Source organism: Bos mutus, chromosome 22 (assembly GCF_027580195.1).
Source record: "Bos mutus isolate GX-2022 chromosome 22, NWIPB_WYAK_1.1, whole genome shotgun sequence".
In the NCBI taxonomy this organism is placed as follows: Eukaryota; Metazoa; Chordata; class Mammalia; order Artiodactyla; family Bovidae; genus Bos; species Bos mutus.
Window position 1 is genome coordinate 67086096 of NC_091638.1, and position 137944 is coordinate 67224039.

General features: G+C 49.4%; 9 protein-coding genes across 19 annotated transcripts in view; 3 read left to right on the plus strand and 6 right to left on the minus strand.

Annotated features, from left to right (window-relative positions):
• Nucleotides 1–6281: 6281 nt before the first annotated feature.
• Nucleotides 6282–14127, minus strand: LOC102283708 (RNA-binding protein 4). Of its 3 annotated transcripts, XR_011461998.1 has the most exons (5): nucleotides 13994–14127; nucleotides 12511–12934; nucleotides 8551–9235; nucleotides 8221–8385; nucleotides 6282–6699 (listed from the first exon to the last, which is right to left on the minus strand). XR_011461998.1 is itself a non-coding variant. In XM_005903542.3 (4 exons), the coding sequence occupies exons 2-3, from the start codon at nucleotides 12920–12922 to the stop codon at nucleotides 8559–8561; spliced, it is 1089 nt and encodes a 362-aa protein (XP_005903604.1). In that variant the 5' UTR covers nucleotides 12923–12934; nucleotides 13994–14127; the 3' UTR covers nucleotides 6282–6699; nucleotides 8551–8558. The 3 variants fall into 3 exon arrangements, 2 of the variants coding, with proteins under 2 accessions (XP_005903604.1, XP_014336238.1); XM_005903542.3 differs by lacking the exon at nucleotides 8221–8385; XM_014480752.2 differs by lacking the exons at nucleotides 8221–8385; nucleotides 8551–9235.
• Nucleotides 14051–30091, minus strand: RBM14 (RNA binding motif protein 14). 3 transcript variants are annotated; one of them, XM_005903539.2, is made up of 3 exons: nucleotides 29653–30091; nucleotides 22509–23973; nucleotides 20854–21734 (listed from the first exon to the last, which is right to left on the minus strand). In XM_005903539.2, exons 1-3 carry the CDS (start codon nucleotides 29987–29989, stop codon nucleotides 21527–21529), a joined length of 2010 nt encoding a protein of 669 aa, XP_005903601.2. In that variant the 5' UTR covers nucleotides 29990–30091; the 3' UTR covers nucleotides 20854–21526. The 3 variants fall into 3 exon arrangements, with proteins under 3 accessions (XP_070216056.1, XP_005903601.2, XP_005903602.2); XM_005903540.2 differs by having other exon boundaries at nucleotides 21685–21734; nucleotides 23863–23973; XM_070359955.1 differs by lacking the exons at nucleotides 20854–21734; nucleotides 22509–23973 and adding an exon at nucleotides 14051–14189.
• An 11507-nt stretch (nucleotides 30092–41598) lies between these two features.
• Nucleotides 41599–55224, minus strand: CCS (copper chaperone for superoxide dismutase). Its single transcript, XM_005903538.3, has 8 exons — nucleotides 55071–55224; nucleotides 54642–54714; nucleotides 47406–47543; nucleotides 47014–47191; nucleotides 46382–46442; nucleotides 42178–42255; nucleotides 42003–42106; nucleotides 41599–41922 (listed from the first exon to the last, which is right to left on the minus strand). Exons 1-8 carry the CDS (start codon nucleotides 55107–55109, stop codon nucleotides 41769–41771), a joined length of 825 nt encoding a protein of 274 aa, XP_005903600.2. The 5' UTR covers nucleotides 55110–55224; the 3' UTR covers nucleotides 41599–41768.
• A 127-nt stretch (nucleotides 55225–55351) lies between these two features.
• On the plus strand, nucleotides 55352–62036 carry CCDC87 (coiled-coil domain containing 87). The gene has a single exon (XM_005903575.3). It carries the CDS (start codon nucleotides 55362–55364, stop codon nucleotides 57933–57935), a length of 2574 nt encoding a protein of 857 aa, XP_005903637.2. The 5' UTR covers nucleotides 55352–55361; the 3' UTR covers nucleotides 57936–62036.
• Nucleotides 62037–80699: 18663 nt separating this feature from the next.
• On the plus strand, nucleotides 80700–86275 carry CTSF (cathepsin F). 2 transcript variants are annotated; one of them, XM_070359707.1, is made up of 14 exons: nucleotides 80700–81029; nucleotides 81239–81337; nucleotides 81629–81713; nucleotides 81805–81866; nucleotides 81998–82073; nucleotides 83114–83224; nucleotides 83344–83489; nucleotides 83577–83673; nucleotides 83757–83837; nucleotides 84648–84767; nucleotides 84854–84918; nucleotides 85176–85266; nucleotides 85628–85686; nucleotides 85768–86275. In XM_070359707.1, exons 1-14 carry the CDS (start codon nucleotides 80817–80819, stop codon nucleotides 85840–85842), a joined length of 1380 nt encoding a protein of 459 aa, XP_070215808.1. In that variant the 5' UTR covers nucleotides 80700–80816; the 3' UTR covers nucleotides 85843–86275. The 2 variants fall into 2 exon arrangements, with proteins under 2 accessions (XP_070215808.1, XP_005903599.1); XM_005903537.3 differs by having other exon boundaries at nucleotides 80701–81029; nucleotides 83111–83224.
• Nucleotides 86276–86413: 138 nt separating this feature from the next.
• Nucleotides 86414–98161, minus strand: ACTN3 (actinin alpha 3). Of its 2 annotated transcripts, XM_005903532.3 has the most exons (21): nucleotides 97989–98160; nucleotides 94445–94559; nucleotides 94149–94268; nucleotides 93769–93855; nucleotides 93602–93689; nucleotides 93045–93123; nucleotides 92882–92963; nucleotides 92063–92148; nucleotides 91669–91761; nucleotides 91004–91234; nucleotides 90732–90879; nucleotides 90162–90312; nucleotides 89534–89642; nucleotides 89298–89438; nucleotides 88853–89035; nucleotides 88267–88401; nucleotides 87997–88176; nucleotides 87589–87735; nucleotides 87427–87492; nucleotides 86789–86947; nucleotides 86414–86702 (listed from the first exon to the last, which is right to left on the minus strand). In XM_005903532.3, exons 1-21 carry the CDS (start codon nucleotides 98133–98135, stop codon nucleotides 86544–86546), a joined length of 2706 nt encoding a protein of 901 aa, XP_005903594.1. In that variant the 5' UTR covers nucleotides 98136–98160; the 3' UTR covers nucleotides 86414–86543. The 2 variants fall into 2 exon arrangements, with proteins under 2 accessions (XP_005903594.1, XP_070215805.1); XM_070359704.1 differs by having other exon boundaries at nucleotides 87427–87735; nucleotides 97989–98161.
• Nucleotides 98162–99042: 881 nt separating this feature from the next.
• On the plus strand, nucleotides 99043–106283 carry ZDHHC24 (zinc finger DHHC-type containing 24). The gene is made up of 3 exons (XM_005903535.2): nucleotides 99043–99353; nucleotides 100592–100869; nucleotides 104853–106283. The coding sequence occupies exons 1-3, from the start codon at nucleotides 99073–99075 to the stop codon at nucleotides 105146–105148; spliced, it is 855 nt and encodes a 284-aa protein (XP_005903597.1). The 5' UTR covers nucleotides 99043–99072; the 3' UTR covers nucleotides 105149–106283.
• An 832-nt stretch (nucleotides 106284–107115) lies between these two features.
• Nucleotides 107116–128234, minus strand: BBS1 (Bardet-Biedl syndrome 1). Of its 3 annotated transcripts, XR_011461965.1 has the most exons (18): nucleotides 128084–128173; nucleotides 127669–127745; nucleotides 127518–127552; nucleotides 124121–124393; nucleotides 123960–124006; nucleotides 123775–123813; nucleotides 123577–123649; nucleotides 121880–122011; nucleotides 121067–121173; nucleotides 119397–119517; nucleotides 119074–119232; nucleotides 117873–117942; nucleotides 117143–117301; nucleotides 116132–116265; nucleotides 115072–115206; nucleotides 114217–114303; nucleotides 113844–113998; nucleotides 107116–113393 (listed from the first exon to the last, which is right to left on the minus strand). XR_011461965.1 is itself a non-coding variant. In XM_070359705.1 (17 exons), the coding sequence occupies exons 1-17, from the start codon at nucleotides 128128–128130 to the stop codon at nucleotides 113912–113914; spliced, it is 1779 nt and encodes a 592-aa protein (XP_070215806.1). In that variant the 5' UTR covers nucleotides 128131–128234; the 3' UTR covers nucleotides 107116–113911. The 3 variants fall into 3 exon arrangements, 2 of the variants coding, with proteins under 2 accessions (XP_070215806.1, XP_014336233.2); XM_070359705.1 differs by having other exon boundaries at nucleotides 107116–113998; nucleotides 127669–127742; nucleotides 128084–128234; XM_014480747.2 differs by having other exon boundaries at nucleotides 107116–113998; nucleotides 128084–128172.
• A 1693-nt stretch (nucleotides 128235–129927) lies between these two features.
• The window catches only part of DPP3 (dipeptidyl peptidase 3), a 31984-nt gene continuing 23967 nt past the window's right edge, over nucleotides 129928–137944 (minus strand). For all 3 annotated transcript variants that reach the window (XM_005903526.2, XM_005903527.2, XM_070358889.1), the window contains exons 17-18: nucleotides 133190–133352; nucleotides 129928–130463 (exon numbers count right to left, since the gene is read on the minus strand). In XM_005903526.2, coding sequence (XP_005903588.2) covers nucleotides 130312–130463; nucleotides 133190–133352 — 315 coding nt within the window. In that variant the 3' untranslated portion in view covers nucleotides 129928–130311. The remainder of the gene's footprint in view (nucleotides 130464–133189; nucleotides 133353–137944) is intronic.

Below are 137944 nucleotides of genomic sequence, written 5' to 3' on the forward strand. Positions count from 1 at the left end.
TCTAGCTAAGAATAGTGGAGTGGGTTGCCATTTCCTCCTCCAGGGGATCATCTCAACCCAGGAATTAAACCTGCATCTCCTGTGTCTTCTGCATTGGCAGGCAGATTCTTTATCCCTGAGCCATCCGGGAAACCCACACATATACACATGTATTATTAAACGCCTGTTTACATGTCAGGCACTGTTGCTAGGCACTGGGGCAGTTTCCTAGCCTCCTAACTTACCATTTTGTGAGGCAAAAATTCAATAAATGAGTAAGCAAAGACACTGAGATAAGTACCACAAAATACACAAACTGGGCACAATGGTGGGAAGAACGGGGTCGGGGAGGGCCCTCCAACGCTTGATTCTGAACCTAAGACCTGAAGGTAAGAAATTAGCCCTAAAGTGGTCAAGGGAAAGGCCCTTCCAGGTAGAAAGGCCGAGAGGCAGGAAAGTCTTTGGTGAATAGGATCTGAAAGGGCGGCCCATGTGGTTAGAAAAATGTGTATGAGGGGAAAGGGCCTGAGACAGGGAGCGCGTTGAACTGAGTTGTGATGGTGTCTGATTTCCATTTTAAAAGGATCAATCTGGCTGTTATATTAACTGGATGGTAGAAGCAGGCACATTATTTAGTAAAGAACTTAGGAAATCCAGGTGAGAGATGCTTGATGCTGGCTCTGACTTGAGAGTACTACTGGGAATTCTGAGTAGACCCAAGACTGATAGGCTGAATGCGGGTAGAACCATCATTACAACCTCCATTTTCAGCCAGGTGCATCACATCATGATACTCCTCTGCTTAAGAATGATGAAAGACTCCTTTCAGAGTAAAGGCCAAAAGGACCCCTCAGATTATCATTTAACTGTCTCACCTCTTCTACCTCCCCCACCACTCTGGCCTCCTTACTGTTACAATCTGACCTTGAGGCCCTTGCTCAAGCTGTTCTCTTTACTTGAAATACTAGAGGACTGTCTGGCCAACTTCTGCCTCATTCAAGACTGCTTAAATCTCAATGTCAGTATTCTTCACACATACACAATGCTCTCGCTCTCCCAATCCTTACTCAACCCTACCCTCTTTAATACAAAGCTCTTATTTCCTAACATACTATTTGCTTGTTTACTATGTTTACTGTCTCGGGCTGGAGTGGAAGTTCCAGAATGTGGAGCCTCCATTAGCTTGGGTGATGAGATGAGACTAATAGAGAGGAGAAACCAGCATACAACAATAAGGGACAAGTAGCAGAGCCTTCACCTTTTAAGTTTAAAAAAAAAAATCATTTTGGAAAAAAGTAAATTTCTTCAGTCAAAAAACAAAAAAGATCCTTTCGTGATTTAGCATGAAATCACTAGCAACATTCCTATGGAATGGTAGGGGTGAATGCCTGATTAAAAGTTTAAGAGAAATGAAAAGCAATCATTACATAGGGACAGAAACCATATAAAACATTTTTGAGTTTTGTACAAAAGAAGTGTAGAAATAAAGTGATAACCAGCAGGGAAAACAAAGCTATTTTTTATTATTTTTTTTGTAGAGGTGCTGAGGATTGAAGACATGTTAAAAATGGGAATAACAGAATGTTTGTAATGCAAATAGGACTGACTTAATAAGGAAAAATGGATGACCTAAGAGGAAAAGGTCATCCTCCACAAGAGCAAGAGGCTGGGCACTCACGCATGCGCAGAACCACCACCCTCAGACAAATGCAGCTAACTGGGCTGCTGGAAGGTGGGCAGGTGTGCTGATTAATTCTCTTCGGACTGCTTCAGTTTCTTCTGCAAGGTATGAAGCAGGTCATTCATTATATGAATAAGCAAGACAGGAGAGGAACTGAATGGGAAGGCAAATAGACCAAGGATCTATTTTCCAATTCTGCCTGGCAGAATTAGAATTATGGGTCTACACAAGATATGAGGTTTGTAGTAACTTATTTAAAATGAAAGCAGTCACTGAGATTGTTTTTCTCCAGTAACCTTCAGCCTCATCAGTCAGACAAATGAATAGATGAATTGTATTTAACCTGGGAAGTTTTTCCAAGTATAACAGAGCCTTGGGGCTTGCAAGAAAAATGGTGCAGCAAAGAAGTGAGTGACTGGCACAGTTTTCAAGTTGGATAAGGAGGTGAAACAGCAGAGGGTGAAGGACACTGAAAAGTAAAATCAACAGATGGTTAAGTTCCAGTGAGTCAAAAGGGTTGGCATACTAAACAAAGCAATCTGGAAAGACAGACGATGGCTGATTTGACAGTAAGAAATAAATTACAAAAGATTAAAAGGATGGCATTTTTGAAGGGCTGTCTCCAAACCACAACAAACCCCCTCCCGGCACTTCCATTTCATCTGGTGTTTTAGTACACCATGGAGGTGCTTTACCCATTCCCTCTTGGTGAAAACACTACTAGTCAATTTCTTATCCATGTTATCTTAAAGAGACATTCAACACTAAAACCTAAAGAAACTTGCTTAGAGAAATCGTTTTATGACAAATCTATGACTAGCTTTTGAGGATGCCCAGGTACTATTTATATTCATTCTTTACTTTGGTAAAGCAAATCAGTATGGTTCTAAACAAGACTCAAAATCCGAAGTTTTAGGAAGTACCTAAGAGTTCATCTCTGATGAAAAACTGGATCAAACAGTAGAAATGCCTGTCTACATATACCAAGTCAAATATAAAATCAGGGGTTTTAAAAAAAAAACAACCTATAGCTTGACCTACACAACCATCAGAGAAAACCAGTTGGGTAAAGGTTCCACAAGTCTTCCACCCAGTAGAAAACATGGGGAAGATCTCTGCTGAGGCCAACATAGTGGCCCCATAACTTGTTAAGTCTAAGGTATGTCCTGCAGCCAGGGAACTACACATTCTTGGCCACCGGACCACCAGGGAGTCCCTCATATAGTAAGCTTTAAACTCAGTCTGAGTCATTCCATTCTAGAACTCAACCTTCTCCTGTTTCAACCTAGAGTACCGTTCTCCAAACCCAAGTAGAAAAGCAGTGCTGGGAACTCCTAGCACAAGACCACACGGAGAATTCTAGTATTAAGTAACCTTTAGGAATTTGCACCAGAATGTAATACTATGTAATGCAAATGGTCTACCTCTCATGATTCCATCCCCCTAAAATCTAACTTATTGCTGACATCACTCTGGAATAAGGAACTCGGTTTAATTAAGCATTCACCCAATTCAACCCCAATTTTGAGGGTGTCTGGAAGACTTTTGGAGAAGGCAATGGCACCCCACTCCAGTACTCTTGCCTGGAGAATCCCAGGGACGGGGGAGCCTGGTGGGCTGCTGTCTCTGGGGTCGCACAGTCGGACGTGACTGAAGTGACTTAACAGCAGGAAGACTTTTAAGTCAAAGTTACGAAGTCTGACACCAAATCAATATCCTGAAAACTGCATTCCTAAGTCCTCTGACCTCCAGAATCAGGCTGGGTCAAATATGTGGCAACAGAAGTGTAGCCACCCCCATCCCCACCTATCTCACAATGATGTGCCAGTTACTTGCACACCCAAACTGCCAAGGCAGAAAGCTGCCTGTGGAGGTAGAGAGTTAGGACATAAAATTAAAAAAATAAAAAAAAAATTAACTGGAAAAAAAAAAAAAAATAGAGTGCAGAGGTATAGTAAAAAAGAAAAATAAAGTAAAATTAAAAAAATAAAAAAAAAATTAACTGGAGAGTTAGGACAGGCACCCATTCCTCTTTGTATTCTCCACATGGTACTTACACATAGGAGGCAACCAGTGAGTACATCACGAAGTGCAAAGCAAACTCTCAGGTGAATGCTAACCAGTTTACTGAACAGGATAAAAAGTGGAAGGCTACATGGGAGCTCCCCAGTGGTCCAGTGGTTAGGACTTGGTGCTCTCACCCCTGAGGGCCCAGGTTCAATCCCTGGGCAGGAAATAAAAATCCAAGATACAAGGCACAGCCCAAAAAAAAAAAAAAAAAAAAAAAAAGGCTACAGAAAGCCAGTGTATTAAAGCTTCACTTTAAAAAAAACTATTGTACAACTACTGAGTCTAAGTGAGGACAGTATAACTTTGTTAATTACACAGAGCAGAGACTATGATGTGGCCTCAACTCAGATACACCTGATTTTAAGTTTACACAAAAATAATTTCAAACAATGTAAGGCTGAAGTTAAAATCAATCATTTCAAAAGACTTTTTTTTTTTTCCGCCCCCCCAAAGACTTAAGGTTGGTTTCAGAACTTGGGTCTTTTCCCACTGCTTTTTTCTTCCTTTTAACAGTGGTTTTTTAAAAACCACTCTAGGAATGCAACAGTAAACCAGCACAGATTCAGTCATGAAAAACTACTTGTCTGTTGTAGGGAGATTGTGTTCTCAAATGGAGAAAGACTCCCTTTTCAAGTTTAACCAGACAGCATGCTTTATAATGCAAAACTATATTACCCCCCACACTCCAGTATGACATCACCATCTTTGCTGACCATTCCCACGTAAATAAAATTCTCTACTTGACACTCTTAGAACACAAGTTCTAGAACTACACCTAGGTACCTTTCAGAGTATCACTCAAAATGTTTTATTTGTTCAATCAAGAAAGTTAGCTTCCATCTTTTGAAGTTTGCCAACCCCACCCATCAGACCAAGGGGTATGTGTGATTAAAAACAGACCAAAGCAGGCAAACCCTCCAAGTGGCAGAAATCCAACCCAGCCAGGGAAGATAAAGACAGATGCAAAGAAAGGACCTAGCCTAGATGTAATAATCCTCTTTGTTGATCACTTATCTGTAGGAGCTAATAGTTTTAAGTTTTCCTGGAACTGCTGTCTTTTTTTCTCACCACAGACAACTTCCATATTCAATAAAATGGTGGCTGGGAGATAACACATAGAACATCTCACAGGGTTTCAGCGAGCAAATATCCAATAAATTACAAGCTGTACTGATAGTTACTCCCATCTCAGGCTTCTGTGAATTAGAAACTAGTAGGAAAACCTGAGATTACCAAAAATTAGCTCATTTTTCTTACCTCCCAGTACCACAATTCACCATTCCTAAAACCATAATGATTGGCATAGAGTGAAATATTAGTCACTTAGTCATGCCCAGCTCTGAGACCCCCATGGACTATAGCCTGCCAGGCTCCTCTGTCCATGAAATGATCTGGACAATTATACTGGAATGGATAGCCATACCCTTCTCCAGGGCATCTTCCCCATCTAGAGATTGAACTGGGGTCTCCAGCGTTGCAGGTAGATTCTTTGCCAACTAAGCCACCAGGGAAGCCCATAACGCTTGGCAGTTAGGTGCTCATGATTCTTCAAATGATGCTAGGAAATGCCCTAACCAGACACAACCCCACTGTATTTACGCTAAAACTGGAGCAAGAAGGTATAGACAAAAAGTATCTTCAAGACAGTCTATTTTGATAGATGCATACAACTAAGAGGCAGCGGCTCTTCCTCGTACCCTGCCCCCTCTACTCATCCTTGTTGTTAAATAATCTAAAGCTCACTTCTGGGTCCTTCTGTGCCTATCATTCTAAAGACAATGAGGTACTAGTGGGACCACTGAGGTATTCCTTGAATTCCAACAGAACTATACATTTTGGGGCTGCTCTGGTAACTCAAATGGTAAATAATCCATCCCCAAGGCAGGAGGATTTGGGTTCAATTACTGGATTGGGAAGATCCCCTGAAGAAGGGAATGGCTACCCACTCAGGTATTCTTGCCTGGAGAATTTAATGGACAGGGAAGGCTGGTGGGCAACAGCCCATGGGGTCACAAAGTCAGACACGACTGAGTGACTAAGCACACACATACAGATGGTGAAAGGCATCAAAAAGCTTTACTTGCTGACCTACAAAATAAAGCCACAGCTTAATTTTCCACATGTCATGAAGTGAAAGCTAACCTCCTGGTCCCTCAAACCCTTCATTTTCCTAGACCTATCCCTTGGAAAATAAGTCAAGCTAGATGTAGTGACTGGGCAGTTTGAATGGTAGTACTAAGGGGTGGATGAGGATTGTTTTGCAAGCATGGAAAAGTCCCACATTTCAAAACTGCTAGTAGGTACATGGTTTTCTAACAACGGTGTGATCAAGTGAAGGCAGTCTTTAATGGAGTAAGGCTGCCTGCCTGGGTTCTTCCACATAACCCCTCTCTTTCCTTTGGCACCTATAAATTCTCTCTATGATAAAGAAAGTAATGGCAGTGATGTTCACCCAGAACTGAATGTCAGACTCTACCCACTCCCCTTCTCTTCTAGGGACAAATAAAGAACCCAGACACAAGTCTAAGTAAGAATTCTCTCAAAGCACACATTTCCTAAGTTGAAAAACCATTTATTTCACCGGAAAGAAAAAAGTGATTCAACTCTATGTGTCCACCCGCTACAAGCCTTTGGGTCAAAAAGACTCAGGAGCGGTGACACTCTCACAACACCCACTGGAAGCAGGAGGTGGGGCGACAGCACAACCCCTACCCGTTTCTGCACACAGTGAGGCCTGCTGGGAGAAAAGAACATAACGGGGAGCTACAGAAGTACTGAAGGACAGAAAGAAATGGGAAACGGGCAGGAGAGAGGAGAGGAAGAGGTGGTCTGAACTTTTCAAGATAAATTTTAAGGTCCACGTTTCCTGAGGGACTGAACGCACAGAGCCGTCCCGGAGATGGGGTACCACGAAGGGTGTATTCTCATGCACAACCGCAGCTCGGAATTTCAGCCCACACACATCCCACCTGAAAGAGAGCAAAATACAGGGGCTTTACAGCAAAGCTCACAAGGGCGTTTCCACTTAACCCTTCAAAGAACATCCATAAAGTATGGTAACTTGACACTCTTTTTAAATTTACTTGTATCCATCCACAGTATCACAATAATCTCTCAAAGTGAAAAAGAGCCTGAAGGCCAGAGTAACTGGGAAGGTCAAGTAACCCCAGATTGGGCTCTTTTCTCTCAATTAACTGGCAAACTTTCTTTTATGACAGTAGATAAGACACTGCATTTCTCTTGATGTTAACGTATCAGCATTCCTCAAAGAAGGTAATTTCCACATTTAAAAACTGTCATTGAAGGGCAGGAAAAAGGAAAAGGTTCCAATTAGCTCTCTGGAAAAAAATATATGTTTGAATCTTGGGGCTGCAAGTTAAAAACCATTTAAAGTTCAGGAAAAAGTAACATCAATTTGAGTAAGTTGTAAGACCTGAGGGCATCCAACTCTGCCTAGGGAATAAAAGAATGTACTGGAGAGCGTGTGTAAGCTAAACATAAAGTCTCTCAAGTTTCTTTTCCACTAGTTTTATTTCCTATCCCAAAACCCTGGGCAAGTCACGTATTTTCTGCCCTAATGGGAAAAGGTGGCAGTACCACCCATCCTGTTACCTCAGGATCATGGATCAGTGGGAATGTCTGGGCCACAATGAGAGCTACTCAAGACAAAGGGTGTTGTGAAACACCCCTAAATACAACAGCAATCTCATATACCTAGAGCCCAAAGCTGGCAAGCGTCAGAAGAGAATACAGTCAAGTAGAGCCAAATGGATCATGAGGCTCAAACTGTATAGGAAAAAGCCAGAGGACTCAAGGCACAGCTGGTGGTTCAAGAGTGTTAACTGCCCAAACCTGGTGGGAAGATGAAGGGAGTGATCCGCTTAAGGCAAAGCTCCCAACCTTGGATTTCAACATTACTGAAGAGTAGAACTGGCAGGGGTGCATACATTATTTACATTATTATGTACCTTAAAGAGATGGAGAGGATGTCAAATCTAACACTGTGGGGACAGTGGGGAAAAAAAAAACTAGACAAAGTAAACAGGCTCTCACAGAACAGATTCAAAGATAAAGCAATGGAGTGGGCATCCTATTCAGCTCAGAGAATGAATGTGAACTGAGGAGAGAAGTTGAATTTGAGTCTATGCCCCAGACTCCGTGTTGAAATTAACTTCATAAATTGAAAGATCTTTTTCTATTCCTCTCTACCCCAACTTACCATCAAGTAAGTTTTTTCTCTAAAGCTCATTGGGGATTAACTTCAGAAATGTCAGAAACACACTGCTTCAAGATTAAGATGATACCATTGGGTAGTCTTCATAGTAACTGGAACTTGAGCAGTGATGACCAATTATAACTACAATTACAGATTTTAACTGTGCAGGTCCTAGCAGACCTTTCACATAGCATGAAGGAGAAGAGGAACCCTGCAAACATTAATAATGTCACACACCTAGGAATTCCAACAAAGGCTCTGAGAAACGACACACCTGGGTCTGATGTCCGGGTTCCAGGTTCAGTTCAATTACAGCACACAGGTGTGACCCGAGATTCATCACGTCACACTGTTTGCTTTTCCAGACACAAATGGAATCAGGTTGACTCCTGGGACTAGGAGTCCTGGAAAAACAGCCATGGCGGCTAAAGATGTTTGTCTATTTCAGAAAAATTAAATAATTAGGACTTCTCCCTAATCCCCTGAACCATTAGCATCCTTACCCTAACCCTGCAAAAGCAAGCAAGCAGGGCAGCCTAATTGGAGCCTTTAGGCTGCGGGAGGGACGGCAAAACCAGAACCAGGGACACCCCACCGCTCTCACCTCAAGCTTTAAAAGGCTGAATACCGCGCCCGATCCGCATACTGCTCCCGCTCATACCGGGCCATGTCGTACAGGGAATTCCGCGCAGCCGACGAACCTTGGGACAACTCACTCTCATGCCCGTAACCGTAGCCCTCTCCAACAGTAGGGACTGGGCCTGTAGCGCGACGCAGGGGGCTCCGATCCCGCCCGTAATATGAAGAGGAAGCTGCAGTAACAGCAGCAGCAGCTGCTGCAGCAGCAGCAGCAGCAGCTCCCGAGGTCGGCAACAGGTGTCTATCGTAGGGGTCGAGAGAGGTGGAGGTGAGGTGACTGGCCATGGCTGTGTTCTGGACTTGTGGCAGCTGGGACAAGGTCTGCTCTGCGTAATTATACGCAGAGGCAGCTGCAGCAGCCACCGCCTCATAGGACCGGGCAGCACGGCAGCGCTTGTAGTAGGCATCGAGCGCTCCGTACGCGTTGTTGTAATACAATGAATCCCCGTAGCCCATGGTGTAAGGTGTACGCACTGCTCCGTATTGCTCATTATATTGCTCGGTAAAGTCTGCCACGCGGCCCGAACGATCTACTGGACACTCTTTGGACCAGTGCCCCTCTTTCCCGCACCGATAGCAGCCGCTCTGGTCTCCCATCCCGGGCGCAGTCCTAAGCCGGCTGGTGGACAACTGCACGTGCATTCTTTTGCCTTGAAGAAACAGACGCAAGAAGGGTTGCTATACTCTTAGTCATAGCCCCAGCCCCTACCCCAGACACTGGTCATAGCTGGCTTTACCTAGACAACTGTAATGCAGGACTCACTGCCATTTTAAAATGGTTTTTTAAAGGTCCAGTATAAATTCAGTATGATGACCTGACTTCAGGCAAAGATAAATGAAGAAATGTTTCCGCTCAAACATCAGTCTAATGCTTAAGAAAAACTACTCTCATTCAAAAATAGGCATTTCATTTTTTGCCAAGTAACTACGGACACAAACTGCTCTGAACAGGGGCCCAATGTCAGAAGACACCACAATTAAGAGTGCTCTACAACATTCTGACACCTCCAATCTTCACTATTAAGACTCCTGACTTCATTAAGCAGGAAAATGCAAAGGTCAGTCCTCCACATCACCCCAAAATCAAAGAGAATAGAGCAAGACACTGAAGTTACCACTGATAGTGATCCAGACTTGATCCATGGCTGAATGCTGTAGGGAAGTTTCAAGATTTTTGGGGGGGGGAAAAAAACCTCACAAATGCGTGAAGAGGGGCAAAATACAAGTTGACAGGCTGCTTTATCCTTAACTGGGTCCTTTAAATTGCTAGTTCTGATATTCATTATAACAAGAATTACTTAAAATCTTCAGCGACCTCTTAAAGTAGGGGGTCAAAGAAAACAGGGCAGGCAGTTCACAAGATGGCTGAATTTTCAAAAAGGGTATTACGAAAAATGTGGAAGAAAGGGGGAAGGATGAGAAAAGTGGAGAATGAATACTTATGTTAGTGGATCAAACTGTTCATTTCAGCAAGATTAAAATACTTTTCCTCAAAAAACCCAAGATCCCAACAACATGTACTTAACACTATTTTTTTGCTCAAAATTAGAACTTGTATTCTGGAAATGGAAAAATATTACTTTTGAAAATCTAACAGAAGAAACATTTCTTAGAAAGTTTAAGTTTTAAACCTTCTCACAGAAGCAGTGTCCACCTAACATGATCTACCATTTTAACAGTAAGCAAAATTCCAGCAAAACCTTTCCAATACAACTGGTTATCATGCCCCCAAGCATGCAAATGGCAAAGAACAGTGGCCCCATGCTTAAAAATGCTTAATCAGGGGGGTAAACAGAGAGGTCGGGTCATCTATGCACCTAACATTACAGAAGGTGGTACAATTTCACCTACAAAGTTCAAGGTAAATTCTTAAAGACTAGAAAAGGGATAGGGGATGGAAGGATCAAACTATCAAAAAAAAGTTCTGGTTCAAACAAACTTTCTGGTAGGTGCAGATTGCCAGTTAAGAGATAGGATATGCAATTAAGTACTTTTAAGTGCTAACCCACGTTCCTTGCATTTGCCCAAGTGGCCACTTTGGCACCTAACAAAACCAGACATAACAAGAGCAATTAAGGAACCAATCATGTACCTTCAAGGCATGAAGGTCACTAATAAATGTCCTGATCTAAAAATTCTCCAGGAAAAAAAAAAAAATCCGCAAAAGTAACTAAGCATCAAAGAGCCTACAGTTCAGAAGCCAAGAGTCATGGTCCAAGGATTTATCCTGTATTAGCTCACACTGTCCTTCCCTTACATGTGGTAGCAAGGAGACACCACCACCTCTTCTGTAACTTGGTTAAAGTGTAGAAGAGTATTAAAACCTCCACAAGAGCAGCCTTTGCGCCCAATTACACTGTTGACACAAGGTAATTCTCAACTTACCAATTAAAAAAGGAAAATGAGACCTGAGAGACCTGTGACATTTGTCTTTAATAATGCACAGTAACACCCATGACCCAAGGCACCCATTAACTTAGGGGGAATGATGATCAGACTTCCAGATCTAAGAAAGTTCAATTTATATAAACATCAAAGATAGCCAAAATGATTCTTAAGAGGAGTGCTCAGGAAAAGCAGCAGCCACTACCTTGTTTGGCTGAAAAAGTGGAATATAGGTTAAAAATATAGCAAGGAGTTATGGGAATAACCTGTAATTTAGAAGCAGCTGCACCAAAGGTGAAAGGCTCATCACTGACTTCCATATGGGAACCCAAAGCAGGTGGGAGAAGACTAAGGTCAGCAACTCACCATGGTCACCATCCCCTTCATGACTGCCACTCTTGCCACAAAAGCTCAGATCATAAACCACCAAAATATATTCCAAATAAACTATCATCCATAGCATACTGCCTTCCAGGCACACTATTACTCTCGTCAAGGCTCCAAGATATCACCCATCTAAGTGGTCTTTCCACCAAAGATGTGAGAGCCCACTCCTCAAACCAGCAAAAGGCATCAACTTTATCGCCCCCTCCCTGATGACTCCCCCTCCCCCGCAGATCCCCATACCTTCTCCTCAGACACTCCTGAAACTATCCTTTAATCCCACAGTGCCCTCATCCTCCAAACTGAACCTCTGGTGCATGCATAATAAAAAAGTAGTAAGAGATAAAGCCCTTTAAACACACTAGCTCTCTAAAGACTTGTTTAACAATGAATTATATTTACTAAGAAGCTATGAGTTGGGATGAAGTTGGGAAGCTTAACTGGTATTTTGCTTCTGAACGGGTGGCTTAAGGCAGCTTTTGCCAAGTCCTTCATATGCAACATGGTGTGCTGAGGCAATAAATTTCAGAGTGAAATACCATTCTGCGCTTTACTACTACCGTTACTACTACTGCTGCTACTGCTAAGTCGCTTCAGTCATGTCCGACTGTGCGACCCCATAGACGGCAGCCCAACAGGCTGCCCCTTCTCTGGGATTCTCCAGGCAAGAACACTGGAGTGGGTTGCCATTTCCTTCACCAGTGCATGAAAGTGAAAAGTGAAAGTGAAGTCTCTCAGTCGTGTCCGACTCTTAGCAACCCCATGGACTGCAGCCCACCAGGCTCCTCTGTCCATGGGATTTTCCAGGCAAGAGTACTGGAGTGGGGTGCCATTGCCTTCTCCCTTACTACTACTACTGCCAAAAAAAAAAAAGAACAAACAAATCTTCAGTGGAAAGATTTCTGCACTAATAGATAAAAATGCCTAGGGGTTCCAATCTAAAGCCAAGTGATTTTTCTCCCAAACTTGATTTGCCTGAGGTAAAGCCTCTAAATCCCATGCATTCTCCATTTAAGTTCATCATCCACTCTTAATCCTCACCATCCATCAGCCAACCAACAGCTGTCTCTACCCATGACCCCTCCCTTCTACTTATCCAATCTATTCTCTACACAAGCCTTGTGTTCAGCCCTCTTTCCCAAAAAGGATGGTTCACCTTGAAACTCTGTGTTGTCAAGGCCCCTGATGGCCTCCACTGCATCCTCAGCCCGCTCCATGTGTACAAAGGCATAATCTTTCACGATGTCACATTCGATAACTGGACCGTACTCCTCAAACTTGGCTCGGAGCTCTTTGTTGGTACAAGTAGGGCTGATATTGCCTACATGTAACTTTGTAGAGGTTTTGCTCTTATTCTTGCTGGCTTCCACGTTGATGTTCACCCCGTGCAGCTTGTAGTGGTGCAGGTTGCGGATGGCATCCTCGGCCGCCGTCTTGTCCTCTATGTGCACAAAGCCGTAGTTCTTAATGATGTCACATTCCAGCACCTTCCCATACTGCTCGAAGAGAGAGCGGATCTCCTGCTCTGTGGCCTCCCGGGGCAGGTTTCCGATGAACAGCTTCACCATCTCGGACACAGCCTGGGCGAAAAGAAACAAAATTTCTAACGAAAGATCTCAGGCCCACATCAGCTTTAAAAAAAACCCAATACCGCCATCTCCTTTCTGTCTGGCAAATATTTCCAGTTTTCTCTCACGTCCCACACGCACACTTCTACACAATTATCAAAGGGAATCGGGAATAAGAAGGCCCGCTACAGAACCAACAGATACAAGAAAGCATCTGTAATAAAAATCCTTGGTAGTCAAATACGGTTTGATAAGACTTGAATAATTTTAAACGGTAATGGAAATGAAAGTGAGGGCATAAATGTAGCCGAGAGAATAGTGGACTTTCTAACTACTATAAAGACAATCAGGGGGACTTCCTTGGTGGGTCCAGTGGTTCGGACTCCACGCTTGAACCGCAGAGAGCTCATGTTCAATTCCCGGCCGGGAACTAAGATCCGCAAGACGTGCGGTAGAGCCGCCAAAATATTTTTTTAAAAGAAAAGGTCTAACCGGATTGACCGTCTGAAACTATGCACTGTCTCTTCCTCTCGTAACCGAAGAATCAGCCACCATTTCCGGAAAGGTGGACCTTAAAAGTAGGTTTTAGGGTTTCCTTTAGAAGCAGTGAACCGCTGACTTAGGCCGGAGAGTCAGGCGTTCCAAGAGTATATAAGTGTAGAACTGGGAACGCCTCTCTTGGGGTGCCGTCCTACGAATTCCTGGAGAATTGGAGAAATGCATGGTTGGAAAAGGGGGCTTGAACCTCATCGGCCTGACAACCAAGTCTCAGGGCCTAAGAGATCCTTAAAACGTGGTTAATTCCTAAATCTAACGGAAGCGCGGTTACTCGATGGAAACCTCGAGGCAGTGGGCCGAGCCTAGTCGGGCAGAGGGCAGGGTGGGGAGAAAGTATATTCTCAGGGGAGGTTGTGGGGGAAGGGCTGCTTCAGGCTTACCGCGCAACGCCGAGCAGAGGTCGGCTCTCAGTGACGGGTGTGGAGGCCACTACCCCACAAGGATACCCTTGAAGCCCAAGGAATGAGATTTAACAAGGCAAAAGAAACAGTGAAAAGGCTCGGAGTCTCTCACCCGCACGAAAAGCAGCAGATGCTCTTCCTCGCGGCGCGGACGCTTCTGACAAAACGCTAAAATGGCGACGGCCGCAGTAGTGACTCTGGGTAGAGAGGGGGAGGAGAACCTACCACCGGATTGGCCGTTCAACAAAATAAAAGGCAGGCGTTCCTGTAGATGCTCTTCCTGATTGGTTATCACGAACGCCAATTACCTGAGGCCGGGAAGAGGTGGAAACGTCAGTAACCTCGGAGCGTTTACTCGAAAGCCAATGAGCAACACCCTCATGAAGCCGAGGTCATTGATTGGGTAGGAGGTCGGCATGACGGCGGGCCTACCAACGTAAGCTTCGCAGGCGGGGTTCCGCCCGCCATTAGGCGGAGCGAGTTAGGACTCCGGTGTGGGGGTCGGTGTTTAGCGTCATGGCGCCAACTTTTGTTAAGTCTCCACTTCTCGCCAATCCACGTGCGTTCCATTTTGCCTTCTACTCCGAACTTCTCCCTCTAAATTCCCAAACGCCACCCCTTCGCAGCTCGGATGCTACGAAGGACGCTTACGCAGACCCAGAAGCCAGGTAAGAAAAACAGCGAAGCGTCCCATCTGAAGAAACCAACCTCCTTCGGCCGAGTCCACAGTGGCGCCCTGGAAGTCCCAGAGCTACCCTCCAATTGAAACTGCTCTCATAGGTGGTGAAAGGACTCTCAAAACGGTTAATGGGCTCAGCTTCAATTAGGCTATAAAGGTCCACGAATTCGACTCGGTTGAGGGTTCCCTCAAGAAACCACCCTCCTGGGATTCAAGATGAGGAAAAGGTTTCTCTGTGGAGGTTGAGAAAACACCCCCACCCTGCCCTGAGAAAAAAACTAGAGCAGCGAAGTTTTTTGTTTTATTTTATTGGGCGCCATCAGTCAGAGATGTTAGGTTTAAACTAGAACCGACCTTAAAGGGAATAAAGAACCTAATAAATCACAACCAGCTAAACAAGCAAAAATACAATCCAAAACAGAGTCCTCCAGGGCGTCCATTTGGCTTTTTAAAAAATCATCCTTTGGTTTCTTCACATTAATCCCATATTATGAATATGACCCTTTTGCAGGCAGTTCTTGAAGAGGGAGTTTAAAGGGGAGAATGGAAGAACTTAAAAACATGATAAAAGCAGTGGTTTGAGGAAAGGGATCCTCAGGAGTGGAGATAATACAAATACAACACAGCACCAGTTCAAAGGAGCTCACCACCCCCACCCCCCGCCAAAAGGGGTGGGGATCATAGCGAGAAAAGCGAAGTCAAAGTAGAAACATTTTTAAAACCTGACGACTCAGAAATAAATGGTGGTCAAGAATTTATGCTAGGGTTCAGTTCGGTCATGTCCTACTCTTTGCGACCCCCATATGGACTGCAGCACACCAGGCTTACTCTAGGGTAGTAAAAGATAATCTAAAAAATGTGAAAATGTTGTATTTACAAATGGGATCACTAATCGTGGTCCATTTTCATTGTGCATCCTGATGCTGACACTCCAGCTGTGAGTAAAGGGCAAAGGATCAATGATGGAAAAAAAACAACTGCGTGTTAGTCTGCTGCAAGTTGGAGGCAGTCACAACTCCATTTGGGCAGGGAAACACATCCGGTCTAGAAATCCTTTAAGCTCCTTTGTTTGATCTTCCAAAATTTTTGCCCTGAGTGGCCTTGGAGATAAACCTTTCAAAATACCAAAGCATATGAGGTCAGCTTACTCTACCGGCAATCTCTCCCAAGTCCAAAGGTGAAAAACTGGGAATATAATTCTCAGGATCACAGTTCAGGCCAGTTTGCAGACCACCAACCACACCCACTCCCTAATCGGATTTACCTTTTGAAAGCCCTCTAGATTTGAGTTGTATTTGATTTTGCTCCAACTGAGCAAACCACATTAAATCATTTAATCAAATCCATCACATCATGGGTTTTAAATTAAAACCCATGGCAACTGGAAAAGCTTCAATGCACACTACCCAATCTGGATTTCCAAAATCTCCAATCTCTTTAACAGTGCTCCTACCACCCCCACACACACCCCACACCCCACCCCCACTCCCACTAGGCTCCTGCACAGTAGCCTATGTCCCAAGCTCATTCAGGCTGAATGAAATGTTCTTTTTCTCCAGGTCCTAAGCTGGTCACCCCATCTAGACATCTCCCCACTCCAACCCTACATACACCTTGGAGTTCTACCCCATGAACTCCACAGTAGTTTTCCAAATACTTACCACCACTTGAAATCCTACTTGTTGATTCATTTTCTCACTTCCTCCTACCCCCTGCCCCCAGCAAATACTCGTTCTACAAGGGCAAGGACATTTTCTTACTGCCTACTAATTTAGTTGCTAAGCCATGTACGACTCTTTTGCAACCCCATGGTAGCCCGCCAGGCTCCTCTATCCATAGGATTTTCCAGGCAAGATTACTGAAGAACGCTGTCATTCCCTTCTCCAGGGGATCTTCCAGACCCAGGGATCGAACCCAGGTCTCCTACTTTGCAGGCAGATTCTTTACCATCTGAGCCTAAATCTCATCAAAGGAAAATGAATTTTAGAAACAATGTGTGCCCTTCTGCACTAGGCATTTTGAGAGAATGGGTATGTGAGTATGCAGATTATTTCTCCTTCCTAATGTATTTATCCTGTGTTAAAACCGTACCTGGTACATGGCAAGCACTCAAGTATTTGTTAACAAATGGACAAATGAACACATGAGTTAAATTCTTGATAACCAAGAGGAAAGAAATAACTTTGGATTTTTAGTCAACACCAGCTTGAAAACATGGACACTTAGTACTAACAAGCAGATGCTCAAAAGCCAGGGGGAAACATTCTCTGGGAGTGTTCAGAGGGAGCCACTAGGCCTCCAACACCACTGCCAGCTACACCCTCTAGTTTCAGTTCAGTCGCGTCTGACTCTTTGCGACCCCATGAACTGCAGCACACCAGGCCTCCCAGTTCATCACCAACTCCCAGAGTTTACTCAAACTCACGTCCATTCAGTCGGTGATGCCCTCTAAGCCTCCCATTAATGTCTGGGGAGGTCCTCTTATCTTCATGGTTCCCAGCCTTTTTGGCACCAGGGACCAGTTCCACGGAAGACAGTTTTTCCACAGACCACGGCTTGGGGATGGATTTGGATTCAGGATGATTCAAGTGCGGTACACTCACTGTGCACTTTTTTTTTTTCACTTTTTTTTCTATCATTACATCAGCTCCACTTCAGATCATCAGACATTAGATCCTGGAGGTTGGGAACCTCTGCCCTACCCCATACCTTTCTTCTCCATACCTAGAAGAATCTGATCCCCAGGATACAACAGTGTTGTCTGAAACCAGAGGTGACCAAAACTGGTACGGTCCAGTGGCCTACATCACACAGGTACCACTTACTACAGAAGTTTCCTTCCTTCACTGTTACTCACATGCTGCACTCACACCCATATCCAAAGTCCTTTCCTCAGCTGTGTGCTTTCAGTAGGCCATCCCAACCTCCCCAAAATGTTCTAACTCCTTACTTCTGAGATGGCTAGCAGTGACTATATATGAGGCCCTATACCTGATACATGCTATTTGCTCCTTCCAACAGTATTACAAGCAAAATCCTGGATGGCTCAAAATGGCTGATTCAATTCCTTGATCCACTACTTTTCAGCCTTGTGAAGTTACTTAACCTACACACTCAATTTCCCAATTAATCAAAGGTTTATAAGTACCTAATACATTTGAGTTGCAATAAAGTTATGTTCAGTAGATGTGAGCTATTATCCCCATTTTATAGATGAAAATACTGAGGTAGAATTCCTGACATGTCCAAGACCACACGGATACATGGCAGAACCAAGATCCAAACTCAGAAAGTCTTTTTTTTTTTAAATATTTATTTGGCTGTGTCAAGTTGCATGGGCCCTCTAGTTGGGGCACGCAGGCTTAGTTGTCCCACAGCATGTGGGATTTTACTTTCCCAACTATCAATCAAAGCCACGTCCCCTGCATTTCAAGGCAGACTCTTAACTACTGGACCACCAGTGAAGTCCCAGGAAGTCTGACTTTAGAGCCAGCACCCTCAGTAATTCTCTCTGCCAAGTCAGTTTCAAAGCAAACAAATTCTAGCTCCAGTTTTCTCTAATGGGACTGCACCATCCTCGCTCCTCCTTTACCTACAACCTCCCTAGTGTTATTTGTTTTGTCTCCCAGCACGTACAGGGATCTTAGTTCTCCCACTAGGGATCAAATCCACACTGCTCTGCAGCAGAAGTGCAGTGCAAACCACTGGACTGCCAGGGAAGGCCTGGCACTGCTATTAACTGTATGTAACTAGGTCATCGAGGCAGGTCCTGCCTCCCCTGGGCTACCCATTCCCCAAGATCAGCCCAAGGGTGATCACTGCATTTCATCTCAGCTGCCTCAACACTATTTCCAACAATACAGACACCGTATTTCTAATGATTTACAGACTTGAAATCATTTTAAGAACTTTTTTCCTGGAAAACTAGATTCTACCCTTAATGTTCTCTTAAAGGCACCTAAAGAAAGAAAGAAGGTAAGTATTTCCCACCTATCCTATCCATCTTATCGTTATTACCCAAACCTCCTATTAAATACATTACACACTGGTCCATAAATCTAGGAAATTTATTTTCATTATGACATTATAGTCAACTTACTTGGCTTAACAGGACAAAATGACTGGAACCAACCATCTGTGTACAGACTTTGGCAGAGCTTAACTAATGGACAATGACTAGAAAGGCAGCCTACTATAGAGGCTGACCACTCAGTGAGTCCCATTCCCGCCAGTACAAGGGTAGCAGCCCCAGACCCACCCCAGACAATCTGAAACAAGGTCCAAACCTCAGAGAACAGACTGATGAGGTGAGAAGACTTTAGTCTTGTTCCAGGAATAAATCATTTAAAACTTCTCCAATGAAGGTCAAGTTAGAGCTGATAGATCAAGCTACAAGGACCTGAAGGATATTGTGAGCCCATATTCCCACCCCCTTTTCCCAAAACACACATTAAATGTCTATCCTCCCATTCACTCAACCCAACCGTCTTCAAGTTATAGGACCCTGGAAATCAGAAACCCACAAAAAGCAAAGTAGGAGAAGCTGGCTATAGGATTAACACAGGTAGCATAATTTAAATAAAAAAGGGGAAGAGAATTTTAAAACCATCTGCAAGGAAGAGGAAAATGACAAGTGATTTGGCTTTAGAGCTCTTCAGAGCTTAAACCAGAAGCCTGGCAGCAGAGGCAGCAAGGGCAGCAGTACCTAGCGATGACAAGTTGGGTGATCATCTCGGCCAGGTTGCTCTGAAGAACTAAAGCTGTAATAAAGAAATATCAATACTGGCCCTGAGAGCACATTAGGCTATTTTTCACACGAACTGTGGGACTGGGACAGTGGCTGAACGCTCACTGTAGAGAAAGATGACAGAAAATCACACTGACAAAGAAGTAATTACAAATACACAGGCCACAATCACAGCACTACAATTAAACAACCCTTGATTTTCCAGGGAAATAACCAGAGCTAAGTCTGTTAGGTTGGCCCTGTGATAACCCCACTCTCACTGCAGAAAACTGACAAGAAACCTATTAGATTCCCCCTCTTCCCAGTCCTTAAAAGAAACAGAAAGCAGCAGCAAAGCAGTGAGCAGAAAGAAAAGTGAGAGAGCCATGGCCTCAGCACCCCTGAGATCACTCCAGTTTGCATCCGCAAGTAGTTCATACTTAATACAGAGCCTGTGCTTTTGGCCCACTGGGCAGAGGGAAGAGAACACCTGGGGCAAACTACTGTGTCATAAGCAAGTTCGAAAGAAACCAGTGGAGGCAGAAGAGAACCAACCTGAACTCCACTTGACAACACACCTCCCCAAAATCACCGTGCCCAAAGACTCCCAAATCAAATCTCTAAAGCCCCTTTCCCAAAGGAATGTTAGGAGGTTTCCCGTTACCACCCTACCCAACCAGTCTTCCATTCACCCATCAGGAAGGCCAAGCTTCCATCTTGTCATGGCTAGAATCATCTTATTTTGTGCCCAGGTCCTCTGAACCCCTAGTCCCAGAGTAAAAGTATAGGAAGACTCAATTCCTTACCCTGTCCCAGCGCCCTTCTTAGTTATGTTTGCACCTTGCCCCCTTCCCATGGTCTACCGTAACACCTTCAAATATAAACCCAGCCAGAAAACATCTGGAAACCCTAACAGATGGAGAGAAGGAATTTGCAGTCGCCGGTGACTATGATGGCAGGGGTTGGCAGGACGCAGGCAGGACGCTCCAGGATGATGTTCAACAGGCAAAATACCAGGTCTATGGCCAGAATCCCCCCATATTGGCTTCCAAATGTCCCAACCACAGAGACACCGCCACAGTTAACGTGACCGCCTGAACCCAACTGACCCTTTTCCAGGTCCCAGCCCCAGTACTCACTGGAGCCCACTACCTGAAGGCCCTACTAGTCTTCTAAGCACCAAAGGAGCCCATTCCCCACTTCTCACCTGAGAAGTCAAACCCCAGAACCACCCTGCTGGAGTCCAGGTTGTTTCTGAACTGGAGACAAGTCAAGGAAACAGCCAAGCATGGGCGAGGAAAATGGGCAATAAATTTACTGCATTTTGGTGTGATTAACCCAAGTCGAAGCAACTTTGTCCAGATTCTCCAGTCCTTAAGATGGCAGACTAGCAGAGAAAGGAGTTAAATCCCTCTGGCAGCAGGGAAATCATTCTAATTCCCAGGTTCAGACCCCTTTCCTCATCTGCCCTGGGTCCTCTGGCCACCTTCCCTTCAGCTGTCATGTATTCCTGGATGTCAAACTGGCTTCTCTGAAACTGAGTGCAATCAAGACAATGACAACCAGGTTTCCAAACTGCAAATCGCCCCAAGTTTTATTTGTAGTCCATACAAAAGGGAAAAAAAATTAAGGTTTTCTAACACCACCTACTTGGGGAGATGGGGAAGTGCACTGTGGCGCACAGCATCAGCTAGAACGTCAGGGGTCAGTAGGGACTGGACATGTACCAACCGACTGTCCCAACAGGAACTCAGTCTCAACACAGTCTATAGAGGGACACAGTCAGGGCCCCCTGGACACCTGGCACAGCTTGGCGCATAGGAAATGGTTAAGCTAACCCTTTCCTGGCCTCCCTCACATCTAAAAAGAAAAAGGCGCCGCCGACCTCAGCTGCAGGTTGCTTCCCCATCCAGACGACCTTAAATATCGCGCACAAAAATAAAAGGGAGCCAGGAAAAAAAATCAAAACATAAAAGAGATTCCCATCCTAGGGAGATGGGGCAGGGGAGAGGGGAACCGCAGATCTAGAGCCAGTAGCAAGATTTGCTGCTGAGGCGAAGGAACAAAGTAGGTTACTGCCGAACACTCAAAAGGATAGTCTCCTGGGGAAGGCCCACATGGTAGAGGGGATGAAAAACCACCAACAGGAGAGGTATGGGCCAGCAGTTATAACCTGGATCTGCACCCGACCCCATCTCTCCTCTCCTTCCCTCCCTGTGGTGCCCCATCCCAGGACGGCCCTACATGCGGCGCTGGTAGCCAGAGTGCATCTGAGCTGCCCGCAGGTAATCATTATAGGAGCCCGAATAGCGTGCGTAATCGGAATGGGCATCGGGCAGGCGACGGTAATCCAGCGAGGACTTTGTCGGCGAGCGGCGGAACGAAAGCTGCGACTCTGATAAACGGCGGTAATCAGAGAGCTCGGCTAAACGCCGGTCGGAACCATACCTAGTCGAGAGAAGAAGACAGTTGGTGAATGAGACAATCGAGGGGAGGGCTCCAGGTGGGCACTGGGGAAATGCCAATGGGGGCAGGGAGGGCGTAATCAGACTGGTCTCCAACAAACAAGATTTTTCAGAAGGCTCATCACCTTATCCAGGGCAAGAAATCAAGCCTGGTCCAACTGTGGGAAACCAAGCCCACCACTGAAGCCCTCCCTTCTGAACTGGCCAAGGTGGACGCTGGCCTACATTCCCAAACCACAAACAAATTATCCCCACCCCTGGGCCCTGCAGAGAAAAGACCTTGGTTGTTTACCAACAGAACGGCGGACGAAAGCAAGGTCCCCAATTTCCCAAAGAGTGGACGCACCACATACACCCTGCCTTCAGCCAGTGAGTGCCAAAGGGACTACTCTTTCAAACCCACCCCCACCAAAGGCCAGGACAACCACGTTAACAGGCTTAAGGATCCTTGAGACAGTGGGAGAGGCTATGGGCCACAATCTTGCAGGCAATAGCTCCAATAGCACTTGGGCTAGTCTAGACAGGTGACACTCCTCCCAGCCTGACTAGCTGGTACCACCCCAGGCTGAGCACGAAGCTCCACCTAAACCCTGGTGACCAGGAAGTTCACAGACATCACCCACTTCGGCCTCTGGACATCCCACAGGAGTAGAGAAGGCCAAGGGAGGGGCCGATGGCTCCAGTTTCCCTCCCATGCCAACCTCAGCCCCTTGCCCTGAGCCCCAGCTGGGGGCAGAGGCGGGGGGGCATACAGTACCTTTTCGACATGGCGACAGCCTTTTTGTACGGATCGTCGTAGCTGGCCCGGGGTGGGGAGAGGCGGGTACGCTCATAGGGCGGCGGGGTGCTGTTGGCGTTGGCAACGGCCCCCTGGGACATGGACAGGTAGGCTGCAGACGGCTGACCTGTCCCGTCGTAGGCATTGCCCGGCTGGCCACGGTAGGAGGCAGCAGCCTGGGGATGCTGCTGTGCAGCATAGGAAGCAGCCAATGAGGCTGACGACTGAGTGCGGTAAGGAGCTGCCAGGGTGGCAGAAGGTTGGGCCCCATAGGCAGCTGCAGCGCCATAGGAGCCGGTGGCCGCAGCAGCTGACTGAGCCCCATAGGAGCCTGACAGGCCCATCGATGCTTGGGCCCCATAACTATTCAGCTGGGTCTGAACAACTGGCTGGGCCCCATAGGAGCCAGCCATCGGGGTGGTGGCTTGTGCGGCATAGGCAGCTGGCTGGCTCGCGTAAGCAGCAGCTGTAGCTGGTTGTGCCACATAGGCAGCAGGTTGGGAAGAATAGGAAGCAGCCTGCTGTGCAGCATATGGGGCAGACTGGGCATTATAAGAGGCTGAAGGCTGGGCATTGTAAGAAGCTGCCTGGGCCCCATAAGCTAGTGATGAAGCTGCAGACTGGGCCCCATACGAGGCTGCCTGGGCCCCATAGGAGCCTAGGGAGTTAGCTGCTCCCTGGGTGTTGTAGGAGGATGCAGCTGCACGAACCCCGTAGGAAGAAGCAGCCTGTGCCCCGTAAGAGGATGGTTGGTTACCATAGGAGGCAAGGGAGGAGCCCTGAGCCCCATAGGAGTTGAGCGAAGAAGCCGCAGCTGGCTGACCCCCATAAGAGGAGAGGGCCGAGGCCGAGGGCTGGGCTCCACCGTATGGGCCAAGCGAGGAAGCTGCGGCCGATTGGGAGCTAGGGCTAGCCAGCTGGCCCCTGTATGGGGCCCCAAGGGAAACAGAGGGCTGAGCGCGGTAAGAGGCTGCCTGGGCTGTCATGGGCTGAGTCCGATAGCCGACACCCAAAGAGGCAGAAGGCTGGGCCCTGTAGGCAGCGCCCAGTGACACTGAGGGCTGGGCCCGGTAGGTGGCTGGCTGGGCCGTCAGAGGAGCCACATACGAGGCTCGGGGAGGTGAACGGCGCAGGGGGCTGCGGTCGCGACCAAAGAAGGGTGGTGTGGGCTGACGGGCTTGCCCATCAAAGCCACCAGTGCTGTTGCCAAAAGCCTGCTGGTAGTCGAAGGTGGCAGAGAAGCCACCAGTTCCAGGGAATGCCGTATCCCCAGCCCCTGGTTTCTTGGTCTTGTCCCCAGACTGGATAGCCAGGCCAGGCCCCTTCTTCTGACCCTTGGTTGAGAGTTCCACGTTGATGCGCTTGCCCTTCACTTCTTTGCCGTTGAGCTGCGCGATGGCGGCTTTGGCATCTGCTTCCTTCTCCATGTGAACAAACGCGTAGTCTGATAAAGCAGCAGACAGAGGGTTAGCAATTAGGGGGGCAGGGCACGCTACCTGATGGGTCCCAAACTGGACACACCAACAGCACCCAGCTGTTGCCAGCTACCTCCAGGCCTCCAAACCCTCCTCTCCAGGAGTAGGTCATAAAATGTAATTCCCATATAACAAAGCTTCTGACTGTCCCAAATAGCTTTGCCTATGGCTTTCTTCCTGTACTCCCCAATTCCCCTGCCACCTCACCCAATTGCCTGCTCAGAAAAGAAAGAGCAAAGATGAACTGCAACAGAGGATAAAAATCTTCACTAATCTTCATCTTCTATTAAGTACAAATCCGCAGACAAAAATGCAGACAGCATTCCTGGATCACTCAATTATTCAGTATTCTCTAACCCAAGACCACCGAACACTTCTGTTCACCTTTGAGGCTTAACTCTCAAACACTGGAAATGACCATTTATGTCTCGACATGACCCATGTCTCAGCCCAGGGTCCAATTAAGGCAGAGCTACATAGCAATACACGATCTGTGACAGTCCTCCAATATGATCTCCCCTCAGTACTTCCCAATTCTCAAAGCATTCCATGCACAAGATCCCATCTGAGCCTCACAACAATCCCAGGAGGCAGGCAGAGCAAAGGATCATTATCCCCATTTTACAGGTGGGCAAACCCACTCAAGAGAATTTATATGGCTTGCCCCAAATTCACTTGTGAGAGCCAGAAACAGAATCCCAGCTCTCCATGCCTCTTCACGACACCAGTCTATCCCTAAGAAGTCAATGTATAAGGCAGGATTGTGTATTAAGACTAGACACTTAAGCTGAGAAAGGGAGACGCTGGACCCCATGTAAGCCAATGAAATGTGGGAATGGAAACTGAGCCGCCCAGTCTAAGCCAGGCCCTACTCAGTTCAGGCACAAGCCACTCCCCACTCCTAGGCCACATTACCTTCTCCACTGATACTTGTATCAAGAGACATCCCTTACTCCTTGGGCTTCTGTTCAGAGAAAAGATTTAGTTTCTCAGCTTCATGGAAGAAGCTGCAATTCCTGCAGCTACCAGGCTCTGCTAAGAGGTTATCCCACAGGCCCTCAATTAGGATCTGAATGAGCTGTGGGAGGACAGGCTCTAAGACAGGATGTTGATCTCAAAGTCCTACTCATCAACTACACAGAACAGGAAACCTTCAAGAAAGGAATAGGAAGAAATTCTTGTCCAAATCCAATCTCACAAATCACAATAGTGCAAGCAGAATCTGAAGAACAATGAGATCATGCCTGTGGTAACGCGGGATCATGTACTTACCACCACTTGGACCTGAGGCTACTTTTAAAGTTCAAGTATCAGAACCCCATCTTTCTTACATCACTTTAGGAAATGAAAAATTACCTACATGAAATTACTAAGGTTCCATTCTTGATTTTAAAAAATCCTTTTAAATGTCCTCTAAACAAGTGTCCTAATATTCAGAAACTTCCACACTGGGACTGGCTCTATAGCTACTTCTATAAAGCAAGTAATTTTCCTGGATGTAACGCAATGCAACCGAAGTGACTCTTACAAAAATGAGAATAAAGATATAATCAACAGGTAGAAGTCAGAAGTGTGGTATGGCAAAAGAATTCTGGAACTAGCTGCTAAAATTTAGCCTCAATTGAAGATTCAGATCACTGACTTGCTTTATTAAGTTCTTACAGAACTTAAAATTTATTTCTCCCCTCTTCCTGCCCACCTCAGAGTTTCAAGATTCAACAAATGTGTTTAGGCACTCAGTCATGTCCAACTCTTTGCAACCCCATGGACTGTAGCCTGCCAGGATCCTCTCTGTTCATGGAATTCTCCAGGCGAGAATACTGGAGTGGGTTGCCATTTCCTTCTCCAGGGGATGTTCCTGACCCAGGGAATGAACCCAGGTCTCTTGCATTACAGGTGGATTCTTTACCATCTGAGCCACCAGGCAAGCCCAAATCATTCAAATGAGATGATAAAAATGCCTTATAAAGTATAAATATGGAGAGGGAAATGGCAACCTACTCCAGTATTCTTGCCTGAGAAATTCCACAGACAAAAGAGCCTGGGGGCACAACCCACAGGGGTCGCAAAGAGTCAGACACAACTTAGTGATTGAACAACAGCTGAAAGTATAAATAGCTCTATGATAAAAATCATGATACTTATTCAAGCCTAGGAATAACCATAGGCTTATTTCCTTACAGGATATGATCCTTCATTTCTAATAAAACACAAGAGACACAACGCCATCTGTAAATGCAACTTTGGAACTTGCCAGAGATGATAAAGAAACAAGATGAACTATCACAACTGTCTTCACTCTCTTACGGCCCAAACCTGATTCATCTACCAATTGTGAAAAGCAGAAGTGTTCTTTAGACCTAGCCACAGGGCACTAAAACTGTCCTCTGATCTCTCACCTCCACTCTGGGTAGAGTGAGCTAAAAATCAATGCTGGTAGTCCCAGATTTCTTCAAAAGAAAAGACTGAGTTGAGCCTAGCACCAGGGGAATGCAATGGTAAGTAGAAAGCAAGTTTGTAGGCAGATTAAAGGGAATTACCAAAAAAAAAAAAAAGCCTCCAGGAACTACAAGGGAATCATACTATATTCCTGGTTAACCTATCCACAAATTCCTAGGACTATATGAAACTAGGGAAAAAAACACCCAACAAAAATGTTTCAATGGGTTTACAAGAGCAATAGGATATCACATTGTCTATTTCCTACTTAGCTAGGTTTTATTTAGAGACCAACTTGTGAAACTTGAAAACCGAAATTTCATAGGTACAATTCAATTGACCACACAGATGAACTATATAACTGACAGAAAGCCATGAGATACAATTATAACCAATTTATATCAGGAAGTTTCTAAGCCTGATACTGGAGGGAAGTGTGAAAAGGTTGTCCAGTTGACTCAAACACCTGAGGCCTAGCCAACCCTGAGCAGCTAAACCCAGGCCTAGCCCTATCAAAGACACCCAGGAACCCAACTCCTCTTAGGATGATTTCAACAACAACAACAACAACAAAGAACTAGCAAACTCCAGGGACTCAATGGCCTGAATTGAATTAGTTCAAGGAAACTGACCTCTGAAGTAATTCATCTCATTTAAAAGGACTACCAGGCAATGATTTACAGAGATCCCCTAATGATCTGGCATCACAATTCCTCCAATACCCAACTTAACAGAATGTGGAAACATGAGTTTTCCTATTCTCAGAGTAAAAACTTCTAAAGTGAAACTACAGAGCTATACATAGAAGGAAAGAATGGCCACCCACAACATAGGAAACAGTTTCCTCTTCTGCCTTTCAGACTTCTGAAATCTGACTGGTTCCTAAAGCTGTCAGCAACACTTGAGACTTCATCCTTTAACACCCAATAGAATTTAACTGTGGAGAGTGGCTACAATCTGCTGTTGCTATGGAGATTTTTACTCTCTCCAAATCAAATCATATCTAAGGTCCCGGAACCAAGCAACTAAATTTTCCCCCTGTGAAATAAAACAGAACTGGCTGCCCTGTGCAATACTAAGCTTCTGTGCTTTTCAAAGACCTGACAATCAACATAAGACACCTCAAATGTCCTTTCCCAGACCAAGAAATAAGTAAGCTATTTATAGAGCCAAAGCCAGTCTCCTCTACTACAGTCCTAACTTAAAAACCTCATTTTCCTTCACTCTAAATAGAAAGGCATGGGGGGGCCCGCATACGATCCTCAAACCTTTCTCAGAGTCCTCTGTATCAAAATATTATCCTGAGCTCACATATCAGCATAACTATAAATAACAGCTAACCACCACTCCCTGAAGAAGTCAAAGCACTTGGCAAATCAAATGTTCACAAAGGGACAAAATGCACAAAACTTTCACAAGGAAACAAAATTTCTAAAAACCAGACCCAGTTACACAGTTCACCCCACTCCACCCCCACATCCACTGTCACTGTGTCAGTCCCAAGCAATTCAAGCAAATATTCAGCTCTCTCTACCACCCCAAAGGAGGCTCCTTGACCAATGAGTTCCATAGACAGTCCCCTCAGATGCAAGTTTCAGAACTCTCAATCTAGTAGACTGCCTGCTTAAAGAACTACACACAAAAACGTAGTAGGTCAAAACACAGAACTCTCGTATACCCCTATCCAATTCCTGGCCAGGAGCCCAATCTGGGGCCTTTCCCATTCTTTCACTCTAAATAAAAGCAAAAATCCATGCACCATACAGCCTGCCTGGATAGTCATGAACTTGTACAGCCTGAGTTGAGGAAAATAGAACGCAGTATTAATGCAGAAGAAGGAATTACTCCTAATGGTGACTACCAGCCTTTACACTTCCCCCAGTAGAAAGGCTAAGGAATGACCCAAAAGATGCGCCTTTCAAGGACAGCAAATGATGCATCTTGGAGGAAATGAATAAAGCACCTGCCCCCAAATTTATTTACTATCCTCACAACTTCTTACACAGGTTATGAGCAGGTACGAATTCAAAACCAGCAGCCAGGAACCAGATACTTACTCCTAGGTTGCATCCTTGAAGATACAGCAAGGCAAAGTTAACTCTCATCTGTTTCCAAGTGGAACACAGACTGGACACACACAAAGACTGTATTCCTGATCTTGCCAACAAAACAGAAAAAGAGCCTAAGGGGTAAGAACCCAGACTATGAAAAGAAGTCACCTGGGTCCAAAAAAGGAAGTCAGGCCTAAACTATGATGATACATTCTTCTCAGGATCTACCCCGATCATGAAGACTACTCAAGCAAAGACGACTACTAAGTCCCCATGTTTCCTCAGCCACAGAGTGTGCCCCCTTGCAAAATCACCGTGTTTAGAAAAGAAGGACATTGCTCCGGGGCACCGGCTTGACAAGTTAGCGGCTCAGAAGAGGCCTTTTCATAAAACAAGCCTTCTTCCACAGGTCAAAGGTCGGGGCTTCCAGTTTACGGATGTAAAATCGGTCTCAAAGCGGGGGGTGGGGGACGGGACAAGTTTGAGGGAGCTGGAAAGCGCAGAGTTGCCAGGCCTAACCCACCTAACAATACTGAAAGGCCAAAGTAGTTCGGAAGCCCTCGCCTCCCGCCCGGTACCCAGGAGTTAACTATGCCCATGAGCAGACCCACGCCACACAGTACTAAAAGATCCCAGCCCGAAAAACTTCCAAGGGCCCCGTTACCTTCCGCTCGGGAGCATTCACCGGGAGGGAACACGAGGATGGCTTTTGGTGGGGGGCGGGGGGATCAGCCCCCACCTTTTCCCTTGCTCTGACAGACGTCTGGAGAGGAAGTGGGGAAGTGGCAAAATCTTCCCCGCTCCATGATCCGGCTTGCGCCCGTCACTTCCCAATTTCCGCTCGGTGCCAGGCCCAGGAGACCAGTAGAAGGCGCGCCCCCGGTATACTCCCAAGTATCTCAGGCGCGTCCCCGGCCCCGTAGCTCGGCTCTCAGTGGCCGCCGCACCCACCCTGAGCCGCTTCCTCCCATTTGGTTAATGGTGCCTGGACCGCACGGGAGGACGGTGGCTCTACCCAACGCGCCCCCAACACCTCCGGCCTCACTCCCGCGGACTTCGCCCCACCCCCGCCCCACCAACCGCGCTGTGACCGGCCCCCGGGAAAGGGGCGTGGCTAACAAGCAGAGTGCCCCGAGCGCGCCCCCGCCTGCACGTTACCTTTTACCACGTCACACTCGATGACGCGTCCGCGGCGCTCGAAGAGGCTGCGCAATTCCTGGCTCGTGCACGCTGCCGATACATTGCCCACGAATATCTTCCAAGTGTTAAGAGGCCGTGGGCGCGACATCTCCACCACGAGCGCGCGCCCCGGCCGCAGCTCGTGGCCATGCAGGGCCTCGATGGCGCGCACCGCGCCCGCGTTCTCGCGCATGTGCACGAAGGCGAACTGTTTCATGACGGCGCAGCTCATGACCGTGCCGTAGGGCGCGAAGAGAGCTGCCAGTTCCTCCGGCGTCGTATCGGCCCCATCAACGTTTCCCACAAATATCTTCATTTTGCCGCCGCAGCCGCCTTCCCGGAGAGCCGGGACCTCTCCTCCAGCGACAGGCGAAACGTCCGAACGGCCGGCAGTCCTCCCTAGGAATGGCTGGCGACCGAGAACCCCGCCGCGCAGGCGCCCTGACCTAGCCAATCGGAGCCCGGATCCCGCGCGTCATGCAGCCAATCAGAGAGGCTGAGAGAAAATGCTCTCAGACGCAGCCAATCCCAGAGGGTCTGGAGCCCGCTCGTTAGCGGAGGGGGTGGGAGAGGGACGACGGCGCGCGACCAACCGCCACTGCCGGGGGGAGGGGAAGAAAAGGGGTTACGCGCGCAGGGAGCGCCGGGGCAGCTGAGAGGCCTAGGAGCTAGGCGGCCTCTGGCCAGGGTGGGGCGGGATCGGCAGGCCCAGAGGAAAAACTTAGTTCAGTCGTAAGTCAGAGCCTCTCCCATTCTGGCCGCCTAGGCCAAACCCGCGCCTAGCTAGGGGTAGCAGCGAGAGTGTCCACGGGAAGACCTGGCCTGGCGGGAGAAACCAGGACAAACGCCTTCCTTCAGCAGAAGACTCCCGGGACTGGCTCCCAGGACTGCCGCTTGTGCTGGGCCGTCTGAGGGGGCCCTGAGCGGCATCTGCCCCATAGAAACCCTCGTGCTATTAATTTCTTTGGAAACACATTCCTTGAGGTTGCTGAGGTCCAGGCAGACGCTGGAGACACTGAAAAGCCAATCAGACCCCACCTCTGCCTTTATGGACATTAAAAACAAGGAATAAGATATATCAATCTTGATATATGTTTGAAATTTTCCACAACAAAAAGTTTAATAAAATCGGAAATTGAGTCAAAAGAACAGTCCTTGAGGGGATGAAAGTTGAGCCTTTAAAAAAGAGGAAAAGATTTTGCATGGCAGAAGATGTCAAAAATGTAAGAACATGTGACAAGTTCAGGAAAATGTTTGCTTGCAAGTTCATTCTACAAATTTTATTCAGCGCCCACCCTGTTGGGACAAGACCAAAAATAAAGCAGTGAACAAAAAGTGACAAAAATCCCGACCTTGGAGCTTGTATTACTGTGGAGAGAGGCAGATAATAAGTAAAACATAATAGCCTGTTAGGTAGTGATAAAGACTTGAAATAACTGAGGGAGCCATGCTATGGGGGAATCATTCCAGCCTGTAAGAACATGTCAGAAAGTCCTGGGGCAGGAGTGTGTCTGTCCAAAGAATCACAAGAGCTAGTATGGCTGGAGGGTGGAACACAGTGAATAATAGATCAGGACAGGGAGGAGGTATAGCACCTGGTGGGCCATTTAAATAATTTTGGCTTTCAGTCTTAGTGAGGCTGAAAGTCTATAGAGAGAAGAGGGGTTTTCCTGATAGGACTTAGCTTTCATAGTTTTATAAGTATCATTCTGGCGGCTCTTGAAATGGGCAAAAACAGAAGATAGTCATTTGCTCAGAACAGTTATCACTGCAGCAAAAATCCAGGAGAAAGGGACCTGCCTGGCAGTCCAGTGATGAGGACTCTGCATGTCCACTGCAGGGGGTAGGGGTTTAATCTTTGGTCTGCTGCAGGGCGCTGTCAAAAAAAAATCCAGGTGAGAAGTGAGAGTGGATTAGGGTGGCTGTAGTAAAATTCAGCAGAAGTGCTTAGATTTGGATATACTTTGACTGTAGAGCCAACACAGTATGTGATAGGATGTGAATTGTGAGAGAAAGAAGTCAAAGATGACACCAGGAAAAGGGAAGCATAAAGTTGCCATTTATTGATATGGGGAACATTGTAGATGGCCATAAATTTATTTTTGGACATAAAAATTTGGGGGCTTGTTTTGTTTACTTGTTTCTTTGTTTTTGGCGGTTCATTGCCACTTTCAGGATCTTAGCTCCACAACCAGGGATAGATGGAACCCAGGCCCGCAGTAGTGGGCACAGAGTCCTAACCACTGGACTGCCAAGGAGTTCCCTGGACATGATAAGTTTGAGATGCCTGCAAGTCATCAAATGGAGGTACCAATGGACAATTAGATATGTCTGGAGTTCAGGGAGAAGTCTGGACTGAAGATATTGATACAAATTTGTGAATCTATAGAGTTAATATCTATGGGGCTTCCCTGATAGCTCAGTTGGTAAAGAATCTGCCTGCCACGCAAGACACCTGGATTCAGTCCCTTGGTTGGGAAGATCCACTGGAGAAGGGAAAGATTACCCACTCCAATATTCTGGCCTGGAGAATTCTGTGAACTGTATAGTCCATGGGGTCACAAAGAGTCAGACATGACTGAGCAAATATCTGTACTGTACAAGAACTCCTACAAATTGATAGGGGGAAAAAGATGAGATAAATAGGCCAAGGATGCTAACTGGTAATTCTATAGGAAAAGAAGTACAAATAATAAAAAGAAACTTCATTGCTAATCAGGGAAATGCAATTTTGTGAGAAAATGAGAACATTTTCATGCCTCATATTTGCAAAAAAAAAAAAGATTTATATCTGTTGGTCTTATGGGTGTGAGGAAATTACACTTACAGATTGTATGTATGAGTTACATATGTAGTGTGATCTCTATATCCTTCCTGGTAAGTATTCTGGCAATATCAAAACTTTAAATGTAGTGAGCCTTTAACATGGTAATCCTGCTTTGGAAATCTAGCTTACAGAAAACTCATCAATAAGGATATTGATATAAATTTATTTATTGTAGCATTATTTGTAGTAGCAAGTAATGGAAGCAACCTGAATGTCCATAAATAAGGGAATATTGGATGGAATATCATGTTGCTATTAAAGGTATGTCAGAGGGTACTTCCCTGCCGGTCCAGTGGTTAAGAAGTCTCCATGCAATGCAAGGGATTGCATGTACCCTTTGATGGGAACTACGATCACATGCCTCAGAGCAACTAACCCTGTGAGTTGCAGCTACTGAACCTGCTCACCACAATTAGAGTCCATATGTTTCGTGAAAGATCCCACATGATGCAACAAAGTCCTGCCTGCCACAGCTAACACCTGATGCAGGCAAATAAATTATTTAAATAAATAAAATAGGTCAAGGGACTTCCCTGTCAGTCCAGTGGTTAAGACTCTAAAAACTAAAAATAGGTCAGAATTGATGAGGAAGGATGATGTGGAAGGAGGACCATAATTTAAGAGGGAAAAAATGTGATTATATAACATTACCTATTTCTAAGATATAGATTAAAAAAAAAAACTTCATATGATACACATGTTTTTCAGCAGAGGAAAAATAATATGGATTACCTCAAGGGAATGAGATGGGGTTTAATGTTTTTTTTTACTTTTCCATATCATTAGACTTTCAGCAATGAGCATCTAATTCTTTTATAATTTAAAAAAGTACATTATAAGGAGGAAAAGAGGGGCATCACTTTGATACCACTCTGATATCTCCACAAATCCAAACTGCTGGCAGTACTCTCAGAGCAGGGTATCAGCAGGCCTCTAGACACCCAGGGCACATAGCCATTTAAAAGGTATCATGTGCATGAGACAGGGTGCTCAGGGTTGGTGCCCTTACTGGGATGACCCTGAGGGATGGGATTGGAAGGGAGGTGGGAGGGAGGTTCAGGATGGGGAACACATGTACACCCATTGCTGATTCATGTGAATGTATGGCAAAAACAACCACAATGTTCTAAAGTGATTAGCCTCCAATTAAATAAATTAAAAAAAATAAAGGTATCGTGGTGGCACTTCCCTGGTGGTCCAGTGATTAAGACTTCACCTTCCGATGCAGGGAGTGCAGGTTCAATCCCTGCTTAGGGAGCTAAGAACCGGCATGCTCAAGTCAAAACTATTAAGACCCAAGGCTACAGCTAAAGAAAGCCTTCACATGGCTCGGCAAGGAAGACCCAGTGCAGCCAAAATTTAAAAATAAATGAAATTTTAAAAGTAGAAAAACTCTTGAAACTTGACTTTCAGATCAGTCGCTCAGTTGTGTCCGACTCTTTGCGACCCCATGAATTGCAGCACGCCAGGCCTCCCTGTCCATAACCAACTCCCAGAGTTCACTCAGACTCACGTCCATCGAGTCAGTGATGCCATCCAGCCATCTCATCCTCTGTCGTCCCCTTCTCCTCTTGCCCCCAATCCCTCCCAGCATCAGAGTCTTTTCCAATGAGTCAACTCTTCACATGAGGTGGCCAAAGTACTGGAGTTTCAGCTTTAGCATCATTCCTTCCAAAGAAATCCCAAGGCTGATCTCCTTCAGAATGGACTGGTTGGATCTCCTTGCAGTCCAAGGGACTCTCAAGAGTCTTCTCCAACACCACAGTTCAAAAGCATCAATTCTTAGGCGCTCAGCCTTCTTCACAGTCCAACTCTCACATCCATACATGACCACTGGAAAAACCATAGCCTTGACTAGACGGACCTTTGTTGGCAAAGTAATGTCTCTGCTTTTGAATATGCCATCTAGGTTGGTCATAACTTTCCTTCCAAGGAGTAAGCGTCTTTTCATTTCATGGCTGCAATCACCATCTGCAGTGATTTTGGAGCCCAGAAAAATAAAGTCTGACACTGTTTCCACTGTTTCCCCATCTATTTCCCATGAAGTGATGGGACCGGATGCCATGATCTTCGTTTTCTGAATGTTGAGCTTTAAGCCAACTTTTTCACTCTCCACTTTCACCTTCATCAACAGGCTTTTTAGTTCCTCTTCACTTTCTGCCATAAGGGTGGTGTCATCTGCATATCTGAGGTTATTGATATTTCTTCCGGCAATCTTGATTCCAGCTTGTGCTTCTTCCAGCCCAGCATTTCTCATGATGTACTCTGCATATTTATTTAACTCTGCATAAGTTAAATAAGCAGGGTGACAATATACAGCCTTGACGTACTCCCTTTCCTATTTGGAACCAGTCTGTTGTTCCATGTCCAGTTCTAACTGTTGCTTCCTGACCTGCATACAGGTTTCTCAAGAGGCAGGTCAGATGGTCTGGTATTCCCATCTCTTTCAGAATTTTCCACAGTTTATTGTTATCCACACAGTCAAAGGCTTTGGCATAGTCAATAAAGCAGAAATAGATGTTTTTCTGGAACTCTCTTGCTTTTTCCATGATGCAGCGGATGTTGGCAATTTGATCTCTGGTTCCTCTGCCTTTTCTAAAACCAGCTTGAACATCTGGAAGTTCACGGTTCACATATTGCTGAAGCCTGGCTTGGAGAATTTTGAGCATTACTTTACTAGCGTGTGAGATGAGGGCAATTGTGCGATAGTCTGAGCATTCTTTGGCATTGCCTTTCTTTGGGATTGGAATGAAAACTGACCTTTTCCAGTCCTGTGGCCACTGCTGAGTTTTCCAAATTTGCTGGCATATTGAGTGCAGCACTTTCACAGCATCATCTTTCAGGATTTGGAATAGCTCAACTGGAATTCCATCACCTCCACTAGCTTTGTTCGTAGTGATGCTTTCTAAGGCCCACTTGACTTCACATTCCAGGATGTCTGGCTTTAGGTCAGTGATCACACCATCGTGATTATCTGGGTCGTGAAGATCTTTTTTGTACAGTTCTTCTGTTATTCTTGCCATCTCTTCTTAATCTCTTCTGCTTCTGTTAGGTCCATACCATTTCTGTCCTTTACAGAGCCCATCTTTGCATGAAATGTTCCTTTGGTATCTCTGATTTTCTTGAAGAGATCTCTAGTCTTTCCCATTCTGTTGTTTTCCTCTATTTCTTTGCATTGATCACTGAAGAAGGCTTTCTTATCTCTTCTTGCTATTCTTTGGAACTCTGCCTTCAGATGTTTGTATCTTTCCTTTTCTCCTTTGCTTTTCGCTTCTCTTCTTTTCACAGCTATTTGTAAGGCCACCTCAGACAGCCATTTTGCTTTTTTACATTTCTTTTCCATGGGGATGGTCTTGATCCCTGTCTCATGTACAATGTCACGAACCTCATTCCATAGTTCATCAGGCAGTCCATCTATCAGATCTAGGCCCTTAAATCTATTTCTCACTTCCACTCTATAATCATAAGGGATTTGATTTAGGTCATACCTGAATGGTCTAGTGGTTTTCCCTACTTTCTTCAATTTAAGTCTGAATTTGGCAATAAGGAGTTCATGGTCTGAGCCACAGTCACCTCCTGGTCTTGTTTTTGCTGACTGTATAGAGCTTCTCCATCTTTGGCTGCAAAGAATATAATCAATCTGATTTTGGTGTTGACCATCTGGTGATGTCCATGCATAGAGTCTTCTCTTGTGTTGTTGGAAGAGGGTGTTTGTTATGACCAGTGGGTTGCAATTTTTAGCTAAAATGTATAATTTTTGTTAAGTCTGTAAACAGTTATAGAGTAATTTCACTGTATAAGACTTATCAGGAAGTTTGTTGTGAAGTTTACATTTAGGTCAGGGGTCTGTGGTAGTTAAGAATATTAAACAAATATACAAATGCAACTTTTTTAAAGTCTGAGGGAATTTAAGTTGCAAATGGGTATGATTTTAGGAGTCCAATGTAGTCTGCCAGCATTTATCAAAGAAAAGGTGAAGATAATAACTCTTATTTTACTAGATTTATAAACAGATCAATAAACCTTGTAGAGTTAAAGCCTTAAGGAAACTAGGCTTTAAGTGTGTTACTTTAATGTGATTGAATAGTAACTGTATTAGTTTCCCGTGGATGCTGTAACAAAACCTGGGTCGGTTAAAACAATAGAATGTGATGTGGCAAGGGCTTCCTGGTGGCTCAGCGCTAAAGAATCCACCTGACAATGCGGGAGACACCGGTTTGACCCTAGTCTGGGAAGATCCTACACACCAAGGAGCAACGAAGCCCATGAACCACAGCTACTGAGTCTGTGCTCTAGAAGCTGGGGACTGTGACCACTGAGCCCATGCACCCTACAGCACTCAGCAACATGCAGGAGAAGCCCCCGCTCGCTGCGACAGAGAAAAGCCCATGTGGCAACGAAGACCCAGTACAGCCAGTAAATAAATTATATGTCAAAAAAAGCTATTCTTTCACAGTTCTGCAGGCTGAAAGTCCAAAATTAGTAGCACTGGGCTGAAATCAAGTGTCAGCAGGGCCTTGTTCCTTTAAGACTAAGAGAGAAACCATTGCTCGCTTCTTCCAGCTGTTGTAGCTTCCGGTGGTTGCTGGCATCCTTAGGAATCCCTCTAGTCTCCAGGGTCAACATCATTAAATTTCTCTCAGGACTTCCCTAGTGGTCTAATGGTTAAGGCTCCACGCTTCCATTGCAGGGGGTGAGAGTTCAATCTCTGCTCAGGGAGCTAAGATCCTACATGCTCTGCAGTGGGGGGAAAAAAAAAACAACTTGCTAGGCCTTCTTGTAAGAATACAGGTGCTTACATTTAGGGCCTATCCAGATCATCCAGGATAACCTCATCTCAAAATCTGTAATTCAGCCATATCTGCCAAGATCCTTTTCTCCAATAAGGTAATATAGCATCCAGAGATTAAGACCTGATAATCTGGAGGGCCATTATGAGCCAATCGCAGTAACTTGACAAAAAAGCATAATCACAGTCTCTTCATGTCCACTAAAACCACTAAAATGCATAATAGACACAGTGACAGGATTCTATCCTGCTGATATTGTTAGTTGTATTATTAAGCAATTAGACCCAGGAACCCAGAGCACTTTCCTCTTTGCCTCAAAGCTGAGCCCTCTCTCTGTATTGGTGCTTCCCTCATCTGAATTTTTAGTTATTATCTGCTCTTTCTCTCTGGCTAAGACACCTCAAGTCCTTTTCGGAAATAGGTGCCTTGTATGTATTTAAATTAGAGGGGAAGGGACTTCCCTGATGGTTCAGTGGCTGAGACGCCATGCTCACAAAGCAAGGGGCTGGGGTTCGATCCCTGGTCAGGGAACTAGATCCCATGTGTCACAACTAAAGATCCCAAGTTCCCCAACTAAATAAATCCAGTGCAGCAACCACATAAATAAATAAAAAGCTAACAGCAGTAGCAATTCCCGGTAACTAGAAAAATTCTTTACAGTAAATAAAAACTAGAGGTGAAGATTTGGGGGGCTAGAGGATGGTTCTGACCTCTACTGCAACACATCATTCCAATTTTTTTTTTAGGGGGGTGGGTGTGCCCTGGGGCATGCAAGATCTTAGTTCCTGAACCAGGGATTGAACCTGGGCCATGACAGTGAAAGTGCCGAGTCCTAATCACTGTACCACCAGGGAATATCCCGAGCTAACCAGTTTTTATAACTTGCAACTAGTAGTTCTCAAACTTTAGTGTGCTTCAAAATCACATACAAGGCATTAAAAATTTTTTTATTGAAGTTCAGTTGCTTTATAATGTTGTATTATTAATAGTTTGTGCTGTGCAGCAAAGTGAATCCGTTATACATGCGGATGCATACATGCTCAATTGTTCAGTCCTGTTTGACTCTTTTCGACCCCGTGGACTGTAGCCCTCCAGGCTCCTCTGTTCATGGGATTCTCCAGGCAAGAATACTGGAGTGGGTTGCCATTCCCTTCTCTAGGGGATCTTCCCAACCCAGGGATTGAACCTGCTTCTTCTGCATTGGCAGGCAGACCTAACCACCGGACCTCCAAGGAATTCCCTGCAAACTTATAACAAGTGACTCTTGCTTTTCATACTTTATAATGAGAACCAATATAGCCTTAACGCCAGAGTACCTGGGTCTGAATCTAGATCTGGCCATGTCACTAGCTGTGTGATCTTGGGCAAGTTGCATAATCACTCTGTGTTTCTCTTTTCTCATCTGTAACTTGGGACAATAACAGAACCTACTAGGAATTCCCTGGCGGTCCACTGGTTAGGACTCCACCCTTTCATTGCTAAGATCCCATAAGCCGTAAGGTGTGGCTAAGAAAAATAAAGAAGATTTATTATTATTATTATTTTATTTATTTATTATTATTAAGAAAATATAGCAGAATCTACCTTGTGGTTTTGTCATGAGGATTCAATGAATTACCGCATGTAAAGTGTTCAGGATAGAACCTGGCACTTAATCATCATTATATAGGTATTAGCTAATATGACTAAGTTTTCTTTTCTTTTTTGTGAGGTAAGAAGTGGATTTATTTAGAGAGAAACACACTTCCCACACAGAGTACAGGCCATCTCAGAAGGTAAGAGGTCAAACTTTAACCCCACTTGGACTTGAACCCCACAGTCTTTTTAAAATTAGAATCACTCACCTGGGGTAAATTTTCCTTTTTAAGTAAGTTTAAAAGTGAGTTAAAGAACAGTATTTGGTTAATGATAGAACAGATGGTTTGTGAACACAGCAGAAGTTGGGAGATAACACAAAAATGCCTGAATTTGGCAAAGATTTTCCAACTGGACCAGGAAGTTGGAAGCCTCCCTGGTGGCTCAGACAGTAAAGAACCTGCCTGCAATGCAGGAGAGCATTGGTTTGGGAATCAATCCCTGGTTTGGGAAGATCCCCTGGAGAAGGAAATGGCAACACACTCCAGTATTCTTGCCTGGAGAATCCCATGGACAGAGGAGCCTGGACGGCCAGTCCATGGGGTTGCAGAGAGTCAGACATGACTGATTAACACTTTCACTTTCCAGCTGTGCTCCCTAGAGCTCCAGGGCTTTGGGGGAGCTTAGTCACAACTAAGCAGCTTTGGTTGTAGTTCCACTTCTGCTTTACAGATGCGGTTTCAAGGTATTTGAACAGTATTCTGTGATTTAAAAACAAAGTTCAAAGTTTGAAAACCACACAGCTGAGAATTTCAAGGAGAGAAAAGCTAATGGGAATACTGATCCCTTAGGAGTAGAAACAGAGTGGCAGGGGATGGTGAGCAGCTTAGCCATAAATGGGTGAAACTAGCTAGAATTCCAGATGAAGGTGAGAGGAGGCCAGGGGTTGGCTGTGGGCAGAGTCCAGGAGGACATTCTGCAATGATTCTGAGGTGGAGAAACACAGCCTGGGCCTAGGTTTAAAAGGACTTGGTTCCCCAGGAACCAAAGAAAGCTGGAAAGCAACCAATGTAGATTTGGTGAGAAAGAACAGGGCTAGAGGCAGAGCCAGCAGCCTTGATGGGGAAACAGGCAGGGCCTGGGGAATGGGAGCAGAGCCAGGCACATCTAAGCCAAGGCCAACAGACTGTGAAACCACCCACCCAGCTCCAAGCAGTCCGTGTAAGGGGCAAAGTTTGCACCCTGCCAGCCTAGCTACCTGGGCACGAAAGCAGCTTTGTCATGGATAAGCAAGAGAGACACAGTCCAGTGGGGGCAGGTGGGCAGAACAGATGAGTGGGGAGCCCCAGAGTTCCTGGCCTCATACACCGGTCCTTGGATGTTGGCCATCTGTGTGAGACAGGAGCTTGGCTCAGTCTGCCTCTAGGCACCCCACGGAGCCTCAGATTCACCACCACTGCTCCCTTAACCTACCGTGTGCTAGGCCCTGTGCCAAGCACTTTATTTATTCCATTAATTAAGAGTCTTTTACTCATGAATAAAGAAATCAACTCAAGCCAGATTTTAAAAAAATAGGTGGTGATGCATTGGAAGGGATACAGAACTGTCTCTTGACTTCCAGGTAGCTGGCCTCAGGGAAGGACCAGACTGGGGACTCTGGAGCATCTGGCATTCTCCTGCGATTCTTAGGTTCTTCCTGTGAATCTGCCTTATTCCTCCTCCCCAGCAGATCAATCAGCTTTTTCTGATATTCAGTCCCTAAGGCAGGGAGAAGGAATGAAGCGGCTGGGCCAAAGCGGAAACAATGCTCAATTGTGAATGTGTCTGGTGGTGACAGTAAAGTCTGATGCTGTAAAGAACAATATTGCCTAGGGACCTGGAATGTTAGGTCCATGAATCAAGGTAAATTGGATGTGGTCAAGCAGATGGCCAGCATGAACATCAACATCTTAGGGAATCAGTGAACCAAGCTCCAGTACTTTAGCCACTTGATACAAAGAGCCGACTCATTGGAAAAGACCCTGATGCTGAGAGATTGACAGCAAAAGGAAAAGAGGGCTGCAGAGGATGAGATAGCTGTTGTCTCATCGGCATCATAGCATAGATATGCATAGATAGCATCATCAACTCAATGGACATAAATCTGAGCAAACTCCAGGAGACAGTGAAGGGCAGGGGAGACCTGGCATGCTGCAGTCCATGGGGTCACAAAGAGTCAGACGTGACTTGGGACTGAACAGTGACAAAGGCAGGGAGAAAAGGCCCACCCACAGCTCCCATACGCTCAGGGGGAAACTAAAGCTGGATCTGCTTTGATTTCTTCAGGAAAGCAAGGCCCTGAATGGGTCAGGTGTCCATCTTGGTTCCAACTGGCCATAGTGAAGGGAGAGGGGTCAGGCCACAAACAGAAATACGTCTGCTATGGTCTTTCGCTGTTACCCTGAGGAAAAGGAAGTGGCCCTCAGGAACTGTGTGGATTTTCTCTTCTTTTCTTTTTGGCCGTTCCATGCGCATGCAAACTTCCCTGACCAGGAATCAAAACCATGCCCCCTGCAGTGGAAGCATGGAGTCTTAACCACTGGACCACTGGGTAGTCCCAGAACTGTGTGGATTTGAATCCAGTTTTCTTTGCCTACAAAGCCAAGAGGTGGCCCTCAACAGGGAGGACAGAGGCAGAGGGACTGTGTTTACTAAGCCCATTAAGGGAGGAGGGGACACAGACAAAACGCAAAGTTCCATGTGAAAATAAAACTTTAATTTGCCAAGGGAAGAGCAAGCAACCCTTTGAGATCAAACATAGCCTGCACACTGGTTCTCCCAGGACTGGGTGAGCAGGGCCTCCCTCTGGAAGTGGACGGTGCTCAGCAGGGAGGACGGTGACAGACCCGAGGCGGAGGCTGCGCTCAGAGGTGGGCAGGGGGCTGGGCAGGCTCCTTCCGTCCCTGGCCAGCGATGGGCCGGCCCCGCTCCTCCCAGATGGTGAGGCCATCACAGGAGCAGATCTGCTTGGGGTTCTGGAAGAGGCCAGCAGAGCGTGCGATGATGCCACAGGCCAACCTGCAGAAGAGCGTGGGGTCGAACTGAGCACCCACCAGGACCCTCCAGGTCTCTGTGTACACCGCGGGCAGAGCACTCACCTCTCTCCTGAGTTTCCTGTGATCCTGGACAAGGGATGCCCGCCCCGGCCCAGGTCATCTTCTCCCTCATCGATGACCAGGCTTCGGCCAATCACATCCCACACCTTTGAGGGGAGACAACAGCCTCAGACATTGGATCTGTTAGGAAAGGTCCCTGCCTTCTCCTCCACCTCACCTTCAGCTGCTCGTCCTCAATCCTGAAGACAGCTCGGCCATCCTCATCGGCACGGACATTCCCCAGGTCTCCGCGGTGCTGCAGTGAGAGCCGGGGGAAGAGGGCATGTGGGACACGGCAGCTGACTTCTGGCTTCCCAGTGTCTGATTCCCCGTCCCCAGGGTACCAGTGTCCTCCTACAGGTTCAGTCTGGTAGGATGAAGGGACAGCCCAGGACACACAGAAGGCAACTGGACTCTCTCCCCCTGGAACTAAAATCCTGGGTCGGGTGATGGCACACTGGACATAGCCAGTGGCCCTCTTCCTAGGAAGTCACGCCACTACCCAGCCTGCTTTCCCCTAGGAGGCATCTGCCCATTGTGCATCCCAGCCTCAGAATGCTTCCTGCTTCTTTGTAAGCCCAGTTCTCCAGCCTCCCAATGACTCTGTCAGCCCCTGGCAGTCTGCAGTTCCCCTGCACTTAAGTTGGCCAAGCTTGGCTTCTTGACCATCAGAGGCAGCCAGCATCCCTTCCCTGATGTCCAGCCTCCAGGAACAGAGAGAAGAAACACAGGAGCAGAGGGCATATCCTGCCCCCAAGACTGTTTCTGCCCACCTTTCCTCTTGAAGGTATAAAAATGTGCTAACACAGCTACTGGGGGCTTCCCTGGTGGCTCAGTGGTGAAGAATCCGCCTCCCAGTGAAGGAGAAATGGGTTCGATCCTTGGGTTGGCAAGATCTCCTGGAGAAGGAAATGGCAACTGATTCCAGTATTCTTGCCTGGGAAATCCCATGGACAGAGGAGCCTGGCGGGCTACAGTTTGTACAAAGAGTCGATCTCGACTTAGTGACTAAAATAACAACAACACAGCTACTGAGCACCTCCTACGTCAGACACCCTCTGCCAGGTGGGATTTGGGGGTTGGGGATGCGTACGTGGTCAAACACCCTCAGGGGTCTGGAACACTGTGGGGAGCCAGACATGGAGCAGACTAGTGGCTGCAAAGCACAGGGTTACAACAGTGAGTGTGCTTCCCTGTGACAAGACTACTGGAGAGTCACAGTAGGATCTGTGCAAATAAATCGTCCCCAACCTGACACTTTGGGCAGAAGGATCCCTGCCAACATGGACTGGTACTCATGGCCTTGCCTTGGGCTGGTCACAAAGGATGTTGCCACGTGATGGGGCTGATGAGCAAGCGGCGAGAAGAGCCACCTCTGCTTTATCTTGTTTCCCTGGGGGACCTCTGTTGCCGACACCTGGCACTTTTTGCTGCACCTGGTGTTGGGGCCTTTTGTGGTGGGAAGGTAAAGGATGGGGAGGAGTTTATAGGACCAGACAGAGGATGCGAGCGCCCGGTGTGTGGCTCAGAGGTATCATCAGGCAGTGGTGGCACCGAATGTCACACCATGCAGCCACGTGGGATCTGTACCATCGGGGACTGGGGAGCCAAGAAGGGTTTCAGGAGGGGTGTGACATGGTTACCCCATGCTTTGGAGCAATTTCTCAAATGCAGCGCACGGAGAGGGAGGGGAAGGACTGGAGCGGGGCAGGGGGAGGGCGGAAGGAAGCATGGAAACCAGCTAGGAGACGTGCAAAGGGACAACCAGGCTTGGATATAAATCCCCTCACTGAATTCACTTCCATTTGGGCAAAACCAGATGCTGAAATCCCAAAGGAACATGCCAGTCACCATGGTGGCTTGGTTATGGAGCCCTTGCTCAAGTTTTCCTCCGTCTGTACAAGGGCTTGGGTACAATGGAGCAGCTGGCACCAGACCCTTCAGATGCCCTACCCCTAGCAGGCCCAGGCCAAGGCAAGGTAGTCTCTTGCCCTTCGAAACTCCACTTCCTCCCAGAACCCAGTCTCGAGGGTTCATGCCTCCGGGGCTCGCTCTGTGGGGCGGCCCCGTGCTGAGCCTCTGCTCCCACTCTCCCCACTTCACCTGCTCAGCACCTTTCAAGGCTCATGAGGAAGACAGCCTTGAAGGAGCGCCCCCGGATTCACACCTGCTGAGTGTGGGCTGGACCAGGCATCACCTCCGAGCTGAGGTTTCAAAAGGAGTGTGGCTGGGGTCTTGGACGCCTTCTCTCTCTGGCTCTGAGGACAGGCAGCTGCAGTGCTGTGTGCTGCCCTAGGGAAAGGCTCATGGGGCACAGGACTGAGGTCTCTGGCCGACACCCAGCGAGGCCTGCCAATAGCAACATGCACAAGTGTGGAAGTGGGTCTTCCCCAAATCAGGCCTTGAGAGACACTCAGCCAGAAGCTCCAACTAGGCTGTGTCCAGATTCCTGCCCCAGAGAAACTGTGAGATGACAAATGCTTGCTGTTTTAAACCCCTAAATTTGGGGAGTCCCTGGCGGTCCAGTGGTTAGGACTTGGTGCTTTCACTGCCAAGGGCCCCAGTTTAATCCCTGGTTGGGGAATTAAGATCCTGCAAGCCTCGCGCCACTAACAAAAAACCAAAACTCTTATGTTTAAAGTAATTTGATTCTCAGCAATAGATAACTGACGCAGGGAACACAAGCATGGCGCTATGCAATGGACCCCATAGAAAGGCTTCCTCAGCTCCCTAGGGGGTGGCGGGTGAGAAGTAAAAACTTTTGACTGTTAGAAATGTAACAGAGCAGTCAGAAGTGCAAAAAAGAGAGAATTATCACTTACATGAATTAAGAAACACACACCACATTTTCACCTGTTTGCCCTGGTACTGAATTCGCAAGGAGGGGAACACACCACCACAAGTGGAAGAGACGGAATTAGGCGTATGTCGATGGGCCATTAAGAAATATCCCCAGGTGGCAGGGGGAGGAGAGCAAAGCTATCGAGTCAGCGAGGAGCGAAGCTGAGCCTGACCTCACACGCTCCCAGAGGACCACCTCCTGAGACAGAGCTCTTTTTCCCCCTTCTTCTTCTTTCTCCAAGCTCCCCTCCTTCCCTCCCTCCCTGCCCAGTAAGTAAAAAAAAAAAAAAAAAGAAATATCCCCAGGAGAGAAGGCGGTCCTCCTGGACAACACCCAGGACCTCTCTTAACATTCACTAAGCACTCTAACAAAGATAACTCTAACAAAGATTTCTTTTTTTGGTCACACTGAATGGTTTGCAGGATCTTAGTTCCCCAACCAGGGATCGAACCCATGCCCCCTGAAGCAGAAATGTAGAGTCCTAACAACTGGACCGTCAGGGAATTCCCCTGATGACACTTTTAAGGTCTGCACTGATGTATTTTTACAAGGATCCTTCTCTTGGAGCTAGAAGTACTGGTTTCTGTGGCAGTATCGTTTCTTGTTCAAAATAAATCTACTTGAATTACATGAATGACGTCTTGATTTTCTTCAAAATAATGGAGAAGGGCCAGGGGTGTAGATGGAATGGGGACTGGCCACAAGCTGGCAACTGTTAAAGCTGGGTGACAGGGACACAGGGGTTTGGGACCCTAGTCTGTCCACTTCAGAACATGTTTGAAATCATGTTCCGTGATAGATTAAAATGTTAAAAATAAATTAAATTTACTTAAGGGGGAAAAAAAATCAGCCAGTTTAAATCAAAACATTGAGTAACTAGCAGAACAAGAAGGACTCAGATAAGGCAAAAATCATTAAGGTGGCATGTGACTCACAGCCGAGGGGGGCCAATTCTCTGGTGTAAAATGAAAGTCCAGGGCCAGGAGCTGCAGAGTCAGGAATGGCCTTTTTAAAAAATTATTATTATTTGGCTGTGCCAGGTCTTAGTTGCAGCACGAGGGATTTTTAGTTGCAGCATGTGAGATCTGGTTCCCTGACCGGGATTGAACCCAAGCCCCCTGCATTGGGAGCCCGGAATCTTAGCCCTTGGACATCCAGGAAAGTCCCAGGAACAGCCGTTTTACTTAAGGTAAAACCTTTAACTTCCACACCATCACCTTCTCTGGGAAGCTCTCTCCCACAGCCTGTGCCCTTCGGACTGGATCTGGAGCTTGCTCTGGGTTCCCAGGGCCTCCCGGAGGCTCCTGCAAAGATGTTCTGGCTATGCTGCAACCACAGAGTTCTAAGTGTCTCCCTCGCCAGGCTGTGAGACGGGGTCAGGCCTTGAGCACAGGAAGTGCCTATAAATGTTTCTAACCCGAACAAGATAAAGTGAGGGAGAAAGACTCCCCCCAAATGGAATTACACTCTCAGGCTCCAAGAGCTGCCTGCCCTGCCTCTGAGATCTCGGGTTCTCTCCCAGCCCAAGATCAACACTTACCCGTTCAGAGTCCTGGGGGCCCCCATGGGACATTCCATCAGGGTTAAAGTGGTCCCCACAGCTAAGAAGAAAAGATAGCAGGTAGGCAGTGAAACAGCTCACGGACCAGGTGATCCATCCTTTTACTTTAACTACATTTGTTCCATTCATTGACTCATTCATTCATTCATCCACTCATTCAACAAATGGACCCACTCTGTACCAGGCTCTGGGTTGAGATCAGTAAGAAGAATCAGTCATGGGACCTGTCCTCAGCAGGCCTCCAGGGTAAACATGGGTGAGTAAATACTAATTGCAGCATGATAAACACCATGACACTCGCGGAGAACTGATCCTCCCATGTTCAGGAGTCACCTTCCATTTGGGAGCTAGGAGCAGGAGTGTCAAGGTCAGATTTTGGTTCAAATTCCCACTCTGTCATTTACATGCTCTAGGGCTTTTGACAAGTCATGTAACCTTTCTGAGCCTCAGTTTTCTCATGTGTAGACTGGGCTTGTGTGTATACGCCTCCCAGGGTACTTGTGAGGACCATATGTGAATGTATGTGTAAAAAGCTGAGTATAGCCCCCTGTGCACAGTGGGTGCACAACCAGGGCAATGAGGATGCTCCAGGGAGGTTCCAGAGGACTCACCTGTTGCAGTTCCTCGTGAGGTCCCCGAACTGATGGACGTGGAGTCCATGCAGCCCAGGCTGCAGGCCATCAATGGTCCCCTCGATTAGGCAGCGCTCAGGGGTCAGCTGCAGGAAGCGCACCACTCCCTGCACAGGGCCAGGCCCCCCGAGAATGGCCACGGCTGCCCCTAAATTCTCTGTAAGGTATCAGACACCAGGGTTGGCTTGCCACCTCACCCAGCCCCACCCGTTCATCAGCTTGGAAAGGGCAGGGAGAGAGCCCCATGTAACCTTCACATGGTCCCCGAAGCCTCTCCAACCCAAAGCCCCCAGATCCTATGGTTGGTTAGAGCTGTACCACACCCAGGCCACCTCCCTCCCAGATAGTCCAAGGCCATAGTTGTTACTCACGCAACAGGCCACTGCCCATGCCCTTGAGGACCGCCTGCCTCCCAGTGCCTTCTAGAAGGGCCTGCACCTCCTGGCTGGGCAGGGTGGTCTGCACCAGGACCATCTGGTTCTCCAACTGCACCTCCACACTTTGGATGCCTAGAAGACAGGGGGCAGAGGGCAGCAGAGGGCTAGCACCCCTCTGCTGGGAGCAGGGAAGAAAGAAACAGTCGGTGATTCACCATCTCCATCTTCATCACCTTTTTGTGGCCAGAGGCAAGCTCTGAAGCCGCCTTCTAGCTGTAAGGCCCTTAACCTCTCTCTCTTATTTTCCCGGCTGTGCCAAGCAGCATATGGGGTCTTAGCTGCCCAATCAGGGATCAAACCCTCGGGTCCTGCAGTGGAAGATTCAAATCTTAGCCACTGGACCCCCAGGGAAGTCCAGGCCCTTAAACTCTCTGAGCTTGTTTCTTTACAAAGTGAGGATAAAGTCACATTGCCCCCAGGACTGTTGTGAGTTCTTATTTTGTGCCAAGAGTTATTCATCTATGTTTGAAGCATAGATGCATGTGATCATGCTCAGTCACTTCATTTGTGTCCAACTCTTTGCAACCCTATGAACTGTGGCCCATCAGGCTCCTCTGTCCATGGGATTCTCCAGGCAAGAATACTGGAGTGGGTTGCCATGCCCTCCTCTAGAAGATCTTCCCAACCCAAGGGATCGCACTGGCATCTCCTCTATCTCCTGCATTGCATGTGGATTCTTTACCCACTGAGCCACCTGGGTAGCCCTTTGAAACATAGATAGTTCTTTTAAAAATATTTGAACACAATATCATAAATCAACTGTACTTCAATTTTGAAAAAATAAATGATGAAAAAATGTTTACATAAAAGTGGGCTATCAGGCTTCCCTGGTGGTCCAGTAGTTAAGAATATGCCTTCAATGCAAGGTACACTGGCTTGGTCCCTGGTCTGGGAGGATCCCACATGCCGCAGAGCAACTAAGCCTCTGTGCCACGACTACTGAGCCCACGTGCTCCAACTGCTGAAGCCCAAGCACCTAGAGCCTATGCTCTGCAACAAGAGAAGCCTCTGCAATAAGAAGCCCAAGTACCACAAGAAAGAGTAGCCCACACTCATTGCAACTAGAGAAAGCCTGCAGGCAGCAACAAAGACCCACCACAGCCAAAAAATAAATCTTAAAAAAAGAGTTGGCTATCCATAGTCACAATATTCATGATAGTCAAAAGGTGAAAACAACTCAAAAGCCCATCAAATGATGAATGAATAAACCAAATGTACAGCCATACGATGGTAGACGTTCAGCCATAAAAAGGAATGAAGCACTGATACCTGCCGTGATGTGGATGAACCTTAAAAACATTAAGTGAAAGCCAGTTACCAAGACTACATATTGGATGATGTCACTGTGGATGAAATATCCAGAATGGGTAAATCTACAGAGACTGAAAGTAGATGAGGGGGCAGGAGAACAGGAGGGTGATAGTCGAAGGGTATAATTTCTTTTTTTTTTAAGATTTATTTATTGTATTTTTGGCTGTACTGGGTCTTCAGTGCTGCGCTCGGGCTTTCGCTCGTTGTAGTGAGAGGGACCGCTCTCTAGTCGTGGCGCACAGGCGTGGTGCATTGCGGCGGCTGCACTTGTGAAATGCAGGCTCTATGTATCTGGGCTTCAGGTAATTGCGAGCTGTAGGCACCTGGGCTTTAGTAACTGCAGAACGTTGTCTCAATAGTTGTGGCTCATGGGCTTAGTTGCTAAGTGGCATGTGGGATCTTCCCACAGGGACTGAACCCGTGTCCCCTGCATTGTCAGGCAGATTCTTAACCCCTGCACCACCAGGGAAGCCCCTGAAGGGTACACTTTCTTCATGAGGTGATGAAATACAAAAATTGTTAGTGGTAATGGCTGCACAACTCTGTGAATATACTAAAAACCACTGAATTGTATACTTTAATGGATGAATTTTATAACACATGAATTATATCTCAATAAAGCCGGCACACATTAAAAAAAAAGATGGGGCTATCACCATCATTATGAAAGCTAACATTCACTGAGCATGCACTGTGGGCTTTCTCATACTGTACCTGTATTAACACAAGTAACCTTAGGAGTTGAGCACTGTTATCCCCACTTTACAGGTGAGAAAACTGAGCCACAGCGAAGTTAAGAACTTCAAGTTCAGTTAAGAACGCTCCAAGTTCAGTTCAGTTCAGTCATGTCCAACTCTTTGAGACCCCATGTTTCAGCACGCCAGATCTCCCTGTCCATCACCAACTCCCAGATCTTGCTCAAACTCATTGCACTGTAGTAAATGGAGGGACTCGAACTCATCCCAGGCAGCCTAGCTCCAGCTTCCAAGCACTTCGCCTGGACACTGCTCACCCTGAGAAGCAGCTCCAGCCTCCAGCTTTGGGGCCCCCTCCCCCGTCCTCCTGCGGCAGCTCCCACTTCCCCCACATAACTCAAGCTGTGTGGACTGCAATCCTGTGTGGCCCACAAGCGTCAGGTTCAAAAGTCAGTGGCTCTCAACTGCCCTCCAAATCCCTGAGTCACCCTGCTGTGAACACAGCCTGCAGGGTGATTCTGACACACACTCAGCTTAGAGGGCTGTCGGGCCAAGAGAAGGACAAGAAGGGGCTTCTCTTCCATTCAGATCTTCAGGGCTCACAAACCTTTCAAGAGGACATTTGAATTCTGAACCAGAATACAGGGGATGGTTGGGAACTCTGAACATTGACCTCACCTGTGGAGCTTACAAACATCCTGCTCTGATCTTAGTGTGTTTGCTGTTCTGGGTGAGAGTAAAGCCCACCGGAGCCAGGAGCCCTGGGCAGCCCAGCAAACGCAGGTTAAACGAGGCATTTCCCTCTGCTGAGCCAGCGCTCTGTGGACTGAAGGCTAAGCCATCCAATTTCCCTCCATCCTTGGTTTCCCTCTCTCCCCTGCCAGCAAGGGTATAATCATCCCTGAGGCACAGACAAGGAACGTCAGCTGTTCAGATTCCCTCCAACTCGAAGCAACACGGAAATGGTACTGGGAAGAGGCAGCATCCAAGAGGCAGGACTATCTGGCCTGTGTTACAAAAGGTCCCATGGGCTTGCGTCCATAGATCCCAGCCGCATCGGTTGGGGGAGGGGCCGGATTTGTAAACAGACACACCTATATCCTCCCCAGCAAGTACAGGGCAATTCTGCCAGAAGAAAATTCTCCAAAGAACCCAAATGCCATCACTTCACACAACATCTCATACTGGGCCACCTGGCGTGAAGCCTTGGCGCTCTGGGTTCACCCAGAGGTGCTTCTGGGTGCCAAGGGGCTGTAGGGAGAATGGCAGGGAACTCCTGGGGCCTGAGCCTCTAGGGAATGCCACAAACTGTGTGCTCCGCTTTACACACATCAGGATGGTGATACTGTCCTCCTTGGGCAAGTGAAATGAGGCAGGGGGGTTACGCAGCTGGCTCGAGATCACAAAGCTCAGAAGGCAGCCGGTCCAACCCCAAAGCTGACTGTTTGGTCCCTTCGTCCCACAGGAAGTAGAACTGGGCCCCAAAGGACTGACTGTCTGAGGCTCCCAGGGCTCAAAGAGACATGAAGTGCAAGGGATTCACATGCCTATTCAGTCATTTAACAAATGTACACTAAGCATCTCTCATGCGCCCTGTTCAGGGCAGCAGGGATGCAGCAGGGAACAAGTCAGGCGATGTCCCTGCCCCACAGAGCAGCATGTATTCCAGGGCAGGAGCATGCATATCAAACACACGCTCAGGGAGATTCGGGTAGTGCAATGTGTGCTCAATGAAGCAGGTCTGAGGGAACAACTCGGGGACGAACACTTAGACAGGCTTGGTCAAGGAAGGTGCAGGGAAAAAGCAAACTAGCCAAGATGGCGTGGTCAGGACCTTTTGTGAATAATGATTACGTAACAGCTGAGATCACTAACAGCACTGCGCACGTGCGTCACAAGGTACTCGCTTGGCCACAGGCTACTTTTGTTCTGTAAGCATACATAAGCTCCAACTGGAAAGTCCTTGTTGGGGAGGTTATGTTACGTTAGGCTATGTTATCTAATGTCTGCTGCTACAGTTGCAGCACCAGCCAGGAGAGAATAAACACGTCTGCAGTTCCTTCAGCTCCTTGAGTTTTCTTCCAGCTTCCCTACATGCACCTTGCCTACCATGGGTTCAGTGAACAGCACGCACAGTGAGATACAGAGGGACAGAAGGTCTCTCTGACCCTTGAAGCAAATGCCTGAATGTAGTCAGGGAAGAACATTCCAGCAGAGGACACAGTCTGGGCAAAGACCCTGAGACAGGAACGACATCTATGTGTCTGAGAAAGGCCAGAGTGGCTGCAGCTGGAGTAAAGATGTGAAGGTACAAGTGGAGACCAATCAAACAAAGCCCTGCAGACAACAGGGAAGAATCTGGATTTAATTTTAATGCAGGGGAGGCCGCTGGGAGAGGCCACGGAGTATAGTGGTTGAGGGTATGGGCTCTGGAGTTGAAATCCTGAGTCTGCCATGTACTAGCTGTGTGGCCTTAAGACAACTTACTCAACCTTTCTGTGTTGAGTTTTCTTTTCAGCTTCTGTATCTGCAAATGGAGATGATAATACAACCTATTTCAGAGGGCTACTGAAGGCCTAAATGAGTCATCTCACACAGAGCACTTAGAACAGTGCCTGGCCTATGGGAAGCTCTCAATATTATTACTGTTTGAGGATTTTAAGCAGAGCAATGACATCTCTTAAGAGCTGCTTTTCTGCATTGGAAGGGAAGGGCCCCGGTGAGAAGCTCCCTGTGACTGTACATTTCCTGAACTTTTGACGTGGGTCTGAACCAGGAGGGCTGGCTCCCTAGCAGAGTAGTTCAGTCTGGCTGGTGTGGAGTGTGGCCAGGCCCGTATCTGTTTAGCTCAGAGAGGGAGAAAAAACAAGGCCATAGGGGGCTCTAGGGTAGTGATGATAAGGATTCAAGGGAGTGAGCCTTGGGCTGGGAGGGCCTCCCACTTACCCCTAGGAGGAAAGCAGAGCCTTCGTCCCCAAACCCAGGCCTCCTGGAGAGAGCAAATCAACCAACCCATCTCTCTCTCTCCTCTGCATTCGAGGGAGCCAGCCCATGAGAAAGCCAAGCTGATTCCAGTTACCCAGGCTAGGAAACAGAGAGTCACTGGAAGTCTTTATCTGGTCACTAAGAAATCTGCTAACAGCTAGAAACTGCCCTATGTTCAGCAGAAGTCCAGCTGTCTGCTTTCCCAGCAAGAATGTTTTACAGGAGGTAGAGAGCCTAACAGCCTTGGAAATCTGTGGTCAGAACACTACTCACAGTGGAATGGTTCGGTTTTCTTGGACCCTCACCCACCACCCTCAAACACACAGTCTAAGCAAACCCAGCTTTAGGATCTCTACCCTCTGTGAAAGTGGCGCTGGGAGCTGCCATGGAGCACTCTGGGGGCTGAGGGCAGACAGCGCCTGGGCGCTCTGTTCTCCATGCGTAAATTCACAGGCAAACACACATGACGAACAATAGAAAACGGTGTTGGAACAATGAGAATCAGCGTATTTGCACAGGAAGCTTTGGGAGACGTCATTTCCTATAGTCTGCCTGGAGTGGGGACAAAATTGAACAAACAAGAGGAGTCTGGTGCTGTAGAAAGTGTGAAAGCTGCTAGTTCTCCTCCATCAGGAGAAGTTACTTAAATGAATGAAGCTCCTGCAGAAAATCCAGGACTTGTCAACAGATGCTGTTATGAAGATGGTTGGCTGATCAAGATCACATTCAGTAACCCTTCAGAACTAGATGAACTAATGAGTGAAGAAGCCTATGAGAAATACATAAAATCTATATTGAGTGAAAATGGAACCCCAAAGTAAACCAATTTGAATAACTTTAAACAAAGACGTGTCCCCTCATTCCCCTGCCCAACCAGCTTACCCCCTATAAGCCCTTCCTCTCACAGGTCCTAAGATTCAATGGGCTCTCACTATATGCCAAAGTCCTTTTCTAAAGTGCTTTTACACATATTAACTAATTTACTCTTCTTGATGATTTTCTGGGGTAGCTTCCATTATCTTGCACATATGCCTGAAGAAACAGGCATAAAAAGTAACATGTGGGACTTCCCTGGGGGTCCAGTGGTTAAGAATCCCCCTTCCAGTGCAGGGGACATGGGTTCAATCCCTGGTCAGGGAACTAAGATTCCACATGCCATAAAGCAACTAAGCCAATGAGCTGCAACGAAAAATCCTGCATGCCGCAACAAAGATCTGAGGCAGTCAGATAAATAAATATTAAAAAAAAAAAAAGATAAAGGTCTAAGACTTCCATTTTGGAAAAAAAGAAAAAAAAAGTAACATGCATGAGGCCTTAGTGCCATTAAATGGCAAAGGCGGGATTTGAATCTGAACAGTCTGACTCTGGAACACATACCCCTAACGCCAGCGACATACAACCGCCTGATACAGAGCCAAGCGCCATCAGTCTCAGCTTCAGAAGCAGGAGTTCTTCAAGAACTGCTCTTCCCAGCACAACGCTCAAGTGCTCATTTTACCTGAGGGCAGGGGCTGTGCCTGAAACTCTTGTGAACCCTTCTCCCTAAAAAGCTCCCAGGGTCTGGTCTATACCTGCTGAATCACTGAATAAACCTTTAACAGACTCAAAGACAGGCAGTTCTCCAGGCCATGTTGGTGGCCTTGCCTTCTCAGAGCTTGCTGATCATGCCAGATCAAGGACCTTCCTCATGGTCCAGTGGTTGAGACTCCGCACTTCCACTGCTGGTAACACAGGTTTGATACCTGATTGGGAAAGTTCCACATACCGGGCAGTGTGGGGGAAAAAAAAAATCCAGGGCTACCTGGATAGAACATGGCCAGGGCTGCTGTTTGCTTTGTCAAGATTATGCTGCTTTTCAAGCAAGAACTAACTGTCTATTTTCCAGGGAACACCCTGTAGGGGGACTACTCTCTGCCTACCTCCTTACTTTTCAGGCACCTGAGGTTAAGACACCAGAAAGGCAGGAAGTTAGGGCCAGTAGAAAAATCTGGCAGAGCAGGCCTGAGACCTGCATACTAGACTCCATTTCTGGGTCTCAGTGTGACTCTGAGAACATTCTTTCCTCTCTCCAGGTTTTCATTTCTGTTTCTGTAAACGGGAGCGGGGTAGGCCTAAGAGATTTGCCAACCCCTCCCCGAGGTCTCCGGTTTGCTTTCACAAAAGTTCATCTGGTTCTTACCTGCGATCCCTTGCAGGGACCTGCGCACCGCGTCCACGCAGCTCTGACAGGTCATCTGCACCGCGAACTCCAGCTGCAAGGGTGGCAGGGACGGGCTGATAGGAGCTGGGGAAACTTCTTGCGTGACCCTGTTTCACTACCTCCCCTAGGACCACCCCTAAAGGCCTATAGTAACGCCCCATGTGACCCCTCCTCAAGCGCCTTCTTCACTGTCGCTCACGATCATTCCAGGAGCAACACCCCGTAACATTAACGCCAAGCGTCCTGCTACTCTCACAGTCCAGCCCTGGCCCCAGGCCCCAGTCCAGCCCTGGCCCCAGGCCCCAGCCCAGGTGTCTGCTCCTTCCCTCATTCTCAAGTTAACGATCGCTCTCCAGGGGCCGAAGTTCTCTGCCCTGCGAGGCTCCCACACGAGGCCTCGGCCCTCACCGTGCAGGCAGTCCCGCGGTCCTCCGAGTCCGAAGCCATCCAGGATCCAGCTATCGCCCGAGGGCAGAAACTGAAGAGCCAGCCCAGAGCCGCGCCGTGGGAGGGGGAGGCGGAGCCCCTGAAGCCACTCCTTGCCCCGCCTTCCGGTGCGCGCGCACGCAAGGCTCTGCTCCTTCCCGCATCCACGCGACGGTGGGCGGGGATTGCGCAGGCGCACTTGGGCCCGCTGGCCCCTCGTTACCTTAGTAACCGCTAGAGCCGCCGGCGCTGTCGGCACCGCCTCGTCTTAAGATGGAGCCGTATAAGCTGGACCCCGAATTCCAGCGGATTTACCACCGGTTGCTGCGTCCGTTGTCGCTCTTCCCCCGCAGGACGACACGCACAGCGTCTCAGGAGCACCTCTCGCAGGAGGTCCCGATGCTACTGCCTTTACCGGTTCCACGGCTAACGGCGGAGTTGGTCTGCCGCCAGGTAGCCGAGCGGCTGACCAAAAGCGGCCTGGAGGCGCGGGCGCCTCACAAGGTACGGCTCCGTTTCACCGAGGTCATCCTGGACGAGCTAAAGTGCAGCTGGCAGGAGCCCCCCACCGAACTTGGCATGAATCACCTGAACAATCAGAGGCTACGAAAGCGGCTCCTGATCTACGTGCTGCTCAGCTGCGAGCAGCTCTTCGTACGCTACCTGCACCTCCAGAAGCTCATGTCGACCTCCGCAGTTGTCTTCACTGAATCAGCCACGCTTACCCGCTTGGCCGCCAGCCTCGCCAGGGACTGCACAGTTTTCCTCACCGGCCCCGACGTCTACCGGAGCCTGCTCTCTGACTTCCTTGCCCTGCTCAAAGAAGAGCAGGCCCGAGTCTCCGCGCCCAGAGTGCGCGCCGCTGGCCTTGGGGCTTACAGGCTCTTCCAGGTCCCATGGCATCACATCACTGGCGTCACCCAAGTGCCGCATTTCAACCTCAGCCTGAACTACCTCATCCAACTCAGCCGCCCGCGAGACCTTGTCAGTGAGCCTGAAAAGGATCCAATGAAGGAATTGAAGTCCATTCCCCAGCTGAAGAAGAAGAAGCCTCTGCGCTGGCTGTCCTCCATGCAAAAGAGGAGAGAAAGCACCTTCACTTCACAGATTGCATCACTGCCTGGGACCTCTGTGGCTCCCCGCAGCCGGGCTCCCCCCACCTCGCACTTGCCCCTGTACTCCCAGGTCCAGAGGGGCCAGTCCATGCCCTCTCTGCGTGAGGGTTGGAGGCTAGCAGATGAGCTGGGCCTTCCTCCACTCAGTCCTCGCCCCTTAACCCCACTGGTCCTGGTGGCAGAGAGCAAACCAGAGCTGGCAAGGGACACGGTGGCTGAGGACCTGAAGCAAATGATGAAGCATATGCAGCTGGGGTGGTCTCAGTACTCACCGCTGGACTCAGGGCTGCCCCCACTCCTGGGGGCCCTGACCTACCGCCCAGCTACTACCCATCACCTAGAAGAGCTGCAGAGAAAGTTGAACAGCCTCGAGGAGCAAGAGGCCTCGGAACATCGGGGCCTCCAATCCCCTAAACCCCCTCCACTTGAACCACAGCCAGTGACTGTTACTTTGAAGCTAAAAAATCAGATGGTCCAGATAGCTGCTGTACAGGTCTCAGGAAGAAATTTTTTGGATTCCTTCCACATTGAGCCGGCTGGTGTGCTATACAACCACCTGGCTGGTGAACTGGAACCCAAACTTATCGAGCAAATGGATATAGATCGCACTTTTGGCAGTAGCATCAGGGAAGTCTACAAGGAGCTGATGAGCCGTGTCTCTAACAACCACTTCACTTTTGACCAGGGGCCCCTGGTTGAGCCTGCAGCCAATAAAGACTGGTCAGCCTTCCTGTCCTCAGCCTTCCTATGTCAAGAAAAACAGCATCGTATCATCAACACCAAGCTGGCTGAACTTTATCCCCAGAAAGCAAGCACTTTACAGTCCAATGCAGATAAGATATCCTCCTTCACATCACTCCAAGCAAGTAAAAGCTGGGACAGGTGGTCAAACAGGGCCAGATGGCTGAACTGGTGGAAAAGCACTTTGTCTGTGGGTGACTACTTTAAGTACCTCACCACCCAGGAGACAGATTTCCTCCATGTCATCTTCCAAATGTATGAAGAGGAGGGTCCTGTGGAGACCGTGGCCCCTATCAAAGAGTCCATAAAGATCCAACACCCACCCCCCTTGCTAGAAGATGACGAACCAGATTTTGTGCCAGGAGAGTGGGATTGGGACACGGTGCTGGAACACAGGCTAGAAACTAAGAGCAGCCTCCTGGAAGATTCTCACAAAATCCTGAGCCTGCAGAAGCGTCTAGAGCGGGTTTGGTCCATGCTTGACGTTCCAGAGAAGGACCGGCTGGACATGGCCATCAAATACAGCTCCAACGCCCGCCTGAGGCAGCTGCCGGCACTGGTGAGTGCCTGGGAGCGGGCCTTGCAGCCCATCCAGCTGCGGGAGATACTGCTGGGGAGACTGGAGTGGTTTGAGCGGCAAGCCTCTGACCCTAACCGCTTCTTCCAAAAGACTGATGTGGGCCTGAGTCGCTTCCTGGAGGAGAATCAGATCCGCGGCCGTCTCCAAAGGAAGCTCAGTATGGTGGAGGCTCCTTTGGTTCCCCTCCTGGAGGAGATCGAATTAGTCTTTGGTGAGCCGGTGACCTTCAAGGGGCGGCGCTACCTGGACAAGATGAAGCACGACAAAGTGGAGATGCTCTACTGGCTGCAGCAGCAGCGGCGGGTCCGCCACCTAACCCGGGCCAAAAGGGCCTCCCATCAGTCAGTCCTGTCCAGGAAGCTCAGCAGCCAGCCTTTAGTAGCCCCGGGGAATACTCCCATTACTCTTTGACCGGATCAAGCGCCCTCGGATCTCTCTGTCACCCCCATACACACAGCAACTCATCCAGACCTCTTGACTCCTTTGAAAGAAGAAATATCTGGGAGGGTAGAGTTCAGGAAACCTGCATTCCAGCTACCAAGGGACTGACATTAACACTGTATTTTGACCAAGAAGTTCTCATAAAAGAAGCCCCAAGCCCAGTAGTCCCATTTCTGTCAAACCATGCACATTACAGCCAAAGTCTCATGTATCAAAAGAACTAAGACCATCCCTTGAAGTTCATTGTAATAGGAAATGTTAGACAGACAGAAACCATGCCCCGTGAAACACCTCAGCTCAGCGTTTCTATCACGAGCCATTAGATTGACTGATTAGAAAACCAAGCCAAGAGGCTCAATGGCATGGTGACTAAGAGCTAATGCTCTGGGTTAGTAGATGTGGATTTAAGTCCTGCCTGTGTAACCTTGGGCAAAGTACCTAACTGCTGTATATCTGGACCTTCCTGTGTCAGATAAAGGAGTTGGCTGTCACTTCTTCCAGGTCTAGCACACCCTTGGCAGAGCTAAAATTTTCCATTAAATTTATTTACCAATTCATACAAGCACCTGGTACAAATTACACAAGGGTGTGCACTGAAAAGTATTTCTTCCCATCCTTCCCTTCAGTAACCCCATTCTCCTTGTGGTGACAACTGTTGCCAGTTGCTTGTGTATCTTTCCATTCCCTTATTCAAAAGCAGATATTTACTGAGCACCAGCTAGGTACTCAGGCTGGGTCTTTATCACTGAACAAAACCAAGACCCTTACCCTTTGTAAAGTTTACATTCTCCTGAGGGAACACAGACTGTAGACCATAAACACAGTACGGAAGCACATTGAATAATAGAATGGAGGATGATGATACGTACTCTGGAAAAAAGAAAAGGCAGAGGAGGGCAAGAGGAAACAGGGTGAAGGATGTGATTTTACTGGGGTAGTCCACGCAGGCCTCGCCGGGAAGGGGAGATTTGAGCAGAGGCTTGAAGGAGGGGAAGAAGTGAGCCCTGTGGACATCCGGGACAACAGTGTTCCCGCCAGCTAAGGCAGGCGGATGCTTGGGGTGTTCCAGAAAGGCAAAGTGGCCAGTGTGGGTGGAGCAGAGCGAGGAGGAGAAAGACATGACTCAGAGGGGTCATGGCAAGGAAGGGGGGCAGGTTGGATTATGTGAAAATTATTTTAGAGAGAGCCGATGTGTGTATGAACACGCGTGAATATATTGTTCGTACTTGTGTCCGCAGCGGCACCAGCAGTAGCATTGTCTCCTGTTTCGCCCCTTTCAATTTTATCCTAATTTGCCCCAAGCTCATTCCACATTGATACACATAGAGCTGCTTTATTTGTTTTGGTTGCTATAGAATATCCTACTGTGTGTATTTTTATTTTGCTTAATCAGCCCCTTATTACAAACAAAGACATGGGCTTCTTTGGCTGTCCAGTGATTCAGACTGAGCTTCCAATGCAAGGGGCGCAGGTTTTATTCCTGATCAGAGAACTAAGATCTTACACACACACACACACACAGACAATGCTCTAAAAAAATCCTTGTTCGTTTATTTACTATGTGCAGCTGTTTCTATGGTTTAAAGTTTCTCGAAGCGGAATTATATCTAAGCATAAGTATATATATATATATATTTTTTTTTTTTTCTTCTATTTGGCCATGCCATGCGGCATGTGGGATCTTAGTTCCCCCACCAGGGAGCCAGCCTCACCCCCTGCTTTGGAAATGCAGCGTCTTAACCACTGGACTGCCGGGAAAGTCCCAGCATTTGTAGTTTTGATAGGTATTACTGAGGCTACACAAAGGCTGTAAGCATTTGCATTATCAGCCACACTGCCTGACAATAGTAATAATTCCCCACTCTCACTAGAAGTATTATCAGAAAGTTTCATCTTTGTCATGTAATAAGTGAAAAAATAGGATCTCATTTGAGTTGTGTTCTCACCTCTCTCTGAGTGAAGTTGCATCTTTTTTAACTTTAAAGGCGTTTTTTCTCTTCTAAGTACTTTATTGTTTGGCTGTGCTGGGTGTCTCTAGTTTCGGCAAGCAGGGGCTCATCTGATTGTGGAGTGCGGGCTTCTCCTTGTGGTGGCTTCTCTTGAGCACAGGCTTTAGGGTGCTAAGGCTTCAGTAGTTGTGCCACTCGGGCCCTAGAGCACAGGCTCAATGGTTGCAGCACGGGGGCTTCGTTGTTCCTTGCGTGTAGGATCTTCCTGCGCCAGAGATCGAATCCATGTCTCCTGCATTGGCTGGCAGATTTTTTTACCACTGAATCACCAGGGAAGCCCTAGTTGGTTGGTTGGTTGGTTTTTTTCTGTAAAATACTCAAGCCCTTTGCCTACTTTTCTATTGTTTTTGACTATTTTGCTTTCTTGATTTTTCTGAGCTCTTTACCTATTCAGGAAATTTAGCTGACATGTTAGTAGTGAGTTAGCACTTACTGAGTTCAGTGAGAACACTCTCTCTGCACAATCTCTTAGACTTCTCGTGAAGCATGTATTTTAATCACCATTTTACCCCTGAGAAAATGAAGGCTCAGTTAGATAACGTGACTAACCCAAGATCATAAAGATAGTTAATGGGAGAGCCAGGCTCCAAGCCCAGGTCTGTCTTGGTGCACTGATTCTGTGAGTTATGGTAAGAAAGCTCTTACACACAGCCTGCCTCACCTGCCTGCACAAGTAAGGTAAAGCCCCTGGTCCAGAAGTTCTCCATTCATTCTTTGCTGATATGGATGCATGCACTTCTACTTTGTTTTCCTAACAAAGCAGCACTTCTCAAACTTTTCCACCCAGGTAACTCTTAGAATTGAGGAACAGAAGCAAGCATCTTGGTCAGGTATGAGGGATTGGGGTGGAGGCCGAGAGCAGGGAGGGTAAAGCAGTGCTAGCCTGAGAGGCCTGAGAAATTTGAAGTTTTTATTTTTGAAATCTATGCAAGATTTGCATTCTTCTGTGTAATATGTACTTTTTTTTTTTTTGGCCACACCTTATGGCTTGCAGGATCTTAATTCCCCTACCAGGAATCTTGGCCCCAGCAGTGAAAGCCCTGAATCCTAATCACTGGACCACCAGGGAATTCCCTGTCCATGTTTTGTTTTTGTATTTTTTTAAAATATAAACCGTGAAGTGAAGTCACTCAGTTGTGTCTGACTCTTTGCGACCCCACGGACCGTAGCCCACCAGGCTCCTCTGTCCATGGGATTTTCCAGGCAATAGTACTGGAGTGGATTGCCATTTGGTGCTTTGAATGAAACTGGCCCTCCAGGCAGATACGCTATAGTCAGCCTTTGTAGTATGGTTTCCCTCCTGGTCTGCTGTTGTGTTCTCTAGAGGTTACACAGAACCCAGGTGAGCAACACTAGAGCAGGGGTCCACAAGCTTTTTAAAGGGCCAGACAGTACCAACTATTTTAGGGTTTGTGAGTGATATGGTTTCTGTCCCAAGGCTCGACTTTGATTTTGTTGTGTGAAAGCAGTTATAACAGTATATAAGTAAATGAGCAGGCTGCTGCTAAGCTGCTAAGTCGCTTCAGTCGTGTCCGACTCTGTGCAACTCCAGAGACAGCAGCCCACCAGGCTCCCCTGTCCCTGGGATTCTCCAGGCAAGAACACTGGACTGGGTTGCCATTTCCTTCTCCAGTGCATGAAAGTGAAAAGGGAAAGTGAAGTCGCTCTGTCGTGCCCGACTCTTAGTGACCCCATGGACTGCAGCCTACCAGGTTCCTCCATCCATGGGATTTTCCAGGCAAGAGTTCTGGAGTGGGTTGCCATTGCCTTCTCCGATGAGCAGGCTGTGTTCCATTAAAACTTTATTTACAAAAACAGGCAGCTGCCTCAGGGTGTAGTTTGCTAATTGAAGCTCTACAGTATCGGCCTCTTTAAGAAGCAAACACACAGGAGGAGGAAGCCAACAGGCTTAGTGCAGCATTTCCCAAAGTGTGTGCCAAGTAAGCTAGTCCTGAGTGATAGTCCTGGGAAAAGGGTTCCACCGTCAGATAACCTTGGGGAACATTACATACTGCATTCCTGAAATTCCTCAGAGTTTCACAGTACATAGGAGCGCATTGGGAGCTTGGATGGGTCTTACAAAAAATACAAAGAATGCTTTTATTCCTTCATGGCCATTATGGTCATTGGGAAGTTAATTTTGGGAAACAGCTCACATGAATTAGTCCTTGGAAATCACCACTGATCGTCTGGATGGGAATAGTACACAGAGATAGGACGGGGAGGGTATAGTCCTAGACACACAGGTACAGTTGGGATATCTGGGCCTCAGGGGACGTGAAAGGACATCATGAAGCCCTGGACAGGCTCAAGAAGGAGCCACAGGAGACCTGGAGACTCTTGCAGCTGCCTCAAAACACTGCCTCTCGGATCCTCCCTTTCATCCTAGTCCCTGGATCTGAGACTCTGAAGGCCTAGGACTGACTTTCCTGAAGTTCCAGGCCTAAATCCATGGCTTAGTGACCCCTCCCTGCTGATCCTATATATAGATTTGGTGAATTATTACCATTATTACATATATGTGAGTATTACATATGGAATAATAATAATGATAACTAATAATGATGATAATTCATATTAATCCTTGTTCTACTGATTAAAAAGTGCTGTTTACGGTCATTCTACTGAGAATCAGTCGAATGTAACTTGCCTCTGAACTGGTGGAATTGTGACTTAAACCCAGATCTAGAGTAAGTCCTTTGCCTGGGGGGTCTGGTTGCCAGTGGGGGCTCCTGCTCGGTGCCAGGCCTCCATGCAGCTGGAGTTTCCAGGTCCCATGCCAGCAAACTCAACTGTGTTGAGAACCAGTTACGCTGAAGTGCTTTAAGGATATTATTTCCTTTAATCTTCATGGCAACCTTGCAAAGAAAGAGAGGGCAGTGATACCTCCCTCTGGGGAAACTGGACTCTAGGATAATTGGACAAAATTAATTCTCTAAATTACTGAGGATTTTTGTGGATGTTTTAGTTTTGGGCCTTCCCCAAACCCAGAGGCCATCAGAAAAATACTTTAAAATCTGGGCTGTGATCATTTGCTGCAGCCCTGTTGTTGTCAAGGCAGGGCTAGGGTCTAAACCCATGAAAGTCCAATATGTTCTGTATTCATTATTACATTAAAGGGATGGATCATTCATTTGCACATTTTAATATAGAGAGAGAATATATTTTATAATATATTTATTATATATATATATTTGTTTTATTTATTTATTTATTTATTTTTTATTTAATGCTGGGACTTCCCTGGTGATCCAGTCAGTAAGAATCCACCTTCCAATGCAGGGGGCACAGGTTCGATCCCTGCTTGGGGAACTAAGATCCCACATGCCACAGGGTAACAAAGGAACTAGAGAAGCCTGCGTGCCGCAGCTGAGACCTGACACAGCCAGATAAATTGATAAACATTTTTAAAAAATAAATAAACACGAATCCCATTATACGTTTACAGAGATAATGTATTTTATGAAAAATGACTTTAAGTGGTGAAGGGTGGCCATTTTACTGTCTTGCAAGTCTTCTGAGTGTCTGGCTTAATAGAAGACAGCCAGATTTTCATTTGTGTTTCTGCTGCATCTGTTGCAATGTCGGACTTCACACAGCCTGTGGAAAACACACTACTCAGGAGACAGTGAGGGGAGAAAAGGCAGATAACATGTTGGCAGTATTACCAAAAATGGTTTGGACATCATGAAAACCCCAGAAAGGGTCTGGGGGGCCCTATTTGTATTTTTTGCATGAAGGGACAGAGGTGGGGGGCAAAGACAGTAGTGGGGATGGAGGCAGAGACAGTGAGACTTGAGTCAGGGGTGGGCAGGGGCTGGGGCAAGGGCAGTAAACATGGCGGAAGGGTTTGTTGACCAGCTTGTTTGCTTATAAAATGTCAAGGGCAAAGCCAGAGGCAAAACCGCAACTTAAAAACAGTCGGCAGCTCAGCACATTGGTCATCCAGCTGCGGACAAGCTGACGGGCTTGGGGTGACCCGGTCACTCTGGGAAACTGAGACCCACAGGACGGAGCCAAGATCCGATGGTTCACAGGTGCTGATGGAAGCTGGATTTGGCCCATGTACTTCTGATTCCACTAAGCCTACAGTCCCACCCCTCTTGGTCTTGGGGTTTCTGTGTTTGGTCCACCTCTTCCTTGTACTGTTGTTTGCCAAATGATTTTTTTTGGCCACACTGTGGGTACGCAGGATCTTAGTTTTTTGACAAGGGATTGAAACCATGCTCCCTGCATTCGGAGCGAGGAGTCTTAACCATTGGTCTGTCAGGGAAGGCCCCAAACAATTTTCTTTATATTGACTCACTGTAAAAAAAATTTTTATTGAAGTATATTTGATGTACAATGTTATGTTAATTTCTGCTGTACAGCAAAGTGACTCAGTTATACATACATATATTCATATTCTTTCCCTTTATAGTTCACCATGATATTGAATAGAGTTCCGTGTGCTGCAAGTACTTTGTTCTTTATCCATCCTATATACCCTAGTTTGCATCTGCAAATCCCAAACTCCCAATCCTCCCCTCCCCCGCCTTCCTTCACCCTCGACAACCACAAGTCTGTTGTCTATGTCTCTGCGTGAGTATATTGACTCACTTTTCTTCTGGCTGAGCCAACTGGCTGCTGCTGCTGCTGCTAAGTCGCTTCAGTCTTGTCTGACTCTGTGCGACCCCATAGACAGCAGCCTACCAGGCTCCCCGTCCCTGGGATTCTCCAGGCAAGAACACTGGAGTGGGTTGCCATTTCCTTCTCCAGTGCTTGAAAGTGAAAAGTGAAAGTGAAGTCGCTCAGTCGTGTCTGACTCTAGCTAATACTATATAATGATTATTAAGTGCCAGGCTCCATTCTAAACACTTTTCACGCAGTAATTCATTTAGTCCTCATAGAATGTAGTGAGGTAGAGGTAGGTACTATGATCATTTCATGGTCCAGATGAGGAAACTGAGGCACAAGTGGTTATATAACCTGCTCAAGTCACACCGCTAGGAACATTTCAGAGTCTCGATTCTGACCCAGACGTCTTGACACCAAGCACATGCTCTTAAGCGTTTTACTGTTTCTCATCACAAATACCAAAAACAAGTCTGCCCAGTTGAGGCCCTTGGGAAGAAGCTGAATATGATCACATTCTTGGCTTTCATCATCACTTGGACCTGGGGGAACTCAGGCCTTGGGCACAGCCCACTTGATTCCCAGCAGTGACTCAGGCCACATCATTCTTCTTCCAGGCCCAGAGCACTTTCCCTGAACTCCTCCCAAGTGCCAGACACAGCTGGGGGGTTGGTTGGCGGGTGGAGTGAGGAGGGTAGAGCCAGAGGAAACCAAAGAGAACCAGTCCCTGTTGCTGAGGAATTTCAGGTTTACTAAGGAAGATAATTTCAATCATATGGCATGTGAAGGGTACAGTGGGAGCCCACAAAAGGAATATTCAACAGAGCCCAGGAGAGGGAGGGTGATCAGGGAGAGCTTCCTGGAAGAGGCCACACTCAAGCAGTCTAAAGTCTAGAAGGTTGAGTGGGAGTCATCAGGCACGTGGTGGCAGAGTAGAAAACTTTCTCAGCCCAGCATGAGCAGAAGTATGGGAGAGGAGCATAGTGTATGTGGGAGAACTACAAGCACTTTGGCATTAACCAGCCTTTAAAAAGCCTGGAAGGGAGTGGGGTTGGAGGGGGAGGGAGGGCCAGGTCCAGCATGGGCTTTATTCCGTAGTATTCATCAGCAGAGTCCTACTGAATAGTATAGTTAGTAAGTGACAGATAAAAATTTAGAACTTGCGCATCCATGGATTCTGTCGAGAAAATGGAAGACACCCCACAGGTTACTTCATGTAACTTGTTTAAATTATGATTTGAGGGGCTTTCCTAGTGGCACAGACAGTAAAGAATCTGCCTGCAGTGAGGGAGACCTGGGTTCGATTCCTGGGTCGGGAAGATCCCCTGGAGAAGGAAATGACAGTCCACTCCAGTATTTTTGCCTGGAGGATCCCATGGGCAGAGGAGCCTGGCGAGCTACAGTCCGTGGGGTCACAAAGAGTCAGACACAACTGAACGACTAAAAGACACACGGAAAACAATTTTTAAAAAGAAACAAAAATACTCAAAAAAAAAAAAAACAAACCCCAAAGCTCTTACAAAAAAAAAAAATATATGATTTACTGTGATGTTTTTAAACAATCAGCCTGTATACACCAGATGGGCTTGGGTTGAGAAACTCTAACTCATAAATCCTTCTCAGTTGTACCAAAATTTTTGTGAATATTGAATTTAATAATAAAGTCAACGAGATGACTTCAGGCATTTAATTAAATATGTAGCAAATTCCATTAAAATTTTTTTTGGACTCAATAAAAGTTTTTTTCCAGACTCTAACATTTTCACAGCCTCTGAAGAGCTCAGAAGTCTCTGGTGTCTAGGGGGAGAAAATGGCCCTGAGGGTCCGGCATATCAGGGCTAGAAACACCGCAATAAGACAGTCAAGGTCCCTGCTCTCAGAAGTTTACACAGCCCAGTGGGAATAAGCGGAATAAGGACAGAGTGTGATGGGTGCTGACAAATATAGTGCTTTGAGGAAGCAGGAGGGTCCTTACTCCGAAGAAACAGTATTTAGGCTGACTGGACCGCTGGGTAGGAGCCTGCCCCCTACAGAGCAGGCGGAGTCTCTCCAGGCAGAAGGAACAGCCAGTGCAAAAGCCCTGAACCTGAAAATCACTTGCCTTGTGGCCAGGAAGAGGATCATTGTGGTGGGGGCTTAGTGCGGGGCAGCGAGAGAGCATGAGGTGAGTTCAGATAGGGGGACAGGGACCAGGCGATGCCCAGCCTTATGGAGATGAGATTTTATTCTAAGTGGACGGTGCCGGTTGGGTTGTGTTCCCTGGGGGAGCAGATTTGGAGAGAGTGACTGGCGGGCGGGAAGTCTGCTGGGAGCACTCTGAGGATCAATAGCCGGGGAAGAGAAGGGAAGGAGGCGAGGCTGGGCAGCGGGAGAGTTTTCGCTGCCCTGCAATCTCAAGGGACACCTCTTCCCACCCAGCAGGGAGCTCTGAAGCTGGGATGACCCTTCAGATTTGTCATTAGATGCAGCTGCCTGAGGAAGTGGGCATGACTCGGCAGCCGAGGCAGTCCTCGAGGGGCTGACAGCGGAGGGCGGCATTCCCAGCCGCTGGACACAGAGTCCGTCCCTGACCCTGAAAGGGGCTCTGCTCTGTGGACGCCCTGGGAGTGGCCAGGACCGAGCTTCAACAGCGCCATCGTGTGGCGATAATAAGTCACAACAGCAGTGAACTCAGGACTTCCGGTTACCTTGCTCGGTGGAGAAAGCGATAAGACCACAGGCAGTAGCCTCAGAAACTAGCCTCACCGCACCTCTTTGGGACTGAGTAAATCACTGCGGATTTTGGACAACTCAGAATGGGAGGGACATGCGGAGCCTCAAAAGAAAGAGCTAGCTAGGCATCGGAGTTTGAGGACTTATTTGAGAAAGATAGAACAGTGTTATTGCCTCTTGTGTCATCAAGGAATCGGTCAACATAATAATGTCCACCACAGCTGCCATTCAGTGAGCAGATAGGAGGAACTGCATGATCTTAGGTAATCTAACGCATCAATACAAAGAGGCTCAGAGCGGGGAAAAGACGCGTCCCAGGTATGGAGTCCTGTACCAAGGTCACAGGTGCAAGGCCTGTACCAAGGCCACAGACGCAGAGCCCAAAACCAAAGTCACTTCCAGAACTTACCGAGTCCCACTGTAACTGTTGCCAAAAGTCCCCCGAGCCTTACCAGCCAGCTTCATGACCCTAAATTAGGCAAAAATGCCCATCCCAGTAATCACCCTAGAGCACCCTAACTACTCACCTAATGCCACCCTTCCAGCAGGAATTTCCTTTGTCTTGGCTATAACAATTGGCTACTAGCCCAAGAAAAGCACAGATCCCCCTTGAGCTGGTCCATTGTTCTAACAGCATCCGGCCGCCTCTCCCTGGCCAGGCCGGAGGTCAGCCCGCTGTGCCTGCAGCGCCCACATTATCTCTGCTCTTTGTTCTTAATAAACTCACTCCTTTCTGAAATACTCTATGACTGGAAATTCTTTTCCAACTCACTCTCAGGCTGACATGACACCAGATTACATAATAGTAGACTGTGGTGGAATTAGGATTAAAACCCAGATGGGCCTATCAGTGGATCTCACCTCTGTCAGGCCCAACATGCCGTTTTAACAGTAAATATTTTACAATGCCCTCTTTACATCCCCAGCATCTGGACTGTGCCTGATCAATAGTTGTGCACTCCATCAATAGTTGTTAAATGAATGAGATGAAGTTCATGGATAATAGCCTACCTACCAACATAATTTTTAAAGTCAAGGAAAAAGAAAATCAAAGCAGTTTATGCTAAATACATCTGCAGTTCCACATGGACATGCTCAGTCAGGATCACACTGAAAGCTGTAACAAAGTGATTATTATGAACTGTGGTGGTTTAATCTCTAGGTTGTGTCTGACTCTTTTGCAACCTCACGGACTGGAGCCCACCAGGCTCCCCTGTCAACGGGATTGTCCAGGTAAGAATACTGGAGTGGGTTGCCATTTCCTCCTCTAAGTGATCCTCCCAACCCAGGGGTTGAACCTGCATCTCTTATGTCTCATGCATTGGCAGGTGGGTTCTTTACCACTTAGCGCCACCTGGGAACCCCACTGTGAACAGAGATCACCCCAAATACTGATCTTTAGAGATGTGATCTTCTGAAATGGTGAATATCCTTCATAAAGATCTGAACTCATAGAAAGAAAATTCCCCCCGGATTTTCATTTTAGTAGACTTCCTGGAAAACTGTTTACATATACAACAGAGTTAAGGGTTCTTGGTGCAGATAACTATAAACAGATTTTTCCTCTTTTAGAAATTGTAAGGCGAGCGCGAAGAAAAAGAGAGCAAGCCGGGCATTCAGGCAGAGAAAGATTTATTATAGGAAGAAAGAAAGAAAGTGACAGGCTTTAGAGAGAAAAAACCAGTGCTCTCTTTTTACAGCTAACCCTTCTTATATCCTATCGATGGGAAATTGTGCCCCGGAGGGAGGGGGCCTCAGTTTATCTTTAGCCCACAGCTGGGGTCTTGCGGTCACATAGTCGAAGGGGTCTTACGGTTGGGTGGTCATGTAGTCTTGAGAAACTGGCACCAGCAGGGAAAAACAGGATATTTCCTTAAGGAAAACACAGGATGCCCACCAGAGCAATGTGGCCACTGTGACCTCATCCCTTGTTTGTCAGGTCACCACAGGGGGCCATTTTTAACTACATGGTATGAGGCCCTTGTAAACCCCAACAGAAATAATCAGTGGCACATTAGACAGCTGTGCAGGACATGGAACTATTCTCAGTAACGTGGGACTGTCTTGAACATTGAAGAATGTCTAGCACTGCTGGCCCCTGTCTACTAAGGACCAGAAGAGCTCCTGCTAAGTCACTTCAGTCGTGTCCAACTCTGTGCGACCCCATAGATGGCAGCCCACCAGGCTCCCCTGTCCCTGGGATTCTCCAGGCAAGGACACTGGAGTGGGTTGCCATTTCCTTCTCCAATGCATGAAAGTGAAAGGTGAAAGTGAAGTCGCTCAGTCGTGTCCGACCCTTAGCGACCCCATGGACTGCAGCCTACCAGGCTCCTCCGTCCATGGGGTTTTCTAGGCAAGAGTATTGGAGTGGGGTGCCATTGCCTTCTCCGAAGATCTCCTATCAATGTGATAAACAAAAATGCCCCTACAAACGTCCAAATTCAAATTTCCAGGGATGGTAGATCTCCTTTTGAGACCTTTGGTGTATGTGAAAGCCTAGCCATCTAAGCTCTGCTTTATTGGCCTTCTCTTTCTGAGTTCCCCTTCTCCACCAAACACCTGGGCTTTCACACTCTCATTTCTCATTCCACCCTTTAGGACTCTCTCTGTAAATATTCGTTTGCTGCTAGAAGGTTAGAACTGATGTGATAAATGAGGTGCATTTCTATCTTCTTCCTATGTCTACAAAAAGGCTCAGGGGGGATTCTAGTAAAAGATAGCAGAGTAGATGGACGTGTGCTCATTTCCTCCTGCAAGAGCACCAAAATCACAACTAGCTGTTGAACAACCATCGACAGGACACTGGAAGCCACCAAAAAAAGATACTCCAGGTCCAAAGAGAAAGAAGAAGCGAGACGGTAGGAGGGGCACAATCACAACAAAATCAAATCCTAGTCCTGCCGGGTGGGTGACCCACAAACTGGAGAACAGTAATACCAAGAAGTCCTCGCACTGTTGTGAAGGTTCTGAGCCCCACATTACTTTGCCAACAAAGGTCCATCTATCAAAGCTAGACAGAGATAAAATATTAAAAGCAACAAAGGGAAAACAACAAATAACATACAAGGTAACTACCATCAGATTTCTCAACAGAAACTCTACATGCCAGAAGGAAATGGCATAATATATTTAAAGTGATGAAAGGGAAGAAACTTCAACTAAGAATACTCTACCCAGCAAGACTCTACTTCAGATTTGATGGAGAAATCAAAAGCTTTCCAGACAAGCAAAAGTTAAGAGAATTCAGCACCACCAAATCAGCTTTACACCAAATGCTAAAGGAACTTCTCTAGGCAGAAAACAAGAGAAGGAAAAGACCTACCTACAGAAAATAAACCCAAAGCAATTAAGAAACTGGTAATAGGATCATATGCGGGGAGCGAGCTCCGCCTGTGGCAACGGTCATGAGGAAGGAGGCTCGGCACACGCAAAGGTGGGATCGAGCCTCAGGAGTCCCCCTGGAAATTCTAGAGCAGCTACCCCCAAAACCAGAGTCTGCCTACTTTCTGCTTTGTGCTTTCACCTACACCTCTGACTTTACGGGGGGCTGTCTCCCACTACCTCTCTCTGAAAAAAGAGTTAGCTTACTGCTCCAGTTAATAATTCTTGGGTGTGACAGTGTTTCAACCTACAAACTCCTTTGGAAATCCTCTAGCCTGCCTGAATAGGTTTTTCCGGCCACATGTGATTGTTCAGAGCCTCCCAACTGTGAGAGGCAGGAGATGTTCTAAACTGTCTAAACACAGATTCCTTTGAGTAGTTAAAAGATTGATTAGAAATTGTATTGGTGAAGGGTTTTTCACTTATTGAGCCAATGTTTGCTGCTAAGTCTCCATACGCCTTACCTACTATGTCCTTGGCAGTGTATTGATTAATATAATTGGTGTAAGTAGTAGCTTTAATGTTTGTAACCTGGGACCCTTGAGTTAATTCTTTTTCTTGTTGTAGCCCACCACACCTTTGCTCTGTAGGAATGCAACTTTATCTAATGCTTTTGGAGGGTGGCTCCTGACCAGTCACCTTTAGAAAAAAATAAGTTTTCTGAAGAAAGGGTCTTAAAATGTTAACAGGCCTCCGGGCCAGAAGATGATGCAAATCACCTAAGCTTTTGCATATGATAAGTTTGCAGGAAGAAAGCCTGGCTTGCTGCACGACTCTACCCCTTCCCCCATTATCCTCTATGCATAACTTAAGGTATAAAAACTACTTGGGAAAATAAAGTGTGGGCCTTGTTCACCGAAACTTGGTCTCCCCATGTCGCTCTCTCTCCCAAATTCTGGCTGAGTCTCCATCTGGAGCTCGGAACCCGCCATGCTTGCTAATTATGCCTGGGCTTCTAAGATCCGACCAGGGAGGCCTCAGTGTCTCCTCTTCTTCGGGAGAACGGAAGGACGCCTGTGGTCTACGTAAGTGGTGCAAACTTCTTGTCTTGAAGTTTTATTGGTCTCCCGAGTAAACCAAGCTACTCAGCCTCTTTTCTCCACTGAATTTTCCTACTGAGCTATCCTCATCCTATTACTCTTTATATCTTTGATAAAATATTTAAATAAATAGGTCGCCGATGCCGTCCCCGCTTCGAATACCCTGGATCAGCCGGGGCTGGTCCCCGGCAATCATACATATTGATAACTATCTTAAATGTAAATGGATTAAACGCACCAACCAAGAAGCATGGACTGACTAAGCAGATGAAAACATGTGCATGTAGGCACTTCCACTAACCGCATCACTCTGCCTGACCCCTCAGATTGTATGTAATTATCTTATATTGTTAGGTTAATCATGTTCCTGTTATGGCTTGCAGTTGTAATTATCTTTTATTTTTTGTCTGGCTGTTGATTGTGAAAACTGATGAACATTCGTCACTGTTATATTATGTAACTATTACTTAATACCACAGTATCATGATTAGTCAACACAAAAATAAAAGAATTCTATATCACCAAAACTATCATTTACTAGAAAAACCTGTAATCACTTTTAAAAATCTAGATGCATATCAGAATTATCTTTGAATGTTTTGAAAAATACTATGCCCAGGTATTGCTTTTTTTCCTCCAAAGCACCAGGTATGTTTCTAACGAGCAGCCCTGTTTAAAAATACTGGACTGTGTGTGGATCTTTTACTTTTCTCTAGTCGGTTTCACTTTTTCTACTTCATATTCAGTCGTCTCACTTCATTTAGTTTATGTTTCCCAATTTCTCCATCTCTTCTTTTTTTTTATATATTCTTTCTCAAGCCTTTCTCAAGCATAGTAGAAAAACTTGTATACATGTATACAAAAATAATATGTACTATATATATATAAGAAAACATGAATTTTTGCCAAACTAAAAAATTTATGACATTTTTATTCCACTTGTTTGACTTAGTATGAATATAAGGCTACATTTCTAATTAAAAAAAGATATGCAACAAGCAACAAAGATTTATTGTATAACATAGGGGACTATAGTCAATATCTTATAATAACCTATAATGAAAAATAATTGGAAAAATAATATATTGTATATGTATAACTCAATAATACAAAAAAAGAATTCTACTTTTTGATATTTAGTAATGTCTATCTTTCTGCCAGCTTTTCTAATGTCCTATGGATATCTAATAACAATGCATGAGATACAAATTTTTAAATATACTTGTGTAGGATATAAGCTTAATATAAATTAATATAAATAGAGATCTATTATATTTAACTTGTTAATGACATCATTCAAGATGCTCCTATTTTTATTTTTCTGCACTTGATAAAATATTTTCAGAGAAATGTTAATATGTCTATGATTATATATACATTTCTTCTGATTTTTGCTTTATGTATCTTTGTTTCTTTGTTGTTAAGTGTCTAACTGAAAGTTGCTCAGTCATGTCTGACTCTTTGTGACCCCATGGACTAGTCCATGGAATTTTCCAGGCTAGAATACTGGAGTGGGTAGCTGTTCCCTTCTCCAGGGGATCTTCCCAACCCAGGAATCAAACCCAGGTCTCCCGCATTGCAGGTGGATTCTTTATCAGCTGAGCTACTAAGCCTGGTTTTGATGGTTTGGAAATAGATGGGGAAACAGTGTCAGACTTTATTTTTTGGGGCTCCAAAATCACTGCAGATGGTGACTGCAGCCATGAAATTAAAACACGCTTACTCCTTGGAAGGAAAGTTGTGACCAACTTAGATAGCATATTGAAAAGCAGAGATATTACTTTACCAACAAAGGTCTGTCTAGTCAAGGCTATGGTTTTTCCTGTAGTCATGTATGGATGTGAGAGTTGGACTGTGAAGAAAGCTGAGCACCGAAGAATTGATGCTTTTGAACTGTGGTGTTGGAGAAGACTCTTGAGAGTCCCTTGGATTGCAAGTGCAGGAGACTCGGGTTCAATCCCTGTTCCAGGAAGATCCCACATGCCCTGGAGCAATTAAGCCCGTGGGCCACAACTACTGAGCCCACGTGTGGCAACTACTGAAGCCCACTCACCCTAAAGTTCGTGCTCCACAGTAAGAGAAGCCACTGAAATAAGAAGACCTCGCACGGCAAGCAGAGAGTAGCCCCACTTGCTGCAACTAGATAAAAGCCCACAAGCAACGGAGACCCAGCACAGTAAAAAATAAAATAAAGTAAAACCTTCTCAAAAAGGCTCAGAGAGGTAATTTTCTCATAGTCTCACAGCCAATTTGAAGTGGCCAAGCCAGAACTAAAAGCTGGTCAGTCAGTCTGAACCAAAAATCTATGCTTTTGCCCTCTTTCCTCCTCACTGTCTCCTACCTCTCAGGCTTGGGGAAACAAGTCTTATGAAACTGAAGTATTTCACTTACTGGGTAAAATTTTGATAAGTTGCCCACCATTCCTGAAGGTCAGGAGGTGAGTTGGTGATATCTGGAAATGAGTCAGATCATACAGTTGTCAACTACCATTTTCATAAATCAGGTGAAATTCCCAGAAGGAAACCCTGCTGTTTGCCTCACCTTGTCCTAGAAAGTCCAGTTCCATCCCACCATGTCCTGGCTATTGGGGCATCCCCTGGACACTTTCATTTCTGGGCAGCATTTGCTTCAGTGTAAACGCAGACTTTCTCAAACCCTAGTGGCACAAGAAGGTAACATCCACCCCTTATCCTGGGACTTAGGGATGAGCGGCCATTCACTGAAAATTCGGGTCTTTCAAGACGTGCCTCGGGAATGCTCTGGCAGTCCAGGGTTAGGACTCCGTGCTTTCACTGCCGTGGTTCAATCCCTGGTTGGGGAACAAAGATCCTGCAAGCTACATAGCGTGGCCAAAAAAAAAAAAAAGTGCTTCAAATTTTGCACGCCATTCCTAACATCTGGGGGATGTTCAAAGAGAAAATAAATAAACTTCATCTCAGTGTAGACATTGACATAAAAGGGCATACTTTTCCAGCAAAAGTATTCCAAAGATTCACCCACATATCCCAAGATCCTTACCTAGACCTACTGAAGCAGAAGCCGGGACCGTGCATGGTCAGCTACCCCCCACCTCTCACTCTAGACCCCGGGCCACTGGCGATCGATCACTTTAGTTCATGAGTGTGCCTGGAGGAACAACACTCTGTTTATCCTGACTTTCAGCGGCACCCCTGTTGTACTCCAGGGTCGGCAGAGGCCATTTGAGAAACAGAATCTCTGTCTCCATTAGAACTGGATTCAAATCCTGTTTCCAACTTCACCCTTTCTGCAACTTGGGCAAGTAACTGAATCTCTTGTTTTATTTTAAATTAATTTGGCTGCACCGGGTCTTAGCACGAGGTATCTTTGTTGTTGTTGTTGTTTTAAGATTTACTTATTGATATATTTTTCACTTTTGGCTCCATGAGCCCTGCATTGAGAGCCCACAGTCTTAGCCACTGGACCACCGGGGAAGTCCTTGAATCTTGTTGTCTTAGTTTCCTTATCTGCATCATAGCTGTGGGGTGGTTTTGTGGGGTGGTTGTGGGGTTCAACGGGCTGATACATGTACATGTGCTGCAAATGCTGAGTGCCTAGCATGTAGATATGCTGTGCTGACTTCAGTCACTTAAGTTGTGTCTGACTCTTTGCGACCCTATGGACTGTAGCCCACAAGGCTTCTCTGTCCATGAGACTCTCCAGGCAAGAATACTAGAGTGGGTTGCCATGCCCTCCTCCAGGAGATCTTCCCAACCCAGGGATCGAACCTGGATCTCTTTAAGTTTCCTGTATTGCAGGTGAATTTTTGTACCACTGAGCCACCGGGGAAGCCCAAGCATGTATTATTTTTACTGAAAGCATGTATTATTTTTACTGTTGTTAATATTTTGAGGTACTGGGAGCACACCTGGGGAACACTCGTGGCAGACAGACTCCTGAGGTGACCTCCATGACCCCCACCTCCTGATGGCCACATCTTTGTATACTCCCCTTCCCACCCCTTGTGTATGGAGAGACCCATGACTTGCTTCTAACCAACAGAATTCAGCAGAGGTGATGGGTACATGTGATCACGTGTGTGACTGTATTAGACAAGATTTTAATAGCCTCGCTTTCCCTCACTGCTTTGGGGAAGCAAGCAGCCATGGTGGGAAGATCCACATGGTGAGGAGCTAAGGGTGGCAGACAGCCACCAGCCAGGAAACAGCTGAGGCACCAGACTGAGGTCCCATGAGGGACTGAGTGCTGCCAGCAGCCGCACTGGGGCAGGAGATTGATGGGTCCCGGGGCAGACAGTTGGAGTTTAGTTTCTGTGGACTGATATTCCAAGATGAAAACAGCAGGACAATCGGGGGAGGAGGTCGGGCTCTGCCCAGACAGAAGATAAAAGACCCCATATTTCTCATCCTTGAAGTCAGGAGACCTCTCCAACTACACATGTGCAGAAAGACTCCTTGGAGGTCATAAGGGGAGTGATGCCAAGTGATGCTAACTACCCATAGACCTCCTGGGTAGAATCCATCTTGGCTAAGGGATGTGTATGCACACATGGGAGGATCCTGAGTTATACCAAATATGGACTCTGAACCAGGTAAATCAAAATGACTGGCCAAAGGAAACGTGGAAGAAATGTCCCACAAAGCTACGAGGGCACGACTCTGTCTTTCTCTTGAGTCCACCCATGTGTCTATCCACATGTACTATACTCTCTTTCCTCCTAATGAACACTTTACTTGTTTCTCTACTGCAGGGAGCCAGCGGGAGGACCTCCACCCATGGCAAAGGTCATGAGGAAGGAGGCTCGACATACGCAAAGGCGGGATCGAGCCTCAGGAGTCCCCCTGGAAATTCTCGAGCATCTACCCCCATAACCAGAGCCTGCCTACTTTACTACTTTGTGCTCTCACCTACACCTCTGACTTTACGGGGGGTTGTCCCCCACCACCTCTTTCAGAGAAGGAGTTAACCTAGAGCGCCAGTTAATAATAATTCCTGGGCGTGACAGGAGTGTTCCAAACTTACAAACTCCTCTGAAGGTTCTCTATCCTGCCTGACAGGCTTGTCCAGCCACATGTGATTGCTCACAGCCTCCCAACCGTGAGAGGCATGAGATGCTTTAAACCTTCTAAAAACATGTTCCTTAGAAAAGTTAGAAAACCATTAGTATAAGTATAGTGGGCTGATTAGAAATTGTATTGGTGAAGGGTTTTTCATTTGTTGAGCCAATGTTTGTTGCTAAGTCTCCACATCCCCTGCCCTTACACACATTAATGAATATATAGAAGAAATAAGTATTAATCTTGGATATAAATCACGTTAGACCTTAGGCTAAGTAAATTCTTTCCTTAACTAAAACCCACTACACCCTCACCCTATAGGAATGTAACTTTATTTGGGTGGCATCTGTTTCAAAAATAATCACCCCTGGAGAAATAAGTGTTCTGGTTGACTGACCGCTGTCACAAGGAGAGGGTCATAAATTGTCAACAGGCCCCCCTGGCCAGAAGATGATGTAACACCCCTAAGACCTCTGTATACATTTGTATGAAGCACCTGACTTTAATAAAATTCAGGACTGCTGTCCCCGCGTGACTTTTGCATAACATGTCAGTGTATAAAAGTAGACCATGGAAAATAAAGAATTGGGATCAGTTCCTCGAAAGACTGGTCTCCCCGTGTCTCTCTCTCTCTCAAACTCTGGCTGAGTCTCCATCTGGAGCGCAGAGCCCGCCATGCTTACTAATTATGCCTGGGCTTCTAAGATCCGACTGGGGAGGCCTCAGTGTCTCCTCTCCTTCGGGATAACGGAAGGATGCCTGCGGCCTATGTAAGTGGTGCAAGCTTCTTGTCTTGAAGTTTTATTGGTTTCCCGCATAAACCAAGCTACTCAGCCTCTTTTCTCCACTGAATTTTCCTGCTGAGCTATCCTCATTCTATTACTCTTTATATCTTTGATGAATATTTAAATTAATCACCGAAGCCGTCTCCCCTTCGAATACCCTGGATCAGCCGGGGCTGGACCCCGGCACTCTACTTGCTGTCTTTATGGGAATTCTTTTCTGCAAAGCCAAAGGGCCAGGGCCTTGTCACTGACCGCTGATCTGGTAGCGGGATTTGGTGCTCTCATCACCCCTACCCAACCTCAGTCTCTGGCCAGGAACTGAACCCTTACTTCAAACCACTGCAGGCCAAGCTACCCAGGATCAACATGAGCTTGGAAGCAGATCCTTCCTCAGTCCAGCCTTCAATGAGACTGCAGCCCTAACCATTCATTTTGTGGCAGTGTTCCACACAGCAGTAGAGAACTACCACCCCTCTCCTTTCAAGTTCTTCATTCCTATAATTCTCCCCTTTCTCTCCTGAATCATCAATATCTCCCTTCCTATTTCATTAAGTCATAAGCATGCTCTAGGGTCTCTCATCTTAAAAACGCCTTTTTTTTTTTTTTTTTTTACTGAGCCCTGTGGCATGCAGGATCTTAGTTCCCTGATCACAGATAGAACTTGTGTCTCCTGCAGTGGAAGTGCAGGGTCTTAACCACTGGACAGCATGCCCCGCGCCGCCCCCCGCCCCCCAGTACTGTATTTCTCTACTCTCCTCCATGGCAAAAATTATTGAAATCTTTGTCTCCATTCATGCCCATATTTCTCATATTATCTCCTCTGCTTTTTCTTTCTTTCTTTCTTTTTTTTTTTTGCTGCACAACATGGCTTATAGGATCCTAGTTCCCCTAACAGAGATTGAATCCGGGCCTCTGAGTGGAAGCTCAGAGTCTCAATCACTGGACTACTAGGGAAGTCTCAAGCCGACACTCTTTAAAAAAAAAATTTTGTTTTAAATTTAGTTGTTTATTTCATTTTTGGCTGTGTTGGGTCTTTGTTGCTGTGCGTGACTTTCTCTAGTTGTAGTGAGCAGGGGCTACTCTCCAGCTGCGGTTCTTGGGCTTCTCATCGCACTGACATCTCTTGCTGTGGAGCCCGGGCTCCAGGACACACAGACTTCAGGAGTTGTGGTGCCAGACTTAGTTGCTCCTTTGCATGTGGAATCTTCCTGGACCAGGGATCGAACCTGTGTCCCCTGCATTGGCACACAGGTTCTTAACCACTGGACAGTCAGGAAAGTCCCCAGTCAAGCACTCTTAATGAGGTCCCCAGTGACCTACCTGTTGCCCAATCCCCTCATCTTGTCCTCTCCATGGCATTCAACGCAACCAGCCACTTCCTCTTTCTTGAAACCCACTCTCTTCCTCTACTTTCTTGACATCACTCTTTCTTCATCTTCCTCCTCACGCAGTGTCCATTTCTTCCCAGTCTCCTCTGCTGTCTCCCTCTTTTCAGCTCAGCTTCAGGAGGCCCAGGTTTGATCCCTGGGTCGGGAAAATCCCCTGGAGAAGGAAATGGCAACCCACTCCAGTGTTTACTTGCCTGGAAAATTCCAGGGACAGCGGAGCCTGGCAGGCTATGTCCATGGGGTCGTAAAGAGTCAGACACGACTGAGTAACTAACACTCACTTTTTATGAATGTTGACACATCCCTGGTTCACTTTCCTCATGTGTAATCATACAGTTTCTCTCTTGAAGGCTGTTGTGAGAATTGCCTGAGATGCCATACATGTGGCTTAAAAAAAATTCCTCCTTTCCTTCCATGAATTATAAGTATGCTGTCTTCCCTTATTCTGATGAGATGAGCCACCCTTTCCTCTAGACACTTGTCAGGTGTCTCCAGTGACCAAGAAACAGACTTTGGGGAAGATGACTGTTTCCCATGAGGGTGAACTATGACACCAATCTCTGGAAACTCAGATCTAAGAAAAGTCTCACTGCTTCTGCTGGGCCTAAGAAATTCCTGTTTTTAATTCATTTGGCTTTAGATCTTTCAGAAGGAGGAAGTTCACGGGGCTAGGAGTCTAGGAGTACAGAGACAGTGCCATTGAGCTTAGTCAGGGGCAATGGGCGTGGGTCAGGAAAGCCTCCCTGAGAGCAGCAAAGTGTCTAGGAGTTTGAGCAGTGTGAAGGTTCCAGGGTGTGCAAGAGCTTGAATTTCTGCAAATAGAGTGTCACTGGAGTGTCAAGTGCACAGCACAGGATAAGGTCTAAGGCCTGACTGGAGCTTGAAGGGCCTTGGAAGTGAAAGTGTTAGTCGCTCAGTCATGTCCCACTCTTTGCAACCCCATAGACTGTAGCCCTCCAGGTTCCTCTGTCCATGGGATTTCCCAGACAAGAAAATTGGAGTGGGTTGCCAAAAACTCTCTTCTGTTTCCCCTCCCACAGTTGGTAACACCTTGGAGGAAAATTCCTTTTTCTCATCTGTCTCTCCACTAGACTGTGAGCTGCTAGCAGGCAGTATTATGCCCAGAGTATCTGCTCATGCTTCCTGTTGCTACGCCCTGGAACACAGCAGTGAATGCTTGAAGGAATGAAAGAAGGGTCCCAACCCTGTGCACTGTTGACATGTTTGTGTTTGATCTGCGCAACAGCCTGTGACACTGCCAGTCCAGGGAATATTAGCTGCCATTCTGCTGATAAGAGGGGCCTCAAAGAGGTGATGGAGCTGTGAGCTCAAGCTCTGAAGTCCACTCCCTGTGTTCAAGTCCAGCCCTTTTACTTAGCAGATGTTTGACAAGCCACTTAGTTTCTCTAAACCTATATTTCCTCAATTACTAGATGGGGATAATAACATTTATTACTTCACAGGATTGCTACAAAGATTAAAGGGAGAGGGCATATAACCTGCAACATAATAGTAGGTATGCAATAAGTGGTAGTTGTTTTAATTCTCTGGCCAGTATTGTTTCCTCTCCTCAAACAGCAGTTCCCAGACCTAAGAAGATCATTTCAAGGTCGGGGATCGGGCCACGTCTCCCCAGATGACGCTGGTTTTGCAAGACTGCCTACGGTCGAAACTGGGTCCAGCCCGCCAGTCTTGCACAGCCAGCGCACCCACGTGCCTGGCGTAAATAAGCGAGCGCGCAGGCGCCCCCGGCCGGCGCCCATTGGCCGGCGCCCCGCCGGAGCTTGGGGAGGACTAGGGCCCCCCAGCCGCGGGCTGCTACGCCCCGTCGGTTGGTCCGCGCGTCCGTCCGTGCGTGAGTCCGGGCCGCCAGCTTCGCCCTCACCATGGCACCCTGGCTGCAGCTGCTGTTGCTGCTGGGGCTGCTCCCGGCCGCCGCTCCGGCCTCCAGCAAGCCCCCGGCGGCCGGCGCGCAGGCCTGGGAACTGGCGTCCCCGGAGCTGCGGGAGCCCGCCCGCTTCGCCTTGGAGATGTACAACCGCGGCCGGGCTGCCGGGACGAGGGCCGCGCTGGGGGCCGTGCGCGGTCGCGTCCGCCGGGTGAGGATGCGCTCGGGGCGGGGCTCCTGGGTCCGCAGTGAGCGGGGCTCTAGTCCGAGGGTTGGGAACTTTGGGCCTGACTTGGGGCGGGGACGTTGGACTTCTAGTAATGGGGAAGGGGGAAGAGGGCACGGTGGGGCTGCGGGCCCCATGAAGGCTGGACAGATGAGAGGGTGGCCGTGCCGTCACTCACTCGCCCTTCCGTCCAGGCGGGCCGGGGGTCCCTGTACTCGCTGAAGGCGACCCTGGTGGAGCCGCCCTGCAACGACCCCACGGTGTGCCAGCTCCCGGTGTCCAAGAAGACCCTGGTGAGTGATGGGGTTCCTGCCATTCCCTTGCCCCCAGATTGAGTCTGGCTGTAGTTGGGAGATCTGTCAAGTCAAGGGGGCGGGATCTGAGGCCGCATCTACCCCACCCTGTCACTACCCAGGCCTGGAAGGATAAAGGGAGGGGGTCTGGATTCTCGCTCCTGGACGGTGCCTCGCTTTCCACTGTGGGCGAGATTGCCTTAGAGATTGTCCTCATCTGAGGACCCTCCTCCATCTTGCCTTGCTCTCCTCGCAGCCCCCTGACTGGCATCCTCCTTCCTTTTCCTGCAGCTCTGCAGCTTCGAAGTCCTAGACGAGCTAGGAAAACACATGCTACTGAGGCGGGACTGTGGCCCAGTCGACACCAAGACTACAGGTGCTGGGAGGGCCCCGGGGTGCTGGGATGGTTCAGATCAGACTTCACTCAGGGTTCAGTCCTGCTTCTCCTCTCTTCCAACTCTCTCCAGATGACAGAAATGAGACTTTCAGTTCATTCCTTCCGCTGCTGAACAAGGATCCCCTCCCCCAGGTGAGGAGCCTTGTCTGTCTGGGGAACTGGCTGCACGTTTGGTTCACTCTCTTCCCTCCACCCTGGCCTGGGGCTCCCACGTCTGTCTGAGAAGGACTGCTTGTAAAGACTCCCTCTCTCTGTCTTTCCAGGACTTTTCTGTGAAGATGGCTTCGATCTTCAAGGACTTTGTCACCACCTATAACCGGACATATGATTCGCAGGAAGGTGGGGACCTAGCCTTGGCTGGATGTGTCCTGATCAGATCAGGACCTCCCCTCCAACTTGGCACCTTAGTGTTGGAGTAGGGAAAGGGCAGAGGGACCCCTAAGTTCCCCCATGTTCTTGTTTAGCCTCCAAGGACTTGGCAGTCACCTCAGGGAGCTGGCGCTTCTCCCATCTGATTTTCCTAGTCAGAAACCATAGATCTCCATCATTCTGGGTAGAGTGGGATGGGGCAAAGGCCATATTTTCTCTGCTGGCAGACCCTTGGCTTGGTGGCCTTTTCCCATGACCTTCTGTCTTTGGAGCCCTGAGCCCTGGGTTGGGAAGATCCCCTGGAGAAGGAAATGGCAATCCACTGCAGTACTACTGCCTGGAAAATCCCATGGACAGAGGAGCCTGGTGGGCTACAGTCTGTGGGGTCACAAAGAGTCGGACTCGACTGAGCAGTTTCACTTTTCATACCTGGGGAGTCATCGCCCCATTTTGGCCTCACTTTTATCACTTGCAGATCTGCTCCTAACACCCACTCCAGGGTTCTGCCCTTTTCTCTTTAAAAAAATTTTTTTATTTATTTAATAATAAATAAATATTATGTAAATAATAAAATATAATACTATATTATTAACATAATATATTGATAATAAAACACCTTTATAGTATTAAGTATTATAAATATTTAACTACTTATTTTATAAATAAAATTAAATATTAAATTATAGTATTTAAATATAATAATTTAACTATTATTATAAATAGTAAAGACCTGGCTGCACCAGGTCTTAGTTGCAGCATGCAGGATCTTTAAAGTGTGGAATACGGGATTTAGTTCCCTGACCAGGGATTGAATTCAGGCCTCCTCCTTGGGAGCGTGGCATCTTAGCCACTAGACCACAGGGACGTCCCTTGCCCTTCTTGAAATAAACTTCAGACATGATCCAGGGCCACTGTTCCCCATGGAAACCTCTGCCTCTTATCCCCAAGCACCTCTCCTCTATGATCTGCCTGGGGTCCAAGCCTCACTTCTGCTTGTTGGTCCTCAGAAGCCAGTTGGCGCATGTCCGTCTTTGCCAATAATATGGTGCGAGCGCAGAAGATCCAGGCCCTGGACCGTGGCACAGCTCGGTATGGGGTCACCAAGTTCAGTGACCTGACAGGTAGGGGTGGTGGCCAGAGCCCTCACGGTGCCTGGAAGAGACAGGGCCTGCTCCCAAGGCCCCTGGGTAGGACTGGCTTCGAATACTCTTTTCCCACCCCCACCCACCTCTGTCCACAGAGGAGGAGTTCCGCACCATCTACCTGAATCCCCTCCTGAAAGATGCGCCTGGCAGGAACATGCGCCCGGCCCAGCCTGTCACCGACGTTCCTCCGCCTCAGTGGGACTGGAGGAATAAGGGGGCTGTCACCAATGTCAAGGACCAGGTTGGACCCCGAAGAGGCGAGGGTGGGATGAGCGGGCTGCACTGGCCTTTGAGAGGGACCCAGCCCTGACCTGCCTGTCTCTTGCAGGGTATGTGCGGCTCCTGCTGGGCCTTCTCAGTCACAGGCAACGTGGAGGGCCAGTGGTTCCTCAAACGGGGGACCCTGCTCTCCCTGTCTGAGCAGGGTGAGCATCCCGCTGTGCCCCCTCCCCCGTCCCCAGCCCAGCCTCTCCGGAGGGCTCCTTGGGACCAGTCTTCTGTCTCCTAGAGCTCTTGGACTGTGACAAGACTGACAAGGCCTGCCTGGGCGGCTTGCCCTCTAACGCCTACTCCGCCATACGGACTCTGGGTATGCATTCACGGGGCTTCAGGAGCAGGGCAGCAGCACAGCTCCTTCCCCCGGAAGTCACTTTGTGAGGGAGGGAGACGAGCATGGCAGTCCTGTGACCTGGGTTCAAGTCTTAATGCTGACCCCTAACTGGCTGAAGACCTTGGGCAGGTCAGCTCTTTCAGAGCCTCACTTATCTCACCTGTGAAATGGGCTTCCTTGGACTCACTTGGTAGGATTGTCTTGAGGGTCAAGTGAGGGGAAGGTATGTCACGTTCCTGGTGCATAGCAGGGGTCTTGCTATTTTCACTGCTTGGAGGCCTGTATTTCTAGTGCTGCTAAACTGAAGAGCAGAACAGCGCCCCCTTGAGGGGAGGTGTTGACCTAACCTGGCAGTTCTGTTGAGCAGTGGGCTGCAGTGGTGGGAAGAGGAGGGCTGAGGGATTGAGGTGGCCTACAAAGACTGGGGAGGGAGCCTGGCAGGGGTCTGGGCCAGACTGGGAGCAGATGGTCAGGGCAGGACAAGAAAGCCAAGATCAGGAGTCCTAGGAACACTGAGGGGAGTCAGGACTCAGAAGTTGGGAGCTGGGTTCCCTCTCTGCCACACGTCTCACTGGAGGCTGCCCCATGCCTGTGGGCCTCAGCTGAGCCGTCTCGAGAAAGAGGCCCCTTTCAGAGAGGATGGCCTGTGGCCTGGGGTAGATGGAGAACATGAGGCCTTGTGTATGAGGGGCTCAGCACAGCCGCTGGCCAGGAGCAGACAAGTACGGAGAGTAGAGCCCACCTTTCCTCTAACTTCTGATCTGCCGGCCCCCCTCCCCACAATCCCAGGAGGGCTGGAGACGGAGGATGACTACAGCTACCGAGGCCGCTTGCAGACCTGCAGCTTCTCTGCAGAGAAGGCCAAGGTCTACATCAACGACTCAGTGGAGCTGAGCAAGAATGAGCAAAGTAAGGAAGGCCGGGGGGTGAGGAGAGGCCTGGGTCGGGAGGCTGGGGCCTGGATGCCCCCTGACGCTGGCCCTCCCCCGTCTCAGAGCTGGCGGCCTGGCTGGCCAAGAACGGCCCCGTCTCCATTGCCATCAACGCCTTTGGCATGCAGGTAGGGCTCCAGCCTTGTTGCTCCGGCTCTGACTCTTCCCCTACTTCTTGGAGCTGGCCCCTGATTTTTTTTTTTTAATGATTTTATGTATTTATTTTTGGCTGTGCTGGGTCTTCGTTGCTGTGTAGACTTCTCTAGTTGTAGCACACGGACTTCCCGTTGCAGTGGCTTCTCTTGCTGCGGAGCATGGGCTCTAGGCGCTCGGGCTGCAGTAATTGCAGCACGTTGGCCCCCCTGCTCTTACTCTCCCCCCTCAGTTCTACCGCCACGGGATCTCCCACCCCCTGCGCCCCCTCTGCAGCCCTTGGCTCATCGACCATGCCGTGCTGCTCGTGGGCTATGGCAACCGTGAGTTCTGCTTGCCCCTCTGCCCATCCAGCCCGGGCCACAGCATCTCAGGAAGCTTGTCCTACCCCCTGTCTCCGGCTGTGGGCCAGGCAGGATCACCCATCCTCTCTGTGAATGGGAGAGCCCAGGGGGTGGGAGGTGTGAGCAGTTGTGGATGGGTGGGCGTCTTCCCCAAGCCCCAGAGCTGCTCCTGGTTTCTGGGAGCGTGGTAGGTGGGCCTGTCTTGCTTTCTGCTCTTCCCCTAGTACCTGTCGCCCAGTAGGCCCACAGCAGACAGTGAAGAGTGCCTAGTGCCTGGGGCCCTGGCTGGAGACTCGGGGGGCCCTGACTCTCCCTGCGCTCCGCACTGCCCTGCCCCCAGGCTCTGCCATTCCCTTCTGGGCCATCAAGAACAGCTGGGGCACTGACTGGGGTGAGGAGGTGAGTCTTGGCTGCTTGGCCCCTAGCCCTCCAGCCCCCGTCCTGCCCTGGCGCCCTCACCGACGCCCCTCTCCCCCCCAGGGTTACTACTACTTGCACCGTGGCTCCGGGGCCTGTGGCGTGAACATCATGGCCAGCTCAGCGGTGATAAACTGAGGCGCACCAGTGCAGGATCTGGTGCGGACCAGAACGGCCCCTCCCCAGGAGGCACAGCTGGCCAAGGGACGGGCACCGGGGACCCCAGGGTGAGCAAAGGCCACAGGGACACAGGCCCTCCCCCCACTCCCACCCTGAAGTTCCCCAACAGCACCTTTGTTGAATGGCGGTAGCTAGGAGGACTGGGGTGAAGGATGATGTCTTGGCAGCCGAAGCTGGGGCAAGAACCCTAGGCTTGGGCAAGGAGCAGGTGGGAAGAAAATACTCTGGTCTTAAAGCCAGCTCTGTCCTCAGCAGGCTCTGTCTTCCCACCCCAGTTTTCCTCTGAAGCTGTATATTTTCTGGTTCCCCTGGACTGGGGGACCACGTTGCCTTCTACATCTAGAGAAACTTGTCACCGACCTTTTCTAACACAATAAAGAGGTGTCCTGGACCCCAGCGTGGTGTGAATGCTCAGACCCTGAGGGCCAGGAGGGGTGCTGGGGAACCCCTGGAGGGTCAACGTGGGGCAGCTGATCCTGCTCAAAAACCTGAGGGCCCAAGCTTCTGCCTTAGGAATCAATCGGAGATGGAGAGGGGCCCACGATGGATCTTTATTGAGAAACACTCGGCTCTGTGGCCATGGCTCCAAGGGATGGGTGGGATCAGCCAGAGGGAGCACCCTCTCTCCGGACTTGAGTAGGGAAGCTCTGGGGTCAAGGTCAGAGGTCACTCTCCCCGTAGAGGGCACTGGAGAAGGCCACGTAGTCCAGGGCTCCAGCTGGAGCCCCAGCCCCCTTGTAGGGCGCCATGCGGCGGATGCAGTACTCAGCCTGCTCCGCCGGGAGTTCCCGCCGTAGCTCCTCGGCGGTGATGTAGTTCTGGGGGAGAAGAGGGTTTGAGGGCCCCCAGGTCCCAGTCCCTACCCTCCACGCACCAGCTCCCCCGACCCCCGCCAGGGACTCACCTTGTCTCCTGCCAGGATCTTGAACGAGGCCACAACCTGCTCAGCCGTGTCCGTCTCGGCTGTCTCTCGGGTCATAAAGTCGATGAAGGCTTGGAAGGTCACAACCCCAGCTGCGTTGGGGTCCACCATGGTCATGATGCGAGCGAACTCCACCTCCCCCTGCAGGGTTAAAGGCCGGGCACCGTGCCCGGGCGGTGCTTAAGCCAGGAGGGTTCCTGGTGTCCCCCTGGCTTGACGACCCCTGTGACAAGGCAGCCCCCTTTTTCCGTAGACAGTCCACTGCAGCCTTAGCTCTGACTCTGGGAAATCCTTTCCACTGGGCAGAACTCTGCTTCCTGCCCATGGCAATGCCCTGCTCCTGCTGGTCCTGACCTCTTCCCCACACCCCTGTAGTGCTCTCTCTCTGAGGTGGACATGTTGCAAGCTCAGGCTCTGGAGTCACACAGAACCAGCTCCAAATTAATTTACCTCTTTGAACTTTTGTTAGGTGCCCCCCTAGGAAATGGGATAATTCTCCCCAGCCCCAGGAGGTGGATGAGGAGGAAATGAAGATGTGAAGGTGGGAGGGACACAGTGGGTGATCAATATGTAGGAAGGGCCACGGAGGGAACCCCTGGACAGAGCTGGAGGACACTTACCAGGTCATAGCCCATGGAGATGAGGCAGGCCCGGAAGTCATCAGGCTCCATCATGCCATTCCGCTTCTGTAGTTGGGGAGCAGATGTCAGGCTCTGGCCCCGATCTCCGCCTCCCAGCCAGCCCCCAAGTCCACCACCCCACAGGGCGAGGCCCCTGCTGACCCGGTCAAAGTGGTTGAAAGATGCCCGGAACTCGTTGAGCTGCTCCTGACTCAGGCCCTTGGCGTCTCGGGTCAGTACCTGGTTCTCCACCTCGTTGATGGTGCGTGCGATGGAGGTGAGCAGCTGCTCCCAGCCCACGCGGATGTGCTATGAAAGCAGGAGACAGGCCGGGTCAGTGGGCGGCCAGTGCCTGGCCACGAGCTCTGGCTCCACCCCCAATTCACCGTCTGACCCCGGGCAAGTCCTCCCCCTTGCTGGACCCCATCGGGAGGGTCCACTGAGTGACACCCAGCGGCCCTTCCTGCCATAAAGTTTGATGATTTATTACGTATTGATCAACCAGCCATGGCCGCCCCAGGCTTGCCCACAGCACCGCCTTCCCCTCGGTCCTAAGCGGCGTGGTCCCACCTCCATGCTGTAGACCGTGTGCTTGTTGTCAAACACCAGACTCTCCTGCAGCAGCTGGTGGTCTCCCTCCAGCCGGTCGATGTTGCTCTTGTAGTTGATGATATTCTGCTCCTGCTGCCGCAGGCCCGCCATCTGCTCCTCCAGAGAGCCGGCCATCCCCGCGGCTAGGCGCCCCACTTCCTACAGGGGGACCGGGCAGGATGAAGGCTTCCAGCCCCTGGTGGCCCCCGGCCCCCGTCTCCCAGGTTGGCTCCCTGATCCAAGCCTTACCTCCACCTTCCCCTGGATCCAGGGCCCGATGGCGTTGGCCTGGGCTGCAAACTGCCGCCGGAGCCTCTCGTTCACCTGCTGCCGCGTCAGCTCCTCCTGCAGCATCTGGTCACGGCTGGGTACCAGCTTTCGGACCTGGAGGGAGGGTGGTGGTGTCAGGGGCAGCTCAGGAGTGAGGGGAGGGCTCCAGCCCCTCACAGGGCTCCTTACTCTGAGCCTGGGGCTCTGCGGAGGGGGCAAGCTCTGAGCAGGTCACTCAGCCTCTCTCTGCTCATTTCCTGGCTGTAAATGAGGGCCCATGCCGACACTCTTAACAAACTTAGATTGTTCTGTACAACAATCTGGCCCCCACACCAGATCTAATTCTGCTTCAATCAGGCCCAACAGGAAAATGCTGTTACGGCCATTTTACAGAGAGGGCCAAGTCAGGCAAGGGGACCTGTCCAATGCCACGTACAGTCTGTGGCAGACCACAGATCCGGAGGCGGACTTGATCCTCTGTGTCTCAGACACCTGAGATTCTCAGGGTGGTTTAGAAGGTGTCTGAGCAGGAGGGAGGCGGGGAAAGGCCACTGGCGGCACTGACCGTGTCCCACTTGGTGTTGATGTCCTGCGGGGTGAGGGCGATGTAGGGGTTGGTGGAGCTGGGCCGCAGTCCGTACGTTTGGCAGATCTTCTGGATCTCACCCTGGATGCCCAGGATGGCACCCCTCTCTCGGTCGGCCTCGGGCAGTGTTGCCTTGAACTGGTCGTGTGCTGTCACCAAGCTCTGGGGACGACAGGCAGGAAGCATCAATCAGCGCCCCTACCTCCCGCAGGCAACAAAGGATGGCCAGGGGCTCTGGGCCATTCACCGGGGGCCAGGGCAGCACTGGCCAGAGAACCCAGGCCTCCTGACTCCTGGCACTCTAGAGCTGGGCTTCTTCTCTGGCCCCCCATTCCCCAGGAGCCCAAAGGGGTGGCCGACAGAAGACAGGCCACTTCCTTGTCATCCCATCCAACCCTGGCACACCTGGAGCCCCCGCACCCACCTGGGTCTCCTCCACCGAGTGCACCAGCCACACGTCCTGCAGGTCCTCCACGGCGCCGTCCAGCCAGTTGTTGAAGGGCGCTGCCCGCCGGGCAAACTCCAGCTGTAGCTGATCGATGGTCTCCAGGAGCTTCTCCATCCGCTGGGGGCCACAGGGATGGCCAGTTAGCAGCCCGCCCAGCAGGCCCCTCACCCTCCTCCAGCGTCCAGCCTTCACCTCCGGGTCCCCAGCTTCACCTCCAGTGCATCCCGCCTCTTCTGGGTCAGCGTGCCCAGGTTGTCCCACTGGTCACAGATGGCCTGGCAGCGGCTGTTCACCGAGGCTGCCTCGTGGTAGTCCAGCTCACTGGGAATGGGAAGGGGGTTGTTCGCGGAGCCAGATTCCAGCCCAGATTTCTGCCTGACTGTCCCTTCAGGTAGGACTCTGGGCCCAGGGGTGGTGAAGGCATAAAGGAGCCAGGGTAGATGGGGGTGAAACAGGGCTTTCCTAGAGCAGGGCCTTCTCAGTGCGTGCCTAGGAGAAGGGGGTCCTCAGCTCCAGTCCCTGGAAAAGTTTGGGAGGAGGGGCAGGGCCTGGAGTTTCCGGGACAGGTTTACAGGAAGGACGTGGCAGGAGGCCAAGGCTATGGTGAAGGCCTGGCCGGCCCAAAGCTGCAAGGAGACGCCAGCTTAGGGGACAGGGTTACAGGAGGAGGGCAGAGCAAGTGGTGCTGGGAAGGACAGGGGTACCAAGGTAGGGTTATTAAAGAGTGAAAGGTCTGGAGGGCTTTGGGAGCAGGGGCGGGGCTTGAGGCCGAGGGGCGGGGCTTGAGGCCGAGGGGTGTCGTTCCCTGCCCTGGGTGGGCCCAGCAGACTCCATGCCTACTTGAGCTCCTGGGCCAGCGCAGCGATGTGCTCCACGCGGTCCTGGTGCGCCGCCAGGTCGCTCTCGAAGGCCTCGTGGCGCCGCAGCAAGGCCCGCACCTCCTGCAGCGAAGCCGTCTCGTAGTCCCTCTGGCTCAGCATGTCCTCCTTTCCTGCATGGAGAGAAGCCCGGCTTGCGTCACCCAGGGACGGATACGCAGGAGCAGGGGGTCCGAACCCCGTGTGTGACACTGGAGATTCCCCATCCGTGAACGTAGGTGATCATTCCTGCCCAGCCTACACCTAGGGGTCTGCTCTGAGACGCCAATGAGATAAAGTGAAGGGACGCTCCTGTTCCAGGGCATGGCTCCTGCGTGACGTCAGGGTCCTTGAGCTTACATGATCTGGAGTGGCCCTTGGTTCCCTTCCGGTATTATTTGATTGCAAATACCAGAAGGGACTAGAAAACAGGTCTCCAGCTTCCTTGCAGAACCCCTACCCCTGACCTGTGCCTTCTACCAGGACCCCGTCCCCCTCCCACCAGGCTCCCCGCAATCTGCACAGGACACATTCAGGCCCCAGAGCCACCTACCCCGGGTCCAGGCTTCATGCAGGGAGGCCTTCTGCTGGAACTTCTCCGCCAGGTGCTGCAGCCGCTGTAGGCGCCGGATCTCGGAGAGCAGCCAATCCTCATAGCCCTTCTCTGCCTGCTCCAGGCCCCGCCATGCGTTGGCGATGTCCTGCAGGCCAAGCAGAGAGAGGCGCCCTCCATCATGGTTCACCCATTATACAGATGGGAACAGAGAGTCCAAGGGGATGTAGGCAGGGCCGGGGGTCCCCCTCTGCCCCCGTGCCCCGGCTCACCGAGACCAGCTTGCCCTCAGATGGCATGAAGGCTGGCCGGTGGCTCAGCCGCAGCTTGGTCTGCAGCGTGTTGAAGTTAATCTCCAGCTGGCACTTCTCCTGCACGCGGGGCGGCTTGTGCAGGCGCCGGTAGTCCCGGAAGTCTTCCAGCTTGCGCTGCATGGCGCTCATGCTGGGCTCGCCCACGCGGTTCTCCAGCCACGGCACGGTCCGGCGGATCCATTCCAGCAGCTAAGGGGTCCAGGCAGGGGCAGAGCACAGAGGGCTGAGCGGGCCTGCTCACCTTGCCTGTCTCTAGCCACGCCCAGGCTGTGGCCAACAGGCTGGGCCTTGAGCAGAGAAGGGGTCCCCAGTAGTCAGAGAAGGAGCAGGATGGTTATATTCTGAGTCCAGGGGCCAGCGTAGTTGGCCCAGAGCAAAGGGCCGTGAGACTGTCTAGAGATGAGTGACTGAATGGATGAATGAGTGGATGGCAGGAGCCTGGATGGGCAGAAGGGGGCAGGAGGTGGGTAAAGATGGCAGGAGGAGGCTGGAGGAGGCCAAGGCTACTCTGAGGAGAGGTGGGCTCTGCAGTCCAGGCTGGGGGTCAGCTGGGATGGGAGGAACAGCAGGGCTGGGATGGGGGAGCAAGGGCGGGAGGGGGAGGCCTCTGTGGCCTGTCTTACCTCACTGGCCAGCTTTTCATATTCCTCCATCAGCTTCTCGTTCTCCTGGTTCACGGCCAGCACTTTGCAGATCCTGTTGGCGGCTGTCTCTGCCTTTGGTGGGAATGGGCAGAAAAGCTGGTATTAAAACAGGACACCCCCGACCCAGACTCCCTCTAAACCTCTAAACCCTGAGTCCATGCAAACCGAGAGGATGAAGGCCTCATGCCTTGTAGGGTGAGGAGGGAGCTTCCAGGCCAGAGGCTTCTGTGCCTGAGTGCCCCAGGGGTCAAGTGTGTGCAGCTGGGACAGTGGTGCCCCAGTGGGGCCTGGCACCTCCAAATGTTGAGGGGCTGCCAAGGGTGGGCCCCTGGGCCACACGCCCAGCCCAGGTGGCAACTGTTGAGCCCATTACCTGCTCTGCCCCGGCGAAGGCGTGGTAGAAGCAGGAGACATAGGTCATGATGGCCTTCTCATCAGGCTTTGGGGTGTTCACAATGTCTGCGGAATGGCAGCCAGGTGTCAGTTGGGCAAAGCCAGGGGTGGGGAGTGGGCTCATGCGCCCACCCAGGCAGAGAGCTCCCTCGGGATGGGAAGGGGCAGAGACATCTAATCATGGCCACCAGCTGCCCCAAAGCCAGCTCTTCCCTGGAGCCTTCTCGGATCACCCCAGGCTCCAGCGACCTCCTCCTCGGTGGGGTGAGGACAGTATCAAGGTGTGGCTAAGTGAGCAGACCCTGTAGCCCTCATGAACCGCCAGTGTCCACTGCCTGCTGTCTCTAAACAGGCCATGCCTCTGGCTGGCTGGCTGGCTGGCTTTCCTCCAAGTTCACATCCAGGGTACCAGGCACAGTACCAGAAAAGGTTTGCTGGTTCAACTACTAAAGCCTTTATGGGCACAGGGACAGGAGGCAGGACTCCCCTCAAAGGAGCTCCCAGCATGAGTGACTATCATGTCACCAAGTGACCCAGGTAACTGGGATGTGAGGGTAGAGCCATTACATAAGGGCCAAGGCGGGAGAGGCTGGTTCCACTGGATGAGAGGGACAGGGGACCAGATAAGGGCTCCTGGAGAAGGGGAACTGTTGGCAGGAAGGGTTCTGCCCAGGGAGCAGGGGGAGGGGTGGGGCGGAGCATCCCGGGAGGAGGGAGGAGCAGGGACAAAGGGGTGGAGGTGGGACAGTGCTGCCTGGTGTGGAAGTGGAGTCCTCGCCCGGGTGAGGCTTACTCTCACCTTCTGCATCCAGCATCTTAGGGATGTCCAGGTACTTCTCGGCCACCTCAAAGGCGGTGTTCAAGTTGCCGATGGGGTCGTCCTAGGTGGTGTGAGGGGAGAGAGGTGAAAGGTCATCTGGGACAGAGACTGGGGATTCGGGGCTGGGACTAGGGGGGCCTACCTTGCGCAGTTTGGCATAGTCAATGAGGTCGGGGCGGTGTCGGTGGATGAGAGCACAGAGGGCCAGCCCATCCTTCCAGCTGGACAGAGAGAAGGGGGGTCAGGCCTGGGTTCAGGCCAGGGCCCTGCCCTACCCTGGTCCCAGGAGCCCTCCTATATGGATGGCCTCATCTGTGAAATGGAGTCAGGTTCTAATTCCTTGCTTGGCATTTAAGGCCCTGATTACCAGCCATGGACCATTTCCTCCAAGCTCATCATGATTCCCTTACCCTGGGCTTACGCTACACCACTTTCTAGGAATTTTTGGCCTCTGGGTCTTTGCTCACAAGGCTCCCTCTGGCTGGAACACCCTTCCTGGGATGTCTCCGGTGCTCCCTCCTCCAGGAATTCCCCCTCACCCTCCTGGATTCAGTTCAGCATTGACTGAGTCCTGCCATTCTCAGACGCTGCTGCAGGAGCTTGGCTGTGACCTCTCCCCTCCCTGGCTCTCCGGGGCCAGACTCCAGCTCTCTGGCCCAGACCCCAGCAGAGGCCCCACATGCTGGCTGGAGGGCGGACCTGGTGTGGAAGTTCTGCACGTTGACGTTGCGGTACGGCGCCGTCTTCCGCTGACACCACAGGAGCAAGCCTTCCTTGGCCGAGGTTTCTGGGCAGGGATGGGGGTGAGTGTTGGTTGGGGAGGGGTTGGGGCCAGTCCTCATCCTCCCCACCTCCCCACCACTCACCTTCCACGGAGATGTCCTGGATGGCAAAGCGAAGGATGATGGTCCAGATCATGCCCAGGGTCATCTTCAGGTTCCCGTCAACAATCTCTGCGGGGTGGGGGGGTGGGGACATGCTCCACCTGACCACCAGGCCTCAGCCCCCCTCCCCCTTGCCCTGCCCTCTGGCCCCTTGTCTGCATTTCAAGGCTGGCACCGACTTGGTAGATGCTCAATCATTTTACTTCAAAAGGATTCACTGAACACCTCCTGGGTGCCAGGGCCAGCACTGTGGGTACCTTTGCTCCTTACAGTTGCTCCTGTGAGGTGCAGATAGTTGTCCCTGTGGTTGAGATGAGGAACCGCGCCCCAGCCCCACCTGCCACCTCCTGCCACCTCCTCACCTTCAGCACCGATGGACACCAGCTTCACCCCCTTGCTGGCAATGAAATCCAGGGCCTTGTTGACATTGGCGATCTTGTGGAAGCGCATCTTGCCTTTGTCTGGTCTGGGCAGCCTCTCTCCTGGGTGTGAGAGGAGAGGTCAAGGGTCAAAGGTCACAAGAGGAAGCTGAAGACACGGTCCTCAAACTTCCCCCTCCCTCAGCACATCCCCTCCAGCACTCGGCTGGCACTGCTCCCCCAGCTCTCTGGGTTCCCCTGGGTCCTGGGGTCCCTGTGCGCTGATTTGCACCCCTCACCTGAAATAACCTCCAGGAGCAACATGAGTTTGAGGCCATTGCGGAAATCCTCCTCGATGTTCTCGATCTGGGTGCCAGCCTTGCGCAGGTGTGAGTTGCACCAGGCAGTGAAGGTCTGGGGGCAGAGGACAGTACTCAGACCCTAGTGCTGAGGACAGGGCTCTGGCTCCTTGGTCAGGGTAGATCTCAGAGCCCGAGGCCCTGGATGCAAGTTCCAGCTCAGCCACTCACTTGCTGTGCATCTGGGGCCAGCCCCTGTCCCTCTCTGAGCTTTAATTCTCCTGAAAATGGGGAGAAATGGGGTCTGGGTCCCATTCAGATCCCAGTGTGGATGCTGCCAGGACAACAACAGCTTTGGCCAGTCTCCAGCCAGTGTGGGGCCCCCTGAGACACCAGGGACACTGCCTTACTAAAATCGGAAACATTCCAGGTCGCAGCACAGATGGCTTGGTGGGTTTTGTCTGAGGGACTGTGCATCTGTGTTATTATCGTCTCAGCCCCACCGACCTCCTAAGGCTATTGTGAATTGGCCCCCAAGCAGACCATGAGGCTGCCGGAGCTTTGCAGGCCCTCGAGGAACAGCGGGACACTGAGGCACAGCCTGACCTGGTTTCTGGAGGAGACTATCCGCCCTCTCCGGCCAGGGCGTGCTTCAGCCTCAGCCTCTGTCTGAGATGGGAGGGGTGATATATGCTGTGTGCCTTTGGGGGATGGCAGTGCTTTAGAGCCTGGTATACAAGTTTCTACAACCTCCCAAGGCCTCAGGCCCCGGATTCTGCCCTCAGCTGGCAGTCCTTGGTAGAATCCATACTCGGACTCCCACCCCAACTGAGCTACTGTGACCTGGGATGTGCCCCTCGCCCTCTCCTGGGCTCAGTCTCTCTGTACAATTACAGTTCAGAGTCAATGATGTCTCAGGTTCTTCCTCCCCTGATCTTGCAGGATCCTGGAATTCAAAGCATTTCCCCCTCCCATCCCCCCTCCAAAGCAGACACCCCAAGGAAGTTATTTGGAATTCTTTCCCTCAGGTGTATAAGTGGGTGCTGAGCACTGATTGATGCCACCCCGAGCACAGGAGAGTGCTGTTGGATTCTCTGTAGATCCTGGAGTCTCAGATGCTCTGGTCCAGACAGGGCAGGGCGAAAGGCAGGTCTGGGCGAGGCCTCCATAGTGATGGAAGCAGATTCCCTCAGAGGACAAACATGACTTTTAATGAGATTTGGTTCCTACCCTAAAGGAACTTACAGGCAATCAAAGAGTCCTGTGGGCCTGCGAAGTGCTAGGAGAGACTAGCATTGAGGAGCTTAGGGGAGGTGTTCTTCAAACCTCTTGGGGAAAGTGAGTAACAGATCAGAACTGTGATGGAAGAGCAGGAGTTACTCAGACAGGGAAGGACGGGCAAGGGCATTCCAGGCAGGGATAGCCGCAAGGGCTTGGTGATAAGCAACAGTTGCTAGGATTGTAGGGCCACAGCTATCTGGGCACCGCTCTGGGGATGTTGGGGTATAAATGGTGAGAGGCGGGCCGGAGGGGCGGCAGAGGCCAGGTCATGCACCATCTTGAGTGTTAAGCCAGGGAGTGTGAACTTGATCCTGAGGGCAACAGGGAGGGAGAGGGGCAGAACTGTGTTTTAGAAAGTTCATTCTTGTTGCAGAGAATGGCTTGGCAGAGCAGAAGGGAGAAGTGAGGAGGTGGCGACTGAGACCGGGGTGAGGGAGGGTGTCAGTGAGTGGGACGGGTCAGGAGCGAGGGGGTGAGATGGAAACATTTGTCCTTGCTAGACTCTAAGCTCTCTGAAGCAGGGGCTTTATTTCATCCCCTGCTGAATTTCTGACACCTGACACAGTGCCTGGCACATACCAGGACCTCCCTAAGAAATATTAAACAACTGTTTTCAAATGAGGCTGAATAAAGAGGACTCTGGTGTCAGACGGGAGGAGACAGGAGTGCTCTAAGATATGGGGGAAAAGCAGGGATGGGGCGGGGCTAAATTTGAGCACAGAGATGTTCATTACATTGTAATAAACACTGCTGGATGAGAAACAACTGGATTATCCAACTTCAGGGAACACTAATGAATTTACAGAGTGTCTACACGGGTGCAATCACTGAGTAAGTGGATGAAGTGGGTGGCTGTAAGTTGGGTTGGAAGGATGTTCCTGATACTTTGATGAAAGCGAGGTACAGACTAGCCTGTGTCTTAAGAGGAGCCTGTGAGCCTGGATCTGGGAGAGTCCTGGGTGGATGGGGGTGGGGTGGGGAGAGGAGTTGCAGAGCAGGTGGCAGCGGGAGCCAGGGGCAGGGATGACATCACTGGGAGACTGCTGGACCCGAGGACCACAGCCCTGCTTGGAGACAGGTGCAGAAGGAGCCTGGGGGGAGGCGGATCACCCGGCGCACCCTAGCCGAGTCAGCTGAGCCTCCCAGCCCCTGGGGTCACCTCCTGTCATCTAACTCAGAGGAAGTGCTCTGATTCTAAATCCGGGATTCTCTAAATCCTGCAAATTCCACCAAGCACCCCTGTTCCCCGCCCTTTCCTGCGGTCACACACCGTTGGCAAGTGATGAGTCTAATGACCTCACAGTACCCCCCTACCCCCAGCCTGCCACTCCCCAGCGTTTCCTCACTCCAGGCCCAGATCACTTTCTCTTCTGGGTCCCCAGGTGTCATGCCCCCTCCATCTGGGAAAGTCTAGGAGTGAAAATAGATTGGGGAGGGGAGGCCTGAGTGCCCTACAAGGCTGGACCTGGGTAGCAGCTGCCCTTTCAGCTCCTCCAAGGCGCTGCCTCAGCACAAAGTGTCCATCTGGCCTGAGAGTCAGGTTACCTACCGCAAAAGGGAAGCCAGGGCTCCCCTCCTTCCCGACCTTGTGGCCTTTTCAGCAGATTCAGGGCCCCTGGAGTGGGGAGGGGTATCTTGGGAAAGAATGGGGGAGGGACAAGCAATGGGCAAAGACCCCCAGGTTGCCTAGGGAGGGGGACTGTTTTCAGACAGTATATGATGTGGGTCCTACCTCAGCCTCAGTTTCCTCACCTGACAATTGGGATAGAGTGGCCATGGACATCACGCTGGACAGAATATAGCGAGGGTGGGTAGGAAGTCTGGGATGGTTACCACTTCCCCCATACTCTTAAGTCCACTAGTTGCCTAGCTGCATGTCCTCAGGTGGGGTCTGGGAATATTTCAGAAAAGGGGGGCGGTGTGTGGAGAAAGGTTGATTTTTCCCGACCCCACCCCACCCAAACTTGGATCCCCAGGGCTTTACCCAAACCATATTCTTTAGCAAAAATGGGCCCAGGTGAATGAACCCTTGCGGGGGTGGGGATCCCAGAAATCTTTCTTGTCATCCTAAACCCCTCATGAGGGTCCCGAGCTCTCTCATCGGGCTCTGGTGGACAGCAGAGGATTGATGGCCAGAGCCCGGGCTAGGAAGTGGCACTGAGGGTAAGACAGGCTTTTGCCCCTGACCTACTGAGATGCCAAGAACAAACCGCCTGGCTTCTCAGGCCTCAGTTTTGCCATCGGGAAATGGGCTAGCACTCACTTTCCGCTGCTGCTTCTCCCAGGCCGGGTCCAACAGCAGGTCGCGGTCCCAGTCCTCCTCCTGTTCCATGTATTCGCCGCCCCCACGGCCGCCCGCGAAGGGCCCCTCCCCGGTCCCCAGACCCTCGGGCTGCAGAACCATCATCATCTTGTTCGGGCTCCTGGCTCCGCTCTGCTCGGCGCGCTCCAGAACACGGGGGCCGCGTTAAGTAGCGCCCGGCCCAGCCCCGGATCGGATTCGCGCTAAATATGGGGGAGGAGGGTGGGGCCGGATCCGGGCGAGGGCGCTCGGGTCGGGACCAGGCAGAAGTTTGGCCTGGGGCTAAGAGACTGCCGAATTTTGAGGCTCTGGGATGAATCCCGTGGCGGAGATCCGGGATTCGCGTTCTGGCTCCGCCGCTTGGGCGCTGTGTTGACTTTGAGAAAGCCACGGGCCCTTTCTGAGTCTCTTTCCCTATGTGTACAATGAAGATGACGAGAATAATCGTGGTTGCAGATCGCTCTAGAAGCTGCCTTTTGGACCTCCTCCTGACCCTTTTCCTGAGCCGCGCTGGTGGGAAACAGGGACCACTATTCCCATTTCACAGTCAGAAACACCGAAGCGCCGAGCTGTTTTGAATGTTTTCTGGGGTGATGAAGGGAGACAACTCGAGCATGAAGAGGGATTCCAAGCCAGCTGGATGGGCCGAGGCAGGGCTATTAATATCGGGGCTACTGAGGGAAGAGGGGGAATGTGCTGAGCCGGGAATCCCCGACGCCACCAAGGCTGCAACTCAATCCTGGCTTGCTGGCCACCTCTGCCAGCTTGCCCGGTGGCCGCGGGCGGGCTGGACGTCCGCGGGAGGGGCGGGGCTATACCAGCGCTCTACCCGGCTCCAGCGCCAATGAGATTCCAAGCATCTCTTTGGTTCGTTCGGCCGTCCAATCACATCTCCGTACCTGTGGGCCCGCCCAGTAAACCGGAACGCTCACGAGCCCCTTCCGAGCTTCTATTGGTTGTAGCAGACGTCCGTTTGCCACTATCCCTGCCTCAATACGGAAGCGGCGGGGTACTAGGGGGCTCCTACCGCTAGTGGGTGCAGGCCATGGGGCAGCCCTGGGCGGTGGGGACCGCGGAGGCGAGTCCCGCGCGGCTGCCCCTCGTGCTCACCGCGCTTTGGGCCGCGGCGGTGGGCCTGGAGCTGGCTTACGTGTTAGTGCTAGGCCCCGGGCCACCTCCGCTGGGACCCTTGGCCCGGACCCTGCAGGTTGCGCTGGCAGCCTTCCAGCTGCTCAACCTACTGGGCAACGTGGGGCTGTTCCTGCGCTCGGACCCCAGCATCCGGGGTGTGATGCTGGCCGGCCGTGGTCTGGGCCAGGGCTGGGCGTGAGTGGGGCTCGGGATCTGGCGCGGGGGAGAAGCGGGAGCTTGGCGCAGGGGGAGGGCCCTATGACCTGAAGATGTTTGAGCCGCTTGTTAGAACCAGAGAACTCTTTTACAACCAGAAGGCAGAACGAGTTTCATTCATTCACTTACGAATATTGTTGAGTACATTATTATGTGCAGGGTACTATTCCAGGCACTGGAGGTACAATAAAACGTATTCCTGATTTCAGTGGGGGAGGGGACAGATGATAAACTTCAGGCTCGTAAATAAATAATGTAGAATGTTAGAAGGTGTTGGTGGTCAGGAAACAGAAAGAGTGCAGTCTCAAATAGGGTGGTCAAGGTAGGCTTCATAGAGAAGGTGGCGTTTGAGCAAAGACTTGAAGGAGAGGGGAAAGTTAGCCTTATTCATCTAGGGTAAGAATGTGCCAGGCAGCAGGGACAGGCAATGCAAAGGCTCTGAGGCAGTTGTATACCCAGCATGTTCAGGGAACAGTAAGACAGCCAGTGTGGCTGAGGTGGTGTGTGGGGGCCGGGGGAGGAGGTGGGGGGGGTGGAGAAGAGAGATTAGACATATAAAGACTTTGTAAACAGACTTTGAAGGCTTTGCTTTTTACCAGAAGTAAAATGGAGAGCCATCTCGGGGTTTTGAGCAGAGGAGGCATATGATTTAGATTTTATTTTATTATTTCTTTTTCTTGGTCTCCCTGCCAGGCTTGTGGGATTTTACTTCCTGGACCAGGAATGGGCCAGTAGTTGCCGCCCATCGAACCCAGGCCCTCAGCAATGAAAGCGAGGAGTCCTAACCATTGGATTGCCAGGGAATTCCCGATTTAGATTTTTAACAGATCAGTCTGGCTGCTGGGGCAAGACTACAGTAGAGGGGATAAAGGTGGAATCAGGGAGACCGACCAGTCAAGAGGCTGTTGCAATAATTCAGGGCAGAGTTCATGGTGACTTGGACCAAGCTGGTAACAGTGGAGGACAAACATTTGCTCCCGGATGTTAGAAACCAGCCGAAGACCTCAGGACAGGGGTTGTCAGACCTGCTGTGCTAGAAGTGGAAAGGCTTGGGAAGTGATGTCCAGCCTGCATTTACTCCCCCGTGAGGGACCTGGGGCTTAGCGAGGGCAGAGGCTGTGCCTGGTTCTCCAGGATGTGCTCAGGGGCTGATCTGGGCACCATGAGGGGCTCTCCGAGCTGCTGGAGGGACTGACCCTGTGGTTCCTTCCCTGCAGTTACTGCTACCAGTGCCAAAGCCAGGTGCCGCCGCGCAGTGGGCACTGCTCCGCCTGCCGTATCTGCATCCTTCGCCGGGACCACCACTGCCGCCTGCTGGGCCGCTGCGTGGGCTTCCGCAACTACCGGCCCTTCCTGTGTCTCCTGCTCCACGGCGCGGGCGTCCTGCTGCACGCCTCTGTGCTGCTGGGCCCGGCCCTGTCGGCCCTGCTGCGAGCCCACACACCCCTCCATACCGCCGCCCTGCTCCTGCTGCCCTGGCTCATGTTGCTCACAGGTGGGGAGCCCTGGATGCGGGGGAGTGTGTGTGTGTGGGGGTGGGGTCAGGGGGAACCTCCCCACAGAGGCCGAGGCCCATCCTGGCGGGCAGTGGAATTCCTGGAGGCTTCTCCAGGTAGTGCCCTAGAGACCCAGTCCCAAGGTCAGTTTCAGGAGGCAGGGGCAGCTGGGTATTCACGTGGGTGTGCAGTCTGGTAAAACACAGGGCCTGGACACAGGTACAGAGTTCTAGCTGAGAGTCAGGGGAGGAAATAGTGGTGGGATTTCACTGGGCAGATGGGACGGTGAGGAAGTATTCTCAGTAGGGAGGTGGCATTCATACCTACAGAAGCAGCGTGAACACAGGCTTGGAGGTTGGGAGCAGGGAAGACATTTGGTGGGAAACGTGAGGATTAAGGCTAGGATGGTCGATGAGGACTGGTGGTGGAGGGCCTTGAATGTGGCATGAGGATATGGCCCTCACTTGGCTGGGCAGTGGGGAGCCAGTGAAGGTTACAGGCAGGCGGAGGTCCAGTGTTTGGAAGTTGGGAAGGGACATCTTGGATTAGGAGGCTGCTTGAAGAGGCTGTGTTCTGGATGAACACACTCTCCTCCAACACCACTGAAAACAGAAACCCCACTGGTTTTTCACGCTTTGTCCTCCACCCCGTGCGATGCTTCAGGCTTCCTCTCCCTGACCCTTTCCTCCTGAGCTGTCCACAGTCCTCTCTGTAACCTTGTCCTGCAGTTACTAAACTTCCAGACCACTCCGAACAGCAAGTATGTCTCCTTATCCTGTCCAGGCCCAGCTCTGTCCCCAGGACCCCCTCCTTGTGGCCCTGGGGAGACCTTGGGAGAAGGCCCAGTGGGGTGGTCAGGGCCTTCCTCTGCCGACCCTGGCTTCCTGCACTGCCCTCCTCAGTGACCTCCCTGCCTCCGTGGACACTCAGGCCCTCAGCTGCTCCTCTCTGAACGCATGACCCCTCTTGGTCATCCACGGTCTTCCACTTGCTCCCCACAGTCACTGAAGACAGTCCAGCACCAAGTCTCTCTCAGCCCTGGGCCTTGTTGAGTGCATCGGCATCCGAAAGTCTGGGTGAATGGCCCCAGTGGCCCAATTTCTTATCTTCTCCTCCCACATCCCACCCCAGCCCATCAGAATCCAAAATGTGTCACCTCCCAAATCACCCCATCAGTCACCCCCTCTCTGCTCCCACCTCCTCTCCTACCCAGCTCTCACTCTTTACTCCGTGACATCCGCTCCGGAGCTCCTGGGCCTCACCTTCCTGTCCATCAGCAACTTCCACATTACCGCCCCAGGTACGTGGTACCTTCCACCAACCTCCTGCAGCATCTCCGGCCTCTCACCTCCATCTTCCTTCCGCTGTGCCTTCCTGGCTTCTCTGTGTCAGCCCTTGTGTCTGCTGAGAGCTGCCAGACATGCCTGGTCCTTCGTGACAGCTGACACCATGTCACGTCATGGCTGCTGACCTCAGCAGACCCTCAGTAGTTCCTGGTTGTCCTCCACTGCAGCTCAAACCTTCTCACTTTCCTGTCTTCCAAACCCCCATCTCTCTTAAAAATCCATCACAGAGCAAAGTAGTTCCGAATTGGCTGTCCTGTCCGGGGGTGGAAGCTGCCTGCCCCAGTGTCCCCGGGTGCCCGGCCCCTCCTGCCCACTCGGAGGCCTCACACTGTGGGTCGCCTCTCCTCCGGCCGCTCCAGGCTCCCTCCCTGGGCTTCCTTTGGGTTTTCCACCTGGCACCAAGCCTCTGTCATCCCATGTCCTCCTCCTCCAGCTCACCCTTTCTGTCTTCCATTAGCTGCCAAATCAAAGAACTCGCCTGGGCTCAGAGGCTACTTTTCCTTGCCTCTCCCCACCCCTGTTCTAAACTGGCCCTGCCCCACCCATTCTCCAAGATTGCCACAGTCCCCCAGCCTCTGTCTCCACGAAACCCAGAGGAGGCTTCTGAGTTATCTTCTTGCTTCAAGAGACCTTTCAGCCTCATACCACTGATGGCCTTCTATCTCCTGAAAGGGCTCTACCTGGACGTCACCAACAGCTTGTACTTTGAGTTCCCTCCTTCCTTTCTGGTTTTCCTCTCTCTGGTCCCCAAGGACCTGGTTTCCTGGCTGAGGCACCGTTCTCATCTCTCTACACACTCTGCCGGGTCCAGACTGCCTGGGTACCAACCACTCACAAATCTGCACATCCAAGCTGGGCTTCTCTCCTGAGCTTCCAGAACCATCCACTCACTTGTTTTGCAGACATCTCTCCATCCTGCCTCAGGACCTTCAAACAGAATATTTTCTTCCCTCTTCAGCTAGCAAATACCTCCTCAACTTTCAGTTGTTGTTCAGTCACTCAGCTGTGTCCCATAGACTGCAGCACGCCAGGCTTCACTGTCCTTCACTATCTTCCAGAGTTTGCTCAAACTCATGTCCATTGAGTCGGTGATGCCATCCAACCATCTCATCCTCTGTTGTCCCCTTCTCCTCCTGCCTTCAATCTTTCCCAGTATCAGGGTCTTTTCCAGTGAGTCGGATCTTCGTATCAGGTGGCCAAAGTATTGGAGCTTCAGCTTCAGCATCAGTCCTTTTAATGAATATTCAGGATTGATTTCCTTTAGGATTGACTGGTTTGACAAAACGTGGCCCACTGCAGAAGGGAATGGCGAATCACTTCAGCATTCTTGCCTTGAGAACCCCATGAACAGTATGAAAAGGCAAACTTCAGACACCACCCGAAATAGACAACACTCTCAAAATAGATGAAGTTTATTTCCCTGAGCCTCTTAGTAAGTTTGCCTGTCATCTACCCACCCCACCAATAGGCTTTTTTATAAGCTAATATTTGCGTTTTAATTCACTCACTCATTGTTTCTGGCTGCACTGGGTCTTCTTTGCCTCAGCAGGCTCTCTAGTTGTGGTGAACAGCGGCTACTTTCTAGTTGCGTGCGGGCTTCTCATTGCAGTAGCTTCTCTCATTGCAGAGCAAAGGCTCTAGAGGGTATGAGCTTCAGCTGTTGCAGCGCCCAGGCTCTAGAGCACAGGCTTAGTTGCTCCATGACATGTGGAATCTTCCTGGACCAGGGATTGAACCCTGCATTGGCAGGGAGATTCTTTACCATTGAGTCACCAGAGAAGCCCAGCTCTATTTTTTTTTGAACTTTTTATTTTGTATTGAGCTATAGACGATTACAATGTTGTGACAGTTTCAGGTGAACAGTGAAGCCAGCTCTTTTTTTTTTACTGAAGGAAAATTCACATAGCATAATTGTAACTACAGTTACTAATTGTAACTACAATTACAATTACTCATAATTGTAACCATCCTCAACTGCACAATTGTCTCTAGTATACTCACAGTGTAGTCCAGCCATCACAACTGTCTAATTCTAGACCATTTTCATTGCCCTCAAAAGAAAGCCTCTACCCCTTAAGCAGTCACTCCCCAGCCCCTGGCAACCACTGATCTTCTATCTCCATGGATTGCCTGTTTGGGACATTTCATATAAATGGCACCGTACAATACATGACCTTTTGTGTCAGGCTTCTCTTGCTTGGCAAAACATTTCATGGCATCTTGCAGTTCATTGGTTCAGCTGATACTTATTACCTGTTATAGATGAGGATGGTCCAAGATGTTTTTTCTGTCGTCACGCCCATCACAGCTGTCATTAAGTAACTGAGACATGATCTCTTGAATCTCTTGTGAGTTCCCTGAGATCGGAGATGCTAGCCTGGCATTCGTGGGGGTGCTCACAAGGGTGTGGTGCAGGAGTGAAGGTGTGTCTAGGGCAGGGGGCCATGTGTGTCCTGTTCACTGCTGTGTTCCCGTTAGCCAGCATGGGCTGGCCAGGGAGCAGCGACTCTGCAGGTTGCTGAGCAGAGGAACGCGCCCTGCTTCATAGAGGGAGGGAAAGGGAGGAGGGCAGGAGCCGGCTCTGGGAGGGCTAGGCCTGCTGCTACTCCCTTACCCTCTCTGCTCTCTCCCTGCAGGCAGAGTGTCTCTGGCACAGTTCGCCCTGGCCTTCGTGACCGACACGTGCGTGGCGGGTGCGCTGTTGTGTGGGGCCGGACTGCTCTTCCACGGGATGCTGCTGCTCAGGGGCCAGACCACGTGGGAGTGGGCTCGGGGCCAGCATGCGTACGACCTGGGCCCCTGCCACAACCTGCAGGCAGCTCTGGGGCCCCGCTGGGTCCTCGTCTGGCTCTGGCCCTTCCTGGCCTCCCCGTTGCCAGGGGACGGCATCACCTTCCAGACCGCAGCCGATGTGGGACTCATGGCTTCCTGACTCCAGGAAGCGCCTGAGCTTGTACAAGCTGCACAAGGCGAGCAGGAGAGGGGACTCGTAACTCGTTTCAGGCCCACCCCCACCCCCAGCTTCAGAGGGAGCCAGGTTGGTACTTGATGCCTGCTTTCAGCAACTCCCATTGCCACCCTTGGGGTTGCCCTTGCCCAGCTTGGACTCCTAGGGTCCAGGGCTTGGGCCCCGGGATTCGGCCTCTGCCAGTGGCCCCTGAGGACCATGAAAGGTCTGGGAAGGGGCTGCTTGGCCTGCCTGGCTGCCCCACTGCCAGGTTAATAAAGTGCCCACTTGGTTCTGGGACTCCCTCCAGCTTTGTGGGTTTTTGGTCCTCCTCGGTGGCCCAGGCTGCTGTTTTTCTTTCCTTTGACTGTCAGGCCTGGGAACCACAGAATGCCTGAGAGTGTGAGGATCCAGAGCTCTGCCTCCTGTGGCCTTGGGGCAGGGGGGCTGGGGAGTTGGGGTGCAGCAGGCTAAGGCAGAATGTGGTGATCCAGGGTATGAGAACCCACAATTCTTCCCCAGGTTGAGTGCTTTATAGTGAGGAGCTTTTCAACAGCCACAACCTCACTGAACTTGTCTCCAGCTAACCCGGTACCCTGGGCAGCAATTATGCCAGTGAAGAACTTAACGCTGTGAGAGTTGACATGATAAGATTTCACAGGGTAGTAAATGGAGGAGTCTGGATATGAACCCAGATCTTTGCACTTTGTACTTCACCCTTTTTTGCCTGACCAAAAAAATCAAAGGCAAGAAATCGGGGTGGTGGGGGGAGGGATGTTCAAGCATCTGTGCAGGATGGTGCCGAGATGGCTAAGCTCCTCTTCTCTGGTCTCTTCAGGAGCTCCTTGTTAATCACTTATTTAAATATAGTAAGTAGACACTTCCAGTTACATGTGGCAAGTTTAGCTTTGTGAGTTTACTTGTTTCCTCTTAAAATCTAAAATGATAAGGAAATGAAAAATGATGTGAATTTACAAAGAGAAAATAGGGAGACAGCAGTAGACCAAAAAACCTGACATTTTGAGAGATGAAAAGCGGATAGAGGCTCATTTACTTTCCCAGAGAACCAGACACTGCAATTAAGTGTTCCCCGAGGGAGGGGCTGAGAGGCCACCAAATCCCCCACCCCCCACCCTGAGCCCTGGAGAGGCTCTGGGGTTCCACCAGCACCATGGAAGGCGAGGTCGGGCTGACAAGAGGGACTGTGAGGAGCAGCTAGGATGTCCCTCCCCCCAGGACCCCCCTGACCCCTTGCAGCCAAGCAGCTACCCCACTGGGGTGGAGGTGTGGGCTTCTGAAGCAGCTTTGTGTCTTGGGGGAACTGGGGAGGGTGGGGGTGAGGGGCTGGACCAAAGGTGGGGTTAAGTGAAAATCTGCAAATGCTGCCGGGGCAGGGGGTAGCCCTCCACTGACATGGCAGGTTGCCTTCCAAGAACCCTCAGAGAAGCCCAAGGCTCTGCCCACGCCCCTGAAGGTTTGAGCTGCTAGGACTTCTTTGCTTTTCTAAACAGTGTGCACTATTACTATTTAACTCTGGTAGAACTTGGTGTAGCTGTCTCTTTGTACAAGCACTGGCAGACTTCCCGTTTCCTTCTCTGCTTTTCCCCCATCCTCTAGAATCTTTTCTTGTTCTTTTGGTTTTGAATTAAATAGTGAAGAGGTGCAAGGAAATATTTCAAGACAAACACCCTCCCTACCCCCATTTCAGAAATGGATACCTCGACTTCCCTGGCAGCCCCGTGGTTAAGGCTCCACGCTCCCAATGGATACCCTGGTGGTCCCTGCTGTGCCTCTCCCTGGTAGAGGACACGCTGTGCTGTCTCAATCATTCCCTTGCTTGCTCTGTGATTTTATTATAGATGTTTTGTTTTGCATGTTTCTTTTATATAAATGAAACTATACCATGTTTATTTTACTGCAATTTGCTTTTTCCTTTAATACCATGTGTCTGAGATTTATCCAAATTAACATGTGTAGCTCTAAGGCATTCCTTTTCCTTGCTGTATAGTGATCCATCGAATATACAATTTATTTTTCTCTTTTGTCCCACTGCTCATTTCATCTACCTGTGTGTGTTCCCCTAAGATCTATACTTGGCCCTTGCTCTTCCATATAAATTTTAGGATCAGCTTGTTACATCCTATCAATAAAAACCCCTTTGAAATTGTGATGGAACCCAACTGAATCTATATATGTTTGGGGAAAATCAACATCAGCATGAGATTGAAGTTTCCAGTCGTGAACATGGTGTATCTCTCCATTTAATGTTTTCAATAAAGTTGCTTTTTCTCATAAATTGGTTAAACTTAAGTACTTGATATTGTGCTGCTGTTATTCACGGCTTATGAAAATAATTTTTTATGTCCAAGAAACCTAAAATTTATGATTTGCTTGAAAATTTTGAGTTTTCTGTATGTATAATCATCTCTATGAAAAGGTATTTTTTATATCTCTTATTTTTCTTGCCTCTCTCTGTCTGGGTGGAGGAAAGTGTGGGCACCCTTGACTTGTTTCTGACATTAGAGGGAATAATTTCAATATTTCACCATAAAATATATTTGCTGGTTTTTGTAAAAAAGTCTTTCATTAGGCTGAGAAATTTCCCTTCTATTCCAAATATGTTGAGTTTTTATCCTTTTATTTCATTCTCTGCCTCCTAAGAATGGCCTGAACATAGATTTTTACATGTTTTCTATTTGAAGTATTTAGTCACTTTTATCTATTTTAATTAAGTTATTGGATAAATTTCTACCCCTTTATTTTGTGCCATCGCCTGTCTTTTCTAGTTTTTTACTTTTTTATTTAAAGTTATTTTTTGCTAGATGTAGAATTCCAGGCTAATAGTTATTTCCTGTCAATATATTGAAAACTTGGCTCTGTCTTCATGGTCTCCATTTTGTTGTCCTTACTGTTCCTTTCAAGATACTTTTTGTCTCCAACCGTTTTAAAGGTTTTTTCCTCTTTGGTATTCTGCAGGTTTACTGTGATGTGTCCCAGTGTGGTTTTCTTTGTGCTTATCTTAATGGGATTCCTTAGGTTTCCCGATTCTATGAATTGATGTCTTTCATCTGTTCTAGAAAACTGTCTTCTCTTCAATTCTCAGTCATCTCTCTGTCCCCACTGGGACTCTGATTAGACCTTCCTACTCCATCCTCCTTGCCTCTTATATAACACATATTTTCTGTTTCTGGCATTCTGGATAATTTCTACAAATCTGTCTCCCAGTTAAGTCTTTCTTCAGCTTCTAAACCAGCCTACTGAAGTTTTTTTGTTTCTGTTTTTAGTGGTTGTACCCACTTATCTGTTGAGTTTTACATGTCAAATATTTTATCATTTCTAGAAATTGTTTGGTTCCTTTTCAGATTTATTTTATATACTCTTGCTGTCTTACATTTTAAGTTTCCTTTTTCTTTAAATATATTGAAAACACATATATTGTTTGGTAATTCCAGTACCTTAAGTTTTTGAGGCCTGATTATGCAGGTTTATTGTTTGCTCTTGCTCACAGTGCCATATTTTCTTGCAATTCATGAGTTTTGACTGTGAATTCATACTTTTTGGAATTTTATCAATGGGGATTTTTTGAGATTAAGAGTAAATTCCTCCGCAGAGGAAACATGTTTATCAGTTGCCTGATGACAAACCAACCCGGCACTTTAAATTCTCAACTAGGGGTGGTTTGGATCACCCAGGTATTGTCAATTCAGGTTGCAGACTTACTCAGGCAGGCATGTGGTTAAAAATTCTCAGGAGAGATTCCCCCAACCCTGCCACCCCCACCCTTCTACCCAGTACTAGACTTGGAAATAGGCAGTTTCTCTTGTTGATTCTATTAAGATTTCAAAGAACCAGCTTTTGGTTTTCATTGCTTTTTCTCTATTGATTTCCTATTTTCGATCTCATTGATTTCTGCTCTTTTTATTTTGGATTTACTTTTGCTCTTCTTTTTCTAGCTTCCCATGGTGGAAATGTAGATTATTGATTTTAGGTCTTTCGTCTTTTCTAATGTATCCATTCAGTGCTATAAATTTCCCTCTAAGCAATGCTTTCACTGCACCCACAAATTTTGATAAGTTGTTTTCATTTCAATTTAGTTCAAAATATTTTAAAACTTGAGATTTCCTCTTTGACCCATGTGTTACTTAGAAGACTACTGTTTAATGTGCACGTATTTTTAAATTTTCCAATTATTTTTCTGTTACTGATTTACATTTTGGTGTGAGAGCAGACACTTCATGATTTCTATTAAATCTGTTAAAGTGTTTTTTATGGTCCAGAATATGATCTGTCTTGGTGAATGTTCTATGTGAGCTCCAAAAAATGTGTATTTTAGTGTTGCTGAAGTAGTCTGTAGATGTCAATTAAATCCAGTTGATTGATGGTGTTGAACTCAACTATGTCCTTGAAAAGGTACCATAATTAAAGACTGAACAGAGAACAAAAAGAGCTGAGAATTAAAATAACAGAGTTTTAGGGAATTCCCTGGTGGTCCAGCAGTTAAGACTCTGTGCTTCCACTAAAGAGGGTGCGGGTTTGATCCCCTGCTGGGGAACTGAGATATACATGCCATGTGGTGCAGCCAAAAAATAAAATAGAATTTTAAGAACCATTCCAGAGAAGAGCTGAAAGGTAAACACCTCTCAGAAAATAGAACCAAAAGATAATAGAAGACAGAAGAAAATCAGAGGATTCAGTTCTATTCTCTCTGGAATTATCATTTATAAGATGCTGGGTTTCATCAGGATTCCAGAGAGAACAGAGAAAATGGGAAGAAATCACTCAAGAAACAATTTTCTGGAATTGAAGGATGCAAGCCTCCACCCCGCAGCGTAACAACTAAAGACACACGGTAACGTGTCAGATGTTTCAGAACCTCAGAGCAAAGCCAGAAGCAAAAGTGCCATGGAACCTCTCAATGGCATTACCAAAAATCAGAATACAAGGGCGCACTACCTTAAAAATTACTTCCTTACATAAAAATGACTTTCACCTTCAAATTTTCGACCCAAACTATCACATACATGTATGAACTAAATAAAATCTTCAGACGAATGGTGTCTTAAAATTTTTAACTCTAGTGAGTTTTTTTAAAAAGATTCTTTTAAAAGAAATTATTTTTTGGCTGTGCTGGGTCTCTATTGCTGCGTGGCATTTCCCTAGTTGGAGCGAGCGGGGCTACTCTCGAGTTGCAGTGTGCAGGCTTCTCTCTGCGGTGGCTTCTCTTGTGGAACACAGGCTCTGGGGCATGTGGGATTCAGCACTTGCGGTTCGGGCTCTAGAGCGCAGGCTCAGTAGTTGTGCGTGGGTTTAGTTGCTCTGTGGCATGTGGGATTCTCCCGGATCAGCGGTCAGACCCAGGTCTCCTGCATTTGCAGGCTGATTCTTTATCACTGAGCCACCAGGAAAGCCCAACTTTAGTGACTTTTTAGAGAAGGTACCCCTGGATGTGCTTCACCAGGTGAGGGGTAAAAGAACTACGAAAAAGGACAAAAGAACTACGAAAAAGGACACAGGGTCCAGGAATTAAGGAATCTGGCCCAGAACTTGGCAAACAGAATTCCCAGAAGTGCTTGCTGCAGTTCTAGTGAACAAATGGCACTCCCTTAAGCAGGGGATGAAGGGACGCACCCAGAGGACCTGTCAGACCCGGTCGGAGAAGAACCAGCAGTTGGTACACATAGAAACTAAGCAAAGGAGAAAAAAACAGGGCAACTATTAACTCCATGAAAAATAATACACTAAAAGGTAATTTAATTACAGCCCCATTCTTGGCTCTGCAGTGGACAGTCACGTAGTAATCTAAATAGTGAATATGGATTTACCTAACTGGGGACAAAAGGAGAGGGCAGGGTGCTGCCACAAGAGAGCTAAAGCCCCATCTATTATGACAGGGAGCCAACAAAGATTGTATAAGCATATTTACAGAATAGCTAACAGAGCAGGAAATGATTGTAGCAGGGCACAGTACTGAGGAATGGGAAGAGGCTGTTTCCTTGTTATAAATTGCCTGATGCCATAGTACCCAGTGGGGCTTCTCTGGTCGCTCAGACAGTAAAGAATCTGCCCACAGTGTGTGAGACCCAGGTTCGATCCCTGCATCGGGAAGGTTCTCTGGAGGAGGAAATGGCAACCCACTCCAGTATTCTTGCCTGGAGAATTCCATGGACAGAGGAACCTGGCAGACGACAGTCATGGGGTTGCGAAGAGTCAGACGTGACTGAGCGACTCAGTACAAATAGAGTACTAAGTAGGTACATGTTTTTTGACATTAAAAAAAGGCACCACTCTCCTCATCCTTAATGTCGTTTCTCAGAGCTCTAGCGAGGGCACTGGGATCGTGCAGTCTTCCTACTGCTTTATTTACACTGTCCACATCACGCGGTTCATGTGTTTTTAAGTAATAGGTCCGTCTAGTCAAAGCTATGGTTTTTCCAGTAGTCATGTATGGATGTGAGAGCTGGACCATAAAGAAGGCTGAGCGGCAAAGAATTGATGCTTTTGAACTGTGGTGCTGGAGAAGACTCTTGAGAGTCCCTTGGACAGCAAAGAGATCAAACCAGTCAATCCTAAAGGATATCGGTCGTGACTATTCACTGGAAGGACTGATGCTGAAGCTGAAGCTCCAATACCTTGACCACCTGGTGTGAAGAACTGACTCATTGGAAAAGACCCTGATGCCAGGAAAGACTGAAGGCAGGAGGAGAAGGGGATGACAGAGGACGAGATGGTTGGATGGCATCACGACTCAATGGACCTGAGTTTGAGCAAGCTCTGGGAGATGGTGAAGGACAGGGAAGCCTGACGTGTTGCAGTCCATGGGGCTGCAGAGTCGGACACGACTGAGTGACTGAACAACGACACAGTATCACATCATGTAAATTCATATTAGCGGTTGGGCCTCGGGATCGTTTCTCCACTTGCATCATCATGGATAACTATGAGGAGACCCCGGTTGAGACTTCTTCGTTCCGAGTTCACACAGTTCATCACTTCACGGGGGTGAAAGGGACTGTGAGGTCATCTGGCCTCACCACAGTGACACAGCTCCAGTGACAAGGGGCTTGATACCTTCTGGGGCAGGGCCTTCCATCTCTGATGAGCTCTCTTGGAAAACCCTTCAGGTTTGATTGAAATCTGACTGACGGTGACGATCCCTCTACCTGTCTTTCCATTTCCATACTGAACTTGCTCCTCATTCCCCCGAGCCTCAGTCAGCTTGATTGAGGAACCCCAGGCCACCCCGACCTAACTGGTCTATGTTTGCGAGTGGCTGGACCGTGCAGACAGGAGGGGGATGGGCTCTTGCTTTGGTCCAGACCCCTTAATTCTCTTAACCTCACCCCAAATGCATTCCCTGCGGAGAGCGTGGCTATGGGCTGTCCCTCACCATTTCCAGCACAGAGGCTGTTGTCCAGCAGAATCCATCAACGTGGGGCCCTTGGTCTCAAGAGCAAAAGTTCTGTGCTTATTCCTGCCAAGTATCCCCTTTCTGGAGCTGACTCCTGGTTTCTTTACAGGGGCTGCCAAACGCTAGGATATTAGAGCAGAATCTAGTCAAACCGCCTCCTTTTACACTTGGGGAAATGGAAACACCAGAAACTTGGTTACTTCCCACAAGCCTGAGCTGTCTGCCACGTGCTAGGCTGTACCTGGTCAGAAGGCATAGGCCCTTCCTCAGCGAACAGGACTCCTGGCTTACAAATGGCTCAGGGCAGCCGTGGGTAGCACTGACCCGAAAGACAGCTGGCAGGTCAGCCAGGCAGACTAGCTAGGGGACTCCAGGAGGCACCAAGGGCCCAGACTGTGCGTCTCTGACCCCTAAGATCTTAACATGCACCTTCATTCGATGCCTGATTCAACACCTAAGGGCTATGCTTTTCCAGCAAATCTCACACATAATGGCCACTGCCCAGTGAACTTGCCACTCACCTGACTGATCTGGGCTCCAGGGCATAGAGGAGCATTTTGTTTGGCAGTTCTAGGCTTCTGCCTCCCAAGCCCCCTCCCCAGGACCCCAGAGATGCCCCTCCTGTGTGCCCTGACCCCATCTCTGCTGTGTCAAGCTGAGCCTTCCTCTCCTCGGGCCGCTAGCTCCCTGCCCAGGCACTCTCTGCCTCCTGCGCCAGCCTCTTCCTTGGCAATCTTCATGGAGCATCACAGGCCTGAGACCTTGGCTGAGCCCAACACTTCAGAAAGGCCCCCTGTGGGAAGGCAGCTATTCCCGGGGCCCCTGAATAGAAAGAGAGGGAGATCAGAGCATGTGCTTTGCCTGCAAGCTGAGCTGGCAACAGCCAAGCCTCTGGCACCCCAGGGAGCAACAGGGGGCTCAGTCTCACTGAGAAAAGCCTCTGACTGTCTGGGGCCAGGCCCCTGCCAACTCTGCAGCAACAGCAAAGAGACGTGCTCAAGGAGAGTGGCAGAGGAGAAGGTGGGGCCTATGCCCTCATCTCAGCGTAACTGCTGCAGAACTCTTCCTTGGGACCTGGGGGTTCTTTCTGGAGGAAAGTGGGGACAAGACCAGAGTGGCAGGAGCCCACAGGGCCAGCGCCTGGGTTTTCCTGAGGAGGAAGGAGCTCACTGACCTGTGCTGCAGGTCACCCGGTGGTCGGGGTAGTGAGGGAGGGGCGCTAGGAGAGGAGAGGGAGGCGGCGGCCCGGCGTGGTGCCACACAGGAGCGAACCTGGGACTATGGACTCTGCCCAGCGCAGTGGAGGCGGCTGGATCCTCCTGGTTCTGGTTCCACTGGGGTCAGTCAGCTGCCAGCCCCTCACTCATGGGCATGTTGATGTGGGCACTCAGCAGGGGTGTGCTCTGGCCTTCTCGAAGCACCAGCACCTACAGAGAAGGTGGCCATGGCAGTAGGGGGCATTCTGCCTCCCCCCCTACTCCCTGAGGCCAGCACAGCCTGGTCTGTACCAGCCCCAGTGCAGGGCTCGGTCCAAGGAGAGGGGAGCCTCTGCTGTGCAGATACCCAGCCCTTCTTGGCAGCCACCCGGGGCCTTATCCACACTCACTCACACTCTCCCCTGCACTAGTACCAACTGGCAACCTACCTTGATGATGTCTGAGATGCCCTTGTCACTAAGACTCTTCACAAAGGTCTCCAGGGGGTAGTTGAGCCCTGGCACCAGCAATGGGACCTAAGTTTGGGGACAAAGAGGTGAGGAAGTCAGCCCTCACACCCAGCCAGTGTTGGGTAGATTTCAAAGCTCTGTCACCCTGCTGTCCCAGCTGAACATCACTGCCTGGCAGGGCGGGCAGGGGTGACAGGCCCGTTCGAGGGGCACACGGCTCAGCGGGGGAGTGAACGCCCCAAGGCTGCATGTGTGTCCATAATTAAAGGTAAACTTTTTTTCTTTTTAGCTGTGAGGCACAGCATGCTGGATTTTAGTTCCCTGGCCAGGGATCAAACCCTGCAGGGAAGTGTGGAGTCTCAATCACTGGGCTGCCAGGCAAGTCCCTAAACCTCTTGACCTCCAACCAAGTCTAGGGCTATTTCTTCCACATACCGAAGTCCTTCTCGGTTTTTGGTCCTTTCAACTAAGGCTCAAATGTGGACCTGGGGAACACCAGGTGCTTCACTCTGGAAGGTTCTCTTTTGGGTCCCCATTCTCGTTGTGGGAGGGCTGGGCAGCAGGGCGGCTCTGGGACCCCCAGCACCAACAGGCTTCTGAGGGAGGCACAGGTGGGGCCCAGACTCTTACTGTTGTCCCGGCACCTTCCAAGTGCCACCCTCAGACCCACGCAGGCTGGGAGAAAAGCAGCTGGGGCAGGCAAACTTGGGGGCTCTCCTCAGGGCCCCTGCTGCGCCCTAGCCTGCCCTGTAGCTGCAGCCACTTGCCAGCCCCCTCACCTCTGACCTGTGGGCATCTGATCAGGCCCCACCCCACCCTTTGTCACACCAGTACCTTGAAGAAGGCCCGGGGCAGAGCATAGAGCACCTCGTTGTACAGGAAGCAGACCACTAGCCCCAGGATGGGGCGGGCTGTTGATGTGTTCTGCAGGTGAAGGGTGAGCTTGAAGGTGGGGCCCAGGCCCTGGACCTGTGGAGAGGGTGGGGAGGGGAGAAAGCACTTAGGACCTTGTGGGCTTGGATCCTGAGAAGGTCGACCCTGGACCTGCCTGCCTGCTTCCTCATCCGCATCAAGTCACCCTCCTCCAACTGCTCTAAAGCATTGTCCATCAGAAGGCCCAGAGCTCAGAAGCTTGGCTCCGTGGGTACAGAGTTGAGCGGTGGCCTCAGGAGAAGGCGGGCGGGAGGCAGAGCTGGCCTGGGCAAGCAGGCCTGGCTCTTGCCTGCGCCGCCCTGCGGCCCTGCCCACCTCGACCGCACGTCCTCTGGGGGCTGCGGTGATTTCACTTTCTCCCTCTTCCCCCCTGTGCTCTGTAGCCTCTTCCTCTCTGGATCTCTCCACTGTCTTCAGACAAAGAGAGACTAGAACCCCAACTGGATCAGACCGAACACCTCAGGGAGCCACTCAGAGCTGGCTGGAGGCCTGAGGACCTTGAGGTCAGCGTGTCTAAGGGCTCCTCGTCCTCCTCGTGCCTGTGGAAGTCCCAGGGCGCCCCATCCCTGCACCAGGCAGTCCGACCTCCTCGGGCTGCCGGCAGTTACTGAAGTGAACAGACTCCTGAAGAGTCCCTCCAGGCTCCTGGGAAGAAACGTCCCAATGTGACCACCTGGGGGCCAGGTCCCACATCTGGGGGCTCGTCTGAGGTCCCACGTGGAATGAGGGGGCTGGAGAGTGTGCCTGCTCTGCGGCCAGCTGAGTGGAAGAGGCGGCACAGGTGAGAGAAGGCGAGAGCGCCCACAGAGGAGGTCTTGGTCCCTGAGTCTGTGGGCAGGTGACAAGGGGCATAGGGCCTAGTTGCCTTGGAACCGGCTCTGGCCTGAGGGGTTCCCGCCCACCCCTGACTTCTGCCCCTCTGGCCCTGAGGTGGCCCACCACCCCCAACCCAAGAGCTCACCACAGCGTGCAGCTTGAGCGGCTCCCGGGCCGTCAGAGACACGGGGCTCAGGCTGGACTCAAGGGCCTGCACGTAGGCACGGGCCGCCCGGAGGCGCAGCAGGTAGAGGTCCGCCTGGAAGGTCCGGTGCATGGCTGAGGGGAGGGACACGAGGGGCTGACGGTGAGGCGGGAGGGGGGCAGCGCGGGGAGGAGGCTCCCGCTCGGGCTGCCGTGGGGAGAGGGTGAGAGGAAGGCACGGTGAGCAGAGGCTGGGAGCGTGCAACAGGAGGCCGAGGTCCCACAGCCAGCCTCTGGATGCTGCGGACCGCTCCCTGCCCCTCTGCCCGGCTTCTCCCACCACCTGGCCGCCTGCGCAGTCTTGGCCTCCTTTGTTGGCTCCTGGTTGAACCCAGGCAGGGCCCTGTGCCTTTACCCAGGCCTCTGCCAAAATCGCCCTTCCCTGTCCCTGTCTGGCTGGTGGACTTGTAATCATCTTTTAGAGTCAAATCCAATGTCATCTCTCTCTAAAGCCTTTGCTAGGCTCCCAGGCAAACACATTCTCTTGTGCGCCTCAAAAGCACTCCGCAGAGACTTCCGCACCTGTCATGCAATGTGAAGTTAGCAAGGTCTACTGAGCTCTTTAGGTAGGGACTGGCCTAATCCAAGGCACCTGGCACAAGGCCTGGCATAATCATAGGTACTGAACGAACAAAAGAGCATGAAAGATCAAACAGGAAAAGGAAGAACCTTGATCAAATTCTACTGCTCTTACGAGAATTTCTGCACCTAGAAGCGGCTGCTCCCTCCTCTGAACTCGAAGGGCAGCCGCAGCACCCTCTACCTTGAGCTCTAGTTCTTTGTTGGCAGGGTGTACCTCCTAGGCTGTCTCTGGGACTCTATAGGCATGAGACCTGCCTGGTTCGCCCAGGTCTCCTCCTGCTGCTCAGGGCACCCGGGTGGCATTCAGCCAGTTGCTGCCACTTTGGACCAATTGAGGAGGAGGAGGGGAGGGACTCGGCCTGAGCCTCACCGGTACCGGCTTCCCGCTCTCGCAGTGTCTGGTCCACGTACAGCCGGGTCTTCCGGGGCACGTTGAGTTTTATGGCCTGGCTTGGTGGGGGGCCGGCCTCACCGCCCCCCTCGGCAAACACCGCTGTGCGCTTGAGGATCTTGATGATCAGGCCACCACCTAGGCAAGAGGGCAGACGGCATATGTGTCCTCCCCAGGCCCACCCGACAGTCCCATTCTTTCTCCCCAGTCTGCCTCGTGTTGATCCTCTTCTGTCTTCTCGTTGAGACTGTGGGTCTCTGAAAGGAATGAAGTGTGTCCTGCCAGTAATGCATTCATTCATTTAGCAGTTATTTAGTTGCTTGGGAAAGCCACTTGGCTTGCGGGATCTTAGTTCCCTGACCAGGGATCAAACCTGGGTCGCCCGCAGTGGAAGCATGGAGTTCTAACCACTGGACCGCCAGGAGAGTTCCTAGCAATTATTTACTGACTATTTTGATGTTCCTGGCATTGTGGCAGATACTGGGGTGAACTGGAGACACAGCCAGGGCCTGGCCCCAGGTAGTGACATCAAACTGCTAATGAGCTGTCCCCAGTGAAGGCCCAGCCCCAGACGGGATGGTGTCTGCAGGCAGGCCTTGCTTCCCAAACCCAGGCCTGCCCGTGTTCACGTGCACCTCTTCCTTCCCAGGGTCTGGCCTGTCCCACAGACGCCCACCTCTAAAACCCTCACCAGGCCTGACCCCCTTACCTAGTGTAGTCATGATAAGGGTGTTATCCTCCCGCCCATAGCGGCCAAAGCAAAGGCTGGTCACTGCCTCCTATGGTGGAAACACCAGAGTTCAGCTGGGAAAAGATCTCAGTGAAGAGAACAGGACTGGGAGGAGGGGGGACAAAGGTGGGAGACCCCACATATGATGTACGAGGTGAAATGTGAGGTGAGGCCAGGGGCTATGCTGCCTCTGAAATATTTCCTGTGCTAATCCCCCACCCCGCCCCCTGCTCAGTCATGGCCATAGTTCGAGACTGAACATCACTGGCCTCTGAGTTCAGCTTTCTAACACATCTCCCAGCCATCTTTCTCCCCAGTCTGTCCTTCAAACAGCTGCTTCCGTTGCCTTTCAAAATACAAATATGACCATGTCTATTCTTGGCTGAAAAACCTCCAATGGTTTTTGCCCTCCTCGTTTACATTCAAGGCCTTCCATATTTGACTCCAACCTGCCTTTTCTCTTTGTCCTTTCCCCAACCTGTACACCACACCGCCTGCGCTCCCGAGAGCCTGTGGTCCAAACCAGCTGCTTTCAAATTTTATATTGCGACATATGATACTTTACACATACATATACACAAAAGTTTCACATGTGATACACTCTGAACTTTTTTCTGGTTCTCATACTGGTTCATTAAATCGATCTGATGACTCAAAACTCTGTTTGAAAAACTCTGGTCCAAATTCATCAAACTACCTGGATTCCTTTATCAAGAACACTCATGCCTCTCAGCCGCTGTTCATGTTATTTCCAGTCTGGAATATTGCACCTTCATTTATCCACTCCATTTCTCAAAGCAAACTGCTTCGAGGACCAGCTGAATTGTCATTTGCTCTGTGAAATGGCTCCTGAGTTCCATCCCTATGTATCTCTCACCACCCCACCCTGCCATCCCCTGTCCCCAGTCACTATAGTCCGTCTCTGTGCCTTTTCTGGGCTTTGGTCTGCTTTAGTCTGTCTTGTATTTGAATCAGCTGTGTTTCTGGCTGGCTCGCACCTTAGACTACAAGTCCCTCGACAATAAGGATTCGGTCATTGTTTTATCCTTTCAATATAGTGAGTTGTGCATAAACGTTTTCAAAATACATCAAAAGTTAAGGGTGGCAGGGGAGTGGGATCAGAGAGGCAGTGAGTGAGCCCCAAAGGTGGGAGCGGGGCAGGGAGGAGTCAGCAGCTCACCGGCGTGCGGATGACGTTGAGTAGGACCTTGTCATGGTAAATGCGGACCTCTTCGTTGGCCAGCGCAGCCATGACGGCCTGCAGGCCCCGGGAGTGCTGCTCCAGGAGGTTCATGGCCAGGATGGCTGCAGGCATCTGCACTGTCCACAGCCTCTTACCCTGGGAGGGAACAGCTAAGTGTCTGCTGGGGGCTCAGCGCTGAGAAGGGGAAAGAAGGGGTGGCTGGAGTTGCTGGGAAGGGAATGCCAGAAGGGCTCGCCTGCTGAGGGGGACTGAGGAGACGCAGGTGGAAGGCTTTGGGGGTGCTTGCCGTGCGATCACACCTTGTAGGTGAAGCCGTGCAGGCTGTCTTGGTTGCTGCCCACCACCAGGACTTTGTGTACACCGACAAGCCCCACAGGCTGGGCGCCCAGCTCGATGCAGTACTTGGGACGCTTGGAGTCTCTGTGGAATGAAGACACACACTCCCAGCCCCAGGGCTTCCCTGGTGGCTCATATGGTAAAAAACCTGCTTGCAATGCAGGAGACTCAGGTTCTATCCCTGGGTTGGGAAGATCCCCAGGAGGAGGGCATTGCAACCCACTCCAGTACTCTTGCCTGGAGAATCCCCATGGACAGAGGAGCCTGGAGGGCTACAGTCCATGGGATCGCAGAGTAACTGAGTGACTAACGCTCACTCACTCACTCACTCTCAGCCCAGAAACCTTCTCTCCTGCCCTGGCTGACCCTCCTCTTTCCAGGCCCCACAGATGATCCTGGGAGCAGCCTTGGCCCACAAGCAGAGGACCCAGGAACGAGTTCCACCTCTAGGACTTAGTAGCTGCATGACCTTGGATAACAGAATGTGTATTTTCCCTCCTGGTCTTCCTCCCAACTTCACTATGGTGATCTGTGTGATAACTTGGCATTAACCAGTTTACAGCGAGTGTACCTCAGGTGAGACGAAGTAATGGACTGAGATTCCATTTAATATAATAGTTTAGTAATTTATCAGAAAAGCAGGAGGAGTTTGCTCTGTGTGGATGCAGAGTTTTCAGTTTCCTGGCATCTGAATCTTATTTCTCTTATCCAGAAAGACTCTGGCCCACCTTTCTTAAGTCTAAGCCAGAGACATCGCCCATCTGAAGACTCATCTGAAGAGGTTTCCATTGGTCTCTGGGCCTAATCCCAATCTACCCTCCGAAATGGACGTGGATCATGTCATTCATCGCATCTCCTGAGTCAAACCCCATAATGGTTTTCCATTCCCCTGCAGATGAAACCCAGAATCTTCACCATGTCCTAATAGGTCCTGCGTGAGTCGACCTGATCGCTATGTCATCTCTTGCCACCAAGCTCAAGTGGCACATGCCAATGCCTTTCCCACCGAGTTCGCTTACGTGCTCTCTGCCTGTAACTCTTGCTCCACTTTTTTGAACTGGATCCTTCTTAACCTTCAAGTAATCTCTTCAGACAGGCATTTGCTGATCACCCTGACCCCCTTTTATCCCTCACTGAGCCAGTACTTTTCCTCCATAGCACGTATCCAGTTTGTAATATAATCTTGGTCTTAATATGTCTTCCCACAAGGGTAGGGACTACGTATTTTGTTCATCAATATATCCCCAATACCTCATGCAATGCTTAATTCATAGCAGGTACTCAAAAACATTTCTTGAATTAAAAGAATGACTGTTAAGAAACATCAAACTAATGCATAAGGAAATTTCCCGTAACTATAAAAGCAATAGAACAAATAGGAAAGACCATTTTTATCTAATATCTGACTGCACTGCTAGTGTCACAGCCACCCAGCCTAGTCTCTCACTTTGCCAGGCCCCACGGGACAAGCCTCCAGACATCCCTTACGCTCAAGGGCTCTGCCTCCTATGAAGTTCTGGGCTCTTTCCAGTCCCACATTCTCGCTCCAAAGCCCTGCTCATCTTGCCAGCCCTCGAAACCACTAGGTTTCTGAGATGTTCCTTCTGACCCTAGAGAGCTCGGATGTGGCTACCTTCTCAGTATATAGATGCTCCCGTTGCGGCAGGCAGCGGCAAGACGGAACTCCACATCAAACTGGCCAGAAGCCTCCAGGAAGACAGGGACGCTGGGGAGGCTCATCTGCAGAGAGACTCAAACACCCCAGTTTCTCTGGAGCCCCGGCCCCTCCCTGACCTGACACCACTCCTCTAAGTGCCCCTCTCCTCACTCACACCCTCCTGGGCACAGTTTAAAACAAACAGTTTCTCTGGAGGGGAACAGGTAGCAAAACTTTTAAGTCTACTTTAGGAATGCATGTAAGGAGGTATTTAGATAAGCACACAAAGATGTTTGGCAAGGAAGCCTGCTGTGGTGGTGGTTAATGATAGCAAGAAACTGAAAATAACTTAAACATACAATTGGCAACAGGGTAAAGAAATTGCAGAATATTTATATAATCGATGTTAAGCGGCCTCTGCAAAGGCTGACGTGGTTTAATATGGACATGGAAAGATACTGATGAGCTACTGCTGCTTGAAAATAGCAGGTTTCAGGATCCTACAGCATGGGCTGTTTTTGTAAAAAAAAGAAAAAAATATTGAAAGTTATATACCTGTGTCTAAATATGAAAATGTCTACAAGGACTTGTGCCAAAACTTTCACAGAAGACATGCGTGAGTTGTAGGATTTGGGGTTGTCTGTCTTCTTTATGCCCGTCTACATTTTATAACTTCTACAATGAACAGGTATCACCAAGAACTAACTAACTGGGGCAGGAGACTTGGGGGAGGGGAGGGCATGGAGCCTGGGCCTTGGGTGTGCACAGGGCCAGAACCCCCACACTGACCTTGGCCAGGATGGTGAAGGCCTCCGGGTCTAGCACCAGGAGCTCCTTGTTCTCAGTGCCCAGCACCAGGCAGGACACAGCGTCCTCGTCAGCCAGGTTCTTCTTTAAGGTGGTCATGGTGGTGATGACTGTCTGCAGAAGGACTCCAGGGTCACCCAGGAGATCCCCTCACACCATCTCCCACCCCAGCTCCTCCCAGGACGCCCCAGAAAGAAAGAGGGCAAAGGAGGAAGAAGAGTCTTAGAGTTGTGACAGAAGATTTATCTACAAAAGTGTTGATTGTAGCAAACCTAATTTCCTAACAAAACAGGATTCTCTAAGTCAATTATAAACTGTATGATCAAAAACCACACAGTCATTTACCAAAATCAGATTTTAAAAGAAGATTCAATGACAGAGAGAATGTTTCTAATGTATTAAGAGAAAATACAGATTAAAAGTTACATTAGTATTATCACAGTTTAAAAAACATATATATGAATAAAAAGAACCGTGGAAAGCTAAACCTTTAAATACAAACACTGGTTATCTCTGGACAATGACATCACAGGCAGGGTTTAATTTCTTCATTGGGCTTTTCTGCAGTTTCTACAGTGGGCATATGTTCTTCTAATTGTGATTGGACAGAAAACAAGAGAGGAGATGATCCCCTTTTTAGGAATTTCTCCCATGGAAATAATTTAGCAGGACTAAGACGTTTCTCTGGATAAAGCTGTTCACTGAATGACTACCTTTAAGATAAAAAAAAGAAGAATCCTCAAAGCCTAGTGGAAGGAGAAAAGTTACAGAAATGTGGATGCTAGTGGCTCCCAACCAGGTAGCCACGATGCATACCCGGGAGGATGGCCTCCCCCACACTGCATCTTTTAAGCAATACTTAACTCACTTCCTCATTTTAAAAGTACTCAGAGATAGTCACAATTGTGGATCTGAGCTGCTGATCAGCAGGAGAGAACAATGTTTCTCAGGGAACGATCTACAGCTAGCCAAACATGGAGGCATGCGTTGGTCAACGTGTTCAGCTCAAATGTCCTCTATAGCAAGTGGGTGGTTCCTATGTGGCTCTGAAATGCAGGGACAGCTCTGAAAGCCCATCCCTGGACAAGGCTCAGCCCCCGAGGTCAGGAACCACTGGAGCTCATCAATGAGTAGGTCTATCAATAAAGTCATTAAAATCCTAACTAAGAAAAATATGAAGTGAATAAAAAGGAAACACTTCTTGACCAATGATCTGTACCGAATAGTTAAATTATGAATGAATAATGAATCATCAATGAAATGATCAAGGGGCCACTAAAAATGGAGTTCTTCAAGACTAATGCTCAAGATACAATGTTATGTGCTCAAGGGAAGCAGGATATAAAGGCCTACTTATGAACGAAATGTATCAAAATGGTAAGAGTACTCTGAGTAGTAAGAATATAGTCACTTTTATTTTTCCTTTGTATTTCTATTTTCAAAATTTTCCCTAATGAAAATATTTTACCTTTACTACCAAGATGATAAAAGTTATGTAAGTTACATAACTGTATCTATCAACTCAAAGCTGTCACTGCTAACTGAATGGAGAAGCCCTGCAGACTACATAGGCAGCACAGGCTGGAAGGAAAACTGCAAAGTAAAACTCGTCAGGTTTGGCTTTATATGGTCTGTTTATAAAACTGTATTTTTTACAGGGAAATGAGAGGGGGCAGTACCTGCCGCCTGATGGACTTGGATTTGTGCTGGTTCACAAACGCCTCCATTTCACTCAGCTCCAGCGGCAGAAACCTGGACACACAGAGTAGGGGCATCTGTGCGCCCGGGGCCTGCCTGCCCTCCAAGGCCACTCCACAGCCTCTCCCCCTGCCCTCCCAGGGAGCTTCTGGAGCCCTGGCCGTCCAGAGGGCCCTTACCTGAGTGACTGTACAGACAAAGGCACCTCTGCCTTCTCCCTGTAAGGAGAGGGACCATCCCAGCAGGTTGAGTTGAGAAACAGGCCCAGTGTTGGGGGAGGGGGGTGTCAGACAGTGGGCTCTGGGATGAAGGAGTAGGAACTGGGGGGTAAGGGAGGCACATGAAGGGGACAGTGGGCTCTCACCTGATGCCCTCCAGCATCTCCTTCAGGGTCAAGGGGTCAATCTGGTCCTGTGCCACCATGGGAAGAAGGTAGAGCCTGTGAGCTCCAGAGCCAGGCAGGGAATGAGGCCCACCTGCAGCAGCCACCTCTGCCTTCTTGCTCTCATCCCCCGTGCCACTTACCTCTTTGGCCTGATTCCAAAGGTCTTGTTCCAGGGGGTTTGTAGGCAGCGAGGGCAGGCTGAACTTGAAGTAGGGCTTGAGATTCTTATACACATACACACAAGGGCCTGATGCGATTGCCAGTGCTGGAGTCCGGGGCTCGTGTGACGCCATGAGGAAGGTGACAGCAGCGGCTGGCAGGTCGGGTAGTGGTTTCTGGCTCACCAGTGTGTGTCCTTTAAGCACCTTCAGGCGGGGCTGCCGCCCATCTGGGCCAAGGTCTCCCAGGGCCAGCTGCAGAGAGAGGCTGGCTGATTCCAGACTTAGGGGCTAAAGACACCCCTACTGCCCCTCTTCTTGGGCTTAGCTTTTTGCTGGTGCACATCCATATATACTCAGAGTGTACCACAGGTGGGTGGGAGGAGGGCAAAGGCTTTGCAAGCTGTGTGACCTTGGGAAAAATGACTTCCTGAGCCAGTTTTCCCACCTGCAAAATGGGAATACCTACCACATGACAGGGCTTCCCAAGTCGTGCTAGTGGTTAAAAAAATAAAAAATAAACCTGCTCGCCAATGCAGGAGACCAAAAAGACTCAGGCTCAATCCCTGCTGGGTCAGGAAGATCCCCTGGAGGAGGGCATGGCAACCCACTCCAGTATTCATGCCTGGAGAATTCCATGGACAGAGGACCCTGACAGGCTAGTCCATGGGGTCGCACAGAGTTGGACACAACTATAGCAACTTAACACGCACCCGTGCACACTGCAGGACACTTGTAGTGCAAGTCAAAGGAGACAGCGAACCACAGAGCCTAGTGAGGAACAGGGGGCAGCTGATACTTTCAGTATTTGTTCAGTAAGTGTTTCTTCAGGGCTTGCTCCATGCCAGACACTGTTCTACACACTGGGACAATGACTGAGGTCACTGGGGGGCCTGAAACTCATATGTGGGCTCTGAGGCCTGGCTTTCAAACGGCAAAGGAGCAGAACCAAGTGCACAGAGTGGGACGTGCAACCCACAAAGGAGACGTGCAACCCACAAAGGAGAAACGAGCTCTTGTATTTCTACCCGCCAAGCCGCTGCAGCTGCCATGCAAGCCCATTCTCCTGAGTGAAGCCTGCAAGGCCCCTCTGATCTGGATCCCAACAGGTTTTCTATCACTTCCCCATCCATGCTATGCTCCAGCCAGAATGCAGGCTGCCACAGAATGCCTGGATTCTGAGCATGCTCAGTGTGCCAGAAGCCACACCAGTAACTTCATGTACTCTTTTATTTAATCTGAGCAACAACCTGTGAGGTAGATAAAATTATTAGCCCCAATTCACAAATGAGGAAACTATAAGGCTTAGAGATGTTAGGTCAAAGTCACACAGCTAGTAGGTGGTACAGTTAGGTCTTGAACCTAGGTCTGTCTGAATCCAAAGCCAGTGGTCTTGGGACTTCCCTGGAAGTCCAGTGTTTAAGACTCTGCCTTCCAATGCAGGGGGCATGAGTTTGATTCCTGGTTGGGGAACTAGGGTCCCACATGCTGCAGGGTACAGCCAAAAATTAAAAAAAACAAAGCCAGTGGTTTTAACTACTATTTTATATTGGCCTCAACTTTCTAATGTTCAATTTGAGTTCAGTTCAGTCGCTCAGTTGTGTCCGACTCTTTGCGACCCCATGAACCGCAGCACGCCAGGCCTCCCTGTCCATCACCAACTCTTGGAGTACACCCAAACCCATGTCCATTGAGTTGGTGATGCCATCTAACCATCTCATCCTCTGCCGTCCCCTTCTCCTCCTGCCCTCAATCTTTCCCAGCATCAGAGTCTTTTCCAATGAGTCAGCTCTTCGCATGAGGTGGCCAAAGTACTGGAGTCTCAGCTTCAACATCAGTCCTTCTAATGAACACCCAGGACTGATCTCCTTAGGGTGGACTGGTTGGATCTCCTCGCAGTCCAAGGGACTCTCAAGAGTCTTCTCCAACACCACAGTTCGAAAGCAATTTCCTCTCTACAAATACGCTGTGAGTTTGCAAGCGTCTCTGCCTCTGTCTGTGCAGTTCCCTCTGCCTGATGCCCTCCCCTCTTCCGTGCCTTCTTGACACACTTCATTCATCCTTCAGCACAGTTCACGTAGCACTGCCTCCTCCTGCCTCCAGTTTAGGGCAGAGAAGCCTGGCAGGCTGCAGCCCGTGGGGCTGCAAAGAGTAGGACACAACTGAGCAACTAAGCACATGCGGTCTGTGATTTCTCTACCCGTCACTGCCGTCAACCCAGCACCAAGGATACACCAGGTGTTCAGTCAACACTGTGGATGAATCAAGGACAGTATCCGTATTTCCTTCTGACTATGGACTGATTCATTTCTCAGTTTAGTGTCTGCACAACAACTTACACACAGGAGAGGTTCACTGTGTGTGTTAGTAGCTCAGTTGTGTCCGACTCTTTGCAATCCCATGGACTGTACCCCGTCAGGCTTCTCTGTCCATGGGATTCTCCAGGCAAGAATACTGGAGTGGACTGCCATTCCCTTAAACAAGGGGTTCACTGTACGCTTGCTAATTGTTGAATGCTCTATGGACAGAGATTTGGGGGCCAAAGCCATGAATCTTACTGCACTGTCCAAGCAGGATATGACTCCTTTCTAGCTGCCATCATAACATATCCATTGTAGGTTCACTGCCCTTGGTGAGGGCTGAGCTGTAATGGAACATGTGATGGGGAATTTGACAGGCCCAGGTCTGCCACCTTTTACAAACTTGGTAAACTCAGCCTCTTGGAATCTATTTTCCCACTAACAAAATAGAGATAAACAGTATCTATGTATGTGAAAATGCCTCAAAGAGGGTCTAGTCCAGAAATGATTACTCAATATATGTTAACTTCCTTTCTTTTAGATCAATAATTTCTCAACCTTTAAAAAAATCTGTGCCTTTAAAATTTTTTATTTCTTTACTTATCTTTATATTTTTATCTTAATTTTAATCTTTTTATTATGAAAAATTTCAGTCATATACAAAACTAGAGACTCATATAACAAACCCCCAAATAGCCATCATCCAGCTTCAAGATGATCAGCTCACGGCTAACCTTAAAATGCATACCCTTTTGATAAACATAAAACTCTCAGTTTCCTCCATGTCTAAATTCCCTCCAGATTCTAACGCCCCACCCCCAACCATGGGATGCACCCTTCCAGCCAAGAATTAACGTCAACAAAATGAAAAGGCTTTGTCTTAGTATAATCTCCAGCAGCATTTTGTTTAGCTGTACTTTCTGCAGTCTGTCATATGAAATCAACAGGTTCTCTCCACTTCCACGTTAAAAATAAAGTGTAACACTAAACGTGCTTTTTCAAAGTGCACATGAATTCCAGATTACGTTGAGCTTCTTTGGAACTATCAGGAAACCTCACTTCTGGGGTGACAGGCTTACCTTGTACTCCCCGTCCCCGTGAAAATCGGCCAGCGCTGGAAAACATAAAAAGGGCCATAAACCAGGGTCTCAGCATCCTAGAAGCTTAACTCTAGGACCATCTGACACCCCGGTCTCCCCAGAACCAGGGTTCCTGGTCCCAGAGACTCACCCAGGCAGGCGGAAAAGGTGTGGATGTTCGCCATGGAATCGCTGAGTGAGTCCAGCCATTTCGAATTGGCCTCACTGCTGGGAGAAGAGGGACAGAGTTGGGGGACGGGGGCGAGGGCGGGGCAGATGATGAATTCCAAGGGAAGGAAGAACATTTTGCGGGAACTTGTTTCTGGGAATGAGGTATGTAGGGAGCTCTGAACTAGGGGTATAGAGTCTGGGTCCAAGTTCCGGCTCCCCCATCGCAGCTCTCGAGTCACCCACACACACCCATTCACTCCCTGGGTCTCAGTTTCCCTATGTGATCTTTAAAGGACTGCCAGCGCTGCTGAGACTCGCAGGACCCCAGATCCCAGGGACCGGGGCACCTTCTTTACATATGTAGGAAAAGGGGTCTCAAGGATCGCAGCCTTCACCTCTCGCCTTTGCCGCCGTCTGAATCCGACGAAGACGTAGCAGCCATCTTTCCAGGCGTCACCCTGGCAACCGGCTGTGGCCAGCCGCCGCGCAGTGCCCAAAAGCTTCCGGGTTGGGGGGAAGCTCGCGTGTCAAGGTTCCGGGCGCTCAACTTTCCGGCCCGGGACAGAGAGGCTCCTGAGCAAGTTGCGCTGGTCCTTGCCGGGGTTTCTACCAGCTGAGATGCAATCCCTCGTTCCGACTTATATAATTTATCTCTGATTCTTCCCATCAGGAGCTTCTAGGCCCTGCACCTCTGGCTCAGCCATGGGCCCCTTGAGCTTTGAGGCCTGGAGAGGTGCCCTTCTCCGGTTTATCAACAGCAAAACTAACTCGTCCGCTCATCCTCACGGTTACCTGGGTGGAAAAGGGGCCGCGTCCTTTCTTCCGTGCTTACTCTCGAGGTCTAGGATAGAGAAACAAAACCCAAAGTTTAAGGGATTAACTCCTGGGCTTCCCTGGTGGCTCAGTGGTAAAGAAGCCATCTGTCTGCCAATGAAGGAAACACCTGTTCCATTTAGAAAAAGATCTGGTCTGGGAAGATCCCACATGCCACAGAGCAACTGTGTCGGCCACAACTTCTGACTCTGCCCCTCTGTGGCAAGTATTGAAGCCCCAGTCCTAGAGCCTGTACTCCAGCAGCGAAAAATAAATTAAAAGGAAAAAAGACAGATTAAATTCTAGGATTGAGGTGTTCCAATTTTTTTTGTTGTTGCTGTTCAGTCACTCAGTTCTGTCCAACTCTTTGCGACCCCACAGACCACAGTAAGCCAGGCTTCCCTGTCCTTCACTATCTGCTGGAGTTTGCTCAAACTCATGTCCATTGAATCAGTGATGCCATCCAACTATCTCATCCTCTGTTGCCCCCTCTTCCTCCTGCTTTCAATCTTTCCCAGCATCAGAGTCTTTTCTAATGAGTCGGCATTTCACATCAGGTGGCCAAAGTAATGGAGCTTCAGCTTCAGCACCAGTCCTTTCAATGAATATTCGGGATTGATTTCCTTACGGAATGACTGGTTTGATCTCCTTGCTGTCCAAGGAATTCTCAAGAGTCTTCTCCAACACCACTATCAGAAAGCATTGGTTTTTCAGCTCTTAGCCTTCTTTATGGTCCAACTCTCACATCCATACATGACTACTGGAAAAACCATAAGTGAAGTCACTTCAGTCATGTCCGACTCTGTGCGACCCCATAGACAGCAGCCCAACAGGCTCCCCCGTCCCTGGGATTCTCCAGGCAAGAACACCGGAGTGGGTTGCCATTTCCTTCTCCAATGCGTGAAAGTGAAAAGTGAAAGTGAAGTTGCTCAACCGTGTCCGACTCTCCTAGACCCCATGGACTGCAGCCTTCCAGGCTCCTCCATCCATGGGATTTTCCAGGCAAGAGTACTGGAGTGGGGTGCCATTGCCTTCTCCAGAAAAACCATAGCTTTGACTATACAGACTTTTGTTGGCAAAGTGATGTCTCTGCTTTTTAATATGCTATCTAGGTTTGTCATATCTTTTCTTTCAAGGAGCAAACATCTTTTAATTTCATGGCTACAGTCATGATCTTAGTTCCAGTTTTTAGGTTCTTCTTTAAAATAGAAGAAAAGCCATGAGGGAGGATGGCAAAAATCATATTATGTTCACCCATGTGACTCTCTGCATATCCAGATTTAGAGGTGATGGCAAAATCCTGTTGCAGATGGGAGCCTAAAAATGACCCTCCTTCCCCCTCCCTAGGACTTGATCCCACCACCCTGCTGGGAGCAAATGAGACGTGAGGCCAAGGCCAGAAAGAACCACACAAATTGCGAAGATGGTGGTGGTTTCCAATATTTATTTTTCTGGTTATAAAAGTAATACATGAAGAGCACTGGATTGGGAGAGGTTTTGAATCCTGCAGGATTTAGACAGGTCACTTTCTCACAACTTGTATTTCCTCATCTGGGAATCCGGACAAGGAGCCTTGCCCACCCCGCAGAAGGCAGTGTAGATCAAATGAGATAACACAAGGGAACCACTGATAAGCTGGAAAGTGCTGACAAATGGAAGGGCTTAGTGTCACCACCCCTGGCTGAGGTAGCACCAAGGTCCAGGCTCCTGCCCCTCTCCTGGGCCCACAAAAAGGGGGCCACTTACAGCCTTGGTTTGATCGAGTCGGGGAAGGGCCTCACAGGTGCCTTAAGCCTGGCCAGATGGGGCTTCACTGGGGCCCCTTCCAGCACTGGGCATCAGCTGTGGCCAGCTGGGTGAGGATCTTCTCCAACTCGGGCCCATCCTCTAGGAAGCGCTCAGAGAAGGATCGGATGAGGCCTGCAGCTGAGGCCTCATACTCAAGAAGTTGTACTTCTGAGCCTGGGGAGGAGATGGAGAAAAAACAGCAGCAGGAAAAGGTTTTAATAGGGAAACAGAATCATAGTCGTAATCACAGAAGCAGCTAGTTGTCTTCCTGAGTTTTTACCATGTGCCAAAAATTGTGCTCAATATTTCATTGTCTAACTGACTCCATAATCCTATGAGATAGGAAACGTTAAAGGGGGAGTATTCAATGAATTGCTGCATTCATTCATTCACTTAATAGAGATTTACAACAGTGCCATGTTAGGTGAAACAGACACAGTCCTTGGCTTCCAGGAGGAACTGCTTCATCTCCATCTACTGTGGGGCCCTGGTCAAGTTTCTTAACCTAAGCCCTAGTTTCCTCATCTGGAAAGTGGGGGCAAGCACAGTACATCTCTCAAGAAGCTGCGATGATTAAATATAATATAATGGGTGGAAGGCACACTCACCAAGTGCCAGCTATCATAAGCATCGCGATCTCTGAACCTACTTCCTCATCTGTCAACTGGGGCTGTTCCAAGGGCACCCATCTAACCTATGTGGTGTTCCTGAATACTCATGGGAAGCACTTCCTTCTAACATCCCTCCACTTCTCTACCTGCTCACAGTGCCTCATTGTACTCTGTGGCCTTATGGGATGTACGCAGCTAAGGGCACAGGCTCTGAGCTCGGATGGCCCGAGTTCAAATCCTGATCCTGCCAGCCACTCCCTGTGTGACTTCAAATATACGGCCCCTCTGTGTCTCAGTTTCCAGCTGAAAAAGGGGAAACTTCCTCATTTAAGTTGTTGGGAGTTGATCCGTGGAGAGTTTTTACCCAGACTCTGGCCCATGGAAGTCCTCAAAAGTGAGCTATTAATACAATCACCACCACCATCACCACCACCTTTGAAAATTCAACCTGTTCTTTGGGCCTCAAAGTTTACCCCCTACTTCCTCCCCAGACCCACCTTTCCCCAGTTCTCTCAAAGGTAGATATGATCTTCTCTTCTCTAAGTGTTCAGACCACTGTTTGTGTCTTTTGGGCACCCATGAACACTTCCCTTGTAAGACCATTTCTCTCTCTGTCTTATTTCTAATGGGCTGAGAACAACTTGAGGTGAGGAGTCCATCCCCAATGCCTGCCCAGAGCTGGACAGTCAAAGCAATGATGATCTTGTCCATGTAATGAGCACTTGCTGGGAGCCTGGTATAATCCACTCACTCACTCACTGACAGGCACTGAGTGGCTCCCGGCCCTGTGCTAGGTGCTGGGGACATGCTGTTCCTGTTGCCATGGAGAGGAGCAGACAGGAAAATGGCAGAGTGACAGCCACCATGAAGAAGAGGAAGCTGGGTGATAGCTCAGAGAGTGTGCCTGCAGGGTGGTGAGCCAGGGGAGAGGGCTGGCAAATCCATGACACCTCTGGAGCACAGAGTGGAGTTTATATTGTTTTTTAACTAAAGTGTTTTTTATTTTAATTATTCTTTTTTGGCTGCACCATGCAGCCTGCATGGGGGATTGAAACCAAGCCTCGGCAGTGGAAGCACTAAGTCCCAACCACTGGGCCACCAGGGAATTCTCTAGAATTTGGAATAAACATTTTACATGCTTTTTCCTCACCAGGAGGAGGTAATTATTTCATTTAACCCTCACAGCTTCCCATGAAGTTCCACTTCCTAGCATAGTGAGGAGCAAATGCTCTTGATCTGACTCTTGGTTCCTCCAGTAAAAAGCTGTAAGCCTTGAGTAACTGACTCTCTGTGCCTCAGTTTCCTTACCTGTAATAATACCTATACCTTACTGGGTATTATTGAGTATTTAAAGGGTTAATCCCTGGAATACACTTAGAACTTGAAGGAAGTACTCAGGTTCACTAGAGTCAGCGCACAATCCACACGGGCTTTATGAATGAAGACACCCAAGCTCAGAAAGGTTAAGTGAATAGGCCAAGGATGCAGCGCAGTTCTGAAGCTCATGTTTTAACCACAGCCTGGCACCACCTCGTCTCAAGTGCCTCACATGCCAGTGTCGGGAAACGTGAGGCAAGGGATGAGAAGAGAGTGAATGCAGCAGGGTGCTGGCACCCCCAGGATTGAACACAGGCCCCGGGAATGAAAGCGCTGTCTTAACCGCTGGGATGCCAGGGAATTCCCCAGAGTAGAGTTTAGGCTAAACCTCTGAAATGCTCTCTCCTCACTAGGAGCAGGTAATTATTGCATTTAACTCTCATACTTACCCATGGAGGTGCAAACGCTCTTAGTACAAAAGGTACAAGTGCGTGGCTTTTGGAAACGGCAGCATCACTTGAGGAGGGGAGAGGAACCATGGGGCTGCTGACCTCTGTTCTGACTTGACTGCTCTCAGCCTGCTGGGTGCCTCCTCTCTGCCTCACCTGACCTCACTCCTGGGCCCCACCAGGCCTGACTCTCCAGCATGATGCCCAGCCTCCTCCAAGGCCCGGGGTGTGTCTGTTTCACTAGCCCCTGCTCTGCTGGCCGCCCTCAACCTTCTGTTGCCATCTCACAAGCAGCCTGACCCTGTGTGTGTGTGTGTGTGTGTGTGTGTGTTGGGGGGTGGCCTATGGTGGTGGTGGATGTGAAGGTGTGGGCCTGAGGTTTGGCATGGGGAGGACTGGGCCGGGAGGGAGGGGGGAGACAGGAGCCACCTCGAGTAGCCTTTCCCGAGCTCCGGGGTCAGTTCCAGGCCTCCTCTGTGCTCCCCGAGGGCCCTCTATCACAGGGGGCCCAGGAGTCCATTACCTTCGAGGCGAGTGTTGGGCTGAACGATGAGCTTCCGGGCTTCCTTGCGGAGCAGCACCGTGTCCCTGAGGGAGAGGAAGCACTCGGGGGGCGCATCGGTGACTGCCGCATACCCCTCATACAGGGCCCGGCCTCCGGCCACATCCCCCGTGGACTTCAGCACCTGTGGGAAGGCAGGAGTCAGTGCCTTTGGATGGACGCCCTCCATGAATTCACGGGGCTTTGCCAAGAGCCATGGCCAGCGGCACCCTGCCCCGGACCACGTCTGCTGTCTCGTGGGCATGCAGATCACGTGTTAGCACTGAGCAGGGTCCATATTAAAGTGAAGCTAATGGTTGCTTTTGATTGTCTCACTTGAACTGTACACAAGGAGGATAGTATCATTATTTTCTTTTTAAAAACATTTTTTTTTAAATTTTTACCGTGACAAATGTTCAGACAATATATTCTTGAGTGAAATTCGCTCAGTTGTGTCCAACTTCTTACAACTCTGTGGACTATGGCCCGCCAGACTCCTTTGTCCATGGAATTTTCCAGGTAAGAATATTGGAGTGGGTAGCCAGTCCTTTCTCCAGGGATCTTCCCGACCCAGGGATCGAACCCAGGTCTCCTGCACTGCCAGCAGATTCTTTACCACCTGAGCCACCAGGGAAGCCCAATATATTCTTAGTGTTCAATAAATACTTTTTCTTGGTTGCATGGTATGTGGGATTTTATTTCCCCGACCAGAAATTGAACTCTCACTCCCTGCAGTAGGAGCTCAGAGTCAACCACGGAAGTCCCCACCCTCTTTTTAAAATAAAACATTTCATATAAAAAACATTTCATTTCAAATAAAAAACGTACAGTACCTACCTTATAAAGAATGACACCCACACCACCACCACCCAGCTTAACAGTCATTCACATCATCCCTCCCTGACTGCACCTCGTAGCCTCCCCCGCCTGAGGAATCAGCACTTGACTTTGTGCTTATTAGCCTCTTGTTTTCCCTGAGTTCTACTCTCAATTCATGTTACATTTTTGCTCACATCCTGTGATTTGCTCTTTCTGCTCGAACTACGTCTGAGATCCACATGTTTGTGAGTGCAGTATATAGTCCCGTGGCTATACTTACAAACTTACACTTACAAACATGCCACAGTCCTGTCTCTTCCACTGTCGCTGTATAACCTGTGATTTTTGCCCTCCGAGGCTGTTCTGGACATATTGTACGTCTCCTGGCGATCAGGGGCAGGTTTTCCCAGGAGAATCGAGGTCTGGATAATAATCCTTAAAGGATGATGCCCCCATTGTTTTCCAGATTCGCTGCACCTGTTTTCACTCCCAGAGGCAGGGGGGTGGCGGTCCATCCGGCTCGGCTCACCAGGGTGATGTTGACAGTTTTTCACGTTGCCGAGCTGGTGGGTGGAAATCTCATGTGGGTTGTGTTTTCCTGATGACTAATGAGATGGAACAACATCCCACAAGTTGGTGGGTTATTTATTTTCTTCTTCGGTTCATGAGTTTTGCCTATTTTTCTGTTAGGCTGTTTTTTCTTCACTTTTTTTGGAAAGTTCTTTATATATTTAGCTGCTAACCTTTTGTTAACTCATATGTGATAAATACCCTATCCAAGTTTAAGATGCATCTTCTCACCTTCTTTATGGTTAGTTTTGATGAAAAGTTATCATTATCAGTATTACTTATCCACATGGTGCAGCTTGTGAAATCTTAGTTCCCTGACCAGGGATTGAAACCGTGCCCCTGAGGTGGAAGTGCAGAGTCCTATCCACTGGGCCACCAGGGAATTTCTATTCTATGATATTTCTAGACACATGTTTTGCTTGTCATTCTTGGAATTTCTTGAGCTTCTTTGGATTTCTGAGTTGGGTCTTTCATCAGTTCTATGAAGTGCTCAGTCATTATCTCTTCTAAAATTCCTTCTTTTCTCTCTCCTTTCTTCTTGGAACTTCAGTTCATGTACAGTAGATCTTTTCACACTGTCCTCCGTGTCTTTTTTTTTTTTAATGTTATTTATTTCATGCACTGGGTCTTAGTTGTGATCTTTTATCTTTCTTGTGGCATTTGGGGTCTTTATTTGTGGCATGTGAGATCTAGTTCCCCAACCAGGGATTAAACCCAGGCCCCCAGTATTGGGAGTGCAGAGTCTTAGCCACTGGACCACCAGGGAAGTCTCCCTCCTCCGTGTCTCTTAATTTCTTCTAAATTTTCTATCTTTGTGTCTCTGTACTACATACTCTGGGCATCCCTGGTGGCTCAGATGGTAAAGAATCCACCTGCAATGCAGGAGACCTACGTTCAATTCCTGGGTCGGGAAGATCCCCTGGAGAAGGGCATGTCTACCTACTCCAGTACTCTTGCCTGGAGAATCCCATGGACAGAGGAGCCTGGCGGGCTCCAGTCCATGGGGTCGCACAGAGCTGGACACGACTGAAGTGCCTTAGCACACACGATGCACTCTCTGTAACTTCTCTTATCTTCAGCTGGATCTAAAATCTGTTTAAGCTGCCTATTTTTAGTTTCAGTGATTATAAAGATTAGGACTAAGAGATCTAGTTGGCTCTCTTCCAAATAACTGACATCTGTGGCTCTGATCCTTATTTATTCTGCCAATTTGCCACTGGCAAAGTAGGACTCCGACTAGGGCACCCTCTGGGTAAGCCTCCTCCTCTTAGGCCCAGAGGTAGAATGATTTTCCCTAGCTCTGCAGGAATTAAAACTGACGGGGAACTCCTGCGGGAAGGTTAGAGAGACTGTCTCACCTTTCTCTCTTTTGCATAATGCTTAACACCCAGCATGGGAACATAGATTCATGAAGTGGACATGTTAGCCACCAGGAGCTTCAACCAGAGAGCTGGCGACAGGGGTATCCACGGGAGCCAGGTGGTATCATGAGTGAGTGACTAAGGCAGGTACAGGAAACAGGAAGTGGACCTGGCGGACTGGAGAGCGGAGCACGTGTAGATAGCCAAACGCAGTGGCCACGGCTCGGTTCCAGAGAATTAAGTCTATTGATGGCAGGCCCTCCAAGAAGCCAGAAATACAGATTTATATCTCACCTCATCAGTTTTTACAATGTGGGTGAGCCAAAGCTATGACTATTTGTAATCCCGTGGCTGAAGGCTTTCCCTGTGGAAAAGACTCCATCTTCCCTGCTGGCTAGGTCTTTGCTGTGCTCTTGGGTTTTCCTAGGGGGCTAATGAAAGAAACAGCCGCACCAAAAAATGCCTCCATGTTCTGTATCTCCTGTTCCATGTTCCATATGTTCTGTAAAGCCACCACTGTGGCACTGTCCATTCTGCTGAATGAATGATCCTGGACAAAGATCCACCTGCTTCAGTCTCTAAGACGGAACGCCCTGTGTTCAGTCACCACTAAGTCACAGTTCAATACTGGCCAAGGGTTTGGTGGATTTGATTCCTTTATCTAGTGACTTATTATTATTATTAATAAACTGTTTTGGAATAATTTTAGATTTACAGAAAAGCCACAAAGACAGCCCAGAGAGTTCCCATGGGCTCCTGGCCCAGTTTCATCTGTTGTCAACATTGGGCAAAATGTGTACGTTACTCTTAACCAAACTCTAGACTTTATTGAGAGTTCACTCATTTTCCCATGAATGTCTGTTTTCTATTCCAGAATCTAATCTGGGACATGGCACTGCCTTGGGCATCTAATATTTTTTCATTTCTAATTTTATTTTACTTTCATGGTCAAACACATATCTTTTAAGGAAAAATGCCTTAAATCCCTTCTGGAAATAGGCGGGAGTATAATCGTAGAGAGATATTTGCTGAATTGAAGGCTGGGCCTTTTTCAGGTTGGCAAAGCCAGCAGGACCCTGTTCTGATGGAAGGCACTACCCAGTAAGGAGTGGGTCACCATCAGGGGTTCTCCAGCCTTGCTGAGTGTCAGGATCACCTGGAAGGTTAGTAAGCATGCAGGTTTTGGGGCCTCGCGCTCAGAGTTTCTGAATCAGGGGGTCTGGGGTGGGGCCTGAGAATCTGCATGTTCTGGGTGCTGCTGCTGCTGCTAGTCCCTGGACCACACTTGGTGTCACACTGGGTTGGATAACATGATTTTTATTGCTTTGCTGGTGCTGCTGCTAAGTCGCTTCAGTCGTGTCCAACTCTGTGTGACCCCATAGACGGCAGCACACCAGGCTCCCCCGTCCCTGGGATTCTCCAGGCAAGAACACTGGAGTGGGTTGCCATTTCCTTCTCCAGTTCATGAAAATGAAAAGTGAAAGTGAAGTCGCTCAGTCGTGTCAGACTCTTAGTGACCCCATGGACTGCAGCCTACCAGGCTCCTCCATCCATGGGATTTTCCAGGCAAGAGTACTGGAGTAGGGTGCCATCGCCTTCTCCATTTTATTGCTCAGTTCTGTATATATGTTGCTTCATTGAATTCCTGCCAGTGAGGCAGGTGATGTATTTAACAGATGAGAAAAGTGGAGGCCAGCAAGGCAATTACACAGCTGGTTAGTCCTGGCACCAGAATCCCAAAAGGTCTCCTGACTCTAAACATCCCAACATGGGAGAGAAACCAGGACTGCAGTGAACACCGTCCTTCCCTCCTTCACTCACTAAGCTCCAGGCTTCCTCCTTCTTGTCCCTCAACCCACTAAGCTCCTTCCAGTCCCAAGACCAGCCTTTATGCTCTGTTTCTTCTGCACTCAGATCTTTTCACAGTTGCTTCCTCCTTGGCACTCCCATTTCCAGCTTAAACACAACCTACTCCAAGAAGCCTTCC

Bases quoted from the DNA above. Each gene is read 5' to 3' on its own strand.
- CTSF (XM_005903537.3), top strand. From the start codon at position 80,817: ATGGCACCCTGGCTGCAGCTGCTGTTGCTGCTGGGGCTGCTCCCGGCC. The intron at 83,490-83,576 runs GTTGGACCCCGA...TGTCTCTTGCAG, and splicing joins TCACCAATGTCAAGGACCAG to GGTATGTGCGGCTCCTGCTG. The intron at 85,267-85,627 runs GTGAGTTCTGCT...CCCTGCCCCCAG, and splicing joins GCTCGTGGGCTATGGCAACC to GCTCTGCCATTCCCTTCTGG.
- CCDC87 (XM_005903575.3), top strand. From the start codon at position 55,362: ATGGAGCCGTATAAGCTGGACCCCGAATTCCAGCGGATTTACCACCGG.
- CCS (XM_005903538.3), bottom strand. From the start codon at position 55,109: ATGGCTTCGGACTCGGAGGACCGCGGGACTGCCTGCACG. The intron at 54,715-55,070 runs GTGAGGGCCGAG...CCACCCTTGCAG, and splicing joins ACCGCGGGACTGCCTGCACG to CTGGAGTTCGCGGTGCAGAT. The intron at 42,256-46,381 runs GTAAGTGTTGAT...CTCTCACTGCAG, and splicing joins GCCCCCAGGACTCTGAACGG to CACCGCGGAGACCTGGGGAA.
- ZDHHC24 (XM_005903535.2), top strand. From the start codon at position 99,073: ATGGGGCAGCCCTGGGCGGTGGGGACCGCGGAGGCGAGTCCCGCGCGG. The intron at 99,354-100,591 runs GTGAGTGGGGCT...CCTTCCCTGCAG, and splicing joins GGTCTGGGCCAGGGCTGGGC to TTACTGCTACCAGTGCCAAA. The intron at 100,870-104,852 runs GTGGGGAGCCCT...CTCTCCCTGCAG, and splicing joins CTGGCTCATGTTGCTCACAG to GCAGAGTGTCTCTGGCACAG.
- RBM14 (XM_005903539.2), bottom strand. From the start codon at position 29,989: ATGAAGATATTTGTGGGAAACGTTGATGGGGCCGATACGACGCCGGAG. The intron at 23,974-29,652 runs GTAACGTGCAGG...CTGCTTTATCAG, and splicing joins CGAGTGTGACGTGGTAAAAG to ACTACGCGTTTGTTCACATG. The intron at 21,735-22,508 runs GTACTGTATGCC...TCTCTCGACTAG, and splicing joins GCTGTCGCCATGTCGAAAAG to GTATGGTTCCGACCGGCGTT.
- LOC102283708 (XM_005903542.3), bottom strand. From the start codon at position 12,922: ATGGTGAAGCTGTTCATCGGAAACCTGCCCCGGGAGGCCACAGAGCAG. The intron at 9,236-12,510 runs GTGAACCATCCT...TGTTTCTTCAAG, and splicing joins TGACAACACAGAGTTTCAAG to GCAAAAGAATGCACGTGCAG.
- ACTN3 (XM_070359704.1), bottom strand. From the start codon at position 98,135: ATGATGATGGTTCTGCAGCCCGAGGGTCTGGGGACCGGGGAGGGGCCC. The intron at 90,880-91,003 runs GTGAGCCGGGGC...CTTGGCCTGCAG, and splicing joins CTGAGGGCAAGCTGGTCTCG to GACATCGCCAACGCATGGCG. The intron at 88,402-88,852 runs GTCAGTGCCGCC...CCCTCCCTCCAG, and splicing joins TCAACACCAAGTGGGACACG to GTCCGAAAGCTGGTACCCAG.
- BBS1 (XM_014480747.2), bottom strand. From the start codon at position 128,130: ATGGCTGCTACGTCTTCGTCGGATTCAGACGGCGGCAAAGGCGAGAG. The intron at 122,012-123,576 runs GTACTGCCCCCT...GTCCTTCTGCAG, and splicing joins CCAAGTCCATCAGGCGGCAG to ACAGTCATCACCACCATGAC. The intron at 116,266-117,142 runs GTGAGGCTCAGG...CCCTCCCCTCAG, and splicing joins AGAGCGGGAAGCCGGTACCG to CCATGCACCGGACCTTCCAG.